Here is a 144179-nt window from a genome sequence, read left to right on the forward strand (position 1 = left end):
GGAGTGACGCAATAGCTACAGCTGGCCGAGTGGAGCTTGGCCGCGTGACCAACCACGTGAAGAACCACGTGATCATCTACGGTGCCGCGCCGCCGGCAGCTGCTCCGCACCACGTGACCAACCACGTTACAGCGTGGCGGAGCAGCCGCAGGCTTGCGGCGCCGCCACGCTGAAGGCTCGAAATGCTACCGTAATGTAGCTATCGCTACAAAAGAAACGCTTTTGAGAATATAATGGCGAATATAGCACTTTTACTGGCCGCTTCCAGATGGCGCCGCTATTCGCGAAAGTGTCTCCTCAGACTGCTAATTTTTTGAAGCGGAGTTTCCCAACTGGACCCGCCGCGGTGGCTGAGTAATTAGGGCGCTCGACTACTGATCCGGAGTTCCCGGGTTCGAACCCGACCGCGGCGGCTGCGTTTTTATGGAGGAAAAACGCTAAAGGCGCCCGTGTGCTGTGCGATTTCAGTGCACGTTAAAGATCCCCAGGTGGTCGAAATTATTTCCGGAGCCCTCCACTACGGCACATCTTCCTTTCTTCTTTCACTCCCTCCGTGTCCCTTCCATTACGGCGCGGTTCAGGTGTCCAACGATATATGAGACAGATACTGCGCCATTTCCTTTCCCCAAAAACCAATTATTATTATTATTATTATTCCCAACTGGTGTCCCGCGATTGAGGTAGTCCCCATCAATCAAGAAAATAGACTTGAAAATATAAGAAAAAACAACCACATGCCGCCGGCGGGGTCCGAGCCCACGACCTCTACTTTTCAGTCAATTTTCTTTCAGCTATAAAACAATTACACTATTTATTTCCCTTTGATTAACACCACGAATTAAAAAAGATCGAAATATTACCCTATGCTCCTTCGTTCCGTTGACTTTTCTCTTCCTTACCATGAATGAAATCAGTTGTGAGACAGCGCTAATGTCTATGCACTTCATTTCGTCTTTGTCTCCTTCGCGCTGAATTTTCCAAACATGGATTCACTCTGAATCCCTCGATTCAGCATGCTCGTGAATACTCCTACGTATAGATCCACTGAACCCTCTACAAACGCAGTGCAGTCAGTTTATCGGAACCTCTGGAGCGTCAGTGGAGCCCGATTTAGAGTGTACTTCAAAACTGCAGCTGCTGTTTACTTACACCCCTTAAATTCCCGTGCGTTGAAAAAACATCACGAAGGTCGTGAACTGAGCTTTTCAGCCTCGCAAGATAAAAAATGCAGTGCATTGCACTGAGAATAAAGAAAACTTCAATAGTCGGAGCATCAGCCCAGTTACTTTCCTCGTTTCGTTAATGAAACAATGATTGTTGTGCCTCAGGCTACGAATTCATGACAGCTTGACGAAGCGAACCCTCCGACTTGGGCACTACACAGCTGGCCGAAAAAAAATTGCCTTCGGGCAAAGTTGAAGTGAGAAAAATAGCAGCGCAATTAAGTTAGCGGGAAAATCAACTGAGGCCAAATTCGGAAGCGATCGAATTAAACGGCCGAGGAATGCTACACAGCCAGTACGAATAAGTTCGATGACATCAGATAATCGGAACATCACAAGAATAATACTGCCAATAACGGACGGAGGAAAAGAAAAAACCTAAACAGCAAAGCTTAAGACAATTATACAGAATATTTTGTTTCTTTCAAAAGTATGCAGTTTAAAGCAAAGATTCAGAAAGATTCAGAAAATTCAGAATTTTTTTCTCCCATCTTTCTGTTCAGCTCACGGTCATGTCCGGGATTCTTGGACGAAAATTTTGAATATTTGAATATTGTAAGGTACTGTTGTGGAATTATTGAAGGTAATCATTCATTCATCCGATGCTTAGCAAAATGTTTTCTAAGTTTTTCAATCGCTCGCATCGAGCAGTTGACACTGCCATATAAAACCAATGAGGAACATTTCTGACGATATCAAAAACGTAAATAGCAAAAAAAAATGCAAGCCTGCGGACGGGAGATATGCGGATATATCGATTGTTATAGTGAAATCTTACAATATATATATATATATATATATATATATATATATATATATATATATATATATATATATATATATATATATATATATATATATATATATATATATATATATATATATATATATATATATATATACGAAAAAAATTGCGCTCATAAACTTTTTACCGTTGAAAAATGATTTTGTCCACAATTGTTGGATATTAGATTAACACTAAAAGCAATGAGTGTTATCAGCACTCTGGAAGCAGGAAAATGACCTCTTCTGTAAGCACTCACGTCTCCGACACTCTTTCGCCTTCAGGAAAAAGACAACAAGGTCAGGGCTGGTCATGTTTGGGCGTTGCTAAGCGACGTGCTTGATCTGTTCCGTTAAGGATCGCTGCTTGCATTTTTATCTCCTAGTTAGGTGGGCGACATTGTCAACCGCTTCACGGAAACCCGTCTGTTGAGATCAGATCGCGTTCGCAACAAGCACGAAGGGCGTCGCACGCGAAATTCGGAGGTCGTTGGTTCGAATCCCACCGGTAGCATGTGATCGTTTTTTCTTGTTTCTAGTCAATTATCTTTAAATAATTGCCCTATTAATCCACAAATTAAAAAATAGAAAGAAACATGCCATATGATCTTTGGTTTCGGTGACCGTTTTATTCCGTCACGTAAGTCACAATAAGCCTCTCTTTCCCCTTCCCTACAAAATACAGAGACGCGCAGTACGTTTCATATTTAATAGATACAAGAGAACTGATTCCCCATCTTCGTCAATGGCAGCAAATTATATTAAACCACTCCACGTCAGACGCAAGATAGCCCGCCTATCCTTCCTTCACCAGCAAATCCATGGAAAACTAGGCATTTCTCCAGTCCCCTATGTGCAGTTTTCAGAAACGCGTAGAACTCGTCGTCATCATGATCACACCTTAGCACCATACTTCGCGCATACTAACACTTTTAAATTTTCTTTTTTTCCACAAACGATTGACGAATGGAACGCCCTGCCTCTACAGGTGATGTCGGCTGTTGATTTTGACAAGGCACTCTGTGAGCTATTTTAAATATATGTACTACATTGCACAATTTTATTGTTCTGTGTTTTACGATGTAACTGTTTTTGTGTTGAGTGAATGTATTTTTCTGCCCTCCCTGCCTGGACTCAAATGAGGGTCTGCAGTATTGTGGAAATAAAATATTCTGCTCACAAACTAAAAGGTTAGAGTTTCAGTACTTGCACGAATGCAGCTGAAGGGCATAATTACTCCTGCTCGTTGTCCAGTGGTTAACGATGTTTAACCAATTAACAGCGGTAGCCGCTAATTTATTCGCTATCGGCTGGAGGAATCAGTCGGGCAGAAAACCGATTTGCGTTCCTTTAAACCGGTGTTCCTTTATCTGGCGACCCCGAGGTCGCAGGTTCGACTTATGTCATCAATTGATACTTGACGTGACCTAAATCAGGGAGCTCCTGCTAACCGACGTTTTGGCGCGCACTGATTTACAGATACCTCCCTTTTACGACAATCGAGCTTTCCTGCAAAAAATCTACATCCGTGTTGCTTTCATATAACCGCGCTCTGGTTAGGACGTGGAGGCTTTCCGGCTACGGCGCGAGGAAGCGGCGCAGTTATTTGATTACATCGCTGCAGGTGCCCGTCATTTGCGCGACAAAAGCGATCACCCATGCGTAAAAAGCTTGTGTCTGTCCCGCAAATGCGTATTTTGCGCACCGCGTCACGCAACCACGTGCACATCCGCAGAGACCGGATGCAGCCGTTTGTGTGTGTAAACAGTCGCTTTGGTGATACACGGCATCGCCAGGTGCACTCGTTACTTGCCTGCTGGCGCCGTACAAATATTATTAAAATTAGGCCTTGTAATGTTATTTTGTGCCATTTGTTTTCAGGTATGTATGAATTATTCAATAAAACAATCAAAACGGGCAAACAAAAAGATTGCAGTAGCTGCACTCCTTTTTATGAATATTGTTAGGTTATGTACGAATGCACTTCCTTTAGCTACTAATATCGTAATAAAAGCGACGGAATGTTGAAGGAAAAAAAAAACGCTCATGATCAGAGAGACCCGTATGTCATACGGGGTATAAATGCGGATGTGTTGGGTCGGGCCCCTGCCGGTAGCGTTACATGCAAAAAGTGTTACGTTTAAGAGTTATGTTAAATGTTCCCCTGACTGACCTGATATGACCCGATACCTACTGATCACTTTATTCGTGACGCTGGAAAAAACTGATCCCAGAAAGTACATCTATGATTGAATGAAGCTTTATTTATGTATTTGCTTTAAAACATGTGTGCGTTTCCTGTATTCTCCTGACAAAACTCTTCATATTTATTACTTTCTACTGCACTGATAACTTGTATGTTTCGTTCGACGCAAAACCCTAAAAGCCTGCTATGCGTGACTGGGTTTACCTTGTTTATGCGTTGATTTCTGGGTGTTGTATCTGCGTTATGTAACATACGATTCTAACTTCAGAAAAGTGGCCATGTTTGGGGGTAATGCAAATTAAAGTGCTGTTTCTCTCAACACTGCTTTGAGTGCTGAGAGCGTTGTCCTTTTATTGTTTTTCTGACCATACTCCTTAGTCTTATATTAGCTTACTTTATATGTTGTCTATTATTCTGGTTTATTGTGATAACGACATCGCCTATTTATTTATTTATTTATTTATTTATTTATTTATTTATTTATTTATTTATTTATTTATTTATTTATTTATACTGCAGCGTCGCTTTGACTCAAAGCAGGCCTGAGCACAAAATATCACAATTAAATACCAAAAAAAGCAAACACACTTCCATACACAGACACATGGTACGATCGTGTGCATATTACAGTATACACATACATATTAAACGAACACATTAGAAAATTCACACACTGAAGGCTCTCAGGTTAGCAAGAAAGGTTTCCACATTCGGGCTCACTACGCACTTCGACAGTTTCGTCCAGTTGGCCACTTTGTTCACAAAAAAATGAGTATTTAAATGTGTCCTCTTATCCTGTTTGCTGTTTTGACCTTGTTTTTGCGTTCAGTAATTGCCCTCTATGTAATATCCTGCTGGACGTGTAAGATAATTCATGTAAATAAACAAATATTTAAATAAATAGAAGTGGAATGAAACAAGATGTCCAGAAAGTAAGTTCGCTACCTTGCACAAGTTTTCAGTGTGTCACACAGATCAGCACTGAAAGCACTCATCAAACGCTCATTAAGAACGCTAGGTCGTTAGTCTGAGGCAATGCTGCGCCGTGAAGACAATGGGCCGTAACAAATGAGTCGAATGACGAACGAACGAGGCGGAACTCGTAACGTATAGGTTGGCAAAGCAAAGGCGAAGTTTTAAAATAGGCACTTAGCGCCTCTCATCGCAACACGATCATGTTTGCAATTTCAACATTTGACCTGTAATATATATAACGAGAGAAAAAAAGTGTGTGTATGTATGGAGGGGGGGGGGGGGGGGGGGGGGGGGGGCGATGTAGAAACTTTGTCTAAGGAAACTTCTTTGGAACTTTTCTAGAATTTACACTCTAAATAGGCCCCGCCGCGGTGGCTCAGTGGTTAGGGCGCTCGACTACTGATCCGGAGTTCCCGGGTTCGACCGCGGCGGCTGCGTTTTTATGGAGGAAAAACGCTAAGGCGCCCGTGTGCTGTGTTATGTCAGCGCACGTTAAAGATCCCCAGGACAGGTGGTCGAAATTATTCCGGAGCCCTCCACTACGGCACCTCTCTCTTCCTTTCTTCTTTCACTCCCGCCTTTATCCCTTCCCTTACGGCGCGGTTCAGGTGTCCAACGATATATGAGACAGATACTGCGCCATTTCCTTTCCCCCCAAAACCAATTATTATTATTATCACTCTAAATAGAAAGTGAGTAAAGAGGGAAGTAAACTGTCCTCTATTGCACTCCCTGTTATAAAGTGGAGTGCACTAGAAAACAGCTTCATGGCGGGTGAACAGCGCAACAAAGGCGGGACAAAGGCAAGACAAGCGCTGCACTTGTCTTGTCTTTGTCCCACCTTTGTTTCGCTGTTCACCCACCATGAATGCTTACCAACTCGGCCAAATCTCAGCTTTAATCACGCGCACAACCTGGACACATTTCTTATCGTGTAAATAGTTTGTACATATTACTTGTCCCCCTATCCTCTCTTCCTGTCCCCTCATCTCCTTCATTTCATTTCTCCGTTCTGCCTGCTGTCCTTTATTTCCGCTGCCCCAGCTCAGGTGCTTCAGTATCGATGGCAGATGCCGGGGCTAGCAAAAATCTTTTCCTTCCTTTTTATTGTTATTTTAATAAAAACCACTTACTACTACTACTACAACTCAGTGTGAGGAAACAGCTTACTCTTACTTCTATATAGGCGTACCCGTGTTTGGAGTGTAGGCGCATTGGGGTGAGAAGAAACCTTACCAGTTCGGTACAGCTGGGTTTTTCGATGATGCCTTTGTTTTGACAAAAGCCTTTTTTTCTTTTGTCTTTCCGTGCTGCGCTTAGTAAACAGTGTCATGGATTCCTTTTTTCCTCTGGCCGGTGTTTTACTTCAACGCGCAAGTCCGAACTTGCAATAAACTGGGAGCTCGTTGTTGGAAAAAATCGCTTAACTGTATACCCACAGTTTGAGATCAAGACATATTCTGATCAATATTGCGAATGCGCATGTTTTTCACACAAAAAAAAAAACACTGTCTATTTTCATCGGGGCGCGAACATAAGTTTGCGTTCGCGCATATCCTTTTTTATTTAGGAGTCCATTTATCTATCACGCGCCATAACTGTCAACAAGACCACCCTGCCCCCCCCCTCCCCTGCACCGAAAAAAAAAGGAGGAATATAGAAACAAAAAGACATTTCCTCCTTCTGGAGTTTGCCGTGTGATACCTCCTAACGTGAGGATGCGTGGTTGTTTATAGTGCCAAGAAAACGACAATGGAAACTTGCAAAATTGCTGCTGTTCTATTCGTAGCAACAAGCGCTAGCAACTTCTCGGCCTTTGGAAGCCCGCAATCGACACAGCCACGGAAACCGGCGCCCAGGGAATGAATAATACAAAAGGCAGAGGCATTGTACGCGTCCACACCGCGCTATCGCAGAACAGGAGACAGGAACACGGTCACGTGATCGAACTGTTAACGGTCTGGAGGCACCGAGCGAACGTCCTAGAGCGGAGTTTGCCGAGCTCTTGCCACGAGAGAGTCCTCACACCTCCCAACGTTGACGACATGGCCTTGGTCGGTTCGATATCGGTGCGTTGACCTCCGCCTCTTAAATGTATAGTAACAATCGGTGCCGGCGAAGTATGAAGAGGCGAGACGGTATGCGGGCTGTTCCCGCTGGCTCTTGTGGGGCCGGTGTTTCTTTAAATCTGAACCGGAAATGGTCGCACAACGGTTTTTGCGTGTAATTTTGTATACCCTTTTTTTTTTGCACGCATAAAAAGAACAGAATTTAGTCTAAATCAAACAAGAGACTAATAAAAATGAGAAAAAAATTGGCTGGTGGTTTAGCATTGCTAAGCACGAAACATTGCGTGAAAGCACAGTTTTTGCAGCTGGACACCACACGCCACGTACCGGAAAGCGCGATTGAGGTGTCCATGACCCAGGGTTGGTTGGTTTGTTGGCCTCAAATAATGCTGACTCATACCCACTACGGGGGAGGGGCCAAGACACTGGCGGTTAATTGCTGGGAACAGGAACGTTTTGACAGGAAAAGGAGTAGTATATATATATATATATATATATATATATATATATATATATATATATATATATATATATATGGTGAACACTCTCAAGGTTAGCTTACAAGCACAAATATATAAATACCCACGAAAGCAGCAGATTGGACAGCCGTCGCCGTATACAGCTCAGTTGGTAAGAGCACCGGACGCGATATTCGGAGGTCGTAGGTTCGGATCCCACCGGCGGCATGGTTGTTTTTCTGCTGCTTTATAAGTAAATTTCTTTAAGCGATAGATTAATCTTAGTATCATTATCCCACTGATTAGCACAACACATTGAAAAAAAAATTCAACCTTCCCCTATGCACCTTGGTTTCGGTGACTGTTGGCTCCCTTCATAAGTTTGTCAAAACGAGTCCCTCATTTCCCTTACCTTATCTGCTATATATATATATATATATATATATATATATATATATATATATATATATATATATACTGATAGATTGGAACACGCAAATAGGGGTCCTGTTAACTTGGAGATCGAAGACAGGACAGTGGCTTAATGTGCATATTAGTATACAATGCATGTAAATCTTCAATTTCGGACTGACTGAGAGCGGGAAAAAAATTAGAATGGGAGTCGCTGCGTTTTTTGAAGGAAATTTTGCACAGCAGAGCGCACACTCCCTTCGGTTCGTCCAAGCAAAGAAGCGCCAAAGGAAAGAACAACCGCAGAGGACACAGGCAAACTGAGCTGGTGAAACGGAATGTGCAAAAGGCGCCTCCTTCAACCTTTTCATCATCAGTGCCAGTTTACGCAATGTAGGCCATCGGTTTATGCTCCCATGCCGCGTTTCTGCTGCAATGTTGTCAATGCCAACGCGTTGCCATGTTTCTGACACAACATTGTCCGCGCCAGCGCATGCAGCGCACATCTTTCAGTCACTACCGCCACATAGCTCAAAGCGCGAATGTTAGTTTTATAGTAGTATAAGTTGACCAAGAAGACGACGTGCAATGGACAGCGCGAGAGTGTGTTGTAGTTTAACAATAGGCCTGACGGGCTGCGGTGATAGCATACTGCTCTCGTACAGTGGACCAGAGAGGCTGATGTGTTCGAGCCTCCGCGGGCTGGAATCCCAATCACATCAATATTTATTTATTTACTGCTTGCTCAAGCTCAGCCTCAAAGTCAAACTTTGACCTAGTGCTTTCGCCCTAAAATTGTCATCTTTATGCCGTCAGGTGAAAAGTATTTTTGGACTACGGCGTTTGAGAGCGACTACCATGACTGGTGTGTGAGAGGATATAAGTGCATATCCCCTGGCTTGTCGACGCATATATAGGTTACCGTGCTGCTCAAGGGTTACTGCGCAAAGGTTACTTGGCAATTTTTTCATCGTAACCTTTGAAACGGTTGAGTTTTGGCCGTTGTAACCTGGGGGCACCACAAAAATAAAGGAAACTTAATGAAAACATAAAAAACATCAATTGTAACCTTTGTGACAAAAGTTACTCACGTCCAAAAGTTACGTTATAGGTTACTGTAGCTGTGCTTAGAGTGTAGTAGCGACAAGCGCTGATCGTGTACACCGGACGGTTTGTCATTCCTTCTGACGCAGTAACTAGCACAGCAACTAAGAACTGTTAACAAATTTGCTACCTTTTTACGCTTACTTGCCGGCTGAGCAAATGAATAAATAAGCAAGCTTTTAATGCAGCAATCTGTCGTAGTGAATTATCAGCTAAGTGATTCAGGTGCTATGCGCGACATCGAATTGAGCCCCGTCCGTCACTGCAATCGTGCAATCGCTTGTGCTAACCATGGTTAGCAGAAGCGATTGCACGATTGTCGGTGTGTCAGGGTGGTTGCCGGGGCTTTGTGCAATATAAGGTTACTGAAATGAAGTTCTGAGCCGTTTAAATGTGATGCCGTGTTCAGCTGTTTTTCATCTGAAGACCGTAGTGATATGGCTACGTATTTCAAGTGAACTTTAAAAACATCCTTCAGGAATCAGCTGTCTATCTCCGGCACCAAGACGCGGTGAGCGCCTCTAGGAAAGTTTTCTGTTGTTGTTTTTTTGTCTTCTCCTGCCTTCCGCTACCTATCACAACGGATACACTCGACCTCTACCACCGGCTATGTCAACGTGCCATACCTGTCAATAAAATATTTATCATCTGCCTTACTGTGCCTGCGCAGTTGCTGCTAAGCCTAATGACCTGGCAATTGTGCCGTCCGAAACCGCGATATGCGGTCTACTTTAAGCCGTTTACCTGCACATTAAACATGTTGAGAGTTACTAACCTCCAATAAACATCGCAAGCTCAAAGGCTCAGTGAAGCAGTGAACTATATTTTTTAGCCAAGATCACTCAAACTCTCCTGATTGCTCCATTGTAAATCTCAAGAAATCTCGTCCTGACGCATATCTAATATCTCGTGTCCTCTCCCATAGAGGCGCCCCAATCTTCAACCCCTTTTTTCCATGTTTGATGCTTGTGGCAATCTTTTGTCTGAAATCAAATGTAACCTCAGCATACCGGATGTTCCATCCTAGATGTTCTGCAGTTTTTAAAAAGTCTTTTTGAGCTGGGAAAGCGCTTTTTTTATATAGCACTGTCAGCGGCAATGCAGTGCATCAGAACACAGCTCAGACGTGCTAACCAGAAGGCTAATTAACTAATATACCGAATAGTTACGTTTTTAACAATTACTGTTCGTCTCTTTATTTATCGAGAGGCGTGTGGCCCACCGTAATAAGCATATCAGTTTTTAGGATTTTGAAAGCGCAGTTACCCAGTTACCTTCGGCGCTGCGGCCCAACAAATTTTGGCTATTTCGATGAGTTAGTGAGCTGGAGAGATTCCTCCGCCCAAAAACATTGCGCATGTATTTTGGCGCGATGTAGGCAGAAGTTGTTGGGCCTGAGCGCCGAGGGTAACTGAGTTTTCGGAATTCTAAAAACTGTTATGGATATTACTTACGGTGGGCTACAAGCCTCTTAATAAATATGAGACTAGCCATAATATTTGAAAAGTTAACTATTCGATATTAGTTAATCAGCCTGCTCGTTAGCACGTCCTAGCTGTATTCTGATTCACTGCTTCGCTGACAATGCTGTGCGGAGTACTCGTCTAAATCAAAATGCCTATTTTAAAACTTGCAGAACATCTTGGGTGAAACTCCCACTATATCTGCCACAAGTGGGCACTTCATCAACTTCCTCTCAAGCGACGACCACCTGCAGTCCTGTGCTGGCTTCCGCAAGGGACAAACTGCCGGGCACAATTCGGAAACTATCCATAGAACAGCATGTGCTACTGAAATGCAGTCTAGCCATTGCACCATCGCTAACACAATGGAAGAATTAATGGGGAATTGCGCGGTTTCGGAAGTACTCGTGATTTTCAGGCCAGAAAACGCGCTTGTAAGGTACCTTGGAGACAGCAGAAGCACTGTCGTACATGCGATGTTTTATTAGACAGTTTTAGCTGTGCGTACGCAAAGAGTTAGCGTACGCGAGGAGTTTGCGGGGACGGTAGTGCGCATGCGCAGAACGCAAGCGCAAGCCTTGCGTTCTGTGCAGTTTCTTTCTGCTGCAGACTTAACTGAACTGAAGGTGGTAATATTTATATACCGTTTCTTGCACGAAAAGAAACGGAGATGCCCATGTTGGCTAGGGCGACTATACAACACTTCATCATCATCAGCCTGACTACGCCCACTGCAGGGCAAAGGCCTCTCGCATGTCTCTCCAATTAACATTGTCCTTTGCCAGCTGCACCCACCCTATTCCTGCAGACCGGAAGCGGGCAGAATGGATGGAACAAAAGCGGGTTAATGACATCCTAGTCGAAATGAAGAGGAAGAAATGGCCTTGGGCAGGGCATGTAATGCGAAGGCAAGATAACCGCTGGTCCTTATGGGTAACAGAGTGGATTCCAAGAGAAGGCAAGCGTAACACAGAAGGCGGCAGAAGGTTAGGTGAGCGGATAATATACAAGACTGTGCGCCATTTATATCCTGAGGACAACAGCGACTTCTGTGATACTCAATGAAGAAACGCTGAATCTTCCGACCAATTTGAGTTTCTCCAAGTCCTCCATATTTTATGCACTTTCGCCTTGTTGCAAACCATTCCTGAAAGCACCCTTTGTGTTAGTCCCTTTCGATTGTTGCTGGCTCATTTTCCATTGCGTGACCAGCTTCTTCGGCGCTTGAGAACGTGGTACGCGCATGTGTTTTTTTGTTTTTGCCGTAGGCAACCGGTAATAATCAGTCTAGGTTAGGTGACGACTGTAAGGTTCGCAAGGCATAGGCACGTTATCAATGGCGCAAGATGTTCGCCCACAGTCGTAACCTGTGACACCTTTCTTGCAGAGTTCGGAATATGTATTACACTATTGTTGCTTGCCACTGAGAAGCACCAGTCCTTTGTCTTCCCAGAAAAAAAACTTCTGCGATATGGGTGAATTGTTCACCGGAAAAATTCTCCGCCATTTTGCTGCCGACACTTCAGGGCCGGTTCACTTTTGGTGCTGGATCTTTGCGGGGGAAAATAAATTATGTCGATCAGTGACGGTCATTCTGCGCATGAAACTGATAAACTCGGGTCTCATTAGCTGTATGGAATTTCCAAAAACTCGTCTATTGTAGCCTCGGTCAGATATTATCATGGAGCATTGCGTCGCCTTTGTCTATTTTTCAAAATTAGAGACAGTCATCGGAATGGAACATTCCTCACTCGAAGACGGTTATATATTATTTTAACACTGCTGGCGATGAAATCTGTATCACTGCTCACATGACCCAAATATCGCTCCATTGTTGCTGCGTACAGTATGTGCCATACTTAGAGGGAACATGGCCGCCGTGCTTCGTGAAGCACTGCCGCCAACAGCCGGCGATAATAGACGGCAAAGACGCGTGCGCAGTAGGCGCGATCGGCTGCTCTTTCTACGCATGCGCGTGGTGCCACCTGTGCTCCCATGTTTTCTCTAAGTATGACACATACTGTACGGAACTTTTTTTTTTTGCACACAGCGGCCATTTTTTTTCACGCACTGTGGTCGCCGAGAGCCCACCTATCTCCTCAACTTTTAGCGTAGCTTCACCTAGAGTCACTAAAGTGACTCTAGCTTCACCTTTTCCCATACTTTAAATTCACCGAAAGTGTGTTGCTCCGTAAGAAGCATGGTCGTCAGAAAACCCTCTGGAAACACACTACGCTTTCAAACTCATTCAAACCACTTTTAAAAGCATGCACAATCGTGGTACAACGTTTCTCTTTTCAGCTGCTCTGCAGACGGCCAATGAATGCAAAGACGACAAGCAACACACCCCTGCTAAGAACAGCGGTAAGTCGGGCAGGTGTAAACTTGTCCAGCTGAATCTGGAAGGGGTGGTTCTATACCTTGTTTCTTTTTTTTTTCTTGCATTTCAACAGTGAATAGGAGCCTATCAATAACAGTTTAGTCTATGGGGGTTTAATGTCACAAAGCGACGCAGGATATGAGCGACGCCGTAGTGAAGGGCTCCGGAAATTTCTATGACCTGGGGTTCTTTAACGTGCACTTACATCGCACAGGACACGGGCCTCTAGAATTTCGCCTCCATCGAAATTCGACCGCCGCGGCCGGGATCGAATCCGCGTCTTTCGGGTCAGCAGCCGAGCGCCGTAACCACTTAGCCACCGCGGCGGCTCGTAATAATAATTACAACAACGTTCATAATGGTAATAACAACTTTAACGGGCTGGCTAGTTATCTTCCCTGCCTTTCTGTCCTTCTGTTTCTCTCTCTCTCTTGACTGGTTGGAAAAGAGGAAGCAGATATCCGGCTCGGCATACTGGGGGTAGTCCTGATTAATTCCCATATTGTGAGGTTTTTTTAACATGCACCTAAATCATTATATTATTGAGCGCTTTTTCCTTTCACATCGATCTAAATGTGGCCATTCCGACCGGGAATCGAACCCTCGACTTCAAAGCTTAGGAACAGAACACCATATAACCACTGAGTCACTTTGGCGGGTGAATCGCAACATAGTTTGTTCCGATACTTTCGTGGTACCACTCGCACAGGAGTATCAACTCGTATGCCTTACAGCGATGCATGATAGAGCTAATTAAAACAGTAGAACAAGCTCTATAAAACTGTGAATAACGAGCACGTGTGAGATTCCATTAACTGTATGCATGGTGCTGAGATATATCTTCGTTCCGCAGTCGCTAATTACTGGCCAGCTCCTGGAAAGCTGGTTTCACAGACTCGTCTTAATTAAGCCAAGCGAATGTCTGGTTTTGTTTTCGGTCCTACACTGACCAGACGCAGCGCCTAGGTCGAAGGGGTCACGTAAGCCAGAGCATACGTGACCCCTTTTATACTTGTGTTTGCGTCCCGTACAAAACTTTAAATTCGTTTCCACAAGAACACGTGTAGTACTAATGCAGCTCTTTTGCATCTTATTTGCATATCTTATGCAAATAATTAACGTGCGTTGCCTCAGCGTTGATTGAATACATAATCAAGCCGCCACGAGTTGAAAGACATCTGCGTCAGCAACTCGGCAACACGTGGTTGATACTGCTTAACGTTGCTCAAATTTCCCGCGCTTGGCTGCTTTTTTGGGTTCCTTTTAGCGTTGTAAGAAATTATGCGATTTCTTGTTTGATTGCCTTTATGATCCCTCGCCACCCTTCATATAGTGTATATATAGATATGTTTTGTCGTTTCATTAGTTTACATGCCGTGGTGGTTCAGTGCATGTGGCGTTCAGCTGCTGAAGCCAGGGGCGTGGGTTCGAATCCCGGCAGCAACACCAGGATTTTAATGGAGGCAATGTGCTAAAGCGCATTCTGCGTAATGACGCTTCGATGCTGTTTAAGCAAACAAACCCAAGTGATCTAAATCAATTCAATGCCTTCCTATCTGGCATTTCTTAAATCCCCATAACGTTTCCCTTGGCACGCAGTCTTTTAGTGATAGTTTTAATTGTTGTTGTTGTTGTTGTTGTTGTTGTTGTTGTTGTTGTTGTTGTTGTTGTTGTTGTTGTTGTTGTTGTTGTTGTTGTTGTTGTTGTTTATTGATTTCACTTTACTTTGTGGCATTCAAAATCTGCTCAACATACTGGCAACTTCCTGGTACAAGGTATGGCATGTGCTACTCTGTAAGATGGCCTTAATTGGAGAGATATGGAAGAGGCCTTTTCCCTGCAGTGGGCGTGTTGATGATGATGATTATAATGACCTCGACGACGGAGAGGCGCATTAACAAAAATCTGTCGTTATACGACCTGTCACGAGTAGTCAACTTGCGGAAAAAACTTAGCATCGCTGACACAGAGAAAAGTGCGGAAGAATAGCGTTTTATCCAAGTCGTGAAAAAAGGGTTATATGATTTTTATTCGGCACCTTCGAGCGTCATCATCATTATCAGCCTGACTACGCCTACTGCATGGCAAAGGCGTGCCCATGTTTCCCCATTTAACCCTGTCCTTTGCCAGCTGCGCCCACCCTATGCCTGCAAACTTCTTAAACTCATCCACCCACCTAACTTTCTGCCGCCCTCTGCTGCGCTTGCCTTCTCTTGGAATCCATTGCGTTGCCCTTAAGGGCCAGCGGTTATGTTCCCTTCGCAATACATGCCCTGCCCTAGCCCATTTCTTCCATTTGATCTCGAGCGTATACGAGAATATTTCACAAGCGCCTTATATTCACATCGGCAACAGTCTTATAGCTCTCCTGGAGGTGTCGCTGAAAATCGGTAGCATTGATTCGACGCAACTGTTTCGGCCAAAAGTGGGAAAAAATAAAGAAACTCTACGTTCACAGACTACGGCGCGCTTGTAAGAGACCGTGTTTTATTTTATTTTTTTGTAGAATAACGTACAAGTAAACCAATAGGCCATTTAACGAAGGGAGGTATAATATTAAAAGATGCCGTCCTGTGCGGAACACTGTAGCGAGGAGTTAACTATATCCTGTCCAGCAACGCAGAAGCAAAAAATAGCTTCGCCGAGAAGCAGACGACGCCGACGAAGCGGCCCAAAAACTTTCTGTGTCAGCAGCTCGACTTGAAACTCAAGCTCAAACAGCGCAAAATAAACAGGTACTATTTGAAGTTCACAAGTTTTAGTGTCACCTATTCAACAAAAACAACTGCAGAAGGTATCACTTAATTACAAAAATAACGTAAATGCTGTTGTAGCTTTTAGCACATAGATGGCGCCGTAATCGTTAAGTTATCGCTTTATGTTCGCAAAACGTGATCACGTTGTTAGGTTGCACTGCGCAACTAGAATATTACAGCTCCGGGAGCAATCTGCTCTCTCCCGCCAAACCGCGCATGCGCAGACCTACTTTGTTTGTTTTTTTCTCTCCTTTTCTGCATCCTCTCCGAACCGGCGTCGTGGTATAAAAGCGTTCTACGGAGCGACAGCTGCGGGGAGGCGTGTTTGCGGCGTCGACGAGCTTTGTTTGTTCGGCAGCGCGCGTGTGTTTTCCCACTTTCGGTTTTACCATCGTCCTATCTTTTTTTCTTCCGCCCGCTTCGACCGGTCACCTGCTTCCCTTCCTTCTTCGTCTTCATCGGGCGGTGATTTCGTTCGGTTCTCTCCAGCCTAGTTCAGTCTCCTTCGTTGCAACACAGCGTCATGGACCGCGACAAGGCTTCCGACCAGCTCAAGGAGTACAAGGAGACGCATAAGGTAAGGACCGCTTCGCACATGTCTCTCGAAGTGTCGAAAAAACAGTGCTCAATGCTCAAGCCCACATGAGCCAGAGACTGCAGTCGCGGTGTCAATTTGAACAGTAACGTATTTTTCTCCTTTTTTTTCCCCACCCCGACGGGTCTTGTTTGTGCCAACGGCTCCTGAGAACTGAGCGCGCGTAGTTCGTCGGTCCTTCGAGGCCAAGCTCGCCTCGCTTGGCTGGTTCTTGCAAGGAAGACTCGTGGTTGTTTATGGGTCGCCTACGACTTGACATTACCGACGCGCGTTCTTGAAGACCTCCTCCCTCAGGCGTTGAGGAAGCTACAGTTTAAAATCCAAGCTTTCAAGGTCGTGTGTGTTAACCTGTTTAGTTTCTCGGGTAGACTGTATACCCGTGTTAACCTGCTTAGCTTCTTGGGTAGACTGTATACCCGTGTTTTTCACCTTCTCAGACTCTATCCTATCCGTTCTCTGTGACGTCATAACCGCGACAGGCTTGACGTGAAACTCCTAGCAGAACCGGATCCCCGTCAAACAAACTCTCTCACTTCGGGCTAACAAGACGGAGGTACAGATTTCAGAATCGTGCTCTTATGGAGCGCTATTTTTCTACTCGCAGACTAAACGGCACTACCTTTTAGGTAATTTCCGCTGACAGCAACTGCAAACGCCGTACTGCACATGTCGTACCTGTACTGTAGGTGCGCGCAATACCTGCGTTGTTTGTTTTTTTTCGCCGAAGGAAACTTTCCTGCGCACGTCGACAGCCATAATTTTCTACAATCGCGATCTCGCGAAATCGCGCTGTGAAAACAGGCGTTGGCGCAGGAATTTCGTGCATGGGCACACACGCACACACACACACACGCGCGCGTACGCGCACACTATTATTACTCCCCTGGCGCCGGTACTGGTATTTCTACTCCGCAGGCTCGGGAAAGACCGCAACCGCATTGCATGTCCCTGAAGGCCACATTTCCTTGTACCGTTAACTTCCTCTTCGCTCGTCGCTTCATACAGTAGTGCAACCCCCGGCGACTGGAATGTAACGCTGCATAAACAAAACACGTAACCGAAAAGCCCACGGCGCACTTCCGCTTGCCGGCAAAATCCTACGCCAATCTTTCTTATCTGCTACGGCCTTCGCTTCACGTCTACTGGGCATGTGTCACCCTGCTTCCAAGGGTGGGAGAGAAACTTGGCGCCGCCGTCGTACATACAATGGCTTCAATGCGAGACTTCGGTAGAAGTGGGCGGTCTCTCGTTTCATAAGGGGCTATTTCTGTCGCCCCCCGCCGTCTGGAGGCACACGGCCCCGAGTAGCCAACGCGGGTCAATTATTTGGCGAGGATGAATGGACTGAAAAGTAAAAACTAAGACTGGGCTTAATAGAGGACATGCCAAGCGTGAAGAACGGTTGTTGTGGCTGCAATTCTAAGGCGCCGCGCGAAGAGTCAAGTGTAGAGGCTTCTTTCTTTTGTTTGAATGTCACGTGATGGGGCGGTTGCGTTAACTTGATCAGTGGCCATATAGCCAAGATACTATCATCTACCGTCTGGCTCATCCTTTTAACGGCCCGTAGTCAAGCAGCATCACTTGCTTGTGTGGCCTTCAGAAAAAGAAGTCTTCCGATGGTTCTCAGCTGCCTTACTGGGCATTTCTGGTTAGTGATGCTTCTCCCGTGCCAAGGATGCTCAGTTCTTTATTCGGACACTTTGTTAACGGGGCCAGAGATCATCTTGTTTTTGGGTCTTCGACAGTATGCGACTGTCGCAGGCTGACGTTTCCTTTCTTCGACGAAAAGTGGCACGCAGTGGGTTTCCTGAGCAGTGGCAATATATTTAAGACGAAAACCTCGAAAAAAAAAACGCACGGACGCAAAGAAAGACTAAGGACAAGCGCTAACTTCCAAATGACGTTTATTAGAAACGTCGAAAGATATATAGGCACATGAAAGGCGGGGAAGACAAAAACTAACGATGACAGCAGCATCCAAAAAGTCGTCACTCGATATCCGCTCAGATACATCGAGTGACATGACTTTTTGGATGCTGCGGTCATTGTTAGTTTGTCTTGCCCCCCTTTCATGTGACTATATCTTTCGATGTTTCTAATAACCGTCAGTTGGAAGTTAGCGCTTGTCCTTCGTCTTTCTTTGCGTCCGTGTTTTTTTTTTTCGCGCTTTTCGTCTTGCAATGCATTACCAACTATCCCGCACTCACACCTTACAGTTGCAATACTTTCCAGTGCACATTGAAACTCTCCTTGGATGTCCTGCGGACGTTTAGGACGTCCACACGACATCAGTTTTAGTGTCCACTGGGTTGCCTCAGTCCCGCCCTTCACATCACTTTCGCCTTGCAACGTCATGTTCCGTGCCTTTTTTCCGCTGCAGACTTTTTATTGTTTCTCCAACAGTGGTAAACCAAACTAGTCAAGCTTGAGACAGACCTCACCGTGCGGCTATCTGGTGTCGGGTTATTTCTGGTTTTATTTTTCGTGCTGCTCTCATAAAGAGCAAACTGCGCAGCTCCCTCTGTGTAACGCAATTCTAGGACAAATGTTCGAGTGGCCATGTCCAGTCTCCTAAGCCCCTGGACAGCTTCTTTCCAGGAAACTATTTCTCGCCTACTACAAGATGGCGTGGCACCTCCGCTGATCTGGCTTTCTTTAAAGATGCCCAACAAAAAAAAAAGCACTTAGGACTTCAGATAGTCGCACATGCCTCCCTAGGTATGGACGCTAGCAGTTTTCGCTCGCTGTAGTTCACCGTCCACCCATTGCCCTGCCGACGCATATCTTGAATGCCCGCGACATCCGTCGTTGAGAATGTTTATCTGTCTGCCGGGGCACTTTCGTTATCAAGAGGGGGCGTCTGTTGCAGAAAGTGTTTTGTTTGTGATAACTGCCACTGGCGAAAGTTTATTTTTACTTTCTTGTCTCTTCGTGTGGGCGCTCGCCTGGATATCGCACTGTGCAAACTGACAGGCGCTTGGCCGTTGGCGCACCGCCATCTTTCGTTATCTTTAGGTTGAGCTTTGCGCACGACGGTAGTGAATAGCTGTCCGGTTCCTAACAGGGCTCTGACACGTGTTCCTGGCAGTTTTTGACAGCAGTCGGTAAGCAGTGCAGAGTAGGATCTTTAATGCTGTTTTCGGGGGCACTAACATGCCTACGAACTTGTGTAGGGCGTCTACAATAAGCTGTCGCACATTTCTTGGCATTTTCGTTGACACTATTGCACTACAGTGGCTCGAAGCGGCCATCATGACGTGGGTCCTCTGCCGGTCGGTGGATGTCAAAAAAGTTTTTCAAGACTCGATGGTTCACATCTTCCACTAATAATTTTTTGTTGTGCCTCATATGTAGACGTGAGGTTGGTCTGTACGGTAACTGGCATTCCTGCTTGTGTACGAAGCATTTCACCACTCGACATTAAGTTCACCCTGTTAGCAAGCAGGTACTAGGAAAGCGCGCATCTTCTATCTCTGACCTCAGGTCTTGGCCGTTCGTCTTAATAGTTATAACGCTTGATGGAGCCGTTAGAAGCTTACACTACTATTACTATACAAGCAGCCGAGTGGCTTCCTTAACCTGTACAGCAGTTGGATCTGAACCCTTCCCGGGTCTTCGACGCAAAGTTTCCGTCGAAACTGGAACATACGGACGTTGTGAGCAAACGGCATCGTCCGTAAAAATGACCGCTCCGTGTATGTAAACTCGCGCTTTCGCCTGCAGTAAAAGGAATGCAATCTGTCCCGAACAGTTTTAGGAAAATTTCGTATGCTATTTTTCATCTGGTCAGCCTTCATACAATACTACGTCCGAAACACTCCGCTAGTAAGACTCATGGCTTTGTTGTTCTCCAGCGCGTGTGCTTGTTGCAGCAGAGCGTGCTGATTTTCTCCATGGCAGTCTTCTTTCTGAGATCTTCTGGCACAGAGAACAATGCCCCGGGCATTGTCGAAGGGACAAGCGAGGCAAAGCGGCCCGTCATTGCGACGCCGCCGCTGTAATTTGCAAATATCTGGGTTACTTAACGTCCGGCTCTTGGCCTGACCCGATTTTTCCACTACGCGCCTCGCGCTCCTGGCCAATTGCTTCCTGTCTTCTGCATGTGACATTAAGCGCGTTCCTTCCAGGCCTCTTCTGTGACTGTGAAGCGCACGTAATTTAATACGCCCGGTGCCTTGGTACGCGTATATTTCTGTTTCGAATCGTAAAGATAAACATGTTCCTTCAAAACTGACAGTGACTTAATGGAATAATCACCCACGTTTCAGTCTCCTCTGTACTGAAACACAGATAATTGGTTTGGTTTGGTTCATGGGGCTTTAACGTCCCAAAGCGACTCAGGCTATGAGGGACGCCGTAGTGAAGGGCTCCGGGAATTTCGACCACCTGGGGTTCTTTAACGTGCACTGACATCGCACAGTACACGGGCCTCTAGAATTTCGCCTCCATCGAAATTCAACCGCCGCGGCCGGGATCGAACCCGCGTCTTTCGGGCCAGCAGCTGAGCGCCATAACCACTCAGCCACCGCGGCGGCTGAAACACAGATAATTGAACAATTTCCCCGTTCTCTGTTGTCGGATACAACTAAACAGATATGTGACAGTGCCACTACAACCAATGGCGTCTACCTATTACCATGACGTCATGGTGAACCGCCGTACATTTGCTAGCAACCATGACAGGTGCAAGGCGGTTCTTCAAGACATGTCTTAAAGGGCTGTCACTATTGTAGTGCGTTTGGTGTTTTCGTTCCTTGGTTGTATCTGGCGCTGTATTACGCCCACATAACCGATGGCCAAGGTCTGCCTCTTTGACCGCGTCATCGAGGGACGGCAGTCACATGGTCTCCTTGGGCTGACGTCACCGTGGGGTACACGCGTAATGCATATGAATCTTCGAAGTCTTCGTCTCTGTGCGGGAATACTTTGGAGAGAAACTACTCGGCGAGGGCGACAGCCATTCGTAGTACATTGGTTCGGGCGTCGATTTTCAAGGCGGCATTAAAGGAGAAATAAGTTGTACTTATGAGGGGCTCCTTCGTAAACTTCGTCGATGTGTATTTTATTAAGGGAAGTCCCTTATTATGCCATTCCTGGCGAAATATTTTTCGCCCTTCCTTCCTTGGCGTCTGCGCATATCTGAAAACTCCAACTATATATACGTATGCCGCGAAGATCAGGCGTTCTATAGCCAATAAATATCGTTACCGCTGCGGTTCTTATTTTTGTACTCACTCGGAGGGAGAGTTCACAGAATAGCGCAGGCTTCAATTGTACACGTGGCAACAAAGCAATACTTTCTGGAGCATACGGCGTCTTGCGCTTTTTCCCCCGAGGCCTTCGACCATTTCCGTAAATAAGGATGCATATTTTTACACAAGGGCTTCTTGTGTAAGCATGGACTTTTCTGCGAAATAAACGGACGTCAAGCTGTTTCCACGCGCAGGTGGCCGTTGACAAACTGCTCTGGGGTTTCGGCATCCACCCGCCATGTTTTTTGCTTATCGCATGCTATAGACTGCTGAACAGCTGGACGGCGAGCAAAGAAAGGCAACCTTCGCTTATTGTGTACGGGACCTCTCGAGAAAACTGTCGTGACCGTGGTCCATCACTGAGTTGCGTAACGAGTTAGGCTGAAATTTTATTGGAAATGTAGCTTTTTCAATTTCCGTCGAAAATTGACTTGCATAGGCCTCCGTCAGCCGTTTTTATATTTTCCAGGTTTTTTTCTGGCCAACACACACTTCGGGCTATGGCGTCACATGTAAGCTTTCACTGCGTGACTCATTTCTGGAACAAAAATCGACGTCACTGCCTAGCGGATTATGAGGTCTTGTTGCCCATGGAGTGTTAAAGCTGAAATCCGAGATGCAACTTTTTAAAAAGGCCTATAGTGCATCTGCTTGGAAGCTGCGCTTAGTTCAAGCCGCTTTATCGCCAAAGTCGCCGCCGGTGAGGTTTATGTAATCTCTATGGCGGTTAAGAAAAGGGACACAGTCATCGTACCGTTAAAATCCTGCTTTCGACGACATCGCTATAGTTTGACTGATATATTGTCACACTTCACATAACGCGAAAAATGACTGCGGCTACGGGTGATTGTTTGGCTGTTGTGGTGGCCATTCCTGGCTGTTGTGGTGGTCATTCCTGGCTGTTGGGGTGGCCATGTTTGGTCATTAGCTGCCATTTCCAATCACTGTACCCATTTTCCTTCGCTACAGTCGTTCAGCTGCTCACACTTGCGGACAAAACGTATTGAAAGTAAATCCGCCATTTCATGCATCTTGCACTTTACTTTCATGCCCTCCACCCACTTTCACGAGCGCAAAAACACATCGCAGCTCACAGCTGCTTGCTCAACGTTTACCGCTATAAATCACCTGGCACTCGGTGAACATTCCTGCAAGCCCTTGTTCACTCTGATGAGAAGACGAGTGTCTTCGGGGCAACCGGATACTCGCACACACGCATTCGGTGCCTACCTTGTCCCGACTCATTTTCTCTTTGAGCGTGCACATTCCCGGCGCTTCCAGCTGCCAGCTGTCGCACGTCTTTTTGCCTTTACTTTTTAGGGCAGGTCGTTTGTACTCGCTGCACGAGATCAATGTTCATACCCGTACACCGAAAATGAAGGCACTACTGTACTAGCAAGGAGAGAGGCGTTAATAGTCGCGCGTTCTTGTGATTGTTTGTCAGGTCTTCCCGGTGTCGAATGTTGCTCACGTCACTGTAGAAGACGCATGTGTAGGAAAATTGCGCTAGTTTTCTAGAGAACAGGGAAGGTAGCTCGTGGCAGCACAAACTTAAAAAGGGGCGACAGGGAAGCCTCAGTCCGTTGACGAACGTTCCCCAACACAGTCTCTTCGTCAGATACCTTCTCTTTAAAACTGCTTGTCAGTAAAGTGCTCGGGAACGTCTGATCTCGTATCCGGTCTGAATCCGTGCATGCTCATGGCTGGAGTTTAGTGCCTTAACGTTATGGCAGTGTGAATCCCATGCAAGCTTTCTCGACTTTGGGTGCCGTGGTAAACAGTCTAACGAGTTCTCGCTAGATAGACAACTGGACAACCAGGAATAGCAACCAACGAAACCATATTTCGACCAGCTCATGACCATTACGCAAAGCGGCAGTGCCTGGAAAAGTTCATTGATGGGATTTCAATATTTCCAGCTGCATTATCTGCTGTTCATGCATCAGCAGTGTCTCCAAATTGTTATCGAACTAGCCTGTATTTCCCTGTCCTTGACTCTTTGTCTACCGCGTTTCTGTATGTTTTGAGCCGCCGCGGTGGCTAATTGGTTACGGTGCTCGGCTGCTGGCCCGAAAGACGCGGGTTCGATCCCGGCCGCGGCGGTCGAATTTCTATGAAGGCGAAATTCTAGAGGCCCGTGTACTGTACGATGTCACTGCACGTTGAAGAACCCCAGGTGGTCGAAATTTCCAGAGCCCTTCACTACGGCGTCTTTCATAGCCTGAGCCGCTTTGGGACGTTAAATCCTCATAAACCTAAACCATCTGTACGTTTATCCCTTCACGTCCTTGCAAATTTATTTTTATTTTTCCAAATGCTGCCGCTGCGATGTTGTAATCCCTGCTCGGGGTTTTATAGACACGGCGTACTATCAGTCCAGCTTTTCAGACTCCCAGGCCTTCAGTTCTCCCCGATGTGATCCAGCTGCCAACGCTTTCAATGTGGTTCAGTTATAGATAACAGCCACTAAGTCAACGCTCTTAACGAATTCATCTCTCGTACCCGTCCCTGCACCTACACGTCAGTATCTCTGCCGTCTTCCAGACACAGGAAAAGAAAAAACTGCACCGCCTGCCTCTTCTAGCGTTGGAGGCAGTGTCTCATACGTGCCGAGGCGGCGGTCTTTCCGGCGCTTTCACATTGCCAGTGTCCTTCAAGTAGGCAGGAGGCGCCGATAGCCAGTGGCCTTCTTGGGCACTTCACGTAGGAGAGAAAAGAAAAAAAAAGTTGAGGACACCCTCTCAACAGGTGTGGTCGCTCCATCCACGGTTACCTCTCTCTCTCTCTCTCTCTCTCTCTCTCCACCCTCTCTTGCGCGGGCAGCTGAGAAGCAAGGCTCGCGTCTTGCTCCATTGTCTTTACGTTTGTGGCCTTCTGTCAGCAGTACAATGCCTCATTCAGCTTGGATCAGCGGTGCTTAGTTGCGCCTCGTATTCACGATAACAATACCCGCGAGAAAAATATGCTACACTGTTTCGAGCAGACAAATTCGGGTTTTTATACTGCTTTTCAACGCGAGGTTAGAAGTGTTCTACAGTTTGTAATGCAAAGAGTTTGCAATAGACACTTGTGACCAATGGTTCGCCTTCATGCATCGATAACCGATTACATGCTGCTTTGTGCATACTGCGGCCATACTAGCCGACAACTTTCGTTGCCAACGCAGCCAAAGCTAGGCGGGAAAGGAGGTGACAGGCCTTTGTCCCTCGTGTTTTTGCGCCTATAGTGGCCCGGCCAGTAAACGAGTTCTTTCCCTCGCCCTCAGAAACCGAAATCTGAAGCTTCGATCGCCGACATGACTTGACCGCCGCCCATTTCTCGCGTGCCGTCTACTCCTACAATTGCGAAGGGTGACTCGAGGGGTCGTTCTGCTTTTGAGCGCAGAAGAGGGCTTGAATATTTTGCGCAAACACGTTGGCCTCGTCACCATTGTCCTTAACACTGTATTCTTCCGTGGAAGGACACATGAGCGTCAGTCCCTCAAACCTTACGGCAGGGCCACAGACAGCTGTCCGCGAGTGTAGTTCGTCCTCCGGGAGGTTTTAAGAGCTATCTGCTAGTCATTTCTACTCCTGCCAACTCCACCAGTTCGCTTTTGCAGCGCACATGATCTAGAGGTGCACGCTTTGCTTCTTGCGCTGCGAACTGTGCTACACTATTCGTGGCGTACTCTCGAGGTTATCGCTCCACAAACCGTACCCCACCTAATCCGTCTCGGCATGTCGCCGGAGAAAAGCAAGTTATTTAGTGGCACACTTCCACTTTCTTGCTTTAGCGCCAGTCTCATTCCAAGCGCTTGTTCTTAATCCGCTCATCCTCTGTACCTGTGTGCAGTGTTTAAACGACAATGCGGTGTAAATCCGCGGATTCGTACTAGGTCCAGTGGCTGCACCGCGAACCGTTGAAAGCCAGCGGCCGGCCTCTTGCTCACTGGCTTTGCCTTCGTCCTTGTTGCAAGGAGACCGGACAGACCACCTCCTTGCCAGGTCCCTGCGGTGATCGTTCAATGCATGGCCACCTGTAGTTTTTTGCACTACCGAATGGCAGTGGGGGGCACTGCCAACGGTTTGCATGCACACCTGGGAACTCTGGAGGTCTCCAGTTTATCTCCGCTTTGTGTCGACGCCAAGCGGCGCTCGTCCTCATTAACTGTCCCGCCGTGCGTTGACCTCTTCCGGTCGCTGATTGGTTCTTTTCGTGCGGCCTTTCTGGACTGCGCCGCCGTCTCTGCGTTTGTGTGATCCTTCAAGGCGTCGTTTCCCACCGACTGCGCGAGCTGGTCAAGCGTTGGTGGCTCTGCTGAGAGAGGCGTCCGCTGTTTAGATAGCAGCTCGATTCTAGGCGGGAGTCCTGATGTAGCTCCCATACTGGGGTCCAACGATTGTGAGGATGTAGGCAATGTCCGCGCATATGGTGTGCAGAAACGTTTTTTTATTATTGGACTCTGCTCCTAATCGGCACTCTTTTCCACAGTTAAAAGCCATAGATTCATTGGGCGGCAGTTTACTGTGTAAAACGGTAATCGGGGTTTGGTCGATTCATTTCAATTTCTTGTCCTGTCTAAGTCCGTTCGTTTCTTGTGCGCTCATTTCAGTTTGTTGTCTTGTACCCCGTTTTTCCCTTGTGCGTTTCTTGAAACCCCCGGAGCAGAGTTACATGCGTAATCATTCTTGCCCCAGCACACCGTGCATAAGAACGCTGGCTTACGGAGTGTCTACGGAACCTCATCTGGTTCTTATGTTACATCAGTGCCCTGTATCACTAATTGACTGTACGTGGCGCTGAAGTATTGTGAAATGACTTTGAAGGAGACGCGAAAAATGTTTCAACAAGCGCATGTACTCTTTTCACTATCGTCTGCTTGTGCTGCATGACGAGATGCCGCGCATTGACATTAATAGATTTAGCACTGTTAGAGTCCAGTTACTACTGTGATGCAGTAACTGGCACATGCCCCCTTTTGTTTACCTTCGTTGTATACTAACCATGCGGTATCAATCTCGTGTAATTTCTCTACTTCTATTACTATTAGCCTTGCATACAGCTGTCAGGTCTGGCTATCCAGTTATATTTTTAACTGCTTATTTCAGACTATTTCTCGAAGCTCCGAAAAGCGCAGACGAGAAAATCACGGAAGAAGCCATGGAGTTTCGAGTCGCTGATGTGCGCATTCCTTCAATCTACTCAGAAGTCAATGTTACAGCAGATGACTGCCTTGCTCCTATCTATTCCACCGTACTGCCGCTCTTGGAAAAACGGTAATTGCATTGCAAAATCCCTCATGGTTTGTTACTAGGGCAGCACGCGTGCAATTTCTGCCTCTGAAGCTTGGCTTCCATTTTCTGTACTTGCAAACGCCCCTGAAATCGCAGTGTGCTATCGGAACTTAAAAAAAAAAAACTGCCGTTATGAGGCGAGGCTATTAAAAACCCCTGCTCTACGCGGCTGCGGCCTTCGGCTGCAGAATTCTTTCCACAGCTAGAGTGCGCATGCGCGTAGAGCTCTGGCGAGGCCGGTCGTCTGCCCGTGTGACGCGGCCTTTGCAGGCGGGCGGGCGTGGTAGCATTTCAAATATGTGCGGCGCGAAAAAAAAAAAAAACACGCTGGAATCCGGTTTGTCGGCTGATCCCCCCAGGATGCTATGTGCGCAGTCAGCGGATGTTGCCAACAAGCGGTGCGCCAATCGCGGTGCTGTTAAGCCGCAGGCTTGCTTTGCTCCTCCTCTGTCCAAGCCGATGGGGAATGCACAACAATCTTGGCTGAGGACTCGCGAATACTATTTGTGGCCTGTTGTTGGGTGTCATATAGCTGGCACGTCTTCGCTAAGCGTGTCGCTTAAACGCCCCAAATGGTCGTCCTTACCTGTGTATTTAAGGAATGTCTCTCTCCGAAGTTTGTTAGATTGTCCATCGCCTATCCATCCTCCCTTGACTTTCTACCGCAATATCTGAGTGATAGCCGTAATCGCAGGGACCTCCGGATTTCTGCCAGATGTTTCTACATCCATATTAAAATACCTCCTTCATACCACGACCATTTTAATCGAACCCCCGCCGTTTGCTCAAACGTTGTATTTAGCACTTGGCACTAGTCAAACTTCGTTACAAACAAACGGTTTATAACGAAATAACGGATATAACGAAGGAATGACAATTCCCCTTGGAAGCCGATCAACACGGGCTATAACGAAGTAATCACCGGGCCCCTTCATCTTCATTATAACGAGGTTCAACTGTAGTTGCATGCATTCAAAATTTATCCACCGTTTAAACCTCTTCAGTACAGCAGTACTGCCTGCAGGAGAGTGCGCCCCTACAAAAATTTCTTTAGGCAGTCTACAAACTGTCCATATTTCTCTGAAGTCTATAAACTGTCTATAGACAAATCCTATACAGTAGTATGTAGGCAATACGAATCCTATATTCTATCTACAATCTATACACTAGACTTTTTTCTATAGACAGTCTATAGACAATTTTATTAGGGCGTGCATCTTTTGCTTTTCGCGTCGCCTTCGCATAGCTTGTCAACGCCTCGGACTGATTCGGCGAACAGATCATTATCTCCACAGGTCATCTCGATCCACTTTCTGCTTTTCAAGGTCTCAGCGCCCGCTTGCAAGCTCAGTTGCAATTCCGTCCTTCATTTTGTATTCCCTCCAGCACAGAATCTTTTCACCTGGCGTCGTAGACATATTTTCAGAGCCTCCCGCGGTGGAGAAGCCTCGGTGGAAGGGCCTTTTATCGAAACTGATCGACCTCGAGCCTCTCGACTCGGCCTGCCGGCAAACGCGTAGCCACTGCAGTTATTTCGGTACCGACCCTCCAGCTGTGCGTCAGTTTGTTTTGACACACACGCGCAGCTTCAAGTTCTGGCGCCTTTGCTTTCTCTTCTGTTTGTGTGTACTTGCTTTCCCATTCCGCTGAACAAGCCAGCAGTTCCTTGACCAATGCTCCTAGTGCTTTTCTTGCTACAGGCACAATTGGGAATCCGTTTACCACTGACATCGCGCTCTGTTCAAATCAATTTTACAAGAGATCTCTTATTCCAAGTAACCTCAGCCCTTCCTCAATGTGGAGAAGGCTGATCTTAGCCGTAGCTGCCAGATGCCTCGCTTTTCAAACAAGGACTGTGGTTGAGGCTGCCCGGCTTCATCTTTTATATGTAACGACTGTGAACACAACTTTTGGGTGCTGTACACCACTTTAGGCAATTCCACTTGATTTATACACCCTCTTGACACAGTCATCATGCGCATACCCATTACTCGTATGCTCTATATATACACCCGGTGAAGATTTTAACATGTGCTGTATTTTAGCCTGAGCCGACCAAAAACCTCGTGGTTGGCGCTCTCTGCTCTTAGATGCCCTTGCGCCAAAAAAAACCCCTAGCATCATCGTTATCATGTTGAAAGCAAGTAATCGCTCACCTTGGTTTAGCTGATCACTCTACACCGACTTATTTTGACGGGTGCCCAAGTGTGACAGTGTCCCGGCATTGAAATTCTAGCCTTAATATCACCATTTCATTAGTCCAAACCCCGGTTACACTATCAGATACAGCCGCCGCGGTGGCCCGGTGATTATGGTGCTTGGCTGCTGATCCCGAAAGACGCGGGTTCGATGCCAGCCGCGCTAGAGGCCCATGTATTGGGCTATGTCGGTGCACATTAAAGAACCCCAGGCGGACGAAATTATCCGGAGCCCTCCACTATGGCGGCCATCATAACCAAAGTTGCTTTGGGACGTTAAATCCCTTACAAAAACCGAACCGTATTTGTCGGAAGCTAGGTTCTCGTTCTCTGCAGAGCACCTATGTATGCCTGTTGCGTTTGATTAGTTCGCCATCAACACTGACTGTAATTTACAGCTGCGGCCTACATATGTCCCAAACATCGATGATACATGAATGTGCATCGAACCGTGGTCGAGTCGTATAATTCATGTTGTCAGTCCTCTAATGCGGGCTGCCCGTAGGCCTGCACGTTCTTTCGGTTCCTGCTTCCGTACGCGAAGTTTTCTTGTTTGCCGCCTGTCCTTTGCAAACTCATTAACAAACGATGATTCAGCCATCCCGCAACTTCTCTCGTTCTCATAACGAACGTAGTCGCTGCTCTCACTCTCCCTCCATTGAAGCAAAATGCATTCGTAGCGGTTCTTAGCAACGCGTAAACTCACTCACGGCACTCTCGCATGTCATGTCAAGCCCTTTGTTCCTGCCTGCCTGTCCTGTTAGATGTCAGGTAGGAGCTATCCAGCGCTCAATGCACGCTTATGCTTGAAGAGGCTGCTCTCGCCAGCTGTTGCATTCACGTTGTTGTCACCGCCTGTTGCAGCAACGAGGAAAGTTTGCATATGTTGAGAGCAGTGTGCATTGTCGTCGCCCTAAGCATGCGGAGTTACCAAAGCTGTACCCAGAACTCAAGTCGTTTTTTCTTTTCGTCGAAAAGAAAGGGGCCAGGACTAAAAGCTGTGAAAGACAGCTTGACAAGGCCCTGGCCCCCTACAATAATTGGCAGAGCAACAGCTAGGAGAAAGATCAGTTTGAATCATTTTATACATCGAAGAGTTTCATATTACTTTTGTCCGTATGAAAATAAGACACACAGTAAAGCAGAAAAATAGAAAATTAGACACATCCTAAAAACAGTCTTAAAATTAGAATACAAGATAACATTCTAAATACAAAGCAACACTAGGTTCACAACAGTTGTTCACGGCAAAAACATCACTGGATCACGTGCCTCTGTACACTATACAGAAAGGAGTAGAAAGGAAATGAGTCTTTCTCTAGCACCCCCTCCCCCCTTTATTAAATGGAGTGCGCTAAGGGACTCCTTACCCCCTTAACGCTACAGCGTTAGAGGCCACGTTGCGCAAAAAATTTGGCGTCGGCGTTCTGAGCTCAAAATTGCGAGCATGACTTTGGCAGGTGGTGGCCATAGAGCAACGTAGGAAGCACTTGGGCCACCTGCCTCACAACCTGCCCACCGGATAATGAGCAAAACTTGCCACCGTGGGAGGTGGCAGGTAAATTAATGATTGGTCGCTCGGGAAGAGTTACCTGAGCCACAGAAGGCCCACCGCTGGGATCACCTGCCGTCGCAGGCCATTGGCGCAATGCTTGACCACTGCACCAGGAGGGTATGAAGACTTCCAGGGATCTACGAATGTAGAGAATGACATTCTTCATATGTGGGAATCGACCCGTTAAGCTATGGCGTCATACCCTTAAGGCGGAGCTTAAGTGTCCGCTCCAATTTTTGTCTCCCATGTAGGCATTCGTGTTCCCAGTGTATGCTTGGCTGCGGTGCCAACCCGTGGCAGTATTCACCTCTAGCCCAAAGATTCTTGCTGCTGAAGCACAACAGCTGCAGCGCACTTAAGGGCGTACCTCTAGAGCCTTGCTCATAACAATGCGAAATATTTAGCTGTCACCCGGTCTATTGGCTGATCGCAATCGGTCCTTCTGCTACGCATTCAGCTGCTCGAAGCAAGCGGAAGCTGTTTCAATCAAGGTTCGTATATCTCGCCTCAATTAAACGCAGCCTGGATAGCCCTTTCCTCAAGGGCGCGCACGCACACACATGACGTAACCCGAAAGCGAATGGAAACGTGTGCGCGGGAAATGGGAGAGGAGAGAACGCTGGAGGTAGCGAAGGACAAAATTGTGCTCTTAACGATTACAGATTGGCACTTACGCATGCGTGCTTCCTTTGCCAAAATTTCCTGTTTGTGAATGGAAAATTTTTTGCAAGGGCTTCTTATTTCCAAACCTTTACCATTCGTTCAGGATTCGTCTGTCAATAGTGTTTCTTGCGTTCATGGCAACGCATCTGGAACAGTAGCGTACCGAATTAAAAGCAGCTGCCACGGGCCTATTTTCGATGTCTTTTGGGGCGGACATGCAACATACCAATGTTAGTGTAATCGATGCAACGAACGTGAATCGCGAGCTTCTCTTGCAGAACTGCATCTAAAGTCTCTTCGCATCTGAACAGTCCGTTTCTATTCGCATTCCATTACTTTCAAACACGATTTTCCGTCCTTCCTGACCGAGTCGCTTCTAATCGCATTGAAACACAATCATCTTAACAGGAACAGGCGTACGTCCCCTCTCACTTAGTCTAAATTCACCGCTCTGTGATGCTGCGGAGACCACCACCCGACCCGCCAGCATCAGCCGTTCCGCTCTTTCCAGGTCATTGACTTCCACCCGCATGCAACGCGAGGTTCCCAGGCGTGACGATCCAGCTGCCGGGGTTTTTTATTATTATTTTCGCGTCGATGTAGCACTTTATTTCTCCCGTCGCATTCCCCGTCTGGGTGCGCCCCACATCCTCCTCGACGTCTCCACGTGTTGTCGACGCGGTAATCGAATGCCCCCGCGTCCTGGTGCTCGAAGCACAAGCCTTTCGTTTTTCAAATGACCGCGTCGCTGGACGAAATGTCGGGCCGGCGCAGCGCCCAGCGCAACACTGCCGTATTGAGGTCGTCTGTCCGGGCCGAGCGGTTTAGTGGGCGGGCGTTGCACGGCGCCATTATGTTCTGGCTTCCAGCTGGTTCCGCCAGACGGGGCGTATACCAGGAAGTCCCTTCCTGCACCGGGCAACTTAGGCGATCGCTACCGCCCGCGTGGGAAGTAAAGCGTGTTGTGGGCTAATGAAGAGGACCTCTGCTCTTCCGCGCTTATATTGGAGAGCAGGGGCCGGTGGCTGAGTGCTAAGTGAGTGTTTTCTTCAGGGAGTTCCTAAGAGCCTAGGCAGTGCTGTGGCATGTTGCAAGTTGCGCGTCCGCGCCGTAAGTGTCGCCACGGTCGGAACGATTGCAGCGATCCTGGTATCTGGCGGCTCATGTGTTCTAGGTTTCCATAATGGAATTTATTAATTTTGATTTTTAGAACGATTGTCACTGATATTGCAATGCCCAAGATGCCTAAAATCACTTTTGTACATCGATTGTCACTACTGATGTTTCCTTTAATAAACTGTTCTTTGGAGAAAACTATTTACGTTTTTGGTACTCGAGCGAGCGCCCTAAGCAGCTGCTAATCAGCCGCGCTGGCCGCGCCGCCAACTCCCAGGCACCGCCACCGTCGCATTTCAAAATCGTCCCCATTGGCTCTACGGGAATGTCACACCCTTGGCCTAGGCACGCACCCCGTAAGGTTTTCCAAGGAGTATATACTTTAAAGGAGCTAGATGTTAAGCTAGTTGGTTTTCTGGAAAAGCGTTAATCTTTTTAGTGCGAACACGACAGGACACACAAAGACAAACCCGGGCGCTCTTTGTTTTATCTTCTTTATGTGTCCTGTCGTATTTGCGCTAAAAAGATGAACGCTTTGTTCAAGAGAGCAGCGTGTATATTAGGCCACGGTTTGAAAAAAAAAACTGCTACTAAACACGAGGGGGTTGGAGGATAAGGAATCACGGGCAAACATTGTGGCGAAGATGTGCTCTATGCTGAATCTAATATCGCTGAAGATTTCCACTAGTTAGTAAGGTACTGTTGGTTCTTCTCGGTCAAGTTAGCGACAAGTCACGGCAAAAGAGGTGAAGTTATTAGTTTGGTTTAAGGGGGTTTAACGTCGAAATGCGACTCAGGCTATGAGAGACGCCGTAGTGAAGGCCTCCGGAAATTTCGACCACCTGGGGTACTTTAACGTGCACTGACATCGCACAGTACACAGGGCCTCTAGAATTTCGCCTCCATCGAAATTCGACCGCCGCGGCCGGGATCGAACCCACGTCTTTCAGGCCAGCAGCCGAGCGCCATAACCACTCAGCCACCACGGCGGCTGAAGTTACTAGTGTCCCTGTCTACTCCAAATACCAACACTCACTGTTACTGAGAGCAGTGGGGTCTACTCTACCAAATCTTTCATGATCTTCCTTTGCATATTCAAGCAGCGTGGTATATTTCTTGCTGCATTTGGCCGCCGCATTTTTCTTCCTCTTTGTACATATCGTTTTGTAATCAACGGCCGTCATATGCCGGATCGTGCTCTCGCATCGGTTATCGAGCAGCCATCTTGCGGCGTTGATGTTCACCGTGTTTACATTATCGGTTGGCTGGTACTCTATTTTTCGTAATTAACTACTCCCACGAGAGGGCGCTTGCTGTTAGACACATCCTGTCAGCCGCGTCCGCAAACCCGCCCCCGTAGTTGCGTTTAACAAGACTGGTGACGCTAGTTTCACGCGCTTGCACTTTGCTCCGGCTTTCCCGACACTTAACCCTTCTCTCTGGGGCTTTTCCTAACGGAAGCCGTATTTCACCTTTACCTCTGCCGCATGCGCTCGTTTTATAAAGCAGCCGAAGCAACGCATCCGGCTGCCTTTTGACTGTGCAAACGCGCCAGCTATTTCTCAGGAACTTGAAAATTTACTTTGACCGATTTAAACGGCACCTCTTCTTCCTTTCTTCTTTCACTCCATCCTTTATCCCTTCCCATACGGCGCGGTTCAGGTGTCCAACGATATATGAGACAGATACTGCGCCATTTCCTTCCCCCCCCCAAAAAAAAAAACAAACAATTTAAACGCTCCGGTTCCTTGTCCATGTTTGTGCGGAAAAGGATCAGCACACGCAGCCTAAGGGAGTGATCGTTGAACGGGACACTCGGGACCTATAGTGTGGTAGTATCAGGGCACATAACAGCTGGTCATTCTCTCATGAGCCGGTGACTCGTGACTGCGTTTTTTTTTTTTTTGTCGCAGAGTTCTCGAAGTACCTGTACAACTTGTAGAAGCACTTGCACGGCCGGTTGACGTCGTTTGACTTGAACTCTTGGCTTGGCATCTGACCAAGAAATGCGTCGCATGTTAAGCAACCTACTCTCTAATTATATGTCCTCCCTGTTTGTTTATCTGAAGCAAGCGTTCTTGTTGTGGTTACGTAAGGGGCAATTGGAGTGGGGAGAAGGGACTTCCTGCTTTCCTTGATCTGCTGTAAGTCCCTCCCTCTCCGCAGCTTGGCTTATTAAATATGTCGCCGAAATTGTGTCGAAACTGACGGCTAGCTGACCATCTCATCGTGCTGGGACCGGATGAACTGCGCACCACCCCGGCGGAATAAACAACACGGTCATCCGTCGACCTCGTTTGTCCTGCCTGGGCTGCAATTTTCCTCGTACCATTTTCCTTCTCGCGTGCTCTGGCCAGACAACAATCGCTTGCTCTCACCGCACAAACAAACGTCCTGCGTCTCTCTCTTGCCCCCCCCCCCCTCCTCTTTTCTATGTGCGTAGCGCCTAGTCCGATGATGTCTGACTTTTACGCATGTACTGCGTTTTCCTTTGCAGCAACAATCGCCGTAGCTATGCCACCCCCGCTTTTTCTTTTCACTTAAGTTGAACAAATCGGTCCAGCTGGTGCAGGGCGCAACATTTACCCCAAAAGATGGCAGGGCGTTTAGCGAACCCGGACGCGGCAGTGCTTGCTGGCGGGATAGTTCACCTCCCTGCCTGTGTGCCCAGTGTGCACCAAGTATGTAAGAAAATGCACATCACACGTGCAGACCTCGAACTTGTACTAGCTGTGTTGGTCTCGGCAGAGGCGCCACTCTGTTTGGCATTTCCATATACCTCATTTATTGTTGGATTTTTATTACTTTTGACGTTACAAGCGGACTTGACACTATGGCTGTGGTGTGCTGCTCCTGATGTTCCTTTTCGTGGTTTTTGTATTTGTCAGTGAGGGGTGTGCTTGACTCTCTGGGTGCATGTTAAAGACAATATATGCGCAATTAATCGGCAGCTGTCCACTATGGTTTCTATCGAAGCTAATGAGCAGCTTCGAGGCATGAAATTGCGCATACAATACAGAATCCAGCTCTCTACGACGTAAGGATTAGACTTCTTGGGTGTAAGACCAAAGTACGCATTTTCAATTTTACATGCACCTTGCTTTTCTCTCTTCATTATCGCTTGAACTGGGTCGCGTAACCTGTCCACGGTTGCAAGTTGTCCCGCGTAGAAAGGCTAGCGGCTGCGCCGACGCTGCGCTAACTACGCCTTCCATGAGGCTAGTGCCTGTTTTCCATCCAGTCTTTTATGACACGTTATTCAGTTTTACTATGACCTGCTTGCAACGTGCAACTAAACCACATCCGATCCGCACACGCTTTCTGTTCAGCTTTATCGTTCTCACGAACCACCGAACGCCTGCGCGTGTGCTGTGTAGACCACAATCAAGCTCTCTATTACGAGTCTATTCTCCGCTGCATTGCATACAAAACTCAGTTGTGCAGAATGCCCTTCTGCGCGTTTCAGTGAGATCTTTTTTGCTCAGTTTTCGCCTGCACATACATCCAGCTGATATTGAGCGTACTCTTCCAGACCATGAGCAGCGTGGTGTCTTGTTACAAGATGTCCTGAAAGCCAACATTCCTTTCCTCTCTACCCCCACCCCACGGGCTTATAGGTATTTTGGTCGCTCACAGTGCACGGGCTGTATGGCCTAACTATACAGCCCATCGAGTTTTCTTCGAAACCATGTCGGGAAGCTCTTCAGTGTTCCAGGAATTCGAAAGCTCCGCAAGAGCGATGGCAACACTTCCGCTGACATCCTAAAGATACGAAACTATTGTCTCGCTGCATGGCCCAGTAGGCTGTGTATTTTTTTAAGGCTGTGCTGATTGGTTCGTACATAAATGACACCAGGTAGTGTGTTCCTCGCTGTGTGCTACCTTCACTGCGTCTAAGGACGTTCTGTGGGTGGTTTGGGAGTGCAGAAGCCAGGGCCACACTTGCCACAGTGGGTGATCTAGTCGCTGCAAAACTTGCGGTATGCTGTCAATGGTGCCTTGTCTGACATGTATGACGCTTTCATGGAGACATGGTAAACACAGAAGTCTCACTGCCCGAATACCTCGCTTCTGTGGTTATCGGGTTATAATCTACACAACTGCCATCCGTTGCGGAGAGAACGCATCCCCTTTGCGAGCAGTGGCAGCACCATCAGACCGTGGAGTATTCGGACGCTGCAGACGCCTCCAGCTCTGTTATACGTGGCGTCGGCTGCCCCTCCTCGCTTAACTTGCTCTGCTAGCGTTCGCTTGCCCCGGCAAAGTGGCCCGGCTGGCGCGGTGCAGTTTGACCGATCCGGCTTGGCTGGTTTTCGGGTCCCCCCCCCCCCCCCCCACCTCTGGCCGCTGGGGCCCTCCCTTAGAGTGCACGCGAGGCTGGCAAGCCGAGAGCCCGTCTACACGCGTCCGCTTCGCTACCCGGCTGGTATGCAGAGATTCGCTTCTGCCAGGCAATACTCAATGGCTGGCTTTCAACCGCGTTCGCAGGCACGTATAGGTCATCGCAAAACGGATACGGGGAAAGTTTCTTTTTCCTTTCCCGGTCGGGCTTGTAGTACGCGCAAATCTGATTATAGCCTTCGCCTCTACCCCCCCCCCCCCTCCCCCTTCCATCTCTCACACGCGCATTTCTGGAGTTTCTTGCACACTTCTGAGGTTCTTTGTGCTTTGTGAGTACGTACAGCGTACCTCTGGCATACGGAACAGCTTTCTAGTCCACCAAACTGATTTGACTAAAGAATGTTCGGAACTGTGTTCCGATCTCAAGTTCAGGCATCTCGAATTCTTCGGAACGCTCGTCATCTACCGGTGAACACTTTCACACGGTGGTAAAAAAAGCAGTGAACGTGTTTAAGCTGTAAACAAATTGGACGGGACACTTAGCCTCCGCCATAAGGTTATGACGCGATAGCGTACTGGTTTAATGATCATATTTGTAGAATTGGTCATTCTCTACTTAGCCTTAATAGATCCCTGGGATTCATCATACGACTCGGTGCAGCAGTTAAGCGACGCGCCACTGCGCTGAGATGGTACGTGCTGCCACCGGTGGGGCTTCCGCGACCCAGTTTGCTCTTCCCGAACAACCTCTCGCTCCCAGTCTTTAATTTAACTGCCACCTGCCACGGTGGGCACTTTGCTCAGTCCGATCGGCAGGTTGCGTTGACGCCAGTCACGTGGCCTAGGTGGCCCATCTGCCTCCTAGGTTGCTTCTCTGGGGACATCTCGTGGATTTTTCACTCACACCGACGGCTACATCGGATTTTCTGCGACACTAGCTCCTTAACGCTCTCGCGTCGCCAAAGTGCGTTGTTTCCTCGTGACGAAGCGCTTAGACACGGCTAGTCGAATGGCTGGAGAAGCATGAAACGCTCTCCGCGACGACGCCTTTACAGCCTGTCCTTCAGAGCGCGTTATGCAGGAATGTGCTAAAAGTGTCTCTGAGCGCGTTTGCTGCGGAGAGCGACTCGGTACGGCACGACTACAGTCTCCCATCACGAACAGCCTATCACGATCAAAATCATGCTGTGTGAAGAAAACGGTGCCCAACTCTCGCGTATGCTTAGAAATTACACGTGATTGCGCTGGGCTAGCATTTCTGTCCAAGGTAGTTTTCTTGTTTTACGTACGGTGAAACGCACGTAATGCAGCCACAGCTGTTGCGGAAGCTTCCGTTACTTTCCACTATGCGCACAAATTTGATTAGGCTTACGCCCTCTTGTAGAGGGCAAGTTTTCTCAGTTCTTTAAAGACTGAAGGCAGCCTTTCATGAGGTCGGGCATTACGACGCCGAAGATTATCAGCCTACGCCATGCTTACACTGTTCTTAAAACAGGCGCGAACCACCAGAGCGGGATTAATCGAGCGAACCGCTTTTTGTTCCTGTAATGTTATTCGTAAAGATGGCCACAGCGTCCACATACCAAAGTGAAATTGGTTATTGCTGTCAGTGAGGTAAATAATAATTGGAAGTAATTTCGGTTTTCCGTTCTTCCAACCTTCACACACGATATCGACAGCATCAACACTCACTAGAACCTGCTGCCTAGTCGTAACGCTAAACAAGTGTTTTACCAGAGCCTGCGGCCTTGTGGTAACGCTAAACAAGTCCTTTACCGGAACCTGCTGCCTTGTGGTAACGCTAAACAAGTGTTTTACCAGAGCCTGCTGCCTTGTGGTAACGCTAAACAAGTGCTTTACCAGAACCTGCTGCCTCATGGTAACGCTAAACAAGTCCTTTACCAGAACCTGCTGCCTCGTGGTAACGCTAAACAAGTCCTTTACCAGAACCTGCTGTCTCGTGGTAACGCTAAACAAGTCCTTTACTAGAGCCTGCTGCCTTGTGGTAACGCTAAACAAGTCCTTTACCAGAACCTGCTGCCTCGTGGTAACGCTAAACAAGTCATTTACCAGAACCTACTGCCTCGTGGTAACGCTAAACAAGTGCTTTACCAGAACCTGCTGCCTCGTGGTAACGCTAAACAAGTCCTTTACCAGAGCCTGCTGCCTCGTGGCAACGCTAAGCAAGTGCTTTACCAGAACATGCTGCGTCGTGGTAACGCTAAGCAAGTCCTTTACTAGAACCTGCTGCCTCGTGGTAACGCTAAACAAGTCCTTTACCAGAATCTGCTGCCTCGTGGTAACGCTAAACAAGTCATTTACCAGAACCTACTGCCTCGTGGTAACGCTAAACAAGTGCTTTACCAGAACCTGCTGCCTCGTGGTAACGCTAAACAAGTCAACAAGGCAAGAGCGGAGGCTACTAGGTGGCTAGTACTCGCTTCTTCTGTTCCTGTTCTGTGTATAGTATCTGCATAAGCGCGATATAACCAGTTGGACAAGTGCTTCAAGTCGGAATATTCAAGGCTGTTCATGGCAAATTTAATGGCCAAATCCACCACATCTCCGATACAACTGCGCAGAGCGCCTTCTAGAAAAGCGCGGTCGTATCATTGAACACGATGGTGTCGCCATCTGGCGACGACTAGCGAATTCACTCGTGCCCCTTTTTCAGTCTAGTATGTGCGCAGACTGCTGGCGCCTGTGCAGAAGTCTCTCGCAAGACAGTCTGACTCCTTCCTTTTTGTCTCTGGCGCTGCGTGGCACGAGTTGTTTCTTTTTAAAAGCACCGTGGCAACCAACTCGTTGGGAACGTCTGGCTCGGCCTTGAGTCGAGCACACGTGCTCTTGATTCTTGCTACCTCTAACCATCTGCGATGCCGCCGGGCATTTCAATTACCGGCGGATACGAAATTGAAAGCGTTTAAATTATTCACTACGAGGCCTTCCTGACGTGCTCGGCGTTAAAGCGCGATGCTGTGTCTTAGCTCGTAACCTGGATGTATAATCTCTGCATTTGCGACGTGCTTTGCCAAGGCCGCGCTGATATAACCCGAACACGAATGAAATCGGACTTTTGTTTCTGTTGTCCTTGCTCGTTGGCCTTCAGTCGTTGTCCCTTAAGGAAAAAAAAAGTGGTCCTGTAGTGCACGTTTTAAACGAGTATCGACAAGGTGTTTCTCTCGCCACATTTATTTTTAACTCGGCACATCTCTGAACAGCTCTCCATGAATGCTCGAGCTATATTTTCTTTTAGCTTTGCATGGTGACTTCAATTGTCGCAACCGCGCGTGTGCTAGATTCACAGGCGCGGAGTTCCTAGTGCGCGCTGTCGAAGTGTCTTCAGTTACTCATTCGTGGACTTTGGTACACCAAGCGACGAAATTAGTATCCACTAGGAAAGAAGGGTGTGCCGTAGGTACAGGCCTACGATGACAAGATTGTATCAATTGGTAATTAACACCGTACCAGGCAGCTTCCTAGTTTAGCAGCCTTCCGTCATTGAGGCAACGCCCACTGTTATTCTGAGCGCGATCATTCGCGCTGCGCATTTCCATTGCCATCGTAATTAATGAGCAGATGGTGCCAGCTTTTGAACGAAACCAGAAGCAGGACTCGGGAAGACGGTACTCGCAGACAAACACTGATGCGGAGTGCATATATCCGATGCTCCAGCCTGCTCGATCGAGCACTTCCCGCTTCCGTAGGCTGTTCTGCATATCCACACATATGGTTCAGTACAAAAGTTCCTGCAGTCATCTGGGAGTTTCCCTCTAGATGAAAATGTGTAGTGTCACACCTGTCGATTATTTTTGGTTGTCAAGACATCGTCAGCTGTTCGTCTTGCCTGGCCAACCCGTTCTGGAAATACCTGCTTGTTGAGGCTCTGTTGCCCCTTTTCAACATGACGTTCAAGTTTCGGTAATTTTCACGTTGCTGCTCTTACGGGTGTCGCAACATATTCACTCCTCTCATATCCATATACTCGTTCATCAAGAGCTGGCTTCAAATATCTTCAGTACTAAGCCACACAGTTCTGCTAAGACATTGGCTACCTTTGCTGGTTTCGGACTTCAGCCATGCCTCGTGTCGATCTTTCATCGTGGTACTCTGCCTTCGTCGGCGGTAGTTTGAGATGTTGACATCAAATCGTACGTAATAATTAAAAGCAGTGAGTGCTTTGCGTGTAAAAGCTGCATATGCAGGCTTTGAAGCGCGCTGCAGTTTAATCTCCGACCATCTTGAAGGTTCACCGTAATGCTGGCCGCAACAGTGCACAGGTCACGAAGTGAAATGTGTATGGGGGGCCGAAATGAGAAGCTAATTTCCAAAGTGCAGGCACAGCTGCAGCACCGCCTAAACTATAGGCATCTCGGTGTCGAACCTGTACCGTCGTTCTCAGCAGCAAAATGATGCACATTCTTTCAGTAAAGTTGCGAACTGGGCGAGTTGGTATTGATTCATATTTGAACAGCGCAATAAAACAACGGGACACAACGAAGAAAGGACACCACAAGCGCTGACTCGCAACTAGATTTTTAATTCACGTCAAAGCATCTTAAATACTAAGAACGCCAAACACAAACAAGAGGGAAAACCAAAAGAAAACGACACAACCCTGGAAATCAAGCCCACAACGGTGACAATCAGCATGAGCGCGAGACTACACATCTTGGCCGGATAAGAACATCATCTCTTTATCAGTTAGTGTGACAGAAGGATCACTAATGCAGGTCCCGAGATAATGGGTATTTTTGTAACGTTGCCCTTCACTGGAGAGAAGGTACTTGCACCCCTCTGCTGTCTAACACCGTCATCCTAGGAAAACAATGACAGCCTAACGCGGGAAATTTTGGAGGCTTTTCACATCCGCTTGGAGCCTGATAGCTGCATTAGTGATCCTTCTGTCACACTAACTCATGAAGAGATGATGTTATCCGGTCAAGATGTGTAGTCTCGCGCTCGTTCTGATTGTCACCGTTGTGGGCATGATTAGCAGCTTTATGTCGTTTTATTTTGGTTTTTCCCTCTTGTTTGTGTTTGGCGTTCTTAGTATTTAAGATGCTTTGGCGTGAATTAAAAATCTAGTTGCGAGTTAGCGCTTGTGCTGTCCTTTCTTCGTTCTGTCCCGTTGTTTTATTGCGCTGTTCAAATATGAACATTCTTTCAGCCACACCAACTAACCTATGTTCGATACCCGGTGCCATTTGGGTCCTCGTTCTTCCAGAGTCTGAAACTTTCCCTTCCTTCTTGCAGCCCGAGCCACTCACTACATCATGGGGTGCCCCGATTGGCGAGAAGACCAACGTGCTCACGGCTGGACCCCGTGGCCCGCTTCTGATCCAAGATGTCGTCTTCCTCGACGAAATGGCACACTTCGACAGGTGCGTGTCTTATCGTGGAACTTTGCGCACCGCCCGTTCTCGCTTGGCTGTCCCTGCTTAACTTATGTTTATTTGTTGCATTAGCTGCCCGACATCGCCTATGACGTCGCAAATAGGGTTGATGTTACATAAGCCATACAGACAATAGATGTTTGTCCTCCCATTATCATTTTGGCTAATAAGTTGAAAAAAAGACGGAACCTTGTCACAGATAGGAGTTTTGTGCTTGTTTTGCATCGACCATTTTTCTGTCTTCTAGTTACTATACAAAGTTCTGTTGTTACTGCAAGGTTTTGGTCAGAAACTTCAGAAAATCTGTGGTGACAACAGAAGCTTTTTTTTTAGTGGATAGAACGAAATAAAACGCCGAAGCAGCGTTTGTTTTTGAATGTCTCACGTGACCTGAACCATAGTTTTGAATTCATAGTCTCCGTTCGGTTGCGGGAACCAATACAAACTACGTACGAAACGTAGGCGCATTCCACGTATTAGTCGTTTTGTCCATAATTCCAAAGGAAGAACGCAAGGCATAAATTTAGTCTCTCCCGCTATGGTGACAACCCTAACGCAACATCGCCTACTTGAGACCTGGACAAATTTCTCTTGACGTGATTTCATAACGTTTTATTTTCTCTTAGCCGCTCTCTTGGTCCGTCGTAATGATCATTCTTCTCGTACATTGACTACAAATGTCAACTAAACCGGGTACATGTTTTACTCTCTCTCTCTCTTTTCACTCCAGTTCAACCCCACCGAGGCTTTTGCTGTTTCAGAGTTGTTTAATTACAACTATTTATTGCTTTCAACATTCATCTGAGGTGTTGGGGTTTCTGTGGGACATTTGCGTAGTGTTTGGAGGGTGCGAAAATCTGTGCATGCAACTGTTGACAATCAAACAGGCAGAAGCATTCTAAGCTAAGGCTACCCAAATACCCCTAGTTCAGATCCTTTTGTCCAGCTCACGTAGTCACCATTCTCTCAAAGCAGAGGTTCGGCTTGCCGCAATGTGTGCCGGATTGGGCTTGCGAAAGGCACTTTCGTCCGCAGTCGGTAACTGCCGCCACCATTCGGTGTTAAACGTAGATGAGGAAACTCTCCGTATCAGTGCTTCCTTGTTAGTCCTCCTCCGCTCATATTTTACGGCGTCGTATTTTGCGACGATACTTCAAGCGTATTTTATGGAGGTGGAGTCTTTTTTTCCACTACAGGCTTTTCTCTTTTTTTTTCTACCGCGTAGCTTTCGGTCGCAATGTCTCTTTCAGGCAAAAACGGATCTTTGTTGCCGTCATGGTGCACACTGTGCACCCGACACCTCTTGTTTCCACAAACTACCCGCACCTGTGAAGTAGTAACTCGCCGAAAAGATTTAGCCCAAATTCGGTTGAAGCAGACACAGATGCTCTCAATTCAGGGGATCATGGCGCACGAAAGCTGCTTTTGCGATGCGATGTTCAAAGAAATGCAGTACGAATGAACAAACACACGCGGCACTCTTTGAAATTTCAGTTACCCTAGTAGAATTCTCACTATGTACGGAATTGATTTTTTTTTTTAGGGGGAGGGCAGCTAGGTGTTCGTAGAAAGTAAAGTTGTGAATTTGCATCAGTAGTGCGAGACCAACAAATGCTGTGATAAATACTGCCATGTACTGTTCCTCGCTGCCTGCGTTATTCCGTCATTGTTTTAGCTTCAAAATACCATAGTCGAAAAGTTATCCTTGGAGGAGGTGAAACACACCCATAACATTGGTGATGACGCGAGGTGACAAAATCCGTGATCGACAACATTTCACTGGGGACTTACTGCTTACTGGGGGATCCAAACTTTACATTCCCATTTCATCCATCACTTCTGTGCATTCAGACTGGTGGGTGTACTATTTCTTTAACAACTTCCAGAGAGCGCATCCCTGAGCGTGTCGTCCACGCCAAGGGTGCCGGAGCCTTCGGCTACTTTGAGGTAACTCACGATATCACCAAGTACACCAAGGCTAACATCTTCAGCCAGATCGGCAAGAAGACACCCCTGGCCGTGCGCTTTTCCACTGTTGGTGCGTATAGCTCTGCTCATTTGCGTCGTAACGTCGCTTACGTCACGAGAGTGCACATATTGGTTCGGGGGCTGTTCCTCTTCGCACACATGTCGTCCGTGGTGCTGTTTCAGGAAAGCTGCTAGGCCTTCAAAATGCTTTCCCGTAAGAGTTGTTCCTCATACTAGTTGTCCTGTGCCGCCCATCTGTGGGCTACTCCAAGTAGGCAAGTGTGAGTCCACCCTAACGGCTCCGGAATAATTTCGACCACCTGGGGATCTTTAACGTGCACTGACATCGCACGTTAAACCACCACACCACAAATTACAGAGGCTGCAAAATCCTGATTTCTCAACCCCACGAAGCAGAAAGAGTTAACGTAGCTTTAAAATACAAAGTAAATTAAAATTGCACACACGAGCATACCTACTTCACGCGCTACTCTTAAAAAAATCTCTAGTCTATAAACTGTCCATAGACTTTTGTCTATAATGTCCATAGTCTGTCTATAAAATAATCATAGGGATTAGTCTATAGGCAATACAAATTACCTTAGTTCATAGAATGGGAATACAAAAAGGTAATATCTATTGGAACTTGATAGAATCTACAAGAGGTCCATAGACTGTCTGTAGACCACTTTTATAAGGGAGTCTCAAGGAACGCTTATTGCTAGACTCACTGGCAGTTCCACTAGTGCACACGCACTTCGACAACCTTGCTCGTGACTAAAGGTCTTGATTTTCGTTTCTTAAAAGTTTCGCTCCTTTGATGCGGATCGCAGGTGGTGAGAGTGGCTCAGCCGACACCGTCCGCGACCCCCGTGGCTTCGCCGTCAAGTTCTACACCGATGAAGGCAACTGGGACCTCGTGGGCAACAACACCCCAATCTTCTTCATCCGGGACCCATTCTTTTTCCCCAGCTTCATCCACACGCAGAAGCGTAACCCGGCTACCCACCTGAAGGTACGTGCGTGTCCTTTACTTTTCTTGAAGGGGCTGTGAAGGGGGCTCTAATAAAGTTGCGGCATGCCTGGGATATTGAAGCACGCCGCTTCACGAATAGTGTCCAGCAAGAATTTTTTTTTAATATGCTTTGCAGAAGCTGAGTTATCTGTAGTTAAAATTTGAATTTCAGCGTCTTCGCGCCTTTCCCTCTCTTCTCGTCACTTTTTGCACTCTGGAAGGTAGGCGCTCCTTCGCCGACCCCTCTCTAGGAGCGGAACTTCCCGACCCACCGGAGATAAGCGGCTTATTGGCCGCGACCACGGTAGCTGCCTGACGTCTGAAAGAATCTAACCAATGGCCACCTCTCACCTTGTCTACGCAGATGCTGGGGACGAAGGAGGGCGCGAGCATGAAAAAGTCGTCTGGAAGGGCTCGCCAACTTTGACGCGTGGTTGTGGATCGTCTGCTGCGTGTAGAAGAGTATTATTTGGCTCTGGTTTTCATTGCAACACAGCGCAGTGGTTAAGTGAGTTAATGTGCTCTCCTCTGAAGGCGTTTCAGAGCCCCTTTAAAGGGATGGGCTGCAAATTTAAAGCTGTCTGCTGCACTTGACGTAGTGGGGTATGGAACACTGCAGTTGACTTCCCGGCCGCTTCCGGGGCACTCAAAACATTTTCGCTAGGCCTTATTGCTCGGGTACGAAACTTCATGCTAATGCTAGCCACTCGAATCTCATAAGAGCCGGATAGCTGTGCTTGCTGTATGTCTCGGAGACGATTGGAGGGTGACGCACAAATGAAGAGGATTCAGGCAATGATATTTTTGTCTCACCCGGGAGCACAAAAATTGGAGGCTGGCTCGAGTGCAAAGTGCCGCGTTGGTATGCGCCTGTGTGGCGTCACTTGCCGCTTAGCGCGATGTTTTCGAACTAAGGAACGTCGCCATAATTTTCGCGCCGATTAACGCTTAGACGATTTCGTCACTTATTTATTCTGGGTAACGTGCAATGCTTTATTCATATGTATGTGTTCTTCAAACACTTCAAAGTATCCGTGTAATTTTTCTACGGACAATCTGCTATTCCGCGCTGCAAGATTTCAGTACCTGCGTTTTTCGTTTTAAGCGTGTAGCTTAGACAACAGCAGATAGACAAGGAATTATAATGCCCAAGTTAGGCTGTACTTCTCCAGTGGTTTCTCCTGCTCGCTTATCCGAGACGAAGTACTTAAAAAAATTGGTCTGTGGCCCTACCATGTCCACACCACAAATTAGCCATGGCTGAAGAAGGATCGACATCTGAGCTAGTTGGTAGTGCATCACGGAAAAGTTTAGCGCACTCACGACAAGATAGACAAGACAACATAGGCGCTTACTCGCAACTGGGCCTTTATTACAAAAACGCAGAATGTAATTTGTTGTTGGTGTTTTGTATATTTCTCTTTATATTCTGCGTTCTTGCAATAAACGCCCAGTTGCGAGTATGCGCCTATGTAGCCTTGTCTACCTTGTCGTGAGTGCGCTAAATTTCGTGTTAGCCATGGCTGTCATTGACCAAGCTACGTTGACCCATTAAGATAAAATAATGGATCGTATATCTGCTCCACCTTAACCCATCTAGTCAGAAAATGGGGCACTTTTTCTCGGGACCTTGGCGGGGCGGCTGTATAATAGGATGAATAAAGGCCGGTCCCCGGCCGAAACGTCAAGAAAAGTACAAGTGTTTCTTCACCAAATCATTTTCCTATAGCCAGTGGCGGAAGGTGGAGTTGGTCGTGGTGCATCGTGTCCTCGGTCTTTTGTAAGTCACATATGCAGCGGCTAATTTTTTAATTTCATTAAATTTCACGATCTTTCTCGACAGAATAGTTGCGCGTGAGCGCTGCTCTGTGGCCCTTGTGGGGTCTTTAAGTGGGGGGATAAATACGTTCTCTCTGCTTAACCGCGGCTCACACAGTTCAAAACCGCCAGGCCCCACCCCGTGATCGCGTACGCTACCGTGCGCACGCAGACCACGGCGGACCTTGCTCTATGGGAATAAAGGAACGACACTCAGGCTGACACAAAGAGGCACTTATTGCTACAGCAACAATAACGCCAGCTAGCAACAAGATACGCTAATGAATCGAGGTCGTCCGACTCACCAGCAAGGTTACGAGTGAATGTTCGCCCACGCCAGGGCAAGGGATACTCCGAGGCCGGACGGGACGCGATACGGGAGCATGTTTCCCCGCCTCTTCCTCTCCCCGCTGGCGAAGAGCGGAGCCGCGTGCGAAACGTCCGCTCGCGCCGACGATACCTGCCGAAGAGAGTGATGCTGTAACCTACGTCCCGCGCACGCTCGCAAGCAGTCTGTGACGCCCTCCCTTGTTAATTACGGTAACTAACCAGGGAATGCGCCCCTCCCTTGAGGCGTTGCTGTTGCTGCAGGCTGCATTGCGGGAAAGCCTACAAAGGGGACTGCAGAGCAGCCCCCCCCCCCCCCCTAGCCTCAAATGAACCCACGCGCCTGCAAGTACATGCTACGGAGGCTTCTCCTAGTCTTCATGCCCTTGAGGCACGTCTTGCAGCGGAGGTCACGCGACAGCATCCACGCAGACTTCCGCGGTGTTCTGAAGGCGGCGTGAAGGTCTCCGCTGGGACGACTCGCATGGCCCCTGGACTCCGTGTCCGCAGGCCCGCGAAGGGAAGGCCAGTTGAAAACTGCAAGCCAGGTTTCTGCACTAGTCGCGACGATGCCATACGTTGTGTAGAGGTAGCGCATCCGACTTGCAGCTAGTCGCGAGGGCAACAGCAGCCGGAGGTGACTGCTGACTGGTCTCGCCGCAGCTGCCCCGGATGGATGGGGCGAACAGGATGCAGGCTGCTCCGTCGCAGCAGGTGGCGGCGAGTCGATGTGCACCGGACAGTAAGCCCGGGGGGCTCCACCGGATCTGCAAAATTGCCGAAACGCTCTCGACGTGCCTTTAACGTATGTCACGGGAGGAGAAACGGCGTCCTCAAGGGCCTCGTGGCACGATGCCTAACTCGCTAGCAAAACGTGTCGGGCGGCTGTGCAAACTCAAAGTTCGAGTGAGCAAAGCCCTCTCTTGAGTTGAACGAGACTGCTCAGTTCGTGCGAGGTTAGAAAAAAACGAGTGGGCAACAAAGTGCTCCCCTCCAAACACTATGGTACGGTGGTCGTGCCTCTTCTGACGTGGTGCAGGCAGCTCCGAAAAGCTTTAGGCCTGACTACCACCGACAACGACCGTGAGCTAAACACACCCGAGACGGGTTACGTGCGCACAGCCGCGAGGAGATATCATCTTTGTGGGGTGGTACCCCGCTCACTGCACGAAGCAGCTTCTGAGCGGTCGGCGCCCACCGTATCGGACGGTGTCGGAGCGGCCGGTGCCGAGCTGCAATACCGGCGAGCTCGTAGCGGCACCCGTGGCCCCGGGCCACCCGGCTCCCGGAGCCGTGACTTCCAGAGTCGAGAAAGAGACAGCAGAGAAAAATATATACAGAAAACTCGGACCACCCGCGCGGTTTCCGTACTCACTCACTCGCTTCGGGCTCGGCAACTCCGCGGGCACCAGGCCTCGCGCTCCCTCGATGCGCACCAAGAGGTTCTCGTGCTGAAGAAACTCCAGAGAAAACTTGACGAAAAACGTGCTGATCATGTCGAAAAGTTCAAACATGCTGCCGCGCAATACACATCGCGCTCAAGAAAGCATGCCGCAGGTTCTAGTGATCAAGATTCACTATAGGCGACTAACACTTGTCAAGTTCGGACAAAGAGCTTTCCTAACCGAACAGGCAGTCGTCCAATCTTCCAAGAGCGGGCCCCACGCTAGGCTGCCAGATGTGGGGGGTTTTAATATTACGTTCTCCCCACTTAATCGCGGCTTACACAGTTCAAAACCGCCGAACCCCACCCCGTGATCACGTACGCTACCGAGCGCACGCCGATTATGGCGGGCCTTGCTCTGCGGGAACAAAGGAACGACACACTGGCTGGCACAAACAGGCTTATTGCTACAGCAATAATGCCAGCTGGCAACAAGATACGCTAATGAATCGAGGTCGTCAGACTCACCAGCAAGGTTACGAGCGAATGTTCGCCCAAGTCAGGGCAAGGGATACTCCGAGGCCGGACGGGACGAGATACGGGAGCATGCCTCCCGCCATTTCCTCGCCTCGCTGGCGAAGAGCGGAGCCCCGTGCGAAACGTCCGCTCGCGCCGACGATCCCAGCCGAAGAGAGTGATGCTGTAAGCCACGTCCCGCGCGCGCGAAAGCAATCTTTTTGGTGCCCTCCCTTCTTAGTTACGGTAAATAACCAGGGAATGCGCCCCTCCCTTGAGGCGGTGCTGTTGCTGCAGGCTGAATCGTGGGAGAGCCTACTAAGGGGACTGCAGATCAGATCCCCACAACCTTGTTTTTTTCTGTCAGTTCGTCAGCGGCACGACCATGCTCAATTTAAACCTGCTCTGCACAGCCATAGTAAGGTCGCTGCCGTGAGAAGTTTATTCATGGAACAGGGCCTTATCGAGAAACACAACAGAACATTTTCTGTTGTCACGACAGATTTTCCTATAGTATTTTAAAACCAAACTACAGAAATTCTTGTAGTTACAACAGGGTTTCCTGTAGTATTGATCAGCCTCCTGTTGTAACAACAGAGCCAGTTCTGTCACAACTGACACTTGATGACTGCAGAAAAAAAGTCTGTCGTAACGAGAAGACGATGAAAATTCTGTTGTAGTTTAGAACAGGCTTTGTTGTATTTTTCGACTAGGGAGGGGGATGGGTATTACAAAAACAACACAGAAGGTCCCAGAGCCCCAGGCTGTAAAGAGGCCTTCTGTAAATGAATTATAAACTTTTGTGCAATAATACTGGAAGAACAGCAAACGTAAACAAAAGGAAACAAAATTGGAAATCGTGCAAGGCACAAACATCCAGTCCATTTTGATGCATTGTGATGAACTGGTCTGATCTACTATATATGCATGGCAACCTTTGCAGGATGCCGACATGTTCTGGGACTTCATCAGCCTGCGTCCGGAGACCACGCACCAGGTCATGTTCCTCTTCTCGGACCGTGGCATCCCGGATGGCTACCGGCACATGAACGGCTACGGCTCGCACACCTTCAAACTCGTGAACGGCAACAACGAGGCGGTCTACTGCAAGTTCCACTACAAGGTAGGCGGAACGACAGCCTACCCTGTCATCCTATGCAGCGCAGCTTCAATTAACCAGTGCAAAAATTCGCATGTGTTAAGCCTTAGCTGTGTTTCACACATTCGGACATACGCCAAATAATTCATTTGCACTGTGTCCTTGCATAGACTCCATTACACCAAATAATTGCTTTCCACCGTGTCCTTGCATAGACTCCATTCGAGTGAATTGCATCTACGTTTCTTAACACGTTCACTGCGTCGTGGGTCAGCAGTGGGTCACGTTGAGTAATGCTGCTGTGCGGTGTCCACTAATGCTTAGTCTCGCGATGAAGCCATGGGACAGCTCGAATTTTTCAGAAGCCCTGCGAAATGCACACATGCTAGGTCACTATTGCAATGTCACTGACCGTTCCAAGAAGTTGGCTTCGCCGGTGGAAGTTGGCTTCGCCCGTGGCTCACTCATGGATCATGCCGCACAGGGATTAGGGCTCCGAAAATAACTGCCGTGGCAAACGTGGTAAAGGCCATGGTATTCGGTCTGTGTAACCAACTAGCCCACCAGTTCGTCCTGGAACAGCAGCATCTCGTTACCCCAGTTTTCAGATTTTCAGAGCTTAGCGAAACTTTCTTGGCTGGGTGTAGACCTTAATGGCTCATTGGATGCTGTTACTGCTGCAAGGTAGCCCTGTTTTTAAACTTCACATCACTGCTCACAGCATCACTGTGCAGGCGGGAGAGGCTACATCCAGAGCATTACTGACTTTTGAAACATATGAACATCTGTGCATTCAGTGACAGGTTGCGGAGCCACCCAGCAATGGAACTGCGCCTCAAAGAATTGTTGCAACACACCTTTTCCAGCTGCGCCTCTGTTAACAATCGGGTTAAAGAGCAATAGTGGTGCATTGGATATGGCAGACAAATGATTGACATGGGTTTTAATGTTGTATCATGTGATTCATTCTTTTAGCAAGCACAAGTCAATGCTACTTGCAGGAAAACATAGATTGTCGTTTCGCATGTTTGAAGTCATTCCGATGATCTGTCCAGCTCATTATGACGTGCAGCACACTGCCAGTCACCTGCTTGCTTCATGCAGCTAAGATAACTTTGCATACCATTTCTTCATACAGCTGTCAATTGAGAGATGGGCTTCTTGTCACTTCGTTTCTAGTTTGGCTGTGGGCATCAATTGGTGGTAAGTGTTAATTGTGAACAGATGTACGGTCACCCCCCGCGTGTTACGCCATATTGAGCCAGTCTGTGCTTGCCATTGCTACGCACTGATGTTTTTTTCTTTTGTTCCAGACTGACCAAAAAATCAAGAACTTGCCCGTACAGAAGGCGGATGAATATGCTTCCAAGGACCCAGACTACTCCATCCGTGACCTTTACAATGCCATCGCAAACAAGCAGTACCCGACTTGGACCTTCTACATCCAGGTCATGACCTTCGACCAAGCCAAGAACTGGAAGTACAACCCCTTCGACCTGACCAAGGTAAGTCGCCCAAGAAGCTATCTCTAGTCTAGTTTAGGCTGATTCCGATGTTCATTCCATCGAATGCAGTTAAGAAAGTGCTCTCAGCCTACGTGTTTCTGAAATGCAGTCGCGCTGCAGTGGGCTGCAGAGAACCTGGCGTCACGATTAATACAAAACACTACGGCAGAAATCACGACTGACAGAGAATAGGTGATACTATGATGGACTGCAGCAGTTCACCTGGACACTAACATTTTTGTGCCGTGCTTGCAACAGAGTATTTTCTGTTCGTTTGCATTCATTCTTTTGGAGCAGCAGAGGTATTTTACAACCCTTTCCTTAAAAAGCGCGAGGAAAGGCAGTGCATAGTAAACACTCATATCGCAAGTGCAGGCATGCCGCACGTGGAGATAGAGTACACAGTTTTATTTTGTTTCTTTGTCTTGATTTCTTGTCACGTTCCGACCGCTGAAGTGCAAAGAGCACAAAGCCACACGTGCCGAATGCCTTAGTACGACTGATGGCCGTTTCGATCATTAGTCGAGTACGATGCATTTGAATTATGAGTCACCGGCTGTGTTATTTATCATCTATGTATGTAAGCTCTCGCAAACCAAAAAAACGGGGTGGGGACACCATGCAAGCTTGAAGGATTCTCTTGTGCATTGTGCACTTTCAACTTGAAGTAAGTTTAAAATGCAAGCTACTCAAAACGAAACTACCCAAGTGCGACAGAGCCGCACTGCTGCTGCCGCGGTTGCTCAGTGGTTATGGTGCTCGGCTGCTGACCCAAAAGACACAGGTTCGTTCCCGGCCGCGGTGGTCGAATTACGATGGAGGCGAAATTCTAGAGGCCCGTGTACTGTGCGATATCAGTCACGTTAAAGAACCCCAGGTGATCTAAATTTCTGGAGCCCTTCACTACGGCGTCCCTCATAGCCAGAGTCGTTTTGGGACCAAACCTTTTCAGCTTTAAGGCTGCGCTTTGTGTGGACACAGACTGCGACTCGGCATTGTTGTGGTGAGATGCCTACGTTTAGTGTAGTCCATGAAGACAAACTGTATTTAAGAGCACTCCTTGCCTACTTTGCAGGTCTGGCCTCACTCAGAGTTCCCCTTGATCCCCGTGGGCAAGATTGTGCTGGACAGGAACCCGGTCAACTACTTCTCCGAAGTGGAACAGATCGCCTTCTGTCCCGCGAACTTGGTGCCAGGAATCGAGCCGAGTCCGGACAAGATGCTGCAGGTTTGTCTCCGAGGAGCTACCTTTACGCATTGGCTCTCGAACAGTATGCCTGACGTTTCCTTTACAAGCTGTTCCCTTCGATTTTGTGTCATTACGCTACTCAAGAATTTTCAGAGACATCCGTTATTTCACTGGCGTTTTGGCGTACAATAATGCTGAGTGTTCTGCAGAGTCTTTATGCTCGGCATACAGGCTTCTACCGAAAGTAGATACACTATGAGGTCCATAACTTACCGGCCCGTGCAGGGAGCCCTGCATTCCTTTGGCACCAGAATGAGCTTTTCATAACTTCCTGATTCCCACAGCTTCGTGAAGTGAACTGTGGTCACGTGCAGTGTTTCTGGCTCTATAAGGCAGGAGGTACAGTAAATTAAGACAACGCTGACTTCTCACGCCGTGCGCACTTCTGCATTGTTCTCTGTTAAAAACATCACGCCACGCACTGCGGCCTTATGGCTATGAAAGAAAACCCTTTGCAGAAAGGCATACTTATGTCTTCAGATGCTTCATTCTGACTATACTGGTCTCGCTTCGGGTGACTGTCATCAGAGATTTTCTTTGATGAATTGTGCCTAACGTTTGCATCCTAAACTCTGCTGTGCAGTGAACATGCGCTCTCGTGGCACTCGAGCATGAGTTAGGCTCACCTTCAGTGCTTGCTACGACGAGAAATAGGTCCAAACTTGGGGGAAACTCATTTCTTAGAAATGCTTGCATTCGGGATGCATGTTTTAATTATGGAACGAACATTCTTTGCTCCTGGTTTACAAAATGGCAGAATAATAGGAAACAAGGCGATAAACAGCAAAACATGCTCGTACCACTCCATGTCATGTCTGCTGCTGGCCAACTGCAGCAAGCAGTTGCGTTGCACAAAAGGAAACTACAACCTCTGTTACGCTGTTACGGTTCCATGTTTGTTTCTGTCAATTAACATTTGCTATTTCCTTGCCAAGGAATTTTTGCAAGGATTTCTACAATGCTTATGCAGATGAGATCGCAGGAGGGCCAGGGAGAGACGTATTGTTGCTGCGCTTAAATATTGTTACCTCTTGAAAATATGGCTATAGTGCTATCCCAGGCATGGCTTTCGGCCTTAGGCTAATATTTTGAGAAGGCAGCCATGATTCGTGTATGTAAAGATCGAGCTGTAGCAGTTGTGATGTAGTTCGATCCGCTCTTCATATTCTTCTAAGAATTCATCATTCTTTCTGGCAGTATTATGCACTGCAGCAGTATCAACAGCCTTGATTCTGAATTCATAAACGAAAACTTGGTGCAACTCCCGTTGTTTTTCTATCGCAGGGGCGTCTGTTCTCCTACAGCGACACACACAGGCACCGTTTGGGACCCAACTTCATGCAGATCCCGGTGAACTGCCCTTACAAGGCACGCACGGCCAACTACGAGCGGGACGCATTCATGGCAGTGAAAGAGCAAGGTACCGTCATCATTGTTAGGCTTAAGGACGGTCGGTAGAATTTTGCAGCATATATCTGAATCTAATTGTGAGAGCAGAAGCATTCAGTTCTGGTGTATGACCACTGAGCCTGACATTTCATCTATCACTTGTTACAATGGCACAACTTGCAGCCCTCGAAGCCTACGTTCGACAGCTGATATCTATGTCGTAACTGCAATTGTAGGTCACCCGAGGGCACTGATATCTAAACCATTAATCAGCTTTTAAATTGAGATAATGCTTGCAGTGTTCCTATGTTATTTTGCCAAGAAAAGACCAACAGGGAGAGTTTGGGCTGCTGTGAAAACTGTAGGCACGTAAGCAAGAAGTATTGAATAGATTACTTTGAACCTGCGGTCCAACATCTATATTTTGGGATTCTTACAACGGCAGACTACAGGTTTCAGCTTGGCATGGAGTTTGCCGCATGATATGCAAATTGGAAGCCATTTTGATGCCACCTCGTTCTTAGACTGTAGCGTTCTCACTACAAGAGTTCCTTGGATTCACTATAATTTCGCCAGTCGCTGCTCTTTTCTTCAATGCATTGCACATATGCAGCAATGAAGCTCCGCCGAACAGAATTCCTGTGACCGTGACAAAAAGTACACCGTCAGTAAAGTTTTTCTTGTTGTCTAAACAAGAAGCTTATCACGTGACGAAATTATAAGCTCAAGAATTTTGATGCATCTGGTTTGTTTGATGGTCAAACGTCAAAAATCTGGTTTTGTTCACTGTTTCATTGGTCGGTGGTGTAATAGGACTCCACAGACCGTGCCCTACACTACTGTATCCTACTATATTGCATCATGCATGTAATTTGTTCCAAATTTTGATCTCTGCGTTCTGCGGTCACTGAGTGCAGGTGGAGCTCCCAACTACTTCCCGAACAGCTTCTCTGGTCCTGTGGACAACCCGAAATGGAAGGAGAGCAGCTTCGCTGTTTCCGGAGATGTCGACCGCTGGAACAGCGCGGATGAGGACAACTTTACTCAGCCAGGCAACTTCTGGAAGGTGAGTACCATGTCCAGGTTTTAAATGCATTTTGGGTGCCTAGGCACCTCATTCCTTCGAACTATTCGGTAGAATTACCTATGCGCGAATAGTGGCATGCGAGACTCCTCTACCAAACGAATTTTGCATTGAACAAAGGTTGGGTTGCAGTGAAGTTATCGCAGCCAAGAGGAACGTGAAGGACAAGTCGGTATGACCATTGCTGTCCCTTTCATCCTGCATCTTTATGCTCCCACAGTTTTTATCTCATACTGTTATAAATCTAAGTTCAGAAAGCGTACTTTCTCCACTTTTTTGGGCTTGTCATAGGGCAGAGATTTTTATGCATGGTGGTTTCCTTCAGTTGGAAGTTTGAGAGGTACAAAGCTTATGGGAAACCTTCATGGCATTAGAACTAATCATGCATGGGCATAAGGCGGCAGCGAAGTACTGTGGCAGCCTGACAAAGGTCAGTAGATGCAACCAAGAATCGGGGCACACATCTATAAACGAAAAATTTTACCGGAACTGCACCTTACCTTCTGAACACCCAGCTGAAGACCTCGTCAGCCTTATTGGTGCGCTTAATTAAAATGCATCAGTAGCTCTAACTCCGTATTCGATTCTCTCGCACTGTAAAAAGAAATTGTCTACGCACTGAAACTACGAGCACAAGGAGACTGCTTCCATAAGCTTGCTGTACCCGCACCTGATGCACTGATATCGCGCTAGTCTTAAAGCTATCACCTCGTAATTAATTGGTGTTGAATTATCGTTTCTTTGTTGTTGAATCAGCCTCATTGTTGAAAATTTTTAATGACCACATTTTACCAAGGAAAACTGCTAACGGAACGATGCATTCGGGCATATTTTGAACTGGCAAAAGTTGGAAAAAAGTGTTGTGGACAGCATCATTTCTTGCATACAGGCCGCCGCGGTGGCTCAGTGGTTACGGCGCTCGGCTGCTGACCCGAAAGACGCGGGTTCGATCCCGGCCGCGGCAGTCGAATTTCGATGGAGGCAAAATTCTAGAGGCCCATGTGCTGTGCGATGTCAGTGCACGTTAAAGAACCCCAGGTGGTCGAAATTTCCGGAGCCCTTCACTACGGCGTCCCTCATAGCCTGAGTCGCTTTGGGACGTTAAACCCTATAAACCAACCAAACCATTTCTTGCATAGGACAGTGTCACAGCTTGACTTCAGCTGTATATCTTGCCTTGTATTCGCCTTGGAAGTTCCAGGTCCAACAATTAACGTTCCTTTATTTGTACCTTCCAGATGCTGAGCCCAGAGGAGCGTGACCGCCTCACGTCCAACATTGCCAACCACTTGAAGGACGCTCAGGACTTCATTCGCCAACGCGCTGTCACAAACTTTACAAAGGCTCACCCCGAATGCGGTGGCAGTATTGCCAAGAAGCTTGAGAAGCTGGTACAGGTGAGTCGGAGTTCCTTTTCACTTTTCTTTACCACAGTCCAACACGCATGACTAACTTTTGACATGCTATACCTTGCCTTTATCTGGCTACATGTTTCTTTTCTGTAGAATACTCATTATGCTGTGCTGTGGTGTTGTCAAACAAAACTCACTCCTTTAAATAGTTTTTTTTACTGGCAAGAGCATCATCTCTGCACATGTTTCTTAGGCTTGGTGATCGTTAGGGAACAGATTAATGGTCAGTCTGATTAATAACCATTTCAGAACGTTGGGAGTACTGACTTAAGGCAGATCCTGCAATGAGGCAGTGGGCCAATGCTTCAGGCTACACCAATTCAAAAGAGCCAGCCATTCTTGGTTTCCTAATAATTACAGTAAACGTTCAATTTAGTTAACCACATTATCATGAATGTGTCACTTGAGTCAGTTTCAAGAATTCCTGGCAGTTTTGCAATGTATTTTTAGGATAAAATTTTTCTTCGTATTCTGCAATAGTATACGTTTCTACTAAATGAGCGTGTTAGTTGGACAGAAGCATATTTTATGCACTCTGTAAAAAAATTTCCCCGTTACACTACTAACACAACACACTTCAAGCTGCTCTGCAAGCTACTGCCTCTGTGGATTAACATCGCTGGCGCTTTTACTGCCTAGCCAGGCTGGTGAAACGAGAGGTGAATCACTTGCGCCACTTCGCATCGGTCAGCACAACCATAGAACAAACTGGCAATGACGGAATCATCTTAGCAGCCAAGCTTACTTTTTCAGCCGCTTGCGTTTAAATAGCACCCAATCTAAGTCCACAGGAAGTGAACACGAAACTAACTTGTTGGTGATGATACTTGCTATAAAGGTGCACCCTTATTACGTTACAGCGGAAGAAGTAAAGCTAACCGCACCGTAAGTAGTGTAATGTTGGAAGCTGCATACGCGAGTTTTCAGTGCAGTTTCACGAGAACAGTAATGTCGTCCGTTGCTTTTTCAGTCCGTCACATCGGTCAATAAATGAGGCTATACATGCCCATCAGAGTAAAGCTCAGGCTAGTTTCTAAGTGTTTATTGTTGTAAGATACCACTACCTTCAGGGCACAAACAGCCAAGCGATATTCGCATAGCTTTATTACAAATGTATGCCACTTTTGCGAAGCGTTCGTTAGAATTCGTCGCCACTGCGCAGTCAAGGTATCTTCGTGAATGCAGTTGCAAAGTTACGCTCCAGCATATCCCTCTCCAAAGTGCAGCCATCCATACTAAATATTGCGTGCTCTAACGTGAGAAAGCTGCTTAGGTTCATATGCTAATCCCCACAAGCTTTACATTAAAACTGGCCTTCATTGGGAATCTTAAAGCTGGAAGTAGCCTAGTACATATGCTTAGGGCAGGTAGTAACCACTTACCGGAACCATGACCGAGAGTGTGGTAACTGGAATAAGAATGTAGTGGAGTGAATTTGACAGCCACCGAGGAAATGAATAGCAGCCTACCAGTATCCCTCAAGAAGAAACTATACAACAATTGTGTATTGCCAATACCTGTGAGGTGGAAACTTCAAGGTGTAGAATTAAGGCTTGCAATTAAGTTGAAGTCGCAGCGCGCTATGGAAAGGAAAATTCTAGGTGTAACGTCAAGAGACGAAGAGAATAGAATGGGTCAGAAGAAACGGTAGTGATATCCTAGGCGTGTTATGCAAACTCAAGGTAACCGATGCTCATTAAGCGTAACTGACTGCATTCCAAAGAAGGCAAGCGTAAAAGGTGACAGAGGGTCAGGTGGGCGGATGAGATTCAAACAGTTAATTGAAGCGATGTCAGACGTTTGTCCGGCAGTGGAATTTACTGGACATGATGTTGAGGATTCGATGCGTCTCAACACCTTGCCTGGAAGACCTTCAGAGGCTTTCACTGGCATTCTTTCCGCTGCATACAGCGATATTTTATAAAAAGTCTGCGTTTTTGCAGAAAAGTCAAAGTATTGCTCGCTGCCACTCAAGTTATAAGCGGAAAGACGGCTGTTATTCAGTGCCATGACAAATGTAGGGGCTAGCGTAGGTGAGCGCTGATCGTCTCCCATCTGATACATGTAGCTAGCCAAGCCACTACTCTTGTAACAGCCTGCAGTCAACTGTGTGAATATTTTTAACATCGCAGTCGCATCTTTCTTTCAGTCTTCTTCAGTGAAGAACGTGTTCCAAACTCGGTTTTTCCCGAGGTAGCGAGCAGCTCACGCTTATAATTTACAGCTTTGCTCGATTTAAGGGCTGCTTCCTGGTACGTAGGAAACATTATAGGGTGTGTTTTTGCCTTTTGGTTGCCAGCACAGAGACATGCATGGAAAATTGAAGAATAGATGTGCTTCAGCAAGATGCACTGCTTTGTCTGCAGCAGCATTTCTGTCCTGGCATGGCGTTCACATGCACGGGCACTTTTGAGGGCTGAGCATTTCTACTACACTAGTTTGTCGGAACACTGAAAGCTCATGGGCGTTAAATATTGTTGGCTGTTAATTAGCCGAACTCTACTGCACCATTACACTTCAAAGCAACCTCCTCATATTAGATTACTGTATCTTCAACCTCAACTTGAATCTTCATGGCTGCATTTCTCTTATATAATCGTGGTATTTTTTGGCCTGCTTAGTCATACATGTACAGAATAGTTTGTTTGTTAGCACTCAGTTCTAATCAATGACTTTATAATGTTCCTGTGTTAGGACTTTTGTGAGAGTCCTATTTTACCTACCAGAAAGCCCTTTCTACGCAATTCAATGCTAGTAGGTGATGGTTGTAAATTTGCCAGTGGTAACGCTTACACCTGCATGCCATACTTTATTTCTGTACCAGTTAAAACCATGGTTCTTGAGGCCGTTTCACTGGAATCCTCCACGGCAATGCCGTCCGTCCTGACAGCAAACCCTAGAACGCACGGTATCTAAAACAGCAGCTAGCAGTTGGTGAGCCCATACCTTTCAGCACTGCTCAGCCACTCAACAGAGCACGTAGTTCTCACGGTTGTCAGCATGCCGCACAAAATAGGCCTTTCGCGACTCCAGCAGATCAAAGGGTGGGAACCAAAAAAACTGTCACAATGCAGCAGGAAGGCTGCAAGGCCTCATAAGGTTCTGACCAGCATGACCTAGACCAGCTCGGTTTTCAGACCTCGGAAAGTTTTCTTCTTCTTCCTGAAGTGGCGTTCGCGCTGTTCGTTCCCCTTGGGAGTGATTCCATACTGGAAGCTTTTGAGGTCTCAAAACGGAATCTGGGAAGGCAGTCTTCCTGTATAAGGTACTGAGGTTTTTAAAAGTATGGGCTCCAGATTGCTGTGCACTTAAACTGTATCCGTAAGGCTGTGCTTCAAAATCTTTCACGCTTTGAGTAGTTTGTTGTGCTGCAAAGGTAGCCTTCTATTTTATGCCGCTGGAGCTGTGAATTCCTAGTGTACGCACAAACGTCGACACGCCAGCCTGCTCCTTGCATGCAATTGAACACTGCACTCTAAGCAACATTTCTGAAGTATTGCTAATATTGTACTGTCAATTTCGTCGTCTACTGAGAGCTGGTCTGTCCTGGAGGCACTTCATTAATTTGTAACTTGGCCACCATGATGGCCCGTAGTGACTACTAATTATGCGGCCACCTTTTTCCGAAATGGTTGTCAAACGTTGACCTCTCCAACTTTCGGTAGAGCAGCCATTCAATTAAACTTGCTGTTCGCTACTTTGGTTTCCGCTTCTTGGAAACTGTGGCAAAAAAAAAATCTTGAGGGGGACACTTACTCTGCCTTAAGGGTATAGCGCGATAGTGTTAATGGCTCCCCTCAGTGGCCTGGGATCCTCTTTGCGCATACTTCGCCTAAGTTTTGCCTACATGCCCATATATGCAGAATCGGTCATTCACTACAAGGTGTCAGTTTCAAACACAGCCACTGATGAGGACTGAAACCCAGGTTGCTCTCCCCGAGTAACCTCTCGCAACAAACCATTCACTTCACTGCCATTGTGAACAAAAAGGCAGAACGGGAGCCTTGACGCTATCGCGTTAAGATTCATGACTTAGACTCAACTAAGATGAAGTGCGTTAACTGCCATACAATCTCTGCTGGGCTTGCAAATTCAGCACTGCAGCATATAGCAATTCTAAGAAAATATACTTGCGCTCGCAGCTAAAAAAAAAGAACAGTACAAGTGCTATTGTTACGATTAACCTTTCTGATGCTTCAAGCTATAAACCTGCTTCACCACAATGCAGTAACCACAACTTTATCTATTTTCCCTGCATCCTTAAAATTTTTCTTGGGGAACTCTCTTGTATAGCCTAAGCTCAACATTTGATTCAGCACTTGTAATTGTGCTTGTCATTGTGTTGTATTCTGACTGCTCTGTTCCACTGCATTAGCAAAAACTTCCTGGGCCATAACTGTGCTGATTTCGTGGAAACATCCCTTACAACTAGAGTACTGAATACGGCAGCCCAGGTTTATTTTTTCGCTGCAGGCTTGGCCAAATTTGCACTGAAATCTTTGGTGCCTTTGTTTTATCTGCCTTTTTAACCTATTTTCTTTGTGCAAATCACGTTAATACACCAATATGTTTTCTCATATTGAAGCCTGCCTACAGCGCCACACCTGTAAGTGTACACTTTGTTTTCTGTTAAATTTTGGCACCAACAGCACTAATCTGCACTGCCCGCATGAGCTCGCACATTACTGCACTTTATTGATGATAATGTTAGTGTGCAGTATTATTTCTTACGCATTACTATGTTTACGTTATCGGCTGCCATCGTACCACGCACTAATTTCATAGACTGCAGCAGGTATTTTTTATCCACTGTGCATTCAGTGAATTCAAATAAGATTCGCAGTATAAATAAAACGCACGCAGAAGACAAGAAACAAACAAGACAGAATTGTGGTGCACTTCCAACTGATTTTATTTGAAAAAGCTCGAAGTTTAGATACATTAAGTGATGAGGTGAAACCTAATCACAATCATCCAAAAAAGCCATTTCATTCTCCAGCAATGACAGTGAAGGCATGCTGATGCAATTGTTACCAGCTTTCCTAATAAAAAAGCTTCGATCATTTCACGCTGAAGCTTATCCTTGGAGTGGCCCAGAAACTGCGCATTCTTAAACATGTTTGCACTTGTAAGACTGGCAGTGTACAGCAAGATGGCCGCTGATACCATCCTTTACCAGACTGAAGTGTTCTAGTGCTCTTTCATTAAAATAACGCCCTGTTTGGCCAATGTACACTTTTTTACACGTAAGGGGAATGCTATAAACGACCTTTGTTACACAATTTTTGAACTTTTTGACGTGCTCAATATTGCACAGCTCGGCTCTTTCTTCTTTCTCATTACCATTGGGCAAAATTTTTGACAACTTGCTTGGTGCTGAAAATACAATGTTAACGTTTTATCGGCTGGCGATTTTCTTCAGATTGTGGGATATCTTATGTAGGTACGGTATATTACCAGAGTTCTTCTGGTTCTTTTCTTTACCATCCGCTCCTTTATTTCTTTCTTTTCTGCATTAGGTTCTCACAAACAGCCGAAATACCATCATCAGGGAATCCAGATATGCGTAGCCGCTCGACTTGCAGGTTGACACAATCGGTCATTTGATGGGGGCAAATTTTTTCAAGGGTAGCGTTGATGCAGTTCATGGCAATCCCGCAGTTTATGATCTTAGAATGAGCACTGTGTGCATTTTATTTATGCTGCGAATCTTGCCTGCATTATGAATAGCAACCAACTAGTCCAATCCACCGTGCTACTTCATTCAGTGAAACACTGTCGTCTCTGCTCCACAAATGACGGAATTCAGACTAAACTTTTCTTGCAGCCTTCTTTTTGCATTATATTACACAACTTTGAACGCGTGCAATGATCAACACAACAGCGCTCAATGCAACCTGCAACGCATGCACTGTGGCGAGATGGTTCCCGAGTCGGTTCTTAACCTGAACTGGAAACTTCCCAAGGGATCGGACAGAATGAGCTGAACTGATCACAGGGATTTCTGTAATTAATGAGGTTTTGATGCAGTCCATACCTCCGCACGAATTTGCTACAGAGAGAAAACAGCGGCATGTCGTTGCAGAGAGTATTCAGCTCGTCTTTTCTTAGCCTTATGCATTTAATTTTTTTTGTCCCATAGTCTTACTTCTACGTCAATCTGCTCCTGCCAGGCGCGTATTGGAGAAAATAGCGAAATTGTTCTCAAACTTGTTTGATGCAACAGCATTATTCTTTTTCAGTGAGACTACCTGCTTCCCATATATGCCTTCGGTCCGAAACTAATATTCAGTTTTGCTTCCATTGAAGTAACTTCCAAGCAGGATTGAAGTAACTTCCAGGAAATTCTCGCACCTCAACTGTATGGTGCGGGCACAGAAAGCTGATCATCCAGTTCAGATGTTTGAGCAGTTCTGTTTTCACTCATACAGTCATCCACACACCTGTCTGGAACGCTCTAATGCGCACCCAAGAGGCCACATGCCATTTACGAATGGCCTGGGACCCAAAGTGAAACTTCTTCTACATGCACATTCCCGCTGATCGCGTTTTACTCCTCTCTTTTTCTTTTTTAAAAGCCATGTAGGGCCCGTAGGGCAGCGGTAACCTTCATAAACCTTACGAAAATTGTTTTAGACAGTCTAATATATATATATATATATATATATATATATTATAGGAAGGCAGTAGTCTATACAAAGTCTATAGACTGTCTCTAGACCATTGTTGTTAGGGAAACGCACAGCAGAGCGAGCCGTTCTAGCGCTCTAGGCAGGAAAATCACATTCCCAGAATTTTAGACTGATGAAACCAACAAATTACGCGTTAATTGAAAGCTTGGGCATCATACCAGGTCATCCGGCTTGTTTTCCTTTGCGAGACTCGTCTCACATCTTTTCAAAATATTCCGCAGCAAGTCCACTTTCATAATCGGAATTGCTTCCTCCTGAAAAATCTGAAAACTTGCGTTCAGTACAGTCTGCCCCCTTCCTTTTCAAGCCTACATGCTGTCTGTCCCTCATGTACAATGAACAGCGTTGTCAAAGCCGTCCACATCTCGAGCTGCTGCGAATGTCGGGAAGTAAAGCTATGTCAGTTGCTTTTGCCAAGAAGAGTCGTATCCCTCTCTAACTGAAGTTTATTTTTATTTTTCAGAGCGCGAAACTGTGAGCTGTCACCAGCTACTCGCATCGTTCACTTGAGTAACTTCATCGTGGGAGATGGTGCACACAGACGTACTCTGCTGCTAACACAACTGCTACTGCTTCACGGGTGCTTCGTCGCGCTAATCACATGCGCCACTACTGTGGTGTTTACTTAACGGTTTTTTTTACCTTACTTCTGTCTTATTGCCTGTCAATAAAAAAATCATTTGTGTTGTTTCCTGGGTGTTTTCCTCGCGAGTTGCGTTTTAAGTGCCTTCGGGGTGATTCACTGCAAGGACGAAGAATGAGCCAAAGCGAAGAAGGTAAATGAAAAACTGCACTAATGTCTGGGACGTTGCTGTATAGTCGTACTCTATTAATACTGCTGCGAATCTTTGTATTTGTTCATTCTTCAAAGCTGCCAGCACGCCGCTTTATCACCTTGTCTGTGACGAAAAACGAGACCAGATTTACCTCGATTGCTCGCATCAAGGCTGAGCCGATTCCACGTTGTTCCAGAATGTTGCGGTTACTTTGCACGCGTATCTGAATGTTCGCTATCGGCTTTAAATATACTGCTGCTGAGAGCGGCAGGGATTCTGTTCGACGACCGCCGAGCACGCTTGTTGCTTCGCCGCCGCCGAGTCATTCAGTTCTTCGCGGGCGCATGTCAGCCAAAAAAAGACCGTTGCAGAGACTGCATTGGAGAAATACGAAAGCATTAGTTTACCGTGACGTTGGTGGCTCCTAGTCGACACCTTTCTACACCTGCTTACCCACTCCGTTAAGATCCGACCGCTACTCCTCGATGTCCGATGTTCGACGATCTACTCGCATTCAAACGTTTCTTGTCCGTCCGAGATTTCAAGATGGCGGCCAATCAAATGATCAGACTGCTGTAGTATCGTGCAAATTAAGAGCCCCCCCATCACGTGACCGGGCACTCGCAGGCATCGCGAGCCGGCACGGCGGCAGGTTTGTCCCCTTGCACTGTCACAGCACGCCGCTGGCACGGCGAAATAGTCTCCCTTCATGTGCTTGTTTTTCGCAGTGGATTACTGGCGCTTGTATGTTCGGAGAGGTACTTCCCAAAAAATTCTTGCGCTGTGTGCTTCTGCAGTTCACACTGGTGCGCTACAATTGCTGAAAACATATCTGCAGCCGCCATGCTTAGGCAGTCGAGCGAACATGCCTAACAAGGGCTGTGTGCCCGCATGAGAAGTACGAATCCGCACCGAAATTGCGCGTGTTTAAATTCTCTCAAGACTAATATCTGGTTGCCTACCAATCCCCGAGAGTACTTCGTTCCTTTGATGCATTCCAGAGTAATTGTGATATGCTTTTATTTTTTCCCGTTGAATTCAATGCAATTACTCGTGCGCGTTAATTGTTTGTGGGATTTCCGTACATTTCTCGAATTTTGATTACAGCTTTTCTTGAACATGTCAGCAGTTCGTTTTTATTTAGACGCACAAAAAATTTTAAAGGCCTGCGAAATTCACGGAAAGTGAGATCATTTGAGAAGATTGTCATGTGGACGGTTCTACTAGCCGTACAAGTGCAATAGCCTTTGCTAGCGCCTCCGACCAGAACCAGTTCCATAGAAGCTCCCGAACTGCCCTAGCTCTTTATCTAGAGTCTGCGCCACAAGGGAGGAGCCAGAGACTAGCGGAATTCGCCTGGATGTTACTGCTACAGAAAGAGCCGTTGCATACTCCCTCTAAGACGTTATGGTCCTATGAAGAAAAATATACAATACAGAGCTTAATTAATGCAAATAGCTGAACACATGCGAACCATTCAGTGTTCGTTTTGGCACACAACTTCAAGCAGTGGACGCCTCATATTGTAACATGTTGCTGAAAACTATGCACTGCAATAAAATACTCATACCCGCCGCGGTGGCTCAGTGGTTAGGGCGCCCGACTACTGATCCGGAGTTCCCGGGTTCGAACCCAACCGCAGTGGCTGCGTCTTTATGGAGGAAAAACGCCAAGGCGCCCGTGTGCTGTGCGATGTCAGTGCACGTTAAAGATCCCAAGGTGGTCGAAATTATTCCGGAGCCCTCCACTACGGCAGCTCTTTCTTCCTTCTTGCGCTCCCTCCTTTATCCCTTCCCTTACGGCGCGGTTCAGGTGTCCAACGATGTATGAAACAGATACTGCGCCATTTTCTTTCCCCCAAAACCAATTATTATTATAATATACTCAGTGAATGTAAAAGCTGATTTTTGTATTACGTTACATTACTTGTAAAGCCGTCTTGGACAAGGCTCAGATCCAACCTCTTCGTTCCACCTGTGGCAAAAAGCGAGGGGGCTGTCACAGAATTTGTTAATAACATCAAGAATTGGGACAGCAACGTAAGTTCGAACTCACGGGGCTCGAATGAAAGTTTTTCAGCACCATCCATTTAGTGCATATGGACAGCTGTGCACAACACCGTCAGAGGACAAGGATCATGCCGTCCAGTTCCTCGGCGAACAGCTGAAGCTTTTGTCTGCAAAGAAAAACCGCAGACTCTGTTCTGTACAATCCATGGTGTACTCTTACACGCTTATATCACCACACTCCTTTAACTACATGAGAAACTATGGGTTCATCATTATGCCGCATGCTATCGCCTTCTTAAAAACTTCTTGAGCAGGATAAATGGTAAAGCTGTTGATAACAACTGCAAATCCAAAAAATTAAATCTGGAACGCTGAAAAGCAAATAAATGGATTGGCGTTGGTAAATACGTTTCGTTCATAATACTCCATTTCACGCGTTCGTAAAAAAAGGTACGTCCAGCCACAAGCTCCTGCAGGAATTTATGCGCGTGCGAATCTCTTTCGTGGTGCCCGTGGGCCTCGCAACCTGACGTCACAGCAGGAGCGTTGAGGCTTTAGTTTGTCGAGTTGTAAATCTTAGTGGCTTGGGAGAAGGTTATGGAGAGAGCAGATTAATGCGCAACCAGAAGGTGGTTATCACGTGAAGAACCCAGAGGGTGGCTACTGTGGAAGTAAGAGGTTATGAAGAGAAATCTCCTTGTTTCCAGAAGTCTACATTGGGAAAGAGTAAAGTAGGTCCATACTGATCTGGTGGAAAGACATTGTCGATGGCCTTATGGTGTACAGTGGTCTCGCCGGCATTGTCGGTGGGGTCTTCTGTCGCTTACATTCTCGGCAGGAAAGAGCCGAGTAGGTCTGTACCCAACTGGTGGAAAGACATTTTCGATAGTCCTATTGTGTACAGTGGTCCCGCAGGCAGTGTCGGTGGGGTCTTGTGTCGCTTACATTCTCGGAAAGAGCTGAGCAGGTCCATACGGATATGGTGGAAAGACATTGTCGATGGCCCTATGGTGTACAGTGGTCCCGCAGGTAGCTCTAGCTCTGCCGGTGTGGTCTTCTGTCGCTTACCTTCTCGGCAGGAAAGAGCCAAGTAGGTACATACCGATCTGGTGGAAAGGCATTGTCGATGGTCCTATGGTGTACAGTGGTCCCGCAGACAGGGTCGGTGGGGTCTTCTGTCGCTTACATTCTCGGCAGGAAAGGACCGAGTAGGTCCGTACCGATCTGGTGGAAAGACATTGTCGACGGCCCTATGGTGTACAGTGATCCCGCAGGCAGTGTCGGTGGGGTCTTCTGTCGCTTACATTCTCGGTAAGAAAAAGCCGAGTAGGTCCATACCGATCTGGTGGAAAGACATTGTCGACGGCTCTATGGTGTATAGTGGTCCCGCAGGCAGTGTCGGTATGGTCTGCTGTCGCTGGAATTCTCGGCAGGTTCTCGCGTAATTTGCGACAATGGCGGCTGGCCATGGCCACTGGTTCCGAAATCAGCTCAGGGTCCGAGTGAACCCAAGTTGGCCAGCTGTTGGTTCGTTCTGTGGAACCTGTAGTGTTTCCTCCCGCAAGGTTTCTGGGACGTCTTGAAGGGCAGCGGTCTCGTTAAGTCTGAAGTCCGGTGAAGTCTGGAATATGCCCTTTCGAACAGTGCGTGGTGCGAAAAACTCCCTCCGAGTTACTTAATGAAGTTTCGTATTTCGAGGTCTTAGCGGTGTTGCTGAGCGAAAGCGTTTGCCCTGATTGTTCCCAGTAATGCGTCGTCGACTCGTCGTCATGTTTTTGCGCTGCGCCGACAAGGGCTCGTCGTGACAGACAGTCTGCGTCGGAGTGCTTCCGCCCAGTCTTGCAGACTACTGTAATGTCGAACTCTTGGCTACACAGGCTCCAACGAGTTAAGCGGCCGGAGGGGTCCCTAAAATTGGCAAGCTAGCAGAGTACGTAGCGATCGCTCACAACCTTGAATTGTCATCCGTACATGCACAGGATGAATTTCGATGTAGTCGAAATTATGGAGATGCACTACTTTTTGGTTGTCGAATAGTTAGTGTCGGCTTTCGACAGGAAATGGCTAGTTGTGCTTTATGGTTTGCGTGGGTTTAACGTCCCAAAGCGACTCAGGCTGTGAGGGACGCCGTTGTGAAGGGCTCCGGAAATTTCGACCAACTGGGGTTTTTTTAATGTGTGCTGACATCTCGAATTTCTCCTCCACCGCATTTCGACTGCCGCGGCAGGGATCGCACTGAACATCCTCTCACACTTGAAGAATTTTTTGTTGCAATAACACATTCCATTTTTCCTTTTTTCCGCGAGCAGCGCGCGAATGAAATGCACTTGACGCTTTGATTGTAATGCAGCCAACAGTCCTCAAATTTTTGGAGCTTGCCGAGCTGAGTATATTGCCACAAAACTGACTAAATCTCGTTAAAATGTTGGTGATATATACTTTGTTCTGTATAACTGATTACCTCGAGAGAGAGAGAAAAACTTTATTTGGTCCATTAAGGGTTTAGCGTTCGGCCTTCATCTTCATTGCCGCAGACTCTTGGCCTTCAAAGCGGGGTGGGGCCCTAGTCCAGGGCTCCACTGAGTCGCGCTGCTTCGCTTGCGTGCTGCACCATTGCCCTTTGGGCGGCGAGCTCGCAGCTGGTGAACCGGCTCTCCCACTGCTCCGCACTCGGGGTTTTGTGTTGGTGGAACGTGTAGTTTCGCTTACACTCCCAGGTTATATGGTAAAGCGTGGGGGTTGCCCCGCACCACGGGCATGTGTTCCTATACTGTGTCGGATACATCTTGCTAAGTATATGTAGGTTAAAGAATGTTCCCGTTTGCAGCCTCCGCCAACTAGCTGCTTCTTGTTGTGTTAAGCCCTTACGTGGCGGGGAGTATCGAATTTGTTTGTTCTTGTCTTGCTTTGACTAGACCCATCCTCTTCATTGTACAACTGCTTACTGTTCTATAACTGTTTTATCTGGAAGTTGTGTATTTTTTGAAGTGCACCCACCCCTGTGAAAACCCCGGTTGGGGTTGACAGTATATCGAAAAAAAAAAGAAATAAAACCCTTTCTCTATACCGCCGTCTTTTCGAACAAGGACAGTGCATAGACTCAAGCTTGTTTTGTCAATATGAATTTCATTTTTCAGTATTTTCGCGAAAGCACCTGAGAGCCAGAGGGAATTGTATATGACGCTGAGATTCTTTGAACTTCCGGCGTTTCGCTTTTAAATGGCACGTCTGCCTTTTTCAGCTAAGTCAGAAGTTCAACGATGCGTGAACAGTTCTTGATAAACTGCCTGTAATACGCACGCAGTCCCAGAAATCTGAGGATGGCTTCCCTGTTGGCAAGCCGCGGGAACGGGGACATAGCGGCCGTCTTATGTAGGTCGGGGTGGAGTACTCCGTCCTTGCTGATGATTTGGCCGAGTAAGAGCACCTCCTGATTGTCGAAGCGTCACTTCTGGGGCTTCAGGGGAAGTCTAGAAGACCTGGTTGCGTCCAGTGTTGCTTTCAGCCTCTTCAGATCTTCGCCGAAGCTCGTCGTGAAGACTACAACTCTTGTAGATATACGAGACAGGTTTGCTACTTGGGTCCTGCCAACATTGTGTTCATTAATAGCTGTAATGGTGCTGGTGCAGTGCAAAGCCCAAACGATGTGGCCTGGAACTGAAATGCCCCGTAGGCATGATAAAGTCTGTTTTCTGTCGATCTCCCTCATCAAATTCGGCCTACCGGTACCAGCTCTTGAGGTACACTGGCGATGAATACTTGGCTGGGAAATGTCGGTCGAGGGAATCGCAGGTTGGTAGGGGCTTGTGGTAGTCGAAACAAGACCGTAGGCTTCTGTCTTTCTTTTTCGCGAGGACAATAGGTCTCTTCGAAGAGACCTAAGCTCTCTTCGAAGGGCAGATTACGTCGTCACGAAGTATATCGTCCAGTTGGTCCCCGAGGGCCTGGCCTGGCGACACAGAGTATGGGCTTTGGATGAGACGTCGGGTGTTTTCATCGGTTACAATGTGATGCCTGGAAACTGGTGCTTGTCGGACCTGTGGCATAGACGAAGGACAGTCCCTCTAACTCCGAAGGAGACTGCCAATCTTGTCAAGTCTGTGCCTGGGCAACGCTATAGATTGATGTCGAAGGTAGGCGTCTGGTCTTGAACCGAACGTCGGAGCAAAAGCTCCGTTCTTTCTTGTCGAAGGATGCGCGTGAATTCGCTCTCTTCTTTATTTTTTAGTGCATCCCACGTCGTCAGCGAAGTCTCGTGCTCTAAATGCACGTGCGAAATCTCCCAATGGTAAGAAGGTATACTTCATAGCCTGGTATCATTGTCTCAGTTGTAGAGTGCGGCCACTCGGTCAAACAGTTTTAACCACTCTTCAGCGTCTTCATGTTGTAGCTTTAGGAATATTGGTGGATTTAGAGACTGCTGATGAATCACAGGTGAAGGCTGGGCAGTGGTTTGCATCTTCAGGAGCATAGCAGGTCAGTACCCGGCACCTCCACCAGCTGTCACGTGGTGGTGACAACCCCGTGGACAGCATATGAGTAGACGAAGGCGGCACTGAGATGAAATACTTATTGGGCTGACTAGCATCCACAAAGAATTGAACAGCTCGGTGGCGGCGCTCGCAACATTCGTACTCAGCGGTTGTCGAAGAACGTAATCATCGCCTCTTTGGGCCGCTCTCAATTTAAAGACACCATCGAACGCAGTAAGATTACGTGCGCTCCAATATGCTCGATGCATTTCCATCAGGTCCATTGACGGGACAGCGCATTTCCATAATAACGAGGCGTAAATATATCGGAATAGTTTGGTCGGTGGGAAAATTGTTTAAAATAAAGGGTGTCTTATTAATTGGACATGACAGTGCACGCCACATGGGGACGTATCAGCAGCACCTCGCTGATTACAGGGGAATTAATTTTCCGGGCAGCACCTTCAAAATAATGACGTCACGCATACATTCGTATTGACGTTGATGATAAAATATTTTCCAAAGTTTACGATGTTCGTACTCCCGATTCTCTTTTTCGTTGATTGTTGCCGTTAAGCGCACGCCAGCTGTTCAGGCTCTTAGTTCAACCACCTTCTCACGAATCTATATACGCCGGGAAGAGCTGGTGCCAATGCAAGGAAACCAAATCGCACTCGTGCACAACGGCGTCCACAAGCAGTGGGAAACCAACTTGGTGCAGTTACAGCCGGCAAAAAATCTGGGACAGTACAACGACGCAGAAAGAAGATGCGCTTAAACCTCGCAGCTGCATAAGGAAAAGTTTTACGAACTAAATATAGGCGCTCGAGGGTGCGAAAAAGTGAAAAAAAAATTCGAACTCCTTATTAGAAACGCACATGCCTACTTTTCATGTCACAGTATAACAATGCTTCAAGTCCTGTAAAACAGCAGGATGTTTTTTTTTTACAGTATGGCCGCTAGAACCCCTCCCTCTAGCTGTGCTTCGTTCGCGGTTCATTCATGGAGCCGCGTCTTTACGACTTATTTCTCTGGTGCTCAGCGCGAGCTTCAGCTATCAGCTCGAATTTAATTTTAAAAGAAACTTGCATAGCGCAGCCAAGCTTCTCCCGTCCATGCGCAAAAAAGTTGTGCGTGTGCAACGGACGTCAAGTCTGCGGGCTACACGCGTCGCCGAGAAACGCTTCTTCCGTGTAGCCTCGGTCTCAGTCATAGGTTGTGAGGTTGTAATAGGGAGATAAATACGTTTTTCCATTTTAACCGCGGCTGACACGGTTTAAAAACCACCCGGACCCCATACCGTGATCACGCGCGCAGACCACTGCGGGGCCTTGCTCTGGGGAAAGAAAGTAACGACGCTCTGGCTGGTACAAACAAGGCATTTATTGCTGCTACAACAAAAATTTGAGGACGCTTAAGCTTCGTCTTTAAGAGTGAGACGCGACAGCGTGTCGCAGCGTTTTCGAGGAGTACACGGAACGCCATCGTCCATTCGGCGCGACGCGTGGCAGTTGGACATGTAATTTAAGGAAAGGAGCCTGTATCACATACCTCGGCGGACACCCGAACCGGGCCGTAAGGGAAGGAAAATGAAATGAACAATTGCTTTTAAGGAACGGAAATGACACCTGTCTCACATTCCTCGCTGGACACCCAGATCGCGCCGTAAGGGAAGGAAAAATCGATCGATCGATCAATCAATCAATTCATTAATCGATAAATCAATCAATTGATCAATCCATCCATAATTTAATCAATCAATCCATCCATCAATCAATCAATCCTTGCCGCTGCCGCGTTAAAATCCCTTCCCTTACGGCACGGTTCAGGTGTCCACCGAGATGCGCCATTTTTCGCTCACGTCCAAAGACGCCGAGGACACCGACTTTTCTACGACACGAGCTCCTTAACGCTGTCGCGTTAATAACGCCAGCTAGCAACAAAATACGCTAAGGAATCGAGGTCGTCCGACTCACCAACAACGCTACAAGCGAGCGTTACCCCGCGCTAGTGCAACGGAGAAACTCCTAGGCCTAACGTCACGAGCTTGGGGGAGAATCTTCCCACCACTAGGTCTCGCCCCGCTGGCGGAGATAGGAGCGCCGCGCCGAAACATCCGTACGCGACCAGTTCCCCAGCCCACGGCCGGTCTGGAGGCGGCGCGCGAGCGCGCACTCTCCTCGAGACCGGCCGTGCCAAGCCGAGAAGAGAGTCCTCTCCCGCGCGCGCGCTACAGTCACACCGTACATGGCGCGTAAAGCCCCTTGACAAATTATCAAGGGGCTTTAATGGCGCGACGACGCAGGCACCCTCTCTTGTTAGTGGACGTAACCAGTCAGGGAGGGTGCATCGCGGGAAAGCAGACCAAAAGGGACGAGTCCCTACAAGTTTGAAAATATCAAATGCTCCGCAGAGAACCCCTCCTGGGGTGCAGGCTGCAGATTTTCGTTTCAGATTACATGTAATGGTTTCCACAAAATTTGCTGTTTTTCTAACTAGTGTGCCCCCTAAAATGTCAGTGCCGTTTGTACAAGCGTGCGCAAGATAAAACATGAGTGCATGAAAAGAAAAGGTTAAATGCAAGAAGAGTTTTGTTTCCGATATATAACAACTAGGTGTTAATTATGAATTGAGCTGAATTGTGAGGATGTTTCTGGGTTGTAACATTGCAAAATCTGGATATATCTGCATTTATGACGTGTCTGCGTGTGGCTGGTTACGTTTATCTACGGCCGCGAAATGGGTGGAGCCTGGCTGATTGTTTCGCAGGCAATCTTATTTTGGAGTTTATCTCTATTAAGGATAAATCTTCGCTGCTATGACCATAGCGCAGTCTCTAATTCTGTAGGTGTGTGAGTTCTGGGTTTATTACTTGTTTTGGAGCACGCAAGCAGTTTGTGTGTAATGGGCGTAAAATTTGGGAGGAATTGGTGAGGGGTAAGCGAGACTGCAACTTCAAAACCTAGTGTAAATGCTTGTTTCTAATTTTCAAGCGCTTCGATGATTGCAAAATCAATATTCAATTTTTATTTTGCGTTGAATGTATCGGTCGCTGTCGGTCGGAGGAATTTCGCGGACTGAATTTCGATAGAATTTTTTTAAATATACAAAGTTAGTTATGGGCACCAAAATTTTATAAATTGAATCATAGCCTCTTGTATTAGTTACGGAAGTACAAAACTGCAATATGAAGAACGACCATGTCATGGACCCTATAATTAATCCCAGAAGAACGCCAGGCTTCCAGGTTCTTTAATCTTCGGGGCTGTGAGCTTGTCGAATTTATACCCACTGGACCACGAGCTAGTCACTCTTGCCACCTGTCAGTGGATCTGGCATAGCAAGTTGAAGGTAGGCTTCCTGCCATCTTCAGCGCTGGCCTTAAGGAAGTCACGCACCGCTGTCGACCTCACTTGTAGGGCGCGGCAAAACGTCTGGGAGTCCTTTTCTTCTTAGGCATGACTGCTTGAACATGCACTTTTAGAGTTGACAGCATACAAGCTTTCGTAAGCAGAAGATCGGTCCCAATGACAAACTATGTTTCATCTCTGTAAAGGAGTACCCACAAGGAAAGGAAGTCACTAAGATTTTTTTCTTTTATCCCTGGACAACTACATTTGTTGATACGGCGTTAGAATGTCTTCATTGCGGCCATCGTACGGCTAAAGTATTAAAACAACCAGAAGGCAAAAAGTACATATTTAATGCAGCTTCAGTACACCACAAGGTTGAGCGCATATGGCAAGTTCTCTAAGATCATGAAGGGCATCTTACCAATATCCGTCAAATGTATACAACAGCTTTATCTTACCACTACTCACCTATGGGACATAAACGTGGAGGCTAACGAAAAGAGTTCCTCTCAAGTTAAGGACAACGCAACGAGCAGGGGAAAGAAAAATGATAGGTGTAACGTTAAGAGAACGGAAGCGGGGAGAGTCGGTGAGGGAACAAACGCGGGTTAACGACATCCTAATCGAAATCAAGAGGAATAAATGGACTTGGGCAGGGCATGTAATGCGAAGGAAAGGTAACCGCTGTTCCCTAAGGGAAAGGGAGTGGATTCCAATAGAAGGCAAGTGTAGCTAGGGGGCGGCAGAAAGTTAGGTGGGTGGATGAGATTAAGAAGTTTGCGGGGATACGGTGGCCACAGCTGTCAAAGGACAGGGTTAATCGGAGAGACATGGGAGAGGCCTTTGCTCTGCAGTGGGCGCAGTGAGGCTGATGATGATCAGTATGCACCGAATCGTGGTAGTGCTTATTGAATTGGTGTTGCTGATATCTTCATTTTGGCTAGCGTTCGTGCTCGTGCTGTTTAATGTGTTAGAAGAACTTGCCAAGCAGGTGGTTGAATACCTTCCACGAGAGTTTTCCCACAGGCTCTTCAATGTCCCTATTGTTGTGTGTCTCCCGAAGCGGCGCAGAACCACGCTGAAGGCACTCGCCGTCGTTTCATTTAGCTCACGAAAAAAGGATGATTTTTCTGTTGATTTGAATCATTTAGAATGATTTCTGGTGAACCTTCTAACGTTGTAAAGAGTGGCATCTTCCTTCAAGAAGACTTCATGAAACTTTAACAGCTTCACTCCGCCTTGGGTCATCGGTGTGTCTCCTCGTGTACTGATGCTATGACGGCACGAGCAATGAATCGCACGAATAAACCGTGGGAAAGCTGAGATTTTTCGAAGAGCCTGCGGAAAGCTCACATGCCAGTTGGCTACTGCCATCTGTCGGCCGTTCAAAGAGCTTGGTTTCGCCGGTGGCTCCCTGGTGGGTCACGCCACGCCCAACAAATATAAAGGTGACTTACCGGTGGGTCACGACGCACTTGGAGTATGGCTGCGAATATCGCTGCTACAGTGAACGTGTGTTAAGGTACATGTCAGTGGCGATAAGTGCCTCTCATAGATTTCTGCGGAATATAGCCACTCATCTCATAAGAGTAGGTATAGTCGGCATACTGAGCGCTTATCAGAGTCACCACAGCTTCAGTAGTACCCTATAATGCCCTTCTGGTCGGCGTTTATTCCTCCCTTCATCCTTGTTTCTTATCGTCTTCATGTGATCTTTCGAACTTATAGCCAATGATTAAGTACTTACACCTGGCCCTGTTTTTTTTTTTTTTACTTAGGCTTAGCGGCGCGCTTGCGGTCGTTAAAGTTGGCAGCGGAGACCTCGTCCCCGGAGCAACGAATGCATGACTCTCTGCATAGTTTGGCGAGTCTCTTGGCAGTTGACGTAGAGTGCGTTCTTCCGTTCAAATTTCGTTTTCGTTCGAGAATGCGTACTTCTCCAGTGCCGTGTTAAACAACTACGCGTGGTCTACAGACTTTTTTACTCCGACACCGTCGTTGCTTCATCGTAGTTTCATTCATGAAGTTCTGCCACGGATGTCGCATCCCCCCTCCAGCTCCACATCGAAAAACGTAAAATTGCCTCGCCGCACCTGTTTCCCGTTAACTCGCACGAGGCTTGTCAGTGCCACGAGGTGAAAAGTGTACGAATAAAAAAAAACAACCAATAAGAATGAAAGAAAAGAGATATGTCTACCAGGTGCTTTCCAGTGTGGCCGGGGCTCTGCGAGGGGGTGTGCAATACTGCCTGACAACCAGTACATGCACATGTATCGGTAGTCAGGTGTTCTTCCACCGGTCGACTTTCTCTCCCCCCGCAGGTCGCCCAGTCTTTCCGCGATTAATTGAAATCCTGGCGTTGTACGCTGAACCGGCTTGGGCAGAGTGCCTCGTTTCTGGACACACAAGAAAACTCTTTGGTGTTGGGTTCCTCTCAACGACACAGCTGACGACTTCCGGCACGGGCTATTCCGCGCCAGTAAGGTAAGTTTCCACTCGGTGCTTTTCGCGATAGAGATAAAGCCACGGTCTCAACGCCATCTACACCTGCCTCCTGCATGCCGCGCATGTATTAGAGTCGGGGGGGGGGGGGGGGGGGGTCTCGAAGCTAGATCAGCTGGTAAGTGGTGCATCTAAGATGCCCCCCAAAATGAATTAAACATAATGACGTTCATATCGGCATGCAGTTTCCCGTTTACGGGGAATTGGTGGAGCATTCGTAGCTTATAATGCGCAGAACACGCACTTGTCTACCATGGGCTGAACTACGTGTAATCCTTGTTCTATAGCTGCACATATCCATGTGCGCCTAGCAGCTCCTAAACCTACGCGCTGCATCAGCGCGCTGCATGACATGCCTCTTCCCAGAGCCTAAGTACCTCGTATTAATCCAGCTAAGTTGCCATGGTCAGGTGCGTTAGCCGTGATTTCTTCATAGAAAAACCGGCTTTTTAGGCACAGGGAATACTTCAAACGCGAATAATAGTTTCCGTTTAGGCCGGGGCAGAAAAGAGAGAAATATAGAGACCTGAGCAGTTGTCGGATCTTTGAGCACGTGGCATCGTTTCGACGTTCGCTTAGCGTAAAACGCTCACTTTTGCGAAGAGTTAAGCAATAGCTGCGGACGTTTACTGCTCCTGAAAGCTCTTGTCGCGGCCGAGCTAATTCTCAACACTGATTCTAATTGGCGATATGATAGCGTGAATAAAAGCTTTGAGTGAGTCACTAGAAGGCAGAATATTTTTTTTTCGGTCAATTAATCCCCTTAACGCGTAGAATACCCAGTTGTGGTTGCACCTAAACTAATCTCATGATTCGGGTGGTTTAATTTCTCCTGGGCTTTTGCTCTTCGATTGTGTTTTATCCGTGCAAGACGTGGCGGGCAGACTATTTGGTGTGACTTTAGATAGCCCATGTGCAATTAAGTCTTATTCTTATAAATGGATCAGAGTTATGCGAAGCGGAAGTTAACGGAAGCGCGCAGCAGCAGTCTGGACGGGATGTTGAAAATAAGCGACAGCATGTGAGTGGGCACCCTAATAAAACTTGAATAAACCCGCTGCTTCATTTCTTATAGAGGGTGCCTCGGTAAATTAACGCTGAGCAAACAAAAACGCTATCAAGAACCGAACAAGATGACAAAAGCCATTTCAGTTCCAGCAAACATTATGCTATGCGGATAAGCATAAATATAAAAGAGAGACCTGAGCATACGTAGTAGGTTTATGGCTTACGGGAAACATTCTTACTGAACACACGTGCCTCTCAAAGAAACTACGATAAAATCTGCTACGTGTCGTCGATGCATGGCGGCCTGTGTTTTTTTTTTTTTTCTGGTGCAGCACGTTTACCAATGCTTAACAGCGCGCCTGTAAATTCTCAACTACCTCCTGCACAACTGATGCCACCATGCATGCCCGTTAACCCTCTAACAGATACATTTCTTTTCTTTTTTTGCGAAAATGGCACCAAAACGGCCATTTAGTACCCGTGCTGCCATGTGTCAGCAAACCAAAAAAATGCTTTGGATGAGCCTTATTAACCTTAAACCACACACAGAGTTCCAGAAAACACACGACGAGCTGAACTCGTCTTGAGCCAGAAATGGCCGTTGGTTTATGACTAGCCGGGCTCGTCCAAGTCCCTAGGGGGGTAATTTGCTGTGCCAAATTCAGCTCATGGTCTGGTTACCGGTGAAAGCAGTGCCCAGATTGGTTACCCGGTGGTGAAGAAATTAAAATACCGGTAGGATACAACAGCTGTATCTTGGCGCCGCTCACCTATGTGGCAGAAACATGGAGGGTAACGAAAAGGGATCAGCTTAAGTTAAGGGCAACGCAGCGAGCTACGGAAAGAATAATTACAGGTGTAACGTTAAGAGACCGGAAGTGGGCAGAGAGGGAGAGGGAACAAACGTGGGTTAATGACATCCTAGTCGAAATCAAGTGGAGGAAATGGGCTTGGACAGGTCACGTTATGCAAATACAATATAACCGAATGTCCTTATTAAAGGTAACGGGCTATTTTCCAAGAGAAGGCAAGCGTAGCAAGGGCGGCAGAAAGTTAGGTGGGCGGATGAGAATAAGAAGTTTGCGGAGGCACAGTCGCTGCAGTTGGAAAAGGACAGGGATACTTCGAGAGACATTGGAAAGCATTTGCTCTGCAGTGGGCGTAGTCGGGCTTATGATTATGCTGAAGAAGACAGGGTCTATATTAAAAAGTGCGTATAGTTTAAAGATCGTGCCAATTCATTCACTGCATACAAACCGGGACAAAGTGGCAGACTTTGTTGAAGATCAGCCCATGGCTTCAGTCCGGTAAGTCTTGAGTAAAAAGCAGTAACAACAACGGTCAGAGAGCTGTAGGTCAGCACAGCTCCAACTATGCTTAAACTCAGCCTTTTCTACCAGCAAAGGAAAACAAAAACGGTTTCGTTCGAGACCTGGCGCTGACATAACAGCTGATGGATGGGAGTGAGAGCTCTGTACTAACAAGGGCATGCATTGCTATAGCGTCTGGTGTGTCTTTCAACAGCTGTGTTAACAACGTGGCGGCGCCAGTGACTGCACAGACACGGTGTTGTTTGCTAGCCTTACTGGACGACATATCAGTCGGGCAGATCGATCTTACTGCCATGGTATATGACTGCGTTTGCGTTTCGGGCTCAGGACTATGAAGTTATCGCCTGTTTACGCCGTGGCAACGCTATCGCAAGCGCTTTTCACAAGCCAATATAGAGGTCGTCAGTGTCATTTCTGCGTTCCTATAGAACGATTTGTGATATCAGACAGTGCAAAACATTCCGCTCATTCAGCCGCCGCGGTGGCTGAGTGGTTACGGCGCTCGGCTGCTGGCCCGGGAGACGCGGGTTCGATCCCGGCCGCGGCGGTCGAATTTCGATGGAGGCGAAATTCTAGAGGCCCGTGTACTGTGCGATGTCAGAGCACGTTAAAGAACCTCAGGTGGTTGAAATTTCTGGAGCCCTACACTACGGCGTCTCTCATAGCCTGAGTCGCTTTGGGACGTTAAACCCCCCTAAACCAAACCATTCCGCTCATTCATGTTTAACATTCTTGTACAAAAAATTTTAAATATAACAAAATTGTAAGGTACTTTTCTCGAAATATCGAAGGTAGCGGTCTAAGGTTCCGATGTGTAAAAATATCTTTCTTTTTAAGTTTTTCAAATGCCCTCATGGGGCAGTTAGCCGTAGAGAACCAATGGGGAACGCGTTTGACGATAGCAAAAACGTTCATAGCAAAAACAAATGCAAGCCTGCCGACGGGAGATCAGCGGATATATCGATTGTGATAGTTAAATCTTACAACACATTACAAAAATGTGTTCAGAAACTCTTTCCCATTCAAAAATACATTTGTCCAGAATTGTTGGCAATGGCATTCCCCGACAACTAAACCTCTTACAATTTTCCGCTGCACATCCAGGCTGGCGGTGTGTACCGGTTGAGGCGAAGGGCTTTGCGTCAGTCGTCTTTGAGGTTGCCTTGAGAAGAAGCACTTGCACGAAACAGTGAAGCTGTCCCTGATGTATCCTAAGTAAAGAGAGAATTTTGTTTCCTCGTCTATTAAGTTATGAAACGGGCGTGTCCTTGCTTCAAGGCAACGCCATCTTGATTTGGCCCTCTGGCGGTGTTAAGCGGTAGTACAATGCGACATGTTCAAATAAGCCTCAGGACTAGTGCAGCCGTGCACACTTCCTCCATGTCAAACCGCTGATATTTTCTCAGTTTAATTGCAGCACCTGCAACTTTATATCATGGTCCGTGGCAGATTAATTACAATTTTTATTGCTGCTGTTACAGAAGCTTGCTACACCGCTCCGTACACACAAAGCGGCTTCGTTCGAGCTAGCTGTGCAGCCTAAACTCTCCTGATGAATGACAATAGACATTACCGAGGCTACTTGAGCAGTGCTGCCGCAATTGAGCCTGAGTGAGGTTCAGTCGCGCAGAAATTTTTTTTTTCAGGGGTTACTTAGGTGACCTTTAAAACGTGGTCCCCCTTTTTGCTAATCATTCCAATAATTTACGCGAGAGTAAAGGCACTGCAGGAAAGAAGGATAGTAAAGAAGGATCGGTAAGGAGGAAAGCATGGAGGGGGAGGAAGTGAAGCATCACGGTGTTTTTCCTCTGTCCCTCACTGCTCGTTTTATCCAGCATACTGGCGGGTTTTCAGCCAGTGTCAACGCTAACGCCGCACACGAAGCTACGGTGTCGCTATTTTCGCTAAGAGTTCTCAGAACGTATTCTCTACAAGAGAAGGAGCGTGCGTACACAATTTTTGTAGCCGCATGGATAAGGTGCTGGAGGCAGCTGGATTATTTTTCTTCACGGGCTTAAAAGCTCATTGTATTCCTCAGCCCCTATTGGAAGACAGGGCTTGAAAGGATTGCCTACCCTATGGTTCTTTTCCTTTGCAGGAAATTTTTGCAGTTTTACGGAATGAAAATAACTTCCTTCGCGGCTTTCCAGTTTTTTGTCTATTTAGTGTGTTATTTTACCTAAAAAGTCTCTCTGTACAAAGGTTACAAGTTTGAAAAGCGAATAGCAAGTGAACAAGTCTTCCAGTTGTTACACTAAAGTTCATCGGTGTAGGATCAGGCTAGCGCTTGCTCACGGCACTAATCTCTTTTGTCACCTTTAATAAAAGTGATTAATCTGAGTACAAAAAGAATGTCGCCATTTGAATGCTCCAGAAAAAAAAAACTGCCCGTGTTACATTGGTTTGTAACTATTTTGTCCAAAATTCACTCTTCTGAGCCATACGACCTTTTTTTAGTTCGGTATACCTTAAGCTCCATCACCACATGCTCTCTATCTATAGTACCTCTTTTACCAGCGCACTCACTAACACATCCTTTTTCAAACGCTTCGAAGCAGACAATTTGCGCTACCTTTCTCTATCTGCATGAAATTTCTCCTCATTGTACACACAACATGGCACCGGTTACCATTCCTTGGGTTCTGTGAGCCGTGAGTGAGCACAAATGGACAGATCTGTAGACAGACATTTGGACGACCAAACAGACGGTCCCGCCAGGCAGCTAGATATGCCGATGGACACAGAAGCGTATAGAGGAACAGGCAGACCGACAGACAACGCGCGAACACAAACAGACAGGCTGGCGATCTGGGCGTCCAATGACGTACGCATTTGCAGACATGGAGCGGTCTACACTTAAAAGTTTAGCCCATAGGACGAAGCAAACGGACCTTCAAGCTAGGCAGCCAGATAAGCCGACAAACGGACAGAGAAACAGATAGAGGAACAGGCAGACCGACAGAAAACATCACCATCATCATCAGCCGGACTACGCCCTCTGCAGGGCAAATACCTCTCCCATGTCTTTCCAATTAAACGTGTCTTTGCCAGCTGCGGCCGCCGTATCGCCGCAAACTTCCTAATCTCATCCGCCCACCTAAATTTCTGCCGCCTCCTGTTACGCTTATCTTCTCTTGGAATCCACTCCGACAAACAATGCACGAACAAAAACAGACAGACCAGCAATGTGGGCTTCCGATTAATAATAATAATAATAATAATAATAATTGGCTTTTGGTGGAAAGGAAATGGCGCAGTATCTGTCTCATATATCCTTGGACACCTGAACCGCGCCGTAAGGGAAGGGATAAAGGAGGGAGTGAAAGAAGAGAGGAACAAATAGGTCCGTAGTGGAGGGCTCCGGAATAATTTCGACCACCTGGGGATCTTTAACGTGCACTGACATCGGACAGCACACGGGCGCCTTAGCGTTTTTCATCCATAAAAACGCAGCCGCCGCGGTCGGGTTCGAACCCGGGAACTCCGGATCAGTAGTCGAGCGCCCTAACCACTGAGCCACCGCGGCGGGGCTCCGATTACGTGCACATTGCAAATTTGGGGCGGGTCTACACTTAAAGTTCAGCCTAATACGAGGAAGCTAACGGACCTTTAACAGTCCAAAAAAGTACCTCCAAAAGAATGTGGGTTAGTTTTTCTCTGTTGTTCTGGATGTCTGCCTTTCGCAAAACGTCGCGATGTATGAGAGAGAATAGACGAGAGAAAAAAAAAGCTAAAAAAATGAACCGCGGTGAAAAGCTTACTACACACAGCTGTCTATGGCGCCAGATATTCGAGACTTAAAGATGTGCCCGCGATCGACGTCGCCATCAGAGCTTTTCTTCAGCACACGAAGCAGCTGTCGAAAATGTCGCCTCCCTTCAAACGCAGCACGCGAACATAATGCAGCTGGTAAACTATAAAGGTTGCCACCATCTTTGTTTTGTATTTTGTTTTACCTTTCAGCTTCGCTGTTCTCGCAGAGAGCCTCAGATCGAAACGAGAAACGAGCTCTCAAGAGAGCAAGTGAAAACGATTGAGTGTGGCTGGTTATGCGATCAGTTGCTTCTACTATAAGCACAAATTTATAGTGCTTTTTCGTGGATTTCCAATAATCGATGTTTTTTTCCTATATCGTGAACGAGTTCCTACCTTCCATGGCCTAGAAGACTTCACAAACCGACCGACGTCACACTATGATATCGCCAGTTTTGCTACGGGGACTTTCAGTGGTCAAGACGTTATGAATCTGAACACAAGTGCAATGCTTTCTAGATTTAATCAACTTTAACTAATTTGTACTACATATATCTAAAATTACGCAGGCATAGCATGACCCGGTGTCCTGTGACTATAGTCGTGAAGCAATATAAAAAGGTGAATACTGCAGCAGGCGACCTCTGAAAAGAAAACAGGACAGGTTTCTTTATATGACTTCGGCAAACCTCGGCCAATCCACCCTCGTGCATATGCGCCATGTCAGAAGCAGCCATATCGACCACAGCGGGGACTTCGAAAGCCCAAGGCGTAGCAGTCTGATCAAGAAGCACATGCGCTGATGTAGGGATTGAACCTACAGTGCTAGCCACTGAGACCGTATCAAGTAAAACTGTAATACAAATATCCTCCCTCGCTGAGCTTTGCATCCTATAATGTACTTTTAATTATTTATTTGTATATTATTCGTTTATTTATTAACCACCGCATATGTATTGTATGCCCATTCAGGTTAGGAATATGCATTAGAATCAACAAACATATGTTGAGAGAAGGCGACAGTGTCTGTACATATATCAGCAATGCATCAGAGACTTCGAGCATAAACAAAAAAAAATAAAACAGACGATGCTGTGACAGGAACAAGCAATCGGTACAAGTCATAAACCTTTTAGTGTCATGTCTTTGAAATATGAGGTGCTATAAATGGACATCATGCTGTCATTATTAAGTATGATGCTAGTTTCTTGCTTACCCACCAAAGTCTCGTCAGACTGATGTAACATTCTTTGGTTCGAATTGGGTCTATCGCCAGTATGTTGGCATTGACCGATACCCGCTTCTATTACCCGCTTGTTATTATGGCTGATAGCCCTGTACGCCTTACGTTTAGGTGCGACAAGGCGATGGGACACGTCCTGTATGCTCCCAGCATTTAGTACAAAAAGTCAATGGTTGCTTCATGCACTAGACCGTCTTGATCCCCACCGACTGACGAAGATTCTCGGACGGCAGCCGCGGTAACTGTCGGCAGTGAAGACCTGCCAGGCAACGTTCCGTGTCTAGGGAACGTTCCCCTCTATATTCCGTCTTCCTTTCCCTCAGTACAGAGGGTAGATGAAAGCAAACCGGTACCTCCCACAGGTTAAACTCCCCGTCTTCCCATTTGCTTCTGTCTCTCTCTTAGACTGCTCGGTACAGTGCTGTCTCTCTTAAGTGGTACGGATCACCGCGTGCCATCTAGAATAATACGAGGTAGACACTTAAGCTCCGCCTAAAGAGTGTGACGCGATTGCGTTAGTCGTGTAATGATCATACATTCTGAATTGGTCATTCCCAGCTTTGCATTCATAGCTCCCTGCAGGACAGTCAGACCATTCCTGGTCGAGTGGTGCAGTGGTTCATCGATGCGTCACTGCCTTGCGATGGCAGGTGCTGCCACTGGTGAGGCTTGTGCGACCGCGGTTGAAATTGCAGAGCAATTTCTCGCGAATAATGATTAACTTAAGTGCACGTGCCACGGTGGTCGGTTAGCTCACAACCCGATGGGCAGGCTGGGAAGACGCCACAGGCTCACGCATCCTAGGTGGCCAACCTAGGTTGTTTCTCAGGGAATGTTTCGCTCACAACGCCGACGACGCCGGATTTTCTGCACAGCGAGAGTTTTCACGCTTTCGCGTTAATATTTACTTTTTATTATTGTTCTGGCATCACTGGTTGCGTTCTCTGCTGGTGGATAAGAAAGCATGGACAATGACACTACTATACTTGTGGTCAACTTTCTGTGGCTTTGCAGCCAAGGCTAGGCAGTAAAGACAATGAGACGGGTCTTTGTCCACGTTCCGTGGAGAACGGGTTGTCCGTTTTTCGGGCTAGAAATGCGGAGGGGAGAAGGGGGAAGTTGGAGAGACGGCGCAGGATCGCTAGGGCTGAGGTAGCCCACTCCCTACAGCACAGGTACAAAGGCCCTTCTCCTACCATTTTCTGTCTAGCTTGGCTGCTGAGGCGCAGAAAGCTGGCTGCTTCATTTTTTTTTTATTTTTGTAATAATAAGTCACTACTAGCATGGGGCAAACCATGTTTTAAGTAGTGATCTACTTTTTAAACAGAAATATTTTCAATTGAAGAACAATTGCTATCTTAGGTATAGTTTAGGATGCGCACTGGAATTGACACCCCATCCTTTCTGCCAAGCATTGTTTTTTTTATCTTCATTAAGCGATGTACTGAGACCTCGATGCACGTAAAGACTACGAGGCGGACGCATTTAAGCTCTGGAAGGTGCTCGCAATGAAGTTTTGGTGTGCCTAGGGTGTTAAAGGCCGCTGCTTCACGAATGTCCTCCAGCACGAATTTTTTTATATGTTCGTTAGAAGCTCAGTTATCTCTACTCAAAATCTGAACTTCAGCGTTTTCGCGCCTTTCTTTTTGCTCTCGTAACTTTTTGCACGCTGAAAGGTTGGCGTTCCTCCGCCGGCTGCACACCCACTCGGCCCCACCGCCGGCATCCGACGCGCGCCGAAATTCACCCCCCCCCCAAAAAAAAGGGGGGGGGGGGGAGTGACGCAATCGACTGGCCGTTGCCATGGTAACTGCTTGACGTCTTGAAGAATTTATCAAATAGCCGTCTCTTAACCGACATACGCAGGCAGGAGCATGCAAAAGAGCAGGGCGCGAGTTTGAGAAGTCGCTGGAAAGAGCTCGCCAACGCTTTTGCACGCGATTGTGAGTTCTCTGCTGAGTGTAGGAACTTATTATTTGGCCCAGGGGCTCATGACGAGAGATTGTAGTCATTGAACAAGTTTATGCTCTCTATCTTAAGAAGCGTTTCAGGGGCCCTTTAACGAGGAGCCCTCAACTCCGGCTTTCTTCATAATCCACCTCTAGCTTCGAGACAAAACGGGACTAAAAAGGGAGTAAGCTGTCCTTTGGCACACTACATTTTATAAACGCCAGGGCTCTAGAGGACAGCTCAATCCCTTTGTAGGCCTTTCTGTTTAGAGTGTATGGTACCACAGATGCGCTAAAGGTATGTGGGATCATTTACAGGGGTGGGGGGGGGGGTTACTAGGTTCTCTCGCCTGGCCGGTACCCGCTTCTTAAAGGGCCACAGAAAAGGGTGTTTAAGCTTGGCTTTAAAATGCTTGCACTGCGTAGAGTACAGGCCACCGAGCGTACATGCCGCGTACGAGACCTCAATAGCGAGCGGGAAATTTACAATACATTTTTAAAAATTATCGCTTTCGCACCTCGCAGCGACGCGCGGTGCCGGGCTTTCACACGAAAACCTGGCAGACGACATCGCGTCTTGCAAATGACGTCAGCAGCCGGGGGTTCTCATTGGTTCACAGCGCCAAACTCTTTTAGACGTCACGCGCTACAGCGGCCGTGGCCACTCCGCGCGCGCCGCAGCCGGCGGAGGTAGGGGAGGGTCGAGTGAGTGGGGCCGGCGGGGGAGCGCCGCCGTTTTGGCGTGCGAGAGGAGAGGGAAAGGCGCGAAGACGCGGGAGTTCAAATTTTGTCTGCATATAACTCAGCTTCCACAAAACGCATTAAAATAATTCTTGCTGGGAGATAATAATGAACTGTCGTCTTTTAACATCCCAGATATATCGCACCTTTATTGAGGCCCCCTTTCTGGGTCCCTTTAAGGGAAATAATTGAAAGTTCCTACATTAACATATGGGCTTGGTATTTCCTCTCTTGCAGAAGCCCATAGACATAATTACCACGGGCGCCGACATGACTCCGCCGCCAGTGCACTGCTCCCTTCGCGCCGTCTTAAAAGAGTCAGGGCAGCTGCACTTTAAACACGAACCACGAATGGGAGTAAAGAAGGGAGTAAGCTGTCCTCTAGCGCAGTCCCTTTTATTAAAGAGAGTACGCTAGAGGGCAGCTTACTACCTTTTTTACTCCTTTCTGTTTAGAGTGTATTGACGGTACCTATTAACAGTGCACTGCCTTCATGACCCCTGCGTTGGACAGGAAGCTCGAGGCCGTTCAGATGTTCTTTCGCCTTCGGAAACATCGAGACTTGCTATGGCATGAGGCCTCTGTTTCAAAGTACACGAGGGAAAACAGCCACTCCCATTCTTATTCGCCGGCACACAGAGACTGGCCCAATAACAGCGGAAAGGCACCGTCGCTTGTAGAGACTAACCATAAACTGATGTGCTACTGGGAAATAGAACCGGGCCAATTCTTATTTGAACGTCGCCCGTCAATTGTATATCACTTAAGAAAAACCTGCCTTTCAGGATGCAAAGCAAAAAAAAGCAAAATTTGAAGCTTCTAGGGGCCCATGTACTGTGCGATGTCACTGAACGTTAAAGAACCAAAGATGGTCGAAATTTCCGGAGCCCTCCACTACGGCGTCCCTCATAACCTGAGTTCGCTTTGGGACGGTAAAACCCCATAAGCTGAAAGGGCGCTGAAAATAACTATTCTCGTTTGAGGAAAATTGTGAATCCCTGGAGTTTAGCTGTATTCTGCACTTATGTTGTTCTTGTTGCATTGCGTTCGTTCTGAAACCAGAATGTCGTGCCCAGCCTGTATCGTCCCAAAAAAGAGGCCAAAGTGTAAATAAATAAATAAATAAATAAATAAATAAATAAATAAATTTAACACCCCTCGCGAATACATGGGCACGTGCAAAGGCGTTCAAAGTGATACGACTGGTAGCCTTTCTCCCTTTATACGCATATGGTTATAATTATTAGCAATAGCTGCTTTTAAACTGCAGCGACTGCGTTACGCGGTTACACCCGTTGAAGGTGTGTATGCTATTGCGAAACATGTAACCTCTAATGTTTTCCCTCTTGAGTGGCGTCTCGCTCAACCTGCTCGTTTCTTTCACATTAAAATTTCCTTGTCCAACATTTTCGGACAGAAATTTCAAAAAAATGAAAAATTGTAGGACACTTTTACTAAAATACTGAAGGTAATGGCCCATTATTCTGATATGTAAAAAAAACGTTTCTTTTAAAGTGCTTCCACCAATTGCATCGAACAGTTAAGACTGCCATAGAAAACCAATAAGAAACGCTTTTGACGGTAAAAAAAAACATTAACAGAAAAAAAAATACAAGGCTGTCATCAGGTGATCTGCGAATATATCCGTTGTTATAGAGAAATCTTACATTATATGGAAAAATTGCGTTCATAAAGGGGTTCCCACTCAGTTATGCTTTTGTCCAGAACTGTTGGGTATGAATCGTTTGCGCTTTTAAACTGTTTAACCTGTGTTCTCCTTAGTCCATCTTTTTTTCACTTATGTTCTCTGCAGCGCAACCTCGATATGGGTAACTTATACCAGCCTTATCGGTAAGCACGCGGCTGCGATAAGCCTATAGTTCTCGATCTCCGCCCCATCCTCGATAAGAACACTTAAAAACACAAATCTGTCACTTTTATCCGGATCATCATCACTCCTGTTAATGTTTCCGCTTGAAGCGTGCACCTCTGTCGCTGCACCCTGGACATCCGGTTGACTGATCTCCACCGCTATTGGGATGCATGTCTGACAGGTCAAAAAGTGCGTTTTTTGCAGCACAGGATGTCGCCGGGGTGAGCTGTACACTCCACATCGGGCAGACTTGAACACTGCACTCCAGCAAACTCAGGTACTACAGTTACTCTGAGCACACAGTTGCAAACATGAAGTAATGTTCCCAATGTTGTGATAGATCGCGGAGTTTCAGTGGGAATACAACGTTTTAAGACATTAAATTCTGAAAATAGCTTTTGTTTAAAAACCTCCCGCTCTCCGAACCCGTTTGTTCTAGAGATGCTCGACCTTTTTGCTTATTTCGAAAAGCGCATTGGTTGGATATCGTGAAGATGAGTCTTGAAACAACTCAAGCGGCCTACGGACTTGCTTCGTGAGGAATTTCAAGCGCCTTAGTTTTATAAAGGCGGTTGTGTGTCGTAAAGCGGGATTTTTGTTGCACACTGTTGGCAATGATCACCTCTTTTTTCGGTACCATCCCTTCGTCGCTCCAATAAATAGTTAAAACTGTCTTTGAGATGGCCTAAGATGTTCCCAGGTTATGTTCTTCGGTCATGGTTTTCTTGGTATCCTTAAAATTAGTTACAGTCTTGTGAAAACTCGAACGATAGCCCACAAGCCAGAATTCAACTCTTTACAGGACCTCTATTAAAAATTGCGTGCTCCCAATGCGACGATTTCCAACCTTTCAGACCCGCCCTAAAATACTACCCATAGCCCAAGAATATGGCGCCAGTGCACAAAACACAAAATCCTTCGCGTTCTATCCTACTGCCGTGAACACTTTTTTTTTTGTTTAAGCCACATCACCATCAGCAGCAGCCAAGATATGTATGTTGGAGGACAAAGGCTTCTATCATTCCAGTCGAAAATAACGACACAGCTATATCAAAAATACGACAAAAAGTTTTGCCGTCCTGTCATAACGATAAATTTTCCTGATGTTTTGTAGTATTTGTCTGTACTGCTGTAGTTTTTTTTTTGTAGTACCCTTTTGCAGTCTGCAGTCCTGGACTACGTTTCTGTAGTATCTACTCAAAATTCTCTTGCTGATACAAGTAAATGGGCAAAAAATTACTAAAACTTTGTTGTGACGGCAGAAAATTTTCTGTGGTGTTCTTCAACTGGCATGGACCTCCAATTTCTGCCAGTGCCTTGCTGAGGTCACTGCCTCATCACAGGATTTGTTTAATTACCCATGTTTAGCACAAGTCGGTTTCTACCATGGATTTCTAATCAACCTAAATAGCTTCTTGTTGGGCTTGCTGTTCTTTCCTCCTACGCATTGTGTTTTGCCTCAACGTCCTAGTTAGTTCACTATGGCTGTAAGCTTCAATGAGCCTTTTCTTCTCTTTTTCATCTCATCTCCAATAAGCTTTCTTGAACAAGCCCTGCCAAGCCTATCCCCGGAAATTGTTCTTCAGAAGCTGCAAACACGTCGTGAAACAGTCTGTTAAGGCTCATTACTGTGCTTTTGGCCATGCTACGTTTCCAAGCTTGAAAAGCCATTCGATATGCTGGAGTCTGAGCGCTTTTTCAGGAAAAATGGTTGCACCCATAGGGAACCAGGCTCCTTTGTAATCTATTATCCCGGTCGGGAAGCTTCGACCAAATTTTATACTGGATACAATACGCAGTCATAACGAGAGGCGCCAGCATAGATAAAAGAGCTGCAGACTATATCTCCTGCTGATTCCATCGATGAAGCCACCATGTGCAGTTAGACTGCTGTGCTACGAGTGTCTCAAAAAATTCTTAGTTTATTGTGATAAAGTTGAGAAAACAGAGGGTTACAGTTAACCAATACAAAGAACGTTTTAAAGTCAGAAAAGACGCGTTTTCAAAACAAGTTTTACGCCTTCCCAGCGTGTGTCCAACAGGACAACAAAGAAGTTTGTGACCATCGAAGCCTCTGTGCGTTGAGTAGTGCTCGCCTCACTTCAAATGGAAGGCTGTTCCCGTAATGGACGCCTCGGCCATCATAGACGGCATACGAAGCTCTTCCATGGCTTCATAACAGGCCAGTATGTCCATGAAGTACAGTAGTGATGGCGATCTCAGATGTCTGCGTCAGCTGCGTTGCGACTGCGATTGATGTGGCGGTAGCTCCCTTTCTTTAGCAGCAACAGTGCTCTCGGCAGGCAGTATATTAACAAATCCAGTGGTATTAGAAGGTGACAACCATAATACTGTAGAAGTATTAAGAGCAGAAATTGAAGTTAAAAATGTTAAAATTTCAATATCAGCTAAAGGGAATAATGGCGCAGCAAGGGACGAGGACCGCAGGAGAGCACATACACGCACAAGCCGGGCTTCTGCGTGGCGCTTGTGCGTGTATGTGCGCTCCTGCTGTCCTCGTCACTTGATGCTGAGCCATTATTCCCTTTAGCATGTCTGACCAACTCGCCCAATCCTATACGCTCAATATAAGACCTTGGTAGAAGTGATGGGGGGGGGGGGGGGTTAAACTGCGAAAGAGAGACTGTGCTAGACCTCTGTAGTGTCATCACGGCACTGTCAAGATTGCTTTTATAAAACGACCGACCGCTTCAAAAAATGTCGCAATCGTTTTTATTTTTATTTTCGTTCACACTGAGTGTCCTCAATCTAAAAACGTTGTAGAAAAACTCTGAAACGGCCATTACGGTACCGGTTTGAAAACGCTCGTCTTAAAATGGGTCCTTGGTCCACACTAGTCCGCCCTGCGTTTTGTCTCCAGGGGAACGGCGGGCTATCAGGTGGCGTTACCATGATGGCGTCCCCCTTGGAGATTGAGTACATGGGAGCGTGCACTCCACTTTCGATCTGCAGTCAGTTTATTAACTGTCTCGAAGTACCTTCAGCTACAAAGTATCTCCGCGGCACGCGCAGTGCGTAGAAAAACATCGACGCCGTAGAGACGGGCGCGACCTGTCGCAGATCAACAAGGTCGTCGGGTGCAAAGCGCGGGGAGAGCGCGAAGAGGCAGATAACAAATGGTCATTTGCCCAATGTGCTCTAGACAGGCAGATCCGCGGCTGCGTCGGCGGCGCGCGACGCAGTCGGCTCCCGGCTGGCTGATCGCCACCTGTGTTCAAAAACTCTTCTTATTTCCCATTGTTGCCTCACGGGTGAGGAGGCCGGAACATCTGCAGCGACACGCGAGGCTGCGCGCATCTCCTCTCTCCGCGTCACGAAGTTTTATTGCGTGCAACGCGGCCGGATGCTATAGAATCAGCCCACCAATCAGGCGCGACGAAAGCGACCACGAGGTGCTGTGTCACTCCGCGCCCTCTGTCGGCGACAGTCTGCGGGAGCGGGCAATCAATCAGGCATGGAGATACTGACCCCGAGGCGCTGTGTTAATCCGCGCCCTCTTTGGGCGTGCACTCGAAACAATGACTTTCGTCTGCTTCCTATGCAAAGCGCCTCCTTTCGTTTCTCGCCTCCTCATAGCTCGCGCCTCTCAGACCGTGCCGAGACCAGCGAAAGATAGAGCACTTAAGACTAAGTTCGAACGTAGCATGACACTTAACCCCGTATTGGTAAATTGGTAAGAATCAAAAGTAGCTTCGTAAACGTGATGGCAATGGAGTACTACCGGCTGGTGTCTGGAGGAAGACATCGTCTGCTATCCGCGCCAAAGTCAACTTCCGGTATGACTGTATCCGGAAGACACGTGATGAATGCAACAAAAAGCTACGGTGAGTGTCTTAAAATGTGACATGACCCATTAATTACCGCGACGACTCATTAAGGTACGCTATATTTAAAAAAGACGGTGTTTCAGCACGGCGAGACGTGGCATCTCGACCTGTATTCGCTGCGGGGCTGTAATTGCGCGTTTCGCGGTTAAACCTGCGTCGTCTGCTACCCGCGTCCTCTGCGCCCTGTTAGGAAGCCTCTCTCGTGGGGGAAAAAAAAAGAAGCGATCATGGTTTCCGCTGATATTAAAGGATGTGCGTTTTGCGAACTACGTTTTTCCTCGGAGGCTGACGTGTGACCCTTTAGCACTGCATCGGGCTTGCGCGAAACTGCACGCAACATGAGTTCTTGCGAACGAGTGCCTCTCTCGGGTCTGCGGATGCGAGCGATAGTGGCGTCGCCTGCGGTCGGGCGAATAGTTCGTGAACCGCACGCCAACTAAGCGAACAAAGCGTGACAGAAAAATAAAAACAAGCAAAGAAGAAGCAAAGAACAGCGCGCGAAATCGCAGCCTTGTCGCGCGCATTTTGCCCACACGTGAGGGCGGGCGAACCGCGGAGCCTGTGTGATCTCTCTGCGGCAGGCGCGCCGGCTGGGATTCTCTCGCCGTGTCGTCGGACCTGCTTCCTTTTTATGTGTATGTGCTGCACAGCTTTTCTTCGTCCGACTGCTGCATCTTCCACGATTGTCTTCGAGGTGAAGGAGAGGGATCACAAAATAGGGAGGATCGCAGGGGCGAAACTTTGGGCATCGCCAGCTGGTGAGTTTTGGACGTCTCTAGCTGATCCGGGCCGGCTTGGATGCGAACAAGTTCTCGTCTTTAGTGAAAATACTCAAGGAGATCAAATGCTGCTGAGCCCTACAAAAAATGAGGTGCGTTAAAGTGGCGTTCCTGATTGGAATTGAAGAGGTTAAAAATTTTCAACGTCACCAAGCAGCGCTGCAGGATGCCGACGGGATTCGTACGTGCTTCCTGTTACAAGGAAAATTTCAAAACCGTTTCAATTCTCCTGCACTGGATACAATGTAGCGATAATTCTGAAAAATCATCCCCCGCACAAAGCATACTGAATCTTCAGCCGCTCGGCGGCCTGTCACATGGTTACGTGGACACCGCAGCAAGTTACGGGCTTGTAGTATGCCACGCGTTTTGCAAGAATTCTGCGCGGCCGGCGTAGTGCGATTCAAGACCCTCCTTCTGAAACAATTGCACAATCTCGACAGTAGTTATTTACGGAGACGTCATAGTTTATTCTCCTCAGACCTGAGAGCAAAACGTCCGAGCGAAAATGTTTATTATACAAAAGACGTTTTCTATTTTGAACCTCAGAATGTACATCTAGTTCAGTTTCCGTTATCGCAATTTCGACATGGCTGAAAATGCACGTCCCCCTACAGGGGCACTTGGGTTCCTATTTGTGTATTTATTAGGTAGTTCAGGATATTTCCATACTTTTGTAGACATCCTCAAACGCTGTCAGAATGTCACGCCACTCAGAACTTGAAAGATCCAAAGGTTTATTATTCATAATTAACAAATGAGCCGCATGTCCCGGTTTCTAGATCCGGGTCATCATTCTCTGGAGCTGAACTCACTGCTCTCCACGAAACACGTCGCTGTGAACTTTGAAGGGTTGGTTCTTCACTGTCACTGCCAGATGTGGCATCGCTGTGCTCCTTGGTATTACAGTCGTATGCATCATTATCCTCTTCTTCACTTTCAGAGTAGGATATATCGTTGTTATCACGGTCACAAATTGGCCTCAAAATCTCTTCGGCCTTGCTAACAGGCAGGGCCTAAACAAACAACAAAAATGTTTAATTTCTAAGCTATGTACGTTGAACAAAAACGTTTCGTCACCCGGAACCAATCAAGAACTGGCAGGACTGGGAGCCAATGTCCCCGTGCAGGGACATTGCTTTTAGCATACCGCAGGTGGCAGAAAACTAAGCTTTTTCGAAATGATGTGCACTAAAATGTTCTTTAAGCCATAGCGATTCTAGACATATCGAATGCAGTTCCCATCAAAACAGTTTTGAATGGTAAAATGCGTCTTATCCTTCCGTCGCATCTAAAACGTTCTCGTGCTTATTCCCGCCATGTTGTCTCCTTTACGGAGCGAGATATCTCTCGGCGCTCTTTACAGATGGCGCCACAACGCTTGTCCTCCTAGGGGGACACTAGGTCTATATTCTGCAAAAACTGAGTTTCTCGTCAGGATCTGAGAACCAATGTCCCTGTAGAGGGACAGAGGGTCTTATACTGAAATCCGTAGTCGTCCTTTGAAAGCATATAAATCTACTCACACTGAGTGAGGTCCTTTGGAGAGCTTAATTCTGCCGCATGCTTGCTCGTCTGGCTCTTACCATTTTTCTTCGTGGGTTGTGATTACTGCAGAGATGTGCAGAGAATCAAAAGGCTTCGTCTTTTATGCCTAAAGAAGTGGTCGCACCTCAACACTCTAGGTCATCTGTCTTCTGAGTCGCGAGCTAAAGAAGTGTTTTAGATATGATATATGCCTGCAAGAAGGCCTGAATTCTATTTTTAACTCGGTCTCGACAAGTGCAGATAGAAAAATCACGGCATAAAACTGGTATTACTTCGAGTACAGTTTCTTCCACATTATACCTGTGCACTGAATCTTTTTCTTGCAATATTTCAGATCGGGAACATTCGTTGCTGTGTTAGTTCTCGTATATTTTTTGTGTTAATGTATTATATTCCTTTAACACTCCATTTTATGTAACGGTGTTCAACTTTGCTTTGTTATTATCGTTGAGTGCGATGTCTGTGGTAAAAAAGAAAGTGCGTTTGCCATTTCCGCAGTCAACAACGTTCTACTTACAAATAACATTTGCAGCCTTGATTCGAGCACGGAGAAATTTTCGCTGAATCGTGTCCACTTCGTGCTGTGTCGCCAGCTTGATGTATTACCACCTTTTGTCGTTGCCTTGTGTGTTATTGTAACTTGTACATAAAGCGGCTAAAAATGATCTTCCCTTGCGCGTTTGATGCTAGCAAAACAACATTCAAAAGATTAGATGGTTATAAATCAAAAGCACTTCCATTTTGTCAAGTACAAGGCAAAAAATTGTACAAATTCACACGCATGCGCACGCCGAAAAAAAAAAAACTTTAAGCCTGCTTTAACACCCCTCAAGGTCAAGGTGAAAAGGATGGCTGAGTTGTCGTTGTTGTTGTCAGAAGAAAAACAAGTATATGAGAACAAGTAGAACATCATCGTCGCCATCATCAGGGGGTGAATTAAACGATGAAGCAGAAAATAAATAGCAATTTTTCAACGTCACACGTGAACTCATACCTGCTTGCTACGTCTCAACCACCATTCAGCTACTGAAGCCGAAACTGAAGTCATATTGGAGAGTATTGAATAATAAATTTTTAGTGAGCGGAGGTGAATTCCGCATGGTGAATTGTGCTTACAAATCGGTCACGCGTCTTTTCGAAGCAATTACAAAATATGTAAAGTTTGGTGCCTCCACCCTTGAATGAAGGTACAATATCAATATATTTTATCTGATTGTAAGCCCCCTCACAGACCGCGATGCCCTCATCCCGGACCTGTGATGGAGCTGAGTGTATGTATGTATGTATGTATGTATGTATGTATGTATGTATGTATGTATGTATGTATGTATGTATGTATGTATGTATGTATGTATGTATGTATGTATGTATGTATGTATGTATGCACGCATGTATGTATGTATGCATGCATGTATGTATGTATGTATACATGCATGCATGCATGTATGTATGTATGCATGTATGTATGCATGCATGTATGTGTGTGTGTGTATGTATGTATGTATGTATGTATGTATGTATGTATGTATGTATGTATGTATGTATGTATGTATGTATGTATGTATGTTTGTATGTATGTATGTATGTATGTATGTATGTATGTATGTATGCATGCATGTTTGTTTGTATGTATGTATGTATGTATGTATGTATGTATGTATGTATGTATGTATGTATGTATGTATGTATGTATGTATGTATGTATGTATGTATGTATGTATGTATGTATGCATGCGTGTATGTATGTATGTATGTATGTATGTATGTATGTATGTATGTATGTATGTATGTAAGGGATATAAAACTCTTCAAGTCGACTGATTAAAAATGTAAGTTCGGGGCAAGTTTCTCGATGTGTCTTCCCCGACTTACAACAGTATGATACAGATTAAAAAAAAACAGCACTTGTTAACACTGGGACACAGTCACAAGAGTAAACGAAATAAGATTTTTAATGTTTGACTTTGGTAAACAAGCCAGGTATCAAAATTCTAGAGCTTATAACTTTCTTCTCGTGATTATAGCTTCTTTAGGTGACAAGAAAAGTTTTAACAACGGACTACTTTTTCGTCGTGGAGGAATTCTGTAGGCCGGTACTGAATGTGGGCGGAGCTTCACTGCAGACTTAAGTTGTATCCCACTATATATATATATATATATATATATATATATATATATATATATATATATATATATATATATATATATATATATATATATATAAGAAAAATCTAATATTATTGAAAAAAAAATTTCTACCTCACTGCTAGTTATCCAAAATCATTTTTCAGGTTATCGGAAACTTTATTCCTGTCGGCGCTGCAGCGAAAGAAATTTCGGCCCGACACAAGAGCAAAACTGAAACCATGCGGCCGAGGAGCGCCAAGAGCCACGCCTACAAGCGAGCGTTTCGAAACCGAAACCACTGCCGCCAGTGAGCGCACGCCGCGACACCTAGAAGCGCGCGCCGCTGTAGGCATAGCTTCGGGCACTCCGCGTCGCAGTAGTTTCCGCTTTGTCCGTGTGTGGGCCCAAGATTTCAAGCAGTTTGACAGAAATGAATACCGTTTCTGAAAATCTAAACAATTTTTTTTTTCAAATTGGTTTTGGGGGAAAGGAAATGGCGCAGTATCTGTCTCATACATCGTTGGACACCTGAACCGCGCCGTAAGGGAAGGGATAAGGGAGGGAGTGAAAGAAGAAAGGAAGAAGAGGTGCCGTAGTGGAGGGCTCCGGAATAATTTCGACCACCTGGGGATCTTTAACGTGCACTGACATCGCACAGCACACGGGCGCCTTAGCATTTTTCCTCCATAAAAACGCAGCCGCCGCGGTCGGGTTCGAACCCGGGAACTCCGGATCAGTAGTCGAGCGCCCTAACCACTGAGCCACCGCGGCGGGGCTCTAAACAATTGCATGAGCATTCCTAACGGTGACCTATAGTGCTCTAAATAAACGAAGCACCGGATTGGGCAAAACAGTTGGCAGAGACACTGAAGACTGCTTAGGTGTGAGAAGACGTATGACCGCCCGCTCGCTTTGTGAACGCAGTCGCCACGCGCTGCCGAGTGATGTGACCCGCTGCCACGCAGCTGGAAACTCTAACTCTGCATGGCTCTACATAGCCACCGCCACACCAATTCTGATTTGCGCGCTGATCCTCTTAAAGGGTAACTGCGGCACTTTTTGAGAATTTCGCGATATTCGAGGATTTAAATCTACATAGGCTGTAGGTAAAGCATGCCAAGTGTTTTTGCACTAGCATTTAATATAGTGACGTAATCGACGATTGAATTTTGGGCTTCTCCTCAATGCACCGGAGGAGTACGGGGAACTTCAGTGTGACGTCACGGAAGGTATGATGTCAAATTACCGCTGCCGTGAGCCACACCCTACCATGCCTCGTTGGATGCTGCCAAACAATGTTCGGCAGGCTTTACCTTCGGTGGCGTTGGTCTTCTTTCTTCAGAGCAGGCGTTTATGAGTTGGAAATGTACCGATACCGAAATGTATCGATGACGTCATCATGCGCCCCCCCCCCCCCCCTTCGTATTGTGCGCTGCGGACAAGCTCGAAGGCCGTCGCGACTTTGAATCGGCGATTACGACACGATTTCAAAAGCGAGCCCAATAGGACATCGTATGCTTTACCTGCAAGTTTCACACATTCGACCCTTTTAAGCTGGTCGGTTTTTAAAACCTATGCAGTTGCACTTTAAGCGCGTGGCGGCATAGCTGATGGTTTAATACCCATATATAGAGAATTGGTATTTCTTTACTTAACATTCATATCACCCTGGAAGTCCTCATACCACTCCTAGCGCAGTGGTGCAGCGGTTAAGTGCAGGAATTTGTGCGATCCAGTTTGCTGTTCCCGAGCAACTTCGCGCGACCAATAATTAATTTAACCGCTGCATGCATGTTGCATGTTGACGTCTTCCTTTGTGGATACCATCGAGTGGCACACACACACACACACGCACGCACGCACGCACGCGCACACACACACACACACACACACACACAAAATTATTTTGGCTTAATGGGGCAAGTAAGGCTTAGGCCTTAAAACTGGACTGTTAGGTTTTCGTCAACCAACTTACTACTAAACTTGTGTTAGCTCTTTTCTGATGTCAGCCACCGGTTCTTATATTATGCTGAATAAAATGTTACTCATGAAACTCAGATTTAATAATCACAAAAGCCTTTGGAGGGAGAGCCTTCCTGGGTAGCATCCTCGGCCAGATGGTGAACAATGGGTTTTATTGACGTCACCCTACGATACTTACCCCCAAGCTGTCGTTCTAAGGAGACAATACAATGTTTAAGAGAGACTTAATTAGATTGCTTGTTGAAAATGCGATAGCATTAAGTCTGAAGTCTGCTTGGCCTGTTACACCTCCTACGTCATGGCTGCTCGTGGGATACACTATCCATAATGCATATGTCCCAGCAAAACATTCTCCAGCTTTCACGTGTGCGGCGCTGTCCTGTCTTGTTTGTTCCTGTCTTCTGCGTGCGTTTTATTTATGCTGCGAATTTTTTTTTTTTACCAATTTCTAGACAATCCCTCATTTCTAGCTCTCAGCCATCTTTGCGGCATGTCGTGTCGCGACTGTCCTCACTTCTACAAGCGCGTGTTTCTACGGACCAGAGTTGCGTTATTCCGCGTTGTTTACGCAAAGAAGTCAAAACCCGTGCGTGTAAACGATGCACTGTTGCAAACAACAAACTCCCGAGCTATACCATTTCATCATCACAATAGTACCCCTGCACATAGCCACAGCAACAAAGTGAACAGCACAGCGACGCGCGGGAAAATCTTCTCGAAAAGGCTTACAGAAGCCAACTAACCAAGCGCTGAAAAAGGATAAAAAGAGAGAGACTGTCTGTGGGTCTTCAAACTCAGCTGCAAATGACAATGACGCGAGGACATTTCTCAAATATGCAAGTGGACTAGAAGGCTGTTCCCGGCGTCGGATGACAGGGCCAATGACATGGCGACTCCGATTGTAAATGTCACAGTGACTACCCTGAAGAAAAAGGACTAAATGCCACGCAGATGTATATGGCTGCGTAACCTGGTTCTAATATGTTGTGCAATTTATTCAGTAAGCTTTTCCATCGTCGCCACCAAGCTACTGTGTAGCGTGATAGACTAAAGAATTGCTTAAGGCGAACAGACTGTTACTAAAAGCGCAAAATTCGGGCGCCATATAAAGACGTTTCACTTGCAGTGAAACGGCACAGTCTGGTGCAGTATAACGTCATGTGTGCGTCGCTGTAGTCAAATAGAAGTCAAGAACGAAGCGGCTGAGCTTCTTCATCAAAGGACTCCCTTCAATCCTATGGCGTTGGGCAGCTTTCATGAACCTGCTAGCCTGACAATGCAGGGAGCGTCGTTACAATGCAGGCAGGGGACTATCCACTTTCATATGCCACTCCCTGCATTGTCACACTAGCAGGCTCATGAGCATCGGCCGACGCCATTGGCTGGAAGGGGGTTCTTTCACGGGGAAAAGCCGCTTCGTCCTTGAGTTGTATACGACTATAACAAGCGATTGGAACGACGCCTGGTAACCCGAGAAATACCGAGACAAATTAACATCGAATCCTTCAATCAAAGCAAAAGAATGACGACGCACAAGCTAAAAGAGTTTTGATAAAGTCATATACCTATAATAGTAGAGACAGATGCGCAGGAATGTAGTACTTGTGAACGTCGTAAAAAAACATAAAATAAACTGCCTTTTCACCACCTATCGCGACGTTGTGCAATTGCGTAACACTTGTGAGCGCATCGGGGCTGGTTATTATGATGATGATGATAGGACAGCGGTTGTTAGTATATAGAGCGATGACAATTACAATGATGTCGATGGCGATGAGAAAAAAAATTATTGATAGTTCCTATGCGCGAGATTAAGAAGTTCGCGGGGATACGATGGCCGCAGCTGGCGAAGGGCGGGCTTAATTGGAGAGACATGAGAGAGGCCTCTTTCCTGAACTGGGCGTAGACACGTTGATGGTGATGACGCTTGTTCTGTAATTGTATTTCTAAATTATAGTGCACCTCATGCCTATTTTGTCATGCATGAACACTATAATTCATTGCACCTACCAGTGGTTGGCCCTTATATGAGGTGCATCATTCAGGCTATTAAGAATTCGAGCTAACAGTGAGCTCTGGGCCTCAAGGAGCAGGGAGAACATCAGCATGCATACCGTACTACCGTATTTATTGTTTTCTGTTTGTTTTTTTCAAATAGTGGCTATTAAGTCGACTTACAATCGTGACCAAACAAGGCTGTCTCGCAAATTATGATCAAATACGATACGACTGATGTTCTAACCCAGCGAAATGTGGTGTACTAACTCACCTTCTCGCTCAGAATTTAAAAGCACGTCAATGCAACGTGTTTAAAAGCTTGTTGCTTCGTCAATTTCTACCTGATGAAGGCTCACTAAAGTTGAAGGCGCGAAAGGTGTACGTACGATTTGCCACCTAAAGAAGCTACGGCGTCTTGTAATGTTCTTTCTTCCCAAAAATAGGCCTCCATAAAACATGTTCTTTTATAAGTGGCTCTAAGCTTCAGGAACTGATGTGCATTCGTCCTCAGTCTATGTTCGAATTAGTCCTCTACCCTCAGGAAAGTCTAGGGTATCTGGCCGTGACAACTGTCGTAAGCACCTTTTTGCCACCACCATAGGCGAATATTGTGATTAGAGCAACATCATATCAGCAAGCGAATAGTGCTTGCAACACTAAGCTAACTCTACAATCGGCAGTATGTGACAAAATAATAGAGCAAGCTGTTGCAGCACTTCGTCATGCCATCGTAATGGGTTCGTACTTAAGAATTTCAAAAGTTGCTTGGCATTTAAGGTATCTTAGGCAATCTGAAAATAATAAGAACTGTTTGTAAAACGCGAAAAGCAGAGAGAACCAAGGCATATGGCAATCTGCAACAATGTAACAGGATGTCTTGCGTAATTTGAGGGGGGGGGGGGGGCGTAAACTTTCTATCGTTTTTATCACTGTGCGTCTTGTGCTCAACTTAAGTACAGAAATGTATAAGGATATGGACTTTATAAAACCGGGCTTCATACTTGCGCTCGCGATAGTCGTCAGCGCGCAGGAAAGGTCGAAGAAATAAAAAAAAACTAAAAGATCATGAATAATGTCAGTCATGAGATTGGGCGAGATACTGTGCGCGTGCAGACTGCTCAGTTTTAAGGGAGACACTGGCGCCTATTTGTCGCGTTCCTCAGCGGGGAATGCGCTATGAGAAATGTGCTGCACGTCACAGTTTGCTCTGCCAAATGTCAGGGAGAATATATATGGCTCTAGATTTTCTGCGCATGTATCATCTAAAGGAACGATTGCCTTAAGTTCTCTAACATTTATTAAGCTCTCTAGACCAATATGTGTCAACGATCTCGTTGCCCTTTATTTTACTTCATGCGCTTAAAAGTCTTTAGGAGGCTATTGAAATCTGGGTCCAGTTTATGAAATGATTATATTTCGTTGTCATTGTTGTTTTTTTTTCGTTTTCCCAGTTATTTGTGAATTGGAACAAGGAATGCCATTCCTTGCGTTCATCCTTCGCCATTGGTTCAAGACCAGTGATAGTGGGGGCGTGGCATGGCTTCAGCCGTGGCTAAGAGCGCAGAAACCTGGGAGAAGGTTAAGCTCCGCCTTGCTAGTGAAACGCGATAGCGTCCGCTTTTTACTCCATCCACATGTCGGCATCACACCGCACTGCTCCTTGAGGCCCCTGCGCGCAATGGAAACTTTCGACTCCGCTTCCTCAAGAAGGAACGATGACGTGGATGGATGGATGGATGGATGGATGGATGGATGGATGGATGGATGGATGGATACGGCTGAACCCTTTGCATCGGGCGGTGGCTCAAGCCACCTAGCCATGTCTTGTGAAATTTTACTCCTGTCTTGCTTTTAGCCACCAATCGGATAACCTTCGCTTGGTTACTTCTAACCTCTTAAAATCCACTTTCCCTTCACTATCCCTAAACCCCAATGCCTTGGGTAAGTCAGCCCCGCTGCCTTCCACTGTAGGGTGAAGCCCTTTACAGAAAAGTATCAAGTGTTCAGCCGTTTCCTCCTCCTCTCCGCACGCAGTGCACAAAGTGTCTATCTCCTGGTACCTGACTCTATACTTCTTAGTCCGCAAAACTCCAGTCCTGGCCTCAAACAACAAAGAACTTCCCCTACAATTATCATAGATATTTTCTTTGACAATTTCCTGTTTAAACGTCACACTCACTAACAGCGCTCCTGGTGGCCAGTGCGAGAAGTGAAAAGCTTCCTTTCTCTCAAGCTGCTCATGGCCTCAGCGGCTGGTGTTGCTGGGATTTTTCAGGCACTAACGACGCAGCGGAGCCGCGGCAGCCTTAAACTGTGGCGACGCCGGTGACGACACCGGCTCCTCCGGCTCACGAGCTCCTTAACTTTTGCGTAAAACATGAATGATCGCCGCACATGGCAGAGTCCACAGGTGTAGGGCGTGACGTAGACAGAGTGATGCAGCGAACCAAACCGGTTCGCTGCCCCTCCGCGTATCCTCCTCGCACTCCTCCGGCGATCTTCGGCGCAACCACTAGTTCAGTTCCGTTTCGCTAGGGGCGCTCCGACAAGAATGGTAGTCAAGGTTTGTCTCGCCATGGGCACTGTTGTGTTGGCTTTAGACGGATATCTCATCATTGAGTCTTTGGGGACAGGAGTCCATAATGCTGTCGCATTAGGGCAGAACAGTTTATATGATCGAAATGGAATCATTATGTTTTAGTGGCCTTGGTTTCGTAAGGTGTGTAAGGTAAGGAACGTGGCATATCGCAGGGAAGGCATATGTCGCTAAGAGCTTCACATGCGTTCCTTTTTTTATTTGGAATTCTTTTATCTTTTCGTCAATAAGTCCAGCCTTCCTGGACACCACTTTTAATTGTGGGTCAACTGTGGAATATTGCAAGCTACTGTTCTGAACAAATTGAAGGGAATGGCCTAATCGTCCGACGTGTAGTAAAAGCTTCCGTTTAAAGTTCGTTCTGCGCTCGATCGGGTAGTTAACGGGCATGTTTGGTGTTTATATTGCCACTATTACCACTGAAACATTTACCATGCGCTCTTCGCAGTTGTCTCGTCTTTGGTGGCAACCTACGCTACCTGGCGGCGTGATCTTGCAATACAAATTAATTTAAAATAGTTCCCACCCTGATGCCTTCAATCGAGACGATTTCTACGGACAACCGTGCTTGTGTGACGTCACAGTTTACACACTCGGTTATATACCAGGTGTTTCAGGGAAGCCCGCCACTAATTTTTAAGAGGAGGGCTTTTTAAATAAAGATAATATTTCTGCGGCATAGTAATACCAGTGTTAACTAGTAAACTGATAAATTCTATAGGTCTTCTATAGATATTCGGCTCATTGCAATTAGAGACTTGTAGGCCGGCCGTTAGTAACAGCCACATCAGTATTTGAAATTTTGAGAAATTTAGGTCATTCCTCGCGCCAGTCGAAAACCGCGCTTCTATGGGGAGCAAAAAAAAAGACGTCCATCAAATTGCGACACTCAGGGACGAACGTGTCACGTGACATTGCCTGCGTAGCCCGAAATGCGGTGCTCCCCGCTCCTCTCCACTTCGCTTCTCCAGTGCGGGCGGATAAGTGAATGTCACGAAGAGTCCTCTCATAACATTTCTGTTGGGCCTAGTTGGTGCATGGTGATACAGATGAACGATGTGCGCAAACTATTCGACGAACCACATATACGGGAGAACCACATATAGTTGCGCCAGTCCTTGTGTTTCTCCCGTATATGTGGTTCGCCGAATAGTTTGCGCACATAGTCCTCTTATGCTCGTCACGCGGAAGCAGCATTCCAGTTTGACGCAGCCGTCGCTCTGGGCGAAGCGCGTACGTATTTCATCGCCTTTTCTTTCAACTGTCTTTTCTCATCGCGCGGCAGTGAAATGGCTCAGTCGCTGCCAGTTGACAGGCGCGAGCTTTTTAACGCGACAGCATTAGAGCTGACGCTCGGAGGAAATCCGCGTGCGTTGTCATACTAATTCAGGATTGGTCGGGAGAGCTCGTGACGTCACGCCCCAGTCAACCAATGAGACCGATGTATGACGTCAGACAGGGAGAGTCGAGGAGCTGGCGAGGTGCCAGCTGCGCCGCTGTCAGAGCGTGTGGAAAGTTGCCGCTGTTCTGCGGTTGGCGCGTCTAGCCATGCGACAGGGTGCGTGACGTGGCTGTTGTGGCAAAGGAGCGGCGAAGGGGCGCTTCTCAAAAAAGAATGAGGCTCCAAGAAGAATGTGACATATAGCGATATCGCGTTGGGCTTCCCAAGATTCTGTTAGGAGTTGGCAGTTATTTCTTGTTCGTCCTCAGTACTGGTACTTACTGCTACCTGTGTACCTTTTCGGCGGATTGAGTTATACATTGGACCTTTCACCTGCCCTAATTCGATTTTATTGTAAGGAGGCAGTGGGATGCTCCCTGTCTTGACAATCTTTCGGGGCATCAGTCGAATCGATTTGCTACTGTCGGCGCGCTTTATTTACTCATCTACGTTATGTTATTCATATTTGTTCTGTTCTCTGCATGATCTGAAGACTTTAGCAAATGGGCTCCAATTGCTATGAAAAAACTTGCAAACTGGCTAGCAGGGCGCTTCGCCTGTAAGAATACGACTGCACTGTTCGGTGCAACAGCGGTCGAAAACGCCGCCTCAGACTTCGTTGCTACGACGGTATGTGACGCTGGCAATTTTGATCACTACTTTGCTTCCGTATTGTCAGAGTTCCCGGATGTCAGTACCTTTCAAACTGAACAACAGAGAGACCCGAGCCTCCAGCCCGTTCTCGCCTGTCAGCACGATCCCATAGCCGCTAGCCTTTTTTTTTTGCGTCCCTGGAGGTCTCTTGTACAAAAATATCTTCTCTACCCCCGGTAAGCACTTTCACCTAGCGATTCCCGCAAGTAGACCAAACAAACTGTCACCGGGGCGGGATTTGTTAACGGAGCAGAGATAAGATTGAGTGAGGCGGATGTCAGCTGGATGCTGAATCCAAGACGACAGGCCACAGGGCGCCGTTCTCTTTTTTATTTCCCCAGTTTTATTAGTACCTTCTTCAAGGCCTGTCGCACTGTTATTCTCGGTAGTATTCCTTCTGTTACATCGCTGCCATTGCGCAAGTTCTGAAAGCCATGAATATTGAAACCGGGCAAAGTCACCCGGTTGGAGAAGCACTCCCACCCATCAACAATAGGAGCGCAACCTGGCGGCCTCTACAAATGGCGCTATCCTACCGCGAGTTGTAATCGATATTTTTATTTTTAACTGGTATCTGTTTCCCCGTTCGCGACTTTGTCTGTTGGATTGTTTCCATTTTCTAGGCCGCGGAATTCAATTCTTCACGAACGGTTGTTGCGATCTTTTCTTCGGTCCTGTTACCGCAGAGGAGGTGCAAAGAACTGGTGCGTTTCGAAGTCGGGAGTTAAGCGGAAAAGTGAGCCGCGTTCGATTGTTGGCGGGAAAAGTGCGCTCGAAAACAACGATCCATCGCGTTTCGCCCCGTCGAACACAGATGGCGCGCCGGGGCCGTAGTCTTTGCTACCTCCCTCAAAGAAAGAAAAAAAAGTGTGGGAAAGCGAAACTCCTCACAGTTGCACGCGCCGTCGAGCTTTTGTGACCTCTAGCACGAACTTAACTGTAAAAGCAAGAATGATGGTTCCACAAACGGAGAAAAGTGACCGGTGAAAAAACAAACAAAACTGCTTAGGGTTTGAGCTGTGTTAGTTATCGACGGTTTCGGAATTTTCGAAATTAAAACCCGTTCCACGTGTTCTAGCCAAGATTTTCTGGCCTTGTTACCGTTGTTTGTAGTAGTAGGGAATGGTTTTATTAGAATAACAATAAAAAGGAAGGAAAAGATTTTTGCTAGCCCCGGCATCTGCCATCGATACTGAAGCACCTGAGCTGGGGCAGCGGAAATAAAGGATAGCTGGCAGAATGGAGAAATGAAATGAAAGAGGTGAGGGTACAGGAAGAGAGGATGGGGGGAGAGGTAATATTTATTTATTTATTTCAAGATACCCCTACAGACCCTTCTCACGGGGTATTACATAGGGGGTATTACAATAAGAAATGTGTACAGGTTGTGCACGTGATTAGTTCATGATGGATCAACCGCTGTTAGCGCGATTGAAATGTAACTATATCTGGCACTTGACTGTTATGGCTGCGCCTGGTGGGGTAGATGTTTGTATATTGTAATAATGGAGTAATTACTCATTAGATGCTCATGCATATCATCAATGCGCTCCTGATGCATATTATGTACATAGGATCATATGTCTTTGTGCTGTTGAACGCGGGATACCAGCGGATGAGGGTTAAGCCATGCGTCAAGCTGCTTCGATATTATTATTTGTGTAGTCCTTCGCCCTAACACAGGAGTCTGGAAAGATTTTAATGAACAAGCGTTGTTCTTGTTAACTTGAGCTTATTTTTCATGATGGCAAATGCGTGCGAGTACGACTGCTTCCGTCATTTGGCCGTTGACGTCTTTGCATATGTCGAGGTCAGCGGTGCATACTTAGACGATGCCGTAGTACGGCTCACGAGCAGGTAAGAGTGATGACACCTGATAGAATGATAGATCGATCAGTTGAATGATCGACCTTACTCTCTTATTTGAATGAGTAAGTGACGGTTACTCTCAGTGAGCACTTAACTGCATGTCTGGTCACTTCTCGGCGACTTGAATTTAAGCTCACGCAAAAAGTATATACCTCCGGGAATTCATACTTTGGTGAGCAAATTCATGAGGCTGTCCTTCCAGCCGTTGCTGCTTCCACAGTGCTATGAAAAAATGAATTCTAATCCTCTCAAGCTCCCACTCTGTTTTTTAGCTTTCCATTATCATCTGTATCATAAGTTTTAATTTCTTACAGTAATGAAAAAAATTACTCTCCATGCAGGCATTGGCTGTGCGCTTGACTAAGAGTTAAACTCAACTGGTTTGAAATTTATGACCATCTAAAGCGAACAAACCTGCTTTACATTCATTTTTTTTTCGGGGGACGTTGCAGTCAGCTACGCCGACATCGCACGTTGAACACAAATTCTTACCTTGCTATAACGTGCTGCAGCGACATTTCGACGCTGGTTTGAAATTAAGTTGGCCAGCATGATTGAGGTTTCAGTACAAGTTTGGAGAAAGCTCCGGCAACTTTGAGCTAGTGACGAAACATCACTGGAACTGTTCTTCACAAAAACCCATTAATTTGAATGAAACTGTGTTCTATAGGTATACCGATCAGTAAAATATGCGTTACAACGTTCCAGATAGAATAAAAAGTTGTACATGGAGCAGTATTCACCTTACCCGTTAGGTGTTTTTATTTCAAAGCAGCACGGGCTTACTAACAATCTAAAGGAACTGAAGTCGGCAATCTATGCGAGGACTGGAACCGAGACGTGTGGTTTCGCAATTGCACTGACCGCCGGGCTATTTCTGCCTCTGCCACGAAGCGCTTCACGACGGCTGACAGAAGAGGGGACTTTATTTCCACACATCATACGCAGTTAAAAAGTGCAGCCAGCTGTTACTGGTGCTGCTACTACAGTCGTGACGTCAGCAACGACAATACGCAACTCCGCTGACGTCACAACTCTCAAGAGGCTGGGCGCCTAATGGACGCCTCCGCAATACCGAGCGTAATGTCAATACCTTCATTTCTTCTTTGCTGGCGCTGGGGATCAAAAGTCGCAGCTGACCTTCGGATGAAAGTAAAAATTAGAAGAAAATTGTCTCGCCAAATATTCTCCCAGCTCGCGAAGTTTTTCTCTCGTCTGAGAACGAGACCTCATCATATGTCTATTGGCCTCCAATATTCCTTCTTTACATTTAGGCCAGACGGATAGCAATTTTTCGGCGGAGGCAACTGAACGGAAGTGATATGCACAACTTCAAACCGTTTTGGTGAAAAAGAATGATCGACCCGAACAGCTTTGAAGCGAAAATTAAGCCGCTATAAGGGGAGCCTTTAAATGGTCATCCTGCAGATTCGTGTCGGTGAGATAGATACCGGATGAAAAATGCCAGTTTTCAAAATTTCTTTGAATTACGTCAACTCGTAATCTTTAGATAGGGAGCATATCTTTTTGGATGGTTTTCCAACATATCAGAATCCGACTCTCATATATCACTTTAAGTCCTCGTGTACGTTGTTCTTATGTGCACTTTATACAAGCAACGATTGTGGTAAAGCGCTTTCAGCGCCTGGTGACGTCATCCACATCACCAGATGTGTACGGAATACAACAGACAGTTCTGTGTGTCCTGCCGCCTCGTGAGTCCCGCAGAACCTAAGTGCCACCAGCATGAACCGTTCACTTTGTGTCTATCGAAAAGGTGATGAACTGCGCCGTTCAGTAAGCGAAGCCCACAACGTGAAAACCGGCGCATAAAAGACACACACACACACACACACACACACACACACACACACACACACACACACACACACACACACACACACACACACACACACACACACACACACACACACACACACACACACACACACACACACACACACACACACACACACACACACACACACACACACACACACACACACACACACACACACACACACACACACACACACACACACACACACACACACACACACACACACACACACACAAGAATGAAACTGCAAGAATGAAATCATCGCAAAACATACATGAAAGAACAGTAGAGGTCAAAGGGGATATGAATCTACATGCCATCACCACACCCTTCCGTTCCAACTTCTCTCACACCCTTGCTTCGTGCATACACCAACGGGGTGCTATGGCCGCCAGAAGCTGCTTGAAACAAGTGGGCATGTTCTGCGGACCCTTAAAAAAGGTTTATGATAGTCTATACACTTATAGACTCTGCTGCCTTCCTATAAACATTTCTTTTTGTCTATTCATAGTGTATAGACTGTCTACAGACGAAAGTCTACTAAAAGCATAGGGCCATAAATCTATAGGCTGTGTGTGGACTGTCTATAGGATTTATATTGCATATAGACTGTTCTCTTGGGTTCTTCTATAGAGAGTCAGTAGACTTGATAGACAGTAGTCTATGGACAGCCTATAGACTCTCTAAAGAAATTTTTGTAAGGGGACCCAGGTATACCCACCCGCCGCAGTCGCGATTTGGCTCTGGCGTTCGGCTCCTGATCCCAAGTCATGAGATTTGCAAAAACGCAGAGCAAAAACTTACGTGTGCTATGCGATGTCAGCTGTCGTTAAAGAACCCCAGATGGTGTCATTTGTTTTTCTTTTTGCAGTGTTTACTGCTTCGGGACAAAAAAAGAGTTATGGTTATGAGAGTGCTTCAGTTGGGGTAGTTTTATAAATGAAAACAGGTTGCACCGCCTAAATTCTAAATTCTAGTATAAATTTACTAGGAGCCCTCCGCTATGCGTTAGCCCTGACACTTTCTGGAAAATAAATCAACAAGAAACATGCATCATCTCCCTGTCCAGCCACTGCCGATGTAGATAATCTTTCCGGCTGGCGAACACTATTTATACAGAGACAGCTGGCAGCAGGAAAAAGCTAAATAGGCATTCATACAAAGCATAACGGGAAAACTGTACACAACTAAGGATACGAAACTAACGCGCTCATTTTGACAACACTATGGCATGACGTCATCACACTCTGCCGCGTTGGTTCTTATCTTTACATTGGTAAAGATACAGGTGTTCATTTCCACTGGTGGCATTCATGACATCGGAAACAGTAATCGTCATCAGTTTTGCCGGGAAGCGGGGAGGGAGGCGGTATTTTAGGTGAGGAAAGACAGTGAATGATTGCGTCTACTTTTTAATTGTTGTTCGTATTCATCCTTACACATACGTATACTCCATTGCTCCTTCCGCAGCATAACTAGAAAGTTCGTGCCAATGCCTTTCATTACAGTAATTATGATGAGAGAAACGCTTCTAGTTCCCTCGGCTGCCACCACTTGGTGCATGGCTTTGAACATTCAGAAATAGCGCGATGACGTCATCGATGACGTAAGAAATGGACAAGAGTACCTACGGGGCAGATACGTGGAGGCTAACGAAAAGAGTTCAGCTTAAGTTAGGGGACAACTCAGCGAGCCATGGAAAGAAAAATGATAGGTGCAACGTTAAAGGAGTATAGACACCTAATTTTCGTGGCATGTTTTCTTCTCTACAATGATGCAGAAAACACTAGTACGCATGAATCACCATGTGATATTCGCCTACGACTGCTAAATAATTTATATGCGAATTTTATTCTGTCGTAGTGTTTCGGTCTTCTGTTTCAACAGCGGAATTATGGCTGTGACGTCAAAGAGTGCTTTTGTGTGACGTGAGGCATGCAAAAACATCCTTATAATCGCTGCTTCATCGTTTTAATTTACTGTAGTGCTGAAGCAAGTCTTCTTCAAGAGCCCGAAAGGCAATGAATGTGGAAGCAGTGATGATATGGACGTTCTTCACGTCTCGCGTGACCTGTAAGTTGACGTCACCGTGCTTATTCGGCTGTTGAAACCGAAACAGCACAATTGCAATGAATGTGGAAGCAGTGATGATATGGACGTTCTTCACGTCTCGCGTGACCTGTAAGCTGACGTCACCGTGCTCATTCGGCTGTTGAAACCGAAACAGCACCGGAGCCTTTTTTTGTTTTAAGCGGGAAAAATATTTTGAATTTTAGCGCCGCACCTCGATCCATGGTTGCCCAGTACCGCCACTGCACTGCGCGGCATGATTTTGCCGGTTCCCGACAGAGACATACGCTGCCCTGGAAGCGCGCTGCAGCAAACATTAAAGAGATAAGAGTGCTCCAGAGGGCTCTGTGTCGTCAACGAAGCCTGTGTGTTGGCCGGCTGGAAAATCAAAATCGGTCCACGGCGCCGTGACTACTGTCGCGACAGCTTAATCGCAGTGGCTGAGTACGCATGACGTAGGGAAACGAAATTCTGTCGTCGCCGCTGCTACATGGGCCGATCGCTAGGCAGCGCAGAAGCGGTGCTGTGATAGCGACAGCTAGGTGGCTTTAGTAGGTTGGGCGCTCTGCGTAAGACGTCAGCTACTTGGTGACTTCGGCAGTGGTTATGGAGACAACACAAGAACCTATGCAAGCGAGTCAATCGTCATGGAGGTGAGCCACCATATATCAGTTATCCTCAAGCTATGAGCTCAGCTTAGGCCGTACAATAAACGGGAATTGAATGAGGCTATGCTCCTCGCGACGCGACGTACGATGGTGCGGGCGTGTGCCACTGGCACACGCCACGAAGCTTTTTCGCCCGTCAATAAGCGTCATTACCTTAGCCGGTTAAATAGTCACATTTTTTATCGAAAAGATCGATGGAGGTCGAGTGCGAACTCTGGTACGTTTGGCATGGAATGACCCATCTTTAAAAGCTTGCATTGTATGCCTGACCAGGTATAATAACGCGCAGCGCACACATGGCAGCGCTTAGTTAGGAAAATCGATTATCCATACTACCAAGACGAACTTAGAACAACGGGAAGATGAATAAGAAGAATAAGCAATGTAAAAATAAGAAAATGACAGCCGCTGCAGACTACGCTGGCGTGCATGTGTAATCGAAGGAATTTATTTCTGCAGCAGTTGCTCCCACCGTCTTGCGGGTGCGGGTGCAATTTTTATTTTCTGGTTAGTTTGCAAGTGTACTAGATTTTTTCAGGCCTGCTCTGATCGGGCGATCGGGTTTTCGAGGAATGTGACATTTGGAAAAGGTGTCACCCCGTGAATTATTGAACTGACACCGGGTTGTAAATGCTGAATTGGGGGGGGGGGGGGGGGGGGCAGGGACTTTTCAAGATGTCTTCATACACGTTTTTCTCTGGTCAATTTTATCGGTACAGTGCAGAAAGAACGGCCATGGGAATAGTCACATGAACAACTGAACCGGCTACCGATCAAGCGAACGACCGAACAAAAGAAAAGCTGTAAAAAGAGCTAAGTGAAAGACCGAACAATCTACCAATCGAACGAACAACAAGACACCCACCGACCATCCGAACGGACAAATGCCAAAGTTCGCGCAATTTACAACAGGCGCGCAAAGCGCCAGGCCAGCGTCCCCACCCAGCAAGGCGCACAATGCAGCCGCTATCCGTCGGAGCCACGTCGACTCCTCGTTGTTGGCTTGATCCCGAATGGCGCAGCATTTTCGCGGATGTAGCTAGCTAGCTAGTTGCACAGCTTGCGAGCGGCTGGGCTGCCACAGACTGTGAGATCCATCTAAGGGTGGCTGTTGTTTTGTGTCTACTTTCTTGCTCTCTGCTCTCTTCGTTTTATTTTTCCTCAAAACGTGCGTAGTTACTGACGCACTCAGCATATGCAATGCTCGGGCTGACATCTCGCAGGCTCGGATACGCTGCCCTGCGCTCGGCAAAGATACACGACCTGTGTTTAAATGTTGGAAGTGTGTATTGTGCTTACAGGAGGGCTTCAATTTGTACGCGGCGCGAAAAGTAGATGAATCAATCACGAACACTGTAAAATAATTCGTTTCGCAAATGAAGGAAACATTCCTTAGTGCGGGCGTTTAAAAAAATATTAATAAACGCATCGGCCATCTCTCACCGCGTACAGGGCACAGCGGGATGTATGAAGAGAACAGGGTTTATCTGAACAGAGGAAGAGGCAACATGTTTACCAGTTAGCTGAATACAAAAGCAGCAGCCTCTGCTTTATAAATACATATTCATGGCGATAGGAAAGAAATTCTTGCACTTTGTAAAATCCCGCAGCATAGTAACACCTGAGCACCGCAATGCCGTTTTTTTTTATTTGCTGTTTAGTTGTCCTTAAAGAAGCTGCTCTTCCTTTGATCATTTACTTGTTTGTTTCACCATGTCTAACCCAGCTGTATCAATGGAACGAGACACCTGTGAGCCTGAGAAGAAAGACACCTCGATGGGTGCTATAGTTCGTAAAAGAATAGACAACTTTCATCGCAAGTAACCATTAATCCGCACGTGGATTATTGCAACATTGAAACCTCGAGAGATTCGCGAAAGCTGTATGGCTGGCATCAACCAATCAGTTTCCGAGTCAGCAGGACCCTTTACGCCAATTGAGTATAACTACACTCGTTATACATTTGACTACGAGACATAGTCAGCACACGCCGGTCGCCATGTTGCTAAAGATCTGCATCTTGTGTGACCATCCTGGAGTCTGGCCAATACAGAATAACATCATTTCCTACGCTTGAAATGGCAGCCATTCTCAACTGAGCCTGCGGATACCAATTGTTTCGTCGTGTATTTATAGAACTATGAACATTATCTTTGTTTCCCCTGTCATTAGCCTTTAGTACGCGTTCATCCTCTGCAACCTACTAGTATTTTCACCTTATTCCCGTCAGCATTTAAATACAGTCGGATACAACTCAACAATAAAGTAGCTTTTCCCCGTCAAAGTAACCCCTTCCAGCCAGTGGCGTCGGCCGACTCTCATCAGCCTGATAACGCGACACTGCAGGAAGTGGCCGATGAAACGAGATAGTCCCCTTCATGCATTGTCAAGCTAGCAGGTTCATGAGAATCTGCCGACGCCATTGGCTGGAATCAGGTTTTTCGTCGGGGGAAAAGCCGCTTCGTTTCTGAGTTGCATCCGACTTACACTGCTCCCAGGAGCTGATTCTCAGCTGACGTCATCGTGTCCTTCCTGTGTTTTCGCAGTTCCCGTCGTTTTTTCTTCTTCTTCTTCTTCTTTATCTCCAGAGAAGCGCGTATAGCGAGGCTGGGCGAGGCTGAAATAAATAAGCCTCCTCTTTCGTTCTATCTCGGTTTCTTTCCCCTTGCCTCCTTCTTCTCGCTTCCTTCCTTCCTGCCGTCCCGACGTTTCGGGCTCGCCACGTGACCTCGAGGGGTCGCCGCGGTGTGAATGAAACTGAGCGTACTACGCGATGACCTTGCGCCCCCTTCGCGTAGAGATACCGCCCAGCCCACGGTCACAGACACGTCGGCCATTTGCCGGCCCTCGCCCTTCTTCTCTTCGTTGGGCAAGATCTAGTAAATCACTGGCCGCGGAAGAGGACAGGATAAAGAAGGCTCAACTTGCGTGCAGCACCCGAAAGAGGCGCGTTTTGTTGCCTTGCCTTGCGCTGAAGTGGAGCTGTTGCGCACTGCGCAACGGGTTCTCAAACTGGGTTCCTCGGAACACGTGGATTCCGCTCGTTGCTTTGTAGGGTCTCCGAGCGCCCAAATACGTCCATGTCTCAACCTCAATCTTTTCCTTTTCGCAATTAGTTCAGAAGTAATAACACTCTAATTGCTTACGGCGGAGTGTTTCTCTATAAAACCAGTTTATTAATTGAATGTGTGAATTTTTGAGAAGCCATGCGCCAAGATCGAAGCACTTACTGCAATGCATAGTCGGATACAACTCAAGAACGGAGCGGCTTTTCCTCGTCAAAGGACCCCCTTCCAGCCAATGGCGTCGGCCGATTCTCTTGACTTTGTTAGTGTGACAATACTGGGAAGGGACTATCCAAGACCATGGAAGGACGGGACTGCCTCCCCCCCCCCCCCCCCCCGCCTTTCATCTACCACTACCTCCATTGTCATGCTGGCAGGGTCATGATAATCGGCCGATGCCATTGGCTGGAAGGGGGTCCTTTGACGGAGAAAAGCCGCTTAGTTCTTGAGTTAAATCCGACTGTAGGTAGCAACGGACGGAGATCAGGACACACCCTGGGTTCCTGAGCTTCGATGGAAAGCCGTTGGGGTCCCCAACGCTAAGTTGCAGAGATCTCTGGCTGTACAATTAAAATGCGCGCGCTGATGGATTTGTGTGAACCTCACTGCGAATGTCGTGCGCAGATTTCTGGTTACTGCCCAGCACAAAACTATATTCTCACCACTGCCTATATCTCAAGAGGATAAAGATCTAAGTGCCTGCGGAAAAGGTTCTTGGGATAGCCTTTTCTCGGGACATTTCTGCCATATACGAAATACGACGAGTGCGCAGCTGCTTCTGACCGCAGAATGCATTTAACAGCTGGGTTTAGAATGCTGACTGCCCTTAAAAAAAACAATTAATTAAGAATTCGGAGAAAAGGAAAATCAGAAAAGCTTTCCTTAAAGAGATGCGAACTTTTCAAACGACTTCCAAAGATATGTAAAACGTCTGAATATATTTTTTTTTTTCGGCTTAGCTTCCTGCGGTGTAGCACAATATGCTCGCCTTTTACTTTTGGTTTGGTTCAGTGGGGCGTACCTATCGCTTTCATTTTAATACAGCCAACTAAAAGACTAGAGATATTGCCCACGGCTCCTCTGGTCAGCAGCTGAGAGGAACACAGCAAGCGAAATCAGGCTGATAAGAAACGATTTATAAGGGAACCGTTGTTCAGTGCGCTGCCGAGGCCTAACTAGGGGAAATGCCGGTTCAGAGCCGGTCACCGCCTTCCGAACTTTGTACTGAACATGGTTTTTTTAAATGCTCAGAGGCATTTCATTTTTCGTTTTTGATTATTTCGCGAAATAACTGGTGAAAAACTTTGGTCTTAAAGTATATAGCTGCGTCCTTTCATACTCAACGAAACCCTGACTTTTGAGTTTGACACCCTGAAGCAGCTGGGCGGCTAAGCTCGGGACTAAGCATGCAGTTTCGCAGCGGATGCAAAACTTAAAAGGCGGCTTAAACCCGCTAGCTAATTAGTATGTTATCGCGGATTCGTTTTCAGGCAAGTAACTAGGGCTATCATGCGAAAGCGCGAGCTTAAAATCGTATCTTTTTTTTTTTTTGCTGCAGCTTAGTGAACTTATTTTTTTAAATGGTAGGTATACGCACACCAGATGCAATGGATAACTGATAACAAATGCAGTCCCGCCTAACGCAAAGAGCTGGCAAGCTGGTAGCCCCGAAATGCATATTTTTTCCTAGCATTTATAAACGACCGGGGACGACAAACATACATAATAGAGTAACTTGGTTTTTCTGCCTCCTTGTCCCTGGACCAGAAATTCGGGACAAACGCTTTAGTTCCCTTGGCTGCCACAATGTGGTGCATGGTTTTGAACACTTAATAATAGCGCGCTGATATCAGTCGCGGCGTAAGAGAGCAAGAGAATGACAAAGTGGCTGCAGAACAGACCGCGATAGGCCGCTAGGCTTAGCTGTACTGGCTTGGCGCTGTCCCGAATTCCTGGTGGTGCGTAAGCGCTGTATCCCTTATAAAATGGTCTATAGACTTTCTATAGACGTCTTATAAACTCCATTTCCTTGCTATTGATACTTAATTTTGTCTACTCATAATCTATAGAATGTCTATACACTGTCTATAGGATTTGCATTCTCTATAGACTAGTCTCTAGGATATGTCTGCAGAAAGCATATAGACTTTGTAGACAACATTATGTGGACAGTCTATAGACTGACTAAAGAAATTTTTGTAAGGATAGGAAAGCTCTTTTGTAAACCCCAAGAACGCAAAGAAACTATACCACAGCCGGCAAACATCTCTGGAACGTGGCGAAACACGGAGCCATTTATGTCGAATCCTTTTCGGACTGGCTCGCTGCACAGCATTGGGCGCGGTGTACGGATTTGCGCCTACGCCAGGGAGCCAGAGCCGCACGCAGCAGCTTCCGGCGGTGGTGTCGGCGTCGGCCACAGCGGCGGCATTCCGACCCCCGGGGACCGGATGTTGGACCAGCGTCTATCAGCCTCTATCTCGTAACCTTTCAACTCCGCGCCCGGAGTCAAGTTGTTTGACACAACCGCCGGCCAGCTCGGAAGTGTGACCGGACGAGACGCCTGGGCACGCGCGCCACGCCGGGTGCCATTCATAAAGATCTCGGCGGGTGTCTCACGTTTCCCCTCACCCCCTTGAGATATATGGGGACACTCCGAGATGCCTGCAGTGTATACATCGCGAAAAGGCTGGTGATGTCTCTGTTTCTCGCTCTGGTGTCTGATTTGGTTCGACTGCCAAAAGGCGAAACAGAAACTTTGGCATTTAAAGGCACAGGTAGCTGGGATCTCCTTTCCGAGGGCATTTTGGTGGTAGGGCATCTACAAGAAGACATCCGATGTTAGCAACCGCGTGGATGAATCTTAGTACTCCGTGCACTTTGTCCTGACGACACTCGTGGTGGGGTGTCACAAGAAGGCCCCTGATGATGGCACCCGTATACCTACAGCCTGATACTTACCCTGCCCTGATGTCACTCGTGGTGGGGTATCTACAAGAAGGGGCCTGATGATGGCATCCATATACCTACAGCCTGATACTTACCCTGCCCTTATGTCACTCGTGGTGGGGTATCTACAAGAAGGCGCCTGATGATGGCATCCGTATACCTACAGCTTGGTACTTACCGTGCCCTGATGTCACTTGTGGTGGGGTATCTACAAGAAGGCGCCTGATGATGGAATCCTTGCACCTACAGCCTGATACTTACCCTGTCCTGATGTCACTCGTGATGGGGTATCTACAAGAAGGCGCCTGATGATGGCATCCTTGTACCTACAGCCTGATACTTACCCTGCCCTGATGTCACTCGTGGTGGGGTATCTACAAGAAGGGGCCTGATAATGACATCCGTATACCTTCAGCCTGATACTTACCCTGCCCTGATGTCACTCGTGGTGGGGTATTTACAAGAAGGCGCCTGATAATGGCATTCGTATACCTACAGCCTGATACTTACCCTGCCCTGAAGTCACTCGTGGTGGGGTATCTACAAGAAGGCGCCTGATGATGGCATCCGTATACCTACAGCCTGATACTTACCCTGCCCTGATGTCACTCGTGGTGGGGTATCTACAAGAAGGCGCCTGATGATGGCATCCGTATACCTACAGCCTGATACTTACCCTGCCCTGATGTCACTCGTGGTGGGGTATCTACAAGAAGGCGCCTGATGATGGAATCCTTGCACCTACAGCCTGATACTTTTTTTTCCTCGCTTTCACGTTTTTATGGAGGAAAAACGCTAAGGCGCCCGTGTGCAGTGCGATGTCAGTGCACGTTAAAGATCCCCAGGTGGTCGAAATTATTCCGGAGCCCTCCACTACGGCACCTCTTCTTCCTTTCTTCTTTCACTCCGTCCTTTATCCCTTCCCTTACGGCGCGGTTCAGGTGTCCAACGATATATGAGACAGATACTGCGCCATTTCCTTTCCCCCCAAAACCAATTATTATTATTATTATTACTCGTTTTCACAATTGGAACGATATCTACGAGACAACGAATGATGCTCATATTCTTTATACCTTAAGAAGTCACCTGATGTTGACATCTCTACGAGTTGGTGCCCATTTTTCTCAAGACACAAATAGTGCGGTATCTGGAAGTCTCTGGCGTTGATGGCCTTATATGTAGTTTGAGAACGGTATCCCTTCTTTTTGCCGTCATGCCACGATCGGTATAGTACGTACAACAAAGAACATAAGTCGGCGTCCTTACAGGTAGAGTCTGGCATTCCTTTTACTTGTCAAGTGACAAGTAGACAGCTATCAATCAAAACACACCTGGTGCTAGCATACTTAAAGGTGGAGCCTAATACTTCTTTTCGTTTAAATAACTGGACAGTCACTATAGGTTTTAAATTCATCAGTGCTAATACGATTGGCGTAGTAGCACAGGAGAGCGCAACCACGTATGGAAAGCTGCATTCATTCCTTACCTCTCTGGCCGTCTTTATACTATGTTTAACGAAGAATTACGTCCCCTTAGTTCATTCATTTGTACACAAGCATCGCAATGCATGCAATGCATTGCAAAGTTTAGATAGTGTATATTGGTGGTCTGCATAAGTAAACATGTACTATCCCAATGTTTCCAATCTCTCGGGCTATACACGAATAAATTGAAATGTAACTAGAAATGTCGGCAACTAGGAAACATTGCCGGCCCCTCTTCAACGTCGAATTGTTAAATAGCAGATATCGAGTTATGCGCGTGGAAATGAAACGCTTAAAGCAGCCTCGTACTGAGGCTGGAATGCCTCAGAATATTAATACCAGGCAGTACTTCCCGCAAAACATGGTAGGCTATACTATAGTCCAGGATATGCATCGCCTTGTATAGATAGTCATGAGCCAAGAGCACATGAATTAGTACTTTGCGCACAATATGCGCGGTTCGGTTATGGTCACTTGCTACGGGCAGCAAGCCTATAGCCGCGCGTTCATAATTGCGGTCATCGGTAACCGCGCGAATGGTTTCACTGTTTAACTCATGTCGTGGCGAGAATGCGTTTCCCGGACATAAAATTTGGAGCCGTCGGCCAGGACCAGCGATGCCTGAATTACGCTAACCAACATTTCTTTAGCGCGGCTACCTTTTATTAGCGGCTGGTGTGTGGACGTGCACTTATCGCTGTTAATGAGCGAATCGCAAGTTTCAAACGTGTTTCTTCACGTGAAGCGCCATTTGACGTAGACGCGTTGCATTGCTTGCCGTATAGGAACGCACGAGACGCCGTTCCGTTCCTCTTACGAATGGCTGCATACCGATAGGGGAAAGAAGCTGCTCATGCTCGAATGCTCACTTAGAGGCTCCGTTCGAGGAAAACAATCAATTACGGCTGCCGCACACCTTTTACGAAAGAGCACTTTGCCGCTAAGAATTGTGATAGTCTTTCCTTGAACGCGCTTGTTAGCACACTGGCGCCAGTTTTAACCTTTGGTATAGCGTTTAACTCGCCCCTTCCGGCTTGTAACGTGACCAGCGTGGCGTGCTGGGGCCGCTTTAATAAGTTAGGCAACCTGATAGTTTAGAGCGATTCGTGGTGATGTAAATGTCTGGGAGGCTTGGTCGTTACAGTCGGTCGAAGAAAGATCCCGTTTATAAAAAGGCGCTGGTGTTCTTAGCGCGGAATTCCGCATGGTTGCTAGCGCAAATTTTCGTACGAAATTTCTGATTTTATTTTAGGCCCAGAAATCATGTCACTAACATTTAACTGACGTTGTGGGGGCTCTATAGTGCAGTTATGATGCATACAAGCCCGAACGGTTTTCATGTTAATTGCGAAAAACAATCACCGGTCTCAGGGGGTTTATGAACCGAAGCATGCGTCTGTCTCTCTCTTTTTTTTTATTGAAAGTGTTTCAAGAGGTTAAAAAAAATGATTTAAAAAGCTGCAACATCCGCAGATGAAAATTTTACACAAAGAAAAAACTATTAGTTCACGCTGCACATTCAAATTTCCTGTTTTGTTTTTTCCTCCACTTTGAAAAGGTGTTTTTTTTTTAGGATCGTGCTTCATTACGAAAACCAACTATGAAAAGCAGACGAAAAGCTTACTTCTCGTTCCTCCTTCGGGAGTGGTCATTGGTTACATGTTGATAAAGTGTATTCTTTTATATTGCTTCCGCCTGTACGCATATAGGCTTCGAGTATACCGGGCGCTAGAGCCATAACACGCTGCACCGTTTACAACCATTCTCGCAATTTCATGGGCGCCTGTCAAACGCCGACATCAAGAAATACGGTCAGCAATATTCACTGGAATGTTACGCACACAGCGGTAGCTGGGTTATCTCACTTTGCCTTACATGTCTGTAATGTGTGCCTTGTGTGTAAATCTTTCGGGCTGGCAGGAGGAAAGATGTTCTGCGAATGCACCTCCCCTCTTATCGTTTTCGTTCACCACTAACTAAACCGGAATGCAAAGAGGTCACTTATAAATTATTCCGAGTTTGCGTGAGCAGCACTCTCTTGGGTACCGACAGGCTTTGGCAGTGGGCGTGATGACCGCGCTTGATTGCAAATGCGAATGCAACGTTTCCCCGACATCGGCTTTGCACAGGATAAGTGGGAAGAGAACGTGAAACCCCTGCCATACGTGTCCCTGCATACCGATCTCCGTCGAGATGGCTTCCGTCGCCTCGAATAGGAGTCCCGAGTGCAAATGTTCAGTTGGCGTCCCCGCGCGTAAGCCTCGGCAGCTTAATGACGTCGTTCACAGATGGCGCACTCAGAGCGATAGGAAGCAGGTGGTTCGATAGATTAGTGTGGTTGTGCAATGCTTCCATTTGCTTTTGCGGAGATGACTAACGCCAGAGGTATGGGGTGTTCGTTCTTGATTTCTCTTTGAAATGCGCGAGTTCCGCAACACTTACGTAGGCTACTGTCTGTGCGGCGGGAATCACTGAATTGAGAGAAAAATTTTATCTTCTGATTTGTGTGGGATACTCACGTCATGAGAATTTGCTTAAAGCTGTCCTTTTAATGTCTAGGATCTCGAGCAAGGGACATGTTTGGTGCTGAGTCTGCAATATAGTTGGATGTGCAAAGGCTAGAGTATCATGTTTCTTTCATTCGTTATTGTACTTTGCTGCACTACTTCAAAACATCCTGAGGTATAGAGCCTTTTCTGGTTGGAACTTACCAACACGGTAGGAAGGCACTGACGTCCGCAGTGTTATGATGCAGACAAAACAGATGAATGCTCATACACTTTAAAGAATGAAACGTTTCGAAGGAAGGACCACGTTCTGTTTGTGCAGCAGTATTTCTCACTGTATTGCATTATCTCTGGATTGTTACAATGCAGCCCAAAATTTCCATTTAATCGCGTATAAAAAATCGGGGGGAAGTAAGAAATGCGCACGTTAACAAAATAATACAACGCATCTCTCTCCCCCTCCCCGAATTCTTTCATCTGAGATATCTGATATTTAATCTGGCCTGGAGGTCACCATGCTGACTGCAGCGCCAAGACACATGACTCATATAGCATAGGTAGCCGGATGCACCAGACCCGGGAACACAATCAGGCGTGCATCTGTGGTCTTTTAGAACGGGATCTTGTTTCTGTTGTCAACGAGGGCGCCCCAGTCGGTTTTGTAAGCCTAAAATAGGTGAAGCGGAGGTAACTGCACCACTTAGTCAATGGGAAACTCAGTTAGGCCGCGAGGAGACTCTGGCACCAATGTCTCTCTGCAGTTAGTCTACTAAGCGGTAATGGCTGTCTTTCTCAGTCTAAAGACTGGGGCGAAAGAGTTAACGCCCAAAGGGCCAAATTAACCAGAATTTCTAGCCTTTCTTGACTTAGAGAAAGTTTTGAGTAACGCAGTCGGACATCGACTTGACAGGCACAGATTCCCCCTTCTGGGGATCCTTTAATAGGTTGCCGCGAACTTCTGCAACATACTCTGCTCAGGCGGCGGCGACAGAACCGGCGTTTCTCCAAGCTTTGGCTCGTGGCGAAGAGGAAACAGGCTTTCGCAGGCAAGCAAGCCGCCTAGCAGGGAGAGAGGGCAACCTCCAAAGGCGCCACTACCCGCGGAGCTCCCACTTGAGGAAGTCATTCAATCACAAATGTCGCCGTTAGAATTTCCGTTCATACGTCTGCGTGCGTGTGTGTGAGGGGGGGGGGGGGGTGGCTGCCAATATGTACAGACTATACCAAGTGATGTGGCGAGTGCGGCAGTCTGGACTTACACCTCGGGACGGCAAAGCTTTTTCTCACGCAAACCATCGGGGCTTGTACAAGCTGTATACGTCAGTAGAGACGCGTTGAACATCTGTGCAAAGATATAACCGAGTCAGCTACGCGTACTCGATGATTCATTCATATTTTATGTTTTTTTTTTTCATTTTCATCCTCATCTGAATGACTTAACCAAGTTGTACTACCCTATTCTGGTCTTTCCTTCGACGTGCAGATTTGCACTCAGCACGGCAGTAGTGATACTGCCTCTGCAAAAGCACCATTCCTTCCTGCCATACGCAATAAGCAAACTATATATACTCACTTAACCTGAGAACATAGGTGTATCGTGGTCGTGAAAACATAGGTATATCACTTCTTGTATGGGTGCGGATTGATCTGTACAGGGATTGTCCGCTGATCTTCTTGCAGGGAAATTCAAATTGATGTGGACTGTGGACCTGCACAATCGGAAGGTTGTCGTATACGACTAGATTGTACTTTAAAGAAGTTCTTACTCTAGGGTAGTGCGGATACTGCTGGCCACGTAGCGAAGAAATGAACGCAGTTAGTAGTACAATAAAAAAAGAGGTAGAGGGCGGTGGTTTTACTACTGAATGGAGCCATGGAGTGGAGAAGCATAGTGAGGACACTGTACGTATATTTTCTTCATCCTGAGTGCATGCTAGGGGGCGTTCTTGCTTCCTTACGGCGAAGCGGATTTCCGATACGTCTTGTACTCGCCGTTTCCTCAGAGAAAAAGATGTGGGTACGTGTGGGTTCCCAAACTCGCGCCGTGCGATCGTGGTTCCAATGACGATAGGTGCGAGTGTCTATTAGTCAGTAGAAAGAATCGAGAGGACAGGAAGGCAAATGGTCTACGCCGACAAATGGTCTACGCAAATGGTCTACGTCTATATACTGTACGAATGCGGAGCAACTCGGACGGATTGCCTAATTTTTGGTTGTTGATATCGGTGATTAATGTATATTCTGACATGCGTACGCGGCGATTTCTGTCATCTTGAGATGTCAAGGAAAACTCGGTTAATCTCTGTGCCTGCCCGGCATACGTGGCCTGGGCATCCCTCCTGGGAGGGTTATCATCGAACATTGCGGCGGCAGAAAGACAAATACATGGGCTCAACTGGCAACCTTTTCAGGCTGCTGTTCAAAACAGAATGGGTGCTCCAAAGAGCACCCTAACATGCATGCATGAAAGGACGTTACGATTTACGAAAGAACGTTACGGTATGGTGCATTCGAACCTACTTGAGCATGGCGGTGTAGTATAGTGAACAAGTGCGATGAACAAGAAGCTTTGTTCAGTTTAGATTGTTCAGTGGATATCGCCTGTACTGCGATCTATTGCCTTATTATCGTGCGATGTCTAATGGTGAATATCTGCTCCGGGGTAGGGAAGGACAGGGGTAATTGAAGAGCAATGGGTGCAACCTTTGTGCTTTAATAAATGCAACCGGCCTGAAGATGGAAACGATGGTGATGATGGTGCCTATGATGATGATAACATTGATTAACATGTTCGCCGAAAAAGTGGACTGCGCAATGGCACAGGAAATCGTCAGAAAAGTAACAGTCGCATTATGTCACCTAAGGGCCATTGTGGAGGTTAGTGCAGTACATGCGTTTCTAGGCTCCACCTTTAGCATCGCGGTCTGCGCTCACTCCCACTTGTTTCAGAATCTCCCTGCTTTCTTTGTAATCGCTTCATATTTATGCGATATATTCGTTTCCACTGACGAAAGGAAATGGCATGATGAGCAGGTAAACTTGCCTGCATCTTCGACCGAAGCGTGTTCACCGCATTATGAGCTGTGTTTCCACTGCTTCGCTAGCCACTGGATCACTCTATCACTACTACTACTTCTACTAATGTCCAGCACAGCATGACAATAACCAATTTTATCATCATTCGCTCCCGTTACTTTTGAGTGTATTATAGAATTCTGGGTGTACTGAATGTACTGGACGGATGTCTCTGATGCAAGGTAAGTGACCTTTCGGTAATACAAATAAGCCATGGCTGTGGCGGAACTAGCAGGAGGCCATGCCGAAGACTTCCTTGTAGAAAGGTGTCGACATACAGGCACAGATACTACAAAAGGCATCATCATTGTTGATTGCTTTGTAAATAGGCATCACCATTCATTCCCTTCAGCGGTTGTGACACAGGAGGCGACGTGAATGAACTGCGCGACAGTCGAAAACCCTAAAGCCCACACTCTTTTGTATGTGAAGCAACCGCCGCGACGCTTCGTCATTGCGAAGCGCATCCCGTAAGACCCGCGGGTCAGCGGCAACAGACGCTCATTCATGGGGCAGGGTGGAGGCGGGGGAGGGGGGGGGGGACTTGCGCCAGGCGTCAATGGACCGCAGTGCAGTGCCATTGACGCCTCTAAAGCTCTGGCGGTCGCCACGGAGGCCTTGTCCTCGCCAGACAAGACGGGCGAGGGATGAATGACTGCGTATGCTCGCGAACCCTCTCTCGTAACGCGAAGATGCGAGAGTAAGTCTGTGAGCTCTTAGGAGAGGAGGAAAGGAGGGGTGGAGAGTAGAGGGGGATAAGGAATTAAGAAGAACCCAGAAATGAGGAAGAGGTGAGGACGACCGAGTTGGCAAGAAGAAGAAAGACACCAACGACATTCAATGACCAGCTGTGCGGAAGGCCGGAGCTGTGGAGGGGGGTGGGGGGGAATTCAGGGGGTCGCGAGCGCCTCTATAACTCTGTCGTCGGGCTCCAACTGGGAATTGGCCGGCGTGGGGTCGTCAGACGCGTCGTCGCCCGTGGCTCGTGGCCGCTTTTCTGGGCCCGACGCTCAGCGGACAACGACGTCTAGGACACGTCACGCTGCACTTCCGTGGGGAACAGTCTGGGCAAGATTCGCCGCTGTCTCTTGTTTCTCTTGTGCCCGCAGCGGAGGCTCAATGAATGTGGCATTCGGATGCTCAACGCGAGTTCGCGGGGTTTTTTAAGAGCGTTAGCTCTTACCCATCATGTTTCTCGATGTATTGGGGTCTGCTACCACCTCCTTTTGTCGGGAAATTTTTTTAATACGATAGCAAGGCGGGCGAGTTGGTGATACATATTTGAAAATATACAGCGCGGAAAACGGGGACATTAGGGTAGAAAACACACGACAAGCGCTGTTTTTACTCTCAACTAAAGTTTAATCACAGCAAACAGGCAAATGTAAGCGAACAGGCAACAATCAAACATTGCAACGACAAGGCACGTGCACTATGTTGGAACAAGATAGGCAACCTCACTGTCACGCAGGAGCAGGGATGGTTTGCTGACGCACAATCCAGATTTTTTTCCAGAGAAATCGTAGAAGAGAAATCGTAGAAGCATACAAGATGAGAAAAAAATCTAGACTGTGCGTCAGCAAACCATCCCTGCTCCTGCGTGACAGTGAGGTTGCCTATCTTGATCCAACATAGTGCCTTGTAGTTGTAATGTTTGATTGTTGCCTGTTCGCTTATGTTTGCCTGTTTGCTGTGATTAAACTTTAGTTGAGAGTCTGCGCTTGTCCTGTGTTTTCTACCCTAAAGTCCCCGTTTTCCGCGCTGTATATTTTCAAAAAAATTTTTAAGTCCGGGGAATTCAAGATGGCGGCCCCCATCGTAAATCGAATTACCAACCCAATTGTTGATTGAGTGGTGACGTCATTAGTACATCGAATTGTTGATTGATTGGTGACGTCACTGATATATCCAATTTGTGATTGATTGGGGACGTCACTTATAAATCCAAGATGTCAAATTCGTATTTCCATTGGTGTACCTCAATTTAAACTCATTGATATCCATTCCAGTAAACCAAACAGCTAACACTCTTGACTTCAACGGCTTCCAGATGGTGGTGGCATCTTTTTTTCTTTTTACAAGCCACCGTAGTGGCTGTGTATTGACTGAGAATAAATGCCAGCACATGCGCGTTTAGTACCGGGCTTGGTGCCGACAAAGCACTTAGAGCGAGAATCACCTGACGGTGTAGAATGCGTGGAGTGCAATGCTCGGGAATGAGAAAGAATGAACGTGGTAATATTATTAGCATTAACGCTTGACTCGTTCAGTAGGAAAGTACTTAAGCTTAGTTTGATAACAGCAGTTTGCTAAGCACGAAGATCATGTGCCACCAAGACTCGGTCTTTGGAGTCGAAACATGACGACGAATAAATGTACCTACCGGGCTACATGCGTCAACGGACAACCTTTGAAGGTCGGTATTGTAGGTAAAGTTGAAGGTGGCGTTAGGGGACCTTGTATTTTCGGAGGACAATGACGGGCAGTGCAAGCAAACCTATCGGTCTTCGCCTTTGTGACGACACTTGAGCACGTTGATTTCAGTCCACTCGATGCTGTGGTACGAAGAAAGAGACTCAATGGTTGCTCATGGATAAAGAGGCTTGTCACCAACATTTGGCTCGTTTTTTTTTTTTACTTCTGTTTGAATGCTTAAAATTCTTTCGTTGACATTAGAACGCGGTGTTCGATTTTCAAGCGGGCGTTTTCAATTTTGCACTTCCCAATGACCGCCGCCAAACTGTGACGTCATAAGCCAGTGCCGGTGGCGTTAATTCGTAAAACGGACATTTCACTGTGCGTTTCTGACTCCTTTTTGCGCTGCAAGAGATACAGTTTGTCACTGTTGCTTATATTCTCACGGAACAGAGTTGTTAGAGTACAGCTTTCATTGTGACGCTCAGCCAAACAGCTACATTTTCTCTCCCCCCCCCCACCCCGCCCCCCTCCCCTCTACCACCACGTTGTGCCGGTAAACTTCAAAAACACTCTCTCGATCCTCAGCTTAAAGAGCCGGTTGACGCATGATGACTGAGCGGCGAGGAGCGGCCTCAAGCTCCGTGGGAAAAATGAAAGACGACGGCATCAGACAAGACGGTTCGCATGGCCGTCGTTGTATGTATATATATATGAAATCATATATGCGCGTTCCGAAGCTTTTCCAGCGTTGGGAGACCTCTGACAGCGGTTCGTACCTGGCTGTTGTCTTACTCGCTTCGTTCTCTTTCACTTGTTGTCTTGAATGGCCCCTCCCCTTCAAAGTCGGCGTGACCTCACCATCGTCTTGTCTCCTCAGGTTTTTTTTCCTTGTGAGCACGCTAGAAGCGAAAGCGCTTCTTACTCTACGTCTCAGCTTTCTCACTCGGAGAGCTGACTTGTCGTCTTCGCCAGTGGCGCCACGGTGTGACGTCTTCTGGGCGCTGCAAGAGCCACGCGGGGTGTCCTTAGAACCGGCGATTCGGCTGCGCTCTTCACACACGCTTTCGTTCACTCTTCTTCATTCCATTCTCCGCCCACCATTCCATCGGCAAACACTGCTGGTTGGCAGGACAGGCAGCATGCACTCTCGAAGCTGGAGGTTATCAGTTCCAAGGATTGTCCACCTTAGCGGCGCATTCCTGGAGATGTTTGGTAGACGTTGTACCCTTGCACCATGCGGCCTGCACCATGACATCATTATTTAGAACCCAAAGGTCTTCCGGATTTTGATGTGGCTTTGCCATCATTATTTGTGTTTCATAAACTGGTATTCTTTGTTCAACACATTCGCTCAACACTTTGTTCACCACAAATTTTACTTACGGAACGGCGAGTTACATTCTTTGTAGCACGTTGTCTGCCCCTGTGGCGTTATAACATTGGCGATGGCAGGCACTGTTCAGGAAGTCTCTAGAGCGTTCTGCCGGAGCAATGATTATCAGGGTGTGAGCTGAATTCTCGCACCATAGTCTTAATGAACTGCTCATTCCTGCGACCATGTTTATCAATTAAGTGCAGCATTCCACCACTGCTACTGGTCGTGCTGTAGACATTATGCTACTACTACTGTTATACACTGCTACTTCCAGTGGTACAACTTCTAGTGCTACTGCAACAATCACAACTATGTCGCCGCGGTGGCTCAGTGGCTATGGAGCTCACCTGTGGACCCGAAAGACGCGGGTTCGATCCCGGCCGCGGCCGTGAAATTTCGATGGAGGCGAAATTCTATAGGTGTATGTATACTGTGCGACGTCAGTGCACGTTAAAGAACCCTAGGTGGTCGAAACTTCCGGAGCCCTTCGCTACGGCTTCTCTAAAAGCCTGAGTCGCTTTGGGACGTTAAACCCCCCTCACCCCTTTATTTATTTCTCCATTCTGCCTTCTATCTTTTATTTCCACTGCCCCAGCTCAGGTGCTTCAGTATCGATGGCGGATGCCGGGGCTAGCAAAAATCTTTTCCTTCCTTTTTACTATTATTTTAATAAAAAAAACCACTACCACCACCACCACGTTAAACCCCCATAAACCAAACCAAACAATCACGACGGCTATAGAGAAGACCAAAATCGAGACTTCCAAGAACATTTACACTTGCGCCTCTTGTCGCCTGTTTCCGTAAAGTATGCATCATGATCATCATCTCAGCCTCACTGCAGGGCAAATGCCTCTCCCATGTCTCTCCAATTAACCCTGTCCTTTGCCAGCTGCACCCACCGTATGCCCGCAAACGGTATGCATGTATAAGTGCAAATAATAAGGCGCTGAGCATCGATGGTCAAATCTCAGCGAGCATCAAAGGCCACCAGCACGTGTGATTTAACCTAGACTGAAGGGAGCATTGTAATAAACGTGCGTACTACACCCAGCATGAGCTGCAGCGTGGCGGTGGCAACAGTGACCAGCGCAAACGACGCTACTGCCGCCGCACGTAGGAAGAAACGGCTGGCGGCGCGCGAAACAGAGCCAATCGAGCAATCCTTCGCAACCTCCCTTCGCGCCAACTACGGCTCTCTTCTTCACTACCGCGCGAGTTCCGGTTCGCTGCCAAGAGGGGCAGCAGGGCTCTCGAAATAGGCGTGTACGGGCGATATATAACTCGGCGGCGGACCCCCATGACGCCCGAAGGCGCTGTTACGATGCTATAGGCTAGCCGCTGGGAACAAGTGTACTACGTGCATCGTACGTACGCCCGTCTGGGAAAATTGCGTGCAGCGGGTTTCTATAGAATGGCGAAGAGAGGTTAGTCTCATTCACTTTCTCACTCACTCGCTCGCCCCTTGTCTCACTGTTTTAACTGATTCTTGCTCACTCACCGATTCAGCCATTCGAACAACCAATCACTAATTCACTCAGTCGGGGACTTAATCGCGATGTTCGTGGGGATACTAATGCAGGGTCCTTGCTGTTTCGACAAATCTGTGCCTCTCAAGGACATTACGCAGTAAACGCGAGGAAAGTTAGGCTAGATCTGTACGAACGGTGTTAGCTGTAGCTAACTTTAACTAAATGTGGCCCACATACTCGATTTAACTTATGTATAATCTAGAACTAGCGTGTGTTCCACCGCTATACTGCATACCTTGAGTGCGTCATACTGAGCTAATACATTCCCGTCCCACAGGTGTTATCTGTCGGACGAAGCGACCCGATCATGCGTAAATAGGAATTCCGGTGCGAGCTGCAACCTGGAAGGCATTCCACTTCATGCTCCGATCGACCTGAGGCGGGTGTCTTCAGCTCATGCCTGTAATTATGAACGTCATGTGTGGGTGTCGAAAAGCGTAGCTGCTTTAGCATGCATATATTTGCTTCGATCTGTGCGGCTTGTTGTGCCCGTTAACAGTAGCTCTCAATTAACGACCCTGTATAGGATACAGCTATGTATAAGCAGCAGCTGGTACAGAACAGAGTTAACTGGAGATGACTTTGTCCTGCAGTGGACATTGTTAGGCCTATGACGAGGATGAACTAGTATACAGGCCAAAATTTGAGGTACTCCGATTCCCCAGACTGCCTTCCCCTTTTTTTACAGATGAATTCTGGCTGAATCGGATGACAGTAGCAGCCATGAGTCCATTGCCAGAAGTGAATGATTGTGCCATTGACATGTGCTCGGCATTTTCACATGCATCCCATAAAGGGTCATAGAGAACGAGACGGGCAGATTTAGAGTATGAGGTACGGTTAGGAATATTTCGTTTCCCCTTCGCTGTCATCAGCACAGTCTTGCTTATTTAAATTACTAGTGGCTATTTATTTAGAGCACCATAAAGGGTGCTTAGATTAGACGGGCCTGAGGTGGGTGTAGGATACGGAGTGTTGCATCACAGAAAAGAGTGCAGGTGATGAAAGAAACTAAAGAGCTAAAAATTGCATTTACGCAGAAAATACGGAGCATTAAGTCGATATCAGGCGTAACGAGACATCTAATGATCTGTGGTTTAAACATTGGAACCGGGAATGTCATTCCAAAGGAAAATGACGTCAGAGATCGCAGATGCTGTGGAAACACTGGCCTTACTGATGATTAGATCAAAGTTGAGTTCAATATGATTATGAAGCCTTCATGGCATGCACTGGAAAGCTTCTGGAAGGAACACAGACAGCCCTGTCCTGCTGACACACTTTGTGAACACGTTCTATGTGACATTTACACAGAACTGTGCATGTCAAGGGTCTGAAGTGAAAAGTAGAGTTTGAATTTTTTATGAACGCAGTAGGTTACTTTGTTTTCATGTACAGTACTCACGGATTGAAATAGGACATTCGGAGCGCGTGGCCGTCGCTTCATGGAGCGCCGCCCGTAGACGCTCATGGAACCAAGGTGGTGCATTGTGGTATGGCGTGAGAGGGAGAACATATACAAAGCAGAATTGTTCCTTCCAGTAGCCAATCAGCCGGCCTGTGGTTTACCACATGCCTGCGTGGCACTGCAAGGCTAGCGCTCCGAATGTCCTATTTCAATCCGTGAGTACTGTACATTTTAAAGTTTGAATGTTCTTTACCATATTCTTAACTGCCTTGTCTTGTCATTACCTCCTGCCCCGTATCTCGACACGTATACCGTGTATTTCAGTATTCAGCTTTCAGCTTCAGCTTGTTAGTGGTTGCGATAACACGACCGCTTTCTGCTATACACCCCGCTTTATACGTTTCAAACACTGTTAGTAGTTAGCGAATCTCAACTGGTTTTCGAGTAGCGCGTCAGCATATGTGAAGATGAAGGTCACGAGGAAAGTTGCCATGCCTTAAGAGGACGAAGAAGAAGAAGAATGAGAAGAAGAAGAAGAAAAGAAGAAGAAGAGAAGAAGGAGAAGAAAAGAAGAAGAAGAAAAGAAGGAAAGAAGAAGAAGGAGAAGAGGAAGAAAAGAAGAAGAAGGAGGAAAGAAGAAGGAAAGAAGAAGAAGAAGAAAAGAAGAAGAAGGAGGAAAGAAGAAGGAAAGAAGAAGAAGGAGGAGGAGGAGGAAAGAAGAAGGAAAGAAGAAGAAGAAGAAGAAGAAGAAGAAGAAGAAGAAGAAGAAGAAGAAGAAGAAGAAGAAGAAGAAGAAGAAGAAGAAGAAGAAGAAGAAGAAGAAGAAGAAGAAGAAGAAGAAGAAGAAGTCGCAGTTATTCGTGTCCATGCAGCTGCTAAATCTCCCCTTGCTTTAAGCGTTGCGGCTGCCAAATGCAGTTGGCGCTTTCTGCGCTAACGGTGTGTGTACCAAAGGTCGCTATAAGTTGACACTTCGCGCTCGCTGCACATAAATAATCAGGCGCCGAATAGACTGCGGGTGCGGGCCATATCAAAGACGTACGGCCAAGTGAGAACCGCCTATGGACAGCCGATCAGAAAGTAAAACTAAAAAGCCCGCTAAGCAAAATGGGTAGGCTGGAGAGAGAGACTGAGAAAGGGAGAGAGTAATTCACCGCGCCCCTCGTCGCCTCCCACACTATGCACCTAAGCAGGCAATGGTTCTGGAGCGGCTTAATTACCCCATTGATCACTCTGCTTTGCGGCCGAACTGCTGGGAGAGAAAGTTTGCCGGAGTTGGCCGCGTATACAGGCGTGTGTGTATGTAAATGGAAAAGCTAGCTCCACGACCTCGGTGGATGAATGTTCGTCTTTGCTTGGTCTGAATGCTGCGCAGCATGGCTACAAACTCGACTTTACTGTGCTCATACAAAGCAATTCTGGACAAAAGAATTTTTGAGCGTTAAAGCGTTTATGAACGCATTTTTTTTTTCATGAATTGTGAGATTTCACAGTAACTGTAAATATATCCGCTGATCTCCCTTCGACAGGCTTGCCTTTTGTTTTTTTGCTACTAACGTTTGGCGATCGTCAAAAGCGTTCCCGATTGGTTTGTTAGCTAGATTTTGATACACATCGAAAGAACGGATCAATACCTTCAATATTTCCATGACAGTAACTGAGAAGCTTCCATTAATCAAAAATTTTGTCCAGAAATGTTAGGCATGTTTACACAAGAATTGCAAACTCTAGGAACAACTGCTGGATAGATTTTCAAACTGCAAACGCGCGGTAGAAACCGGCCAGCTTGTTCTCAGTAGTGGTAGCTTCGAGGAAAATCTGCCCGGCTGCCATTGATATTGTTGCCGATTTGCGATTCCTGTAACCATGCGTATGCTGGGGTATATTACAGGACCGCACACAGGTTTAAGAATACACTTTTCTGAGTTTTCTTGGCACTGATTTGTGTCTGTGCAACACTGAAAGAGTTCGATACAGCCGGGTTCTACTGTGATACACTTAGGCGCTACAATCATACTGCGAACTTCGGCAAGTGGCGACGAAGAAGTCTGTAACTAGTCGCAGTAGTTCGCGCTAGAATTGTGTGATCTGACAGCAAATCGCGAAGAAAGACAACACAAGGAAGTGGTAGTAAATTTGGCTTTTGCCAGGAGCTAAATTTTGCAGGTTTTAGACGCTCCAAATAGGCGACACCTGTGTCTGATAATAGGAATATTAACCATAAACTGGCTAACTAGAGTTTCAGTGTTCTGCTAGTGATAGTTTTGTGTTCGGGCTACTGATTGTCGGGTTAGTTAACCATTGGCTCATTTCTGAAACAATCTCATTGGTTGAAGTGAAACTTTGGTATGGCTAGATTTATTACATTATATAAAATTCTCCAATCTGGTATTGTCATCGTCGATCTAGAGGGACTTTTTATAACGGTATTCTACTCGCTTACGTTGGCCAAAAACTTCGGAGAACGCTGCCATGCATGGGTCTATTTCGTCAGAAGCTGATTTAAAACTAGGGGGAGGGGAGATTTGAGGTTTCCTAAACGCCTAGCCAATCCTGTCCCTCTAAGCAGACTCCAGCGCTGTGTGAATCCAAAAACGTTGGATGTCACCCCCCCGCATACAACTTCGGTCCCTTCCCGTCAAAGCAGTGAAGCCTACGTGCAGTCTTAACCTTCATTTGCCCTCTCACTTTACAGTGATCGACTTCTAGAAGCTGTGTATGTATATACACCGCTCTGTGTAAACACTGGCAAATATGTACACACACTCGCACATAACAAGCGTTTCTCGTCTACGTGATCACGAAGACGTCGCAGCATATGCACACTTGGGGTTGCGCTCCTCCAGTGGCCTACGAAGACACACACGAGCACAAGCACACACTCCGTGGGAAAGTGGTTCCTGCCTCCCCCGCCCTCTCTCTGTGCGGGTTTGGGTTAATGAACGAATCACCATGCCGCGTCCTCCCCGTCATGCCGGTCCATGACGTAGTCGACGCCGGCGGCCGTGAAAAGTGATACTGTCTCCGCGCAGTTTGCTACAGTGTCCGCTAGGGGTCGCCTCGTGTCTCGCCGCGTCGCCCGCCACCCCCCCACCGCGAACGACCACCGACAGCCCGCAGTGGCTTTACGCGCGCACCAGCTGTTTTGAGGGCGACTCTGCGATGCGTACCCGCCGCGGTGGCTCAGTGGGTAGGGCGCTCGGCTACTGGTCCGGAGTACCCGGGTTCGAACCCGACCGCGGCGGCTGCGTTTTTATGGAGGAAAAACGCTAAGGAGCCCGTGTGCTGTGCGATGTCAGTGCACGTTAAAGATCCCCAGGTGGTCGAAATTATTCCGGAGCCCTCCACTACGGCAACCTATTTCTTCCTTTCTTTTTTCACTCCCTCCTTTATTCCTTCCCTTAGGGCGCGGTTCAGGTGTCCAAAGATATACCAGACAGAGGACTGTGCCATTTCCTTTCCCCAAAAACCAATGTAGCATGTGGGATGTGAGACGTCCGATGTCCCAGGTGGTCGACATTATTCCGGAGCCCTCCACTACGGCACCTCTTTCTTCCTTTCTTTCACTCCCTCCTTTATCCCTTCCCTTACGGCGCGGTTTAGGTGTCCAACGATATACGAGACAGATACTGTGTCATTTCCTTTGCCTCCCAAAAGAAGCAATTATTATTATTATCTGCGATGCGTGCGATGACGACGAAATGGCTGCGAAAGGAAATACAAAGGCGGAACGTGTTTGCGGACGAGGAGTCGTCGGAGCGAAAATTTCTCGGAGTCTCAGTGACTTTGTCCAGAAAGTAGTGCACACTGCAACACATAGTATATAGGGAGCTCAGGCCAGTTTCTGCAAGTGGCTTATTTATAACGGGGGGGGGGGGGGGGGGGGGGGAATGGCGCGCTTAGTTTTTTTTTTTCTTAGAGAGTATGTTTTCCTGATTCCTGCAGGTGTTTGCTGCCTCCGATATGATAACATCTGTGTTCGCTTGTGTGATGTTCATATCTATGTTAACATCTATTGTACAAGAACTGCAGATTGGGCTAGTTGGTGATGCGCAGTGGTGGTTCAACAGCGCAACAGCACGCACAGACCCAAGTAGGAGACGAGACACACAAACCAGCGCTGAACTTACAACTTTCGTATTATCAGAAAAGTGAAGGATGCAGAGTAAGCCATCTGTTTCATTATCGCCTCGAGAAATCAATATGCTACATAGTGGGTAGCGGTCCAGCGGATGCACACGTGCTTTTAAAGCGGTTTTTACCATGTACTATCACTAGGTGTCTTGTTGACATTGCGCATGTGCGCTGTCTTTTCGTGACTGTATATATGACGTGCTTCTTCCCAATAAAAAATCAGTCGTAAGTTCAGCGCTGGTTTGTGTCTCGTCTCCTACTTGGTGTGTGTGCTGTTGTGCTGTTGAACCACCAATATCTATTGTACTAGGACGTCCTGAGGATAGTTTAATGACTTTGGCACGTTCCAAGGTATTATTGTTATGTATCCATTTTTGGATGTGCAAATAATATTGAATGGTCCTTCAAGGTATTTGACCTTATATATATCAATATAAAGTTAATTATACTTCTACAGGTTACCCCTGAAAAATTTCATGTGTGCTAATGTCGGGTTTTGCTAGGGGCGAAGAACCGTAACCATCAATTACGAGTGGCAACCCACCGTACGGTTTTGTGCGCCACGCCTGATGGCGAGACATTGGGACACAGGGTCCACCTAGTAAAGAGTTTCTAATAAAAAAAAAATAGCAACAGCACTCACAGCAGGATAAAACTAGGCCTCATGTGGTGCCTTCTATTCACTGTGGTGTTGACACACAGGGTCATCCCAAGCACGCCATGCTTTTTTGTGAAGTCACGTTTTGCATCACGAGTTTCACCATTCTGAGGCGAAATAAAGATTCGCGGCACAGTTGTGAGTTTTTTTACATAAGACACGAGAAAGTGCTCTGCGCCCAAGAAGCAGAAAAGTAATTCTAGGCGCTCCATCAATCCTGCTTCGCTAAGAAAATGCTTAAAATGCAGAGGTGTTTGTATTGCAGTTTTTTAAATGAGGGATGAGAGAATAAATAGTGAAAAATAATAACCATTTTATCGCTGTAAACAAAATTTTCAGGGTTGCGGCACATCAGTTATGTACGCAGCCTTAAAATTCTTGTCATTCCATCTTCGGAAATCTCACCATCGTATCGGGGTTATAGGACTGAACCATCGCCTCCAAAAGTCCCAGCTATGCAGTTTAGGGCGCACGAAAGAAACCATCTTCTAGTCCTTCCTAAAGAGTCCAACTTCGTGCCAGCGTCTTAGTAGTTCTCAGCCACTCAACGTTTTCATGTCACTCCTGCCCGTAAATTTCATCTCTTTATTCGACATGACTGAACGAAGCGTTCTTAAATATGTCGCCTAAAGAAGGGGCACAAACATGAAGTACGCCAAATTTCTCGCAAGATTCGAGGGACTGAAATCTCTTGTTTTATGAGCTATTCATCGGGCACTGTTCAGAACATCGAAAAACCTGACATCTTTTTGAATACAGAACAATATACCGGAGTTTGATAATAACCTTCACCTTCCTCTCTGCAACGTTGGCAGCTTACGTTCTTAGATTGCGTATTTTAATCCTCGCAGCTCTAAAACGGCGAAAGCAGCTTCATTTCAGCATTAAACCGCCTCCTTTCACTTTCACTATACCCCGGTATACCAGACTTGGGAAACGAGCTGCAAGCGCTACACCCTTTCCAGCTACCACGCTGTCTTGAGACTTGCCGAAGAGAAAGCGTCGAGCAGCGGGCTTCCCACAGACGCGCAGCCGTTGCGCATTCTTCCCGCTGAGCATCGTCCAAGGCACACACCAGTCAAGGAACCCGGAAGACGAAGATCCTAGCTGCGAGCGGGCATTGAGATCCAACGAGGCCTCGCGAATCTCTTCGAAGGGCCGTACATCGCAGCGGAGGCGACGTGCAAATCGCGCGACTTGGTTGCGCAAAAGAGAACACGTTGCGCCCACCCCCCCACCGTCCCTTGTTCTCTCCTCGCTCCAATCTTCGCCCCCCCCCCCCCCCCCAACTCACTGCCCCGACCCTCAACCTTACCACATCGTGGCGGACTTTGCCCGTCTCCGCAAGCAGCTCACCTGGTGCAATAGCCGCGCCGGGGCGACCGCCGGTGGCGGGCGCTGTGGATGATGCGTTCATTGAACCTGCACACATGACGGCGATGACCCGGCGTTCGCGTTCCTCCGCATCTCGTCCGTATGGCACGTGTACAGAGGGTTGCGTGCATTCGCAAGGGACGTTTAGGCTCCGTGAGAGCGATTCGGGCGCTCGTATACCAAGGCTTATATATGCCGCTCATACTTGGGATTTTGTGAGTGTTTCCTTTTATCCAAAGGGTGGCCAGTGAGGACAATAAATAGCACAGTAAGCGCCCACCGAAGAAAATCATGCACAGACAAATACTGTCTTCTTTATTTGACCTTCTTTAACGTCGGTGCTTTGAGCTAATCTGCATTCAATGTTACCACCTTAACGACTAGCTTCGTTCTCTAGGTGTTCCTTCGCACCTTGTATGTGTGGCACTTGCACAGGTTTGCGTGCTCTCGGCGGGATCATTATAGCCTCCGTATATGAGCGATGTCACCCCAACCAATGCAGCGGGAACATGCTCTGCCGCTTCTAAGTGCATCCTTTTGTCCAGACGACAGAACCGGTCCCAAAGTACAACAGAATTCTTGTAGTCCTTTCGTTACGAGAGATTTTTCGCTGGTATTGTGTATTTGACTTTTGCGACAGAAACGGCTCTATCGTTGCGACAGGGGACTGCTCGATACTACAGAAAATCCTGTTGTTACTACAAGAATTTCTGTTGTGAGGTCCCATCGTACTACACCAATATCTGTATAGTGAGAAAAGAAAATTTCTTTTGTGTTTTTCGATCGTCCCGTAAAGACGCAAAGGGCGGTAAAGGTTCCTTGTGTCTTCTTACCGTCCCATCTTTAGAACTGCTGTCGCTTTAAAGCCACCTTCTTCTGGACTCAGTTCTGTGGAAGCCAACCATGGGGATCCTGTAATGCACAAAGCGTAATCATTTTAGCGGCGACTCGCACGCCAGCAGACGTGCCTGCAAGAAATGAAGAAGACGTTGTAAGTCGCGTAATTTACTAAGCAGTAGAATAGGTTCTCTTTTGGCCCGAAAGAAAGGAGCGTCTGTGGCGTGGACTGCGGCAGAACCGCAGAGGATACTGACCCACGTTGAAGGGGGGCCCAGCAGAAAGAAACCCGGAGCGCTCAACGCGCAAGAAGGCGGTGTCCCTGACACAATGTCGTGGGCTGCTGCAACTCGTATAGGTGTACACCCGCGCGTAGACTAGCCGGGGACTTTGACCGACCGTCCGGCGACGGCTCGGAGTTTAAACAATGTGAGGAAGGAGAGGTGCGCGTTGAGGTGCTATTCGCATGTCCACTTCTGGAGTGGAAGTCCGTCGTTTTCAACACTAGCTTCCCTCGGGTGCGGCCGACGGAAATTTGTTTTAAATGTATCGTTTCATGTTACGTTAAAACTTCTAATTAATACCCTGAAATGACCAGCGGGAAAATTGTTGCATAATGAGCACACTCATGACCAAACAGATAGTCATTAAAGTTAAAATAAGTCTAACTTAATTGGCATAATTGCTCAGGTGTCTTTCACAGGCGTGAAAAATTTTAGCGGTTTCTACGCGGCAAATGCATTCCGGAGAATGCAAACACGCCTAAAAGCACCCAACCAGAACCAACGTGTTGTCGTTCATTGTCATTTTGTTTATTATTTTTTATATATTAGCTCTTGCTGCCGGGCATGCAGCTTGTTTGCAAAAATGCAGCTAAGTTCTCACTGCTTCATTACGAATCGTCTACTTTTTTTACCAAAATTCCAACTAACATTCCTAAACTCCTTTCGAAAACTTACCTGAATTCAGTGGTCGTTTACAAACGTTTCATTCCGATGCTTTTAATCGCACGCAGGAGTAAGCTGTTATGTGTTCACCGGGAATATAAGTGAATTATGCGGTGCCAAACAACCAGGCAATTGTCACAATGGGACTGAAATGTCCAGCAATTTCGGACAAAAATTTTGAAATATAGAAAATTGTAAGGTACTTCTACGGTAGTATTGCCGGTAATAGTTCATTCTTTTGATGTGTAGCAAAATATTTCTTTTAAAGTGTTTCCATGTGTCGCATCGAACAGTTAAGACTGCCATACAAAATCAATGGGGAACGCTATTGACGATAGGAAAAACGTTAACGAAAAAAAAAAGAATTTAAGACTACCGTCGGGCGATCGGCAGATGTGTTGATTACTATAGTGAAATATCACATTATATGAAAAAAATGCATTCATAAATGGTTTCCCAGTTAAAAATGATTTTGTCCAGAACTGCTTGGTATGAGAGGGCAGGTTCCATATTTTTATACCACATCCCCACGCGACACTTCTCTCTCGGGGTCCAGCGCATATGCTCAAGACGGGACTGGCGTGGTTATACCTCTGTGCCTAATAATAATAATAATAATAATAATAATAATAATAATAATAATAATAATAATAATAATAATAATAATAATAATAATAATAATAATAATAATAATATAATAATAATAATAATAATAGGTTTTGGGGAAAAGGAAATGGTGCAGTATCCCCGCCAGAAATTCCCGCAGACTCAAGAGTCTGCGGGAATTTCTCGTACTCCATCTCTTTATCTAAATTCCGCAAGAACACAGAACGGCCACAGCAACGCAAAGACAAGGCTATGGAACTAATCCCGTGTCTTCTATCCTATCTCTCGAAGCAACGGCTTCAGGACTTCCTCTCTTAAATTACATTATTTCTTAAAATAAATTTGTTAATGTCTACGCGTTCACACGACACATGAAGACCACAGACCTGTTCTCGTAATTGATTGATTGATTGATTGTTTAATTGGTTAATTGATTGATTGATTGATTGATTGATTGATTGATTGACCATACCATGCTGAATACGCTGGTTCTCCTTCTAGGAATAGTATCTGCTTTTGTTCCCCTTTATTAAAAGTCGCATGGCTTATTCCGGTCGGCAGTTAGCAACATCAACGTCACCTTCACTGCGGAAGTGAAAACGTCTGCACTTCCACTCCACGCTTGTCGATGCAACGTCAATGCCAACTTCCGACCGAGAGAATAATACAACAGTAGACGGCCAGGAGCGCATGTAACGTGTGGCGAAAGCCGGCAAGCCTCTTCCACTTCCTCCCCCACAGAGACTGCCTCACGCTGCCGTATACGACAGGGGTCATTCGCCGAGCCGGACCGGCTTCCATCGTCTCCACTCTTGCAAGCTCCGCCAAGAAGAAGTCTGCGTACTATGGGTTCCTTACCCTGCGTCGACCAGCCCGAGCTACAGCCGAGGCTTGCGTAACTCGTGCCGCACGCCTCGCTCTTTCAGCTGCTGCTTCCGAAGCCGGCGCTACGGCGGCGGATTCGCGGATGGTGTCGTAAAATAAACAATCCACCCCAGCAGCAACGGGAGCAGAAGCCACCCCTTTTATGTCTCCGCGTGCACCTGACCCCATTCTGGTCGCACCGCGCATGCGCACTTAATATATTCTTGCCCCCTCCCTTCGTTTTGTTTCGGTGCCGATGGCTGCGCCAGAATACGAGTTACTTTTTTTTGCGTGTATGTGTGTGTGTGTGGGGGGGGGGGGGGGGGGGGGAATCAGCTATGCATTTACTTGAGAAAGGCTTTCTTGCAAGACATAGAAAAGGTGTGTCCGTGGCGTCGGTGTAAGGAAAGAACGCGTGGCTTCGTTTTGTGGCATTCTGCCGGCCGACCGGTTTTTTCTTCGCGCGTATTCTTCCGAGAATTCGCGCCCCTTCTGAGCTCCCTTTGCGGCGATTGCTTCTGTAGTTTTATCGCGGCCAGGCTGCCCCGGTTCGGCTGGCGTCATCCGAGCTTGTCCGCGCTCCAGGGTCATCGTGAAAATGCGTGCCTCGTGGATGTAGTGAATGAATGCACGGGGCGACAAGTGACGAATGAATGAACGAATGAATGAATGAATGAATGAATGAATGAATGAATGAATGAATGAATGAATGAGATATCACACTAGTCACCGGCATTAGCTAAAGATGAACAAATTGTTAACTCTGACTATGCGAGCTGCGCAAAAAGCATGTGAATTAGCTGAGATCGTCTACATGCACATAGATCAGTATTTCCCGTAAGCGAGAAATGAAGAAAAGAGCGCTTGATTTAGTCACTAAATGAATGAATGAATGAATGAATGAATGAATGAATGAATGAATGAATGAATGAATGAAAACGGACTGGCGTGTAGATAGCGGTGCAGTGAAATTTTCATGGATTACTACCTCATCATGCCGCAGTTGTCAATTTCTCCCATCGCAAAAGCTGGGAACACAGACTAAGCTCCGGTATTTGCATCCGTCTCAGACTGATGTGATCTGCGTGCGTAGACGCGGCAGTCGCATCGCTTAGAGAGCAAACAAGCTAGGAAAACCAAGCTAGAGTCGTTTAACCCTGGACACGTGCTAGCAACAACCGCGCCTTCTCCTATAAAGTTTCCCACCGCGGCCAAAGTACGCCTGACTTTGCTGCAAGATAGACTTTTCAACGACAGAGCAAAACCCGATTCCCCGCTGGATGCGTCGATAAAGCGTTACGCCGCCTTCGTTCGTTGTACTTCACTCTGGTCGCGTATGCGCACAGCGAGAAGACGTCCTAAAAACGCCGCCAGCGCAGCGTCAAGGGAGGAACGCTCTCGCGAGGACAGGGCTGCACGCGGACTCATTGGTTTCGCCGAAGCTGACACAGCTGAAGTTGCCGACGAGGCGTCTGCAGCTCTCCTCTCGTCTGCTGTCGGCTCAGCGGTATGTCTATCTCGGCATCTACGCGGCAGTAGCACGCGCCTTGGCAACAGGCGTGTAGGCTGCCGCCATTTCTTTTTTTCCCTCAAGGTTACGTTTAATTTCGAGTCACGTTAATCGCTATTGAGCCTGTTTCCTCTTCCGCCGTTTTTTTTTTTACAGTTCACGTCTAATTTACCGACTACTAGCTGCCGCACGACACCAATCCCTTCTCCTTGGTCACAACGAGGTCACGTGATAGGAAGCAGATGACGTCATTAACCTTTCCGTATAGTGCAGCCAGATTGTCACCGTCTCTGCTGCTACGAGCGCTATGTCGTATGCAATGGGGAATTTCCTTCGTGAATCTATTGCTCCAACTTTCTGTGCCACTGGAGCAGAGGCTAGGTTGGGACGGTAGAGAGGCGGGCCTTTGTCCCCTTCTCGCGTGGAGTTGGTTGTACGTTGTCCGGACTAGGGGTGCTGATTGATGAACGGTAAACGGAGGGGGGATCTTAGAGAGATGGTTTGGGATCGCTTGGGCTAAAGTAGCCCACTTCCCACGCCCGGGAGACAAAGGCCCGTCTCCTTCGCTTTCCTGCGTAACCTCTGCAGCAGTACCACAGCAAGTTGATCCCGTCGACAAGTGGCGTCCAAGAAAGGGCGTGATGTCTGAGCCTGCCTTTTAGTAGTAAAGAAATTTATTGGGTATTGGGTACTATTTGATCGCCGCTAATAGGGCGCGGATAACGGCAAACGGCTATGTGCTCAAGGATCGGGCTCGTGTATTTCCAGATGGAATAAAAGGAAATAAAAAATATATAAAAACGGGCTTTCCAGTGAAACGCCACCGATGTTCGCACGTTTTGCATGCTACTCCTGAAAGAGCTTAACTGAACCTTTCGGCATGTTTTGAAGGAAGTACACCGGCTGTAACCCCCTCCGTAATGCGACCCCTCTGTAATGCGAAAGCCCTGAGGATAAAATAAATGAAATTAAATGAAATATTTTCCTCCTTCCAGGCACATGTATTATTGCGGGGATTCCCCTGTAGTGTGAAGGACTATTTTCATTCGGTGCTGTATAATAAATGTCCCGCTCAGTCAAATTTTTGCTTTAAAATGTAGTACTCCTTTTAAGGCCCTACTAAATGCAGCCTTTTCGTTGCCCTCAAGTGCGCAAAAGTAACAACTTGTAAACTGAGCATTAAAGCTCACTTTCAGTGGCAGAAAGAGGAATATTTTAGAAAAGTAAAGGAACTGGCAAGATTTAGTATCAACTTGTGTGATCTTACTACTCAATACAAGGAATTACGGCTGGACGGAACAAAGGTGGTAACGAGACGAGCGCT

General features: G+C 47.0%; 2 protein-coding genes across 6 annotated transcripts in view; both read left to right on the forward strand.

Annotated features, from left to right (window-relative positions):
• Window positions 1–16141: 16141 nt before the first annotated feature.
• On the forward strand, window positions 16142–64369 carry Cat (Catalase). Of its 3 annotated transcripts, XR_013308450.1 has the most exons (13): window positions 16142–16405; window positions 42081–42208; window positions 44107–44258; window positions 45022–45203; window positions 50192–50371; window positions 51661–51852; window positions 52928–53080; window positions 54386–54521; window positions 55408–55556; window positions 56813–56971; window positions 59136–59238; window positions 61572–61592; window positions 64142–64369. XR_013308450.1 is itself a non-coding variant. In XM_077637046.1 (11 exons), the coding sequence occupies exons 1-11, from the start codon at window positions 16352–16354 to the stop codon at window positions 64154–64156; spliced, it is 1500 nt and encodes a 499-aa protein (XP_077493172.1). In that variant the 5' UTR covers window positions 16142–16351; the 3' UTR covers window positions 64157–64369. The 3 variants fall into 3 exon arrangements, 1 of the variants encoding a protein (XP_077493172.1); XR_013308449.1 differs by lacking the exons at window positions 59136–59238; window positions 61572–61592; window positions 64142–64369 and adding an exon at window positions 57504–57871 and having other exon boundaries at window positions 56813–57426; XM_077637046.1 differs by lacking the exons at window positions 59136–59238; window positions 61572–61592.
• A 27915-nt stretch (window positions 64370–92284) lies between these two features.
• The window catches only part of LOC144104184 (G1/S-specific cyclin-D3-like), a 325929-nt gene continuing 274034 nt past the window's right edge, over window positions 92285–144179 (forward strand). Inside the window, exon 1 of one of the 3 annotated variants that reach the window (XM_077637049.1) lies at window positions 92285–92533. The gene's annotated coding sequence lies outside the window, so the exon portion shown is untranslated. Of the gene's footprint in view, window positions 92534–93048; window positions 93295–144179 lie in introns of those variants that run through there. The other 2 variants (XM_077637047.1, XM_077637048.1) reach the window with 2 other exon arrangements.

Source organism: Amblyomma americanum, chromosome 9, assembly GCF_052857255.1.
Source record: "Amblyomma americanum isolate KBUSLIRL-KWMA chromosome 9, ASM5285725v1, whole genome shotgun sequence".
Taxonomy (NCBI): Eukaryota; Metazoa; Arthropoda; class Arachnida; order Ixodida; family Ixodidae; genus Amblyomma; species Amblyomma americanum.

Coding starts and splice junctions, on each gene's coding strand:
- Cat (XM_077637046.1), top strand. CDS start 16,352: ATGGACCGCGACAAGGCTTCCGACCAGCTCAAGGAGTACAAGGAGACG. Junction 44,259..45,021: donor CGTGCGCTTTTCCACTGTTG/GTGCGTATAGCT, acceptor TGCGGATCGCAG/GTGGTGAGAGTGGCTCAGCC. Junction 54,522..55,407: donor CATGGCAGTGAAAGAGCAAG/GTACCGTCATCA, acceptor CACTGAGTGCAG/GTGGAGCTCCCAACTACTTC.